General features: G+C 36.4%; 4 protein-coding genes and 1 long non-coding RNA gene across 7 annotated transcripts; 2 read left to right on the top strand and 3 right to left on the bottom strand.

The window, feature by feature from the left end:
• Positions 1-23,234: 23,234 nt before the first annotated feature.
• On the bottom strand, positions 23,235-49,804 carry LOC111510107 (uncharacterized). Of its 3 annotated transcripts, none has more exons than XM_023165971.2 (6): positions 49,460-49,804; positions 49,007-49,230; positions 39,136-39,418; positions 34,258-34,551; positions 32,958-33,190; positions 23,235-26,422 (listed from the first exon to the last, which is right to left on the bottom strand). In XM_023165971.2, the coding sequence occupies exons 1-6, from the start codon at positions 49,669-49,671 to the stop codon at positions 25,134-25,136; spliced, it is 2,535 nt and encodes an 844-aa protein (XP_023021739.2). In that variant the 5' UTR covers positions 49,672-49,804; the 3' UTR covers positions 23,235-25,133. The 3 variants fall into 3 exon arrangements, with proteins under 3 accessions (XP_023021739.2, XP_023021740.2, XP_074031012.1); XM_023165972.2 differs by having other exon boundaries at positions 33,069-33,190; positions 49,460-49,803; XM_074174911.1 differs by lacking the exon at positions 49,460-49,804 and adding an exon at positions 49,292-49,389.
• A 2,264-nt stretch (positions 49,805-52,068) lies between these two features.
• Positions 52,069-64,535, top strand: LOC111510106 (uncharacterized). The gene is given in 4 exon segments (XM_023165968.2): positions 52,069-52,220; positions 52,271-52,407; positions 58,087-58,652; positions 58,655-64,535. Coding segments are annotated over 4 exon segments (2,085 nt in total). The 5' UTR covers positions 52,069-52,151; the 3' UTR covers positions 59,968-64,535.
• Positions 64,536-73,164: 8,629 nt separating this feature from the next.
• On the bottom strand, positions 73,165-74,535 carry LOC141482148 (uncharacterized). Its single transcript, XR_012465370.1, has 2 exons — positions 74,363-74,535; positions 73,165-73,371 (listed from the first exon to the last, which is right to left on the bottom strand). It is a non-coding gene; the product is annotated as an uncharacterized lncRNA (long non-coding RNA).
• A 66-nt stretch (positions 74,536-74,601) lies between these two features.
• LOC111513354 (uncharacterized) lies at positions 74,602-121,068 on the top strand. The gene is made up of 10 exons (XM_023169557.2): positions 74,602-75,939; positions 100,782-100,863; positions 109,384-109,450; positions 109,724-109,837; positions 113,688-113,778; positions 115,853-116,023; positions 116,087-116,216; positions 119,038-119,182; positions 119,756-119,861; positions 120,735-121,068. The coding sequence occupies exons 1-10, from the start codon at positions 74,710-74,712 to the stop codon at positions 120,930-120,932; spliced, it is 2,334 nt and encodes a 777-aa protein (XP_023025325.2). The 5' UTR covers positions 74,602-74,709; the 3' UTR covers positions 120,933-121,068.
• A 2,851-nt stretch (positions 121,069-123,919) lies between these two features.
• Positions 123,920-139,255, bottom strand: LOC111513346 (uncharacterized). Its single transcript, XM_074174910.1, has 3 exons — positions 138,895-139,255; positions 129,279-129,688; positions 123,920-124,231 (listed from the first exon to the last, which is right to left on the bottom strand). The coding sequence occupies exons 1-3, from the start codon at positions 139,170-139,172 to the stop codon at positions 124,104-124,106; spliced, it is 816 nt and encodes a 271-aa protein (XP_074031011.1). The 5' UTR covers positions 139,173-139,255; the 3' UTR covers positions 123,920-124,103.
• Positions 139,256-144,179: the final 4,924 nt, after the last annotated feature.

Here is a 144,179-nt window from a genome sequence, read left to right as displayed (position 1 = left end):
TAATCTGATCGTTTGCATGATGCGGGTGGTTGTACGTAAGGGTTAAGGTAAGGTGGAAAGAAAAAAACTTTATTCGAGCGCCTCAGATTTTCTAAGGGGATGTTGAGTGCAACAAAAATAAGCTCTCATTCAATAATCTGACGATTTCGACCTGACGCAAACTCGCAGCCATTATTATAATGTGCAAAAAAAATGCCTTTTTGAAATACTCAAGCGCATCAGATTAAGATATATATAGTTCATCTTCATGTTCTAGACGTGCTGTCTCATAATCTGACAATTATCTAGAGGGATTCGCCTAATACGACAAAAAAAAAAATATTTTTTTAAAATCATTGAACTTAAATAACTGAAAAGCTCAGGAAACAGCATGCGAATAAATAAGTGTATGTTTTTTAAGTAGAATACTTGTATTTATAAGAGAATAATTTTTAAAGAATGCTCAAAAAATTTAATTTTTTATAGTCAATTGATTAATTAATCATCATCTTCCTCTTCATCACGAAAGAGTCTCTGTGATCAGCTGTGATGGCGTCATGGCAACAGAATTCAGAGTGGGGACGGAGTGAGAGAGTAATAGATATAGAAAAAGTGAAAGAGGAAGAGAAACTTGGAGAGAGAAATATAGGTATCATATAGCTGCTCGCATTAAACTTTATAGACGAATTTTTGTTATTTTGGCTTGCGGAAATCGTCAGATTATATATTTTTCGTTATCCTTGAATTGTTTCCTTGAAAATAAAAAAATTGGCTACGCTCAAGAATGTCAAAATGACGTTATTGTTTTACAACTTTTCTGCCCTCCCCTTCCTTTACGTCACTGTCAAATTGTCAGATCACTGCAATATACACTTTTCAGCTTGTAAATAACTCACCCTACCTTAATCTGACACGCTCGAGAATTTCCGATAATCAATTTTTTGTTACTAATCTGATCCTTTATCCTTCACGGGTGGCCTTATATATGGGGCTCATATTTGGTGGAGGTACTTAAACGGGTACAAGGTATCCCCCTGTATATTAATCTGCCCCGTTTTACTAAATCCCGAAATCCCCGCTTGGGCTTCCCTATTATAAATTGAGGAAATCAGTAAAAGATTTATCATGTGGTAGACCCTATTATAGTTTCTACCGGTCATTCATGCTACGCTCGATTTTCAAAAAACTTATTAATACAGTTTATTGAATGATTATCACTGCAAAGGGTTTTACAAAAACCGCGACGCGTGTTTCGATATACAATAACTTCCTCAAGCTATTGTATAGAGAAAGATGTGTGGCGGTTTTTGTAAAACGCTTTACAGTGAAAATCATGCAATAAACTGTATTAATTAGTTTTTTAATATGGATGTTAATCAAGTATCGGCCAGTTCTATTCAATGCTCGATTTTCACAAGCTATCTTTCAACCCATGTTAGGAATCACACGTTGAAAGGTAAGACCTCGTTAGTCCTTAGATCGCTCAAGTTTCGACTTCTGAGAGTTGTCGTTCATAAGAGTGCGATAGCTGGTTAACTGAAAACGGAAAAAACATATTTTAAATATATTATGGCCTTTGATGATATAACACTTGGACTGAAAGTCCCAAACATATAAAAACGCGTTTTTATATTCAATTCATGTAGTTCTGCAATTGTTTTGATTAACTAGTGGAACCTGTGGAACCTCTCTGGAACCTGTAGAGTGGGGAGGGTGAGTGTAGACTCACAGCACTTAGGCCACATGTGACCCATTGTACATCCTCCCGAGGAGTTGTTCTCCTAGGTCATCGTCCATCCTGTCCTTTCCAGGAAGGTAAACAGGTCACTAGGAGACATCTCCTTTATATCAGCAGGTGTAGGCCAAGACTCGCCGAACACACACTCTCTTTGGCAACCTTGAGATGTCTCACGGTGGCCTCCATAAAGGTTTTGGAAGGTGCAGCGATATTACTGTCGTTGCGCGGCTTGTTCAACCTTCTTGGGTTCCCTCCGTGGAGGTGCACAAGTGAGGGAGCTTTCCTGCGGGGGCAGCCGGTTCCTTGCCTTTGTTCAAGGCGGAGCTCTTGGCCCCGCCGCAAGAAATGCACTTGCTGTTGGAGGTGATCTGCTATGTCCGGAGTGAAGTGATGGATCCATGTTTCATCCATGGTCACATATCGACGCAAAGATTCCGGTTTATTAACTTTGAACATGGTCAAACACCGCTCAGAATCATCAGGACGTTCTTGTTTCTGGTCCACCCTGAGGTCGTGCGGCACCCACTTCGAACAGAACGTTATTATAGTCAAATGCTCATGTAATGTAAAGTCAACACGTTTTTTTGATATCTTAACAATGTCAGCGAACTCACGAAACTTCTTGATCATTCAGAGACTTTTCAGCCCATGTTACTTCATTTTCTCTTGCACCAATGAACAACAATTCCACTCAAAAACTACTTTCATGTTTCTTTATTTTTTGAAGAAAGTTCTCCCAATTTTTCCAAAACGAATTCTGGGGCAAGAACGACGAATCAACTTATATAAAATAGAAACTGTATTAAGAACCACTGCTTTGAGAACTTTGACCGTTACCTCATCGCCTTTTATAACGTCTACTGCAGTAGTAGACGAAACATCAAGCATAAAACCCTGCTTGACCACCGCCAAAAAAACGACCAGTTCCATCACATTTTGATGAGCAAAGAGAGAAACGGAAATAAAACAACCACGCTTGTTTGCTGTTCGATCTCGGCTGCTCTTTATTTTTGAACAATACTAAGCGTACATTGTTGCCAATATAACAGTTCAAAATTGCTAGCGACATAAATCATTACAGTTTGATGTCAGGAACCATCACATTTATTTGCGAAATATCATTGTTTCGATTATACTCCATAGATAACAGCTATGTAATATTCTGTAACTCCATATGGCGAATTCTCAAAGTGTATTTATCCTAAGGGCCACTTGACAATCCGCTAAATATTTTCTTAACGATGCCTGAGCGATTTAGGCTGTCCATGAACGCTTGTTGATATTTCCATGTTTGTTTGAGGTTGAATGGCGTTGTATGTAAACATCAGGAACTCAAAATTCACTCAAGCGAGTCCAAATTATCTGCCTTGATGCACCTGATTTCTCACCCTTCATTTTATACCGCCGCATACGCACTCCCCTACGGCCAAGTTTCCACCAAAATATTTACACACGAAGAAGCGGCACAATAGAAAACAATTCTTTCACGGTAACCTGAAATAACTCAATATACGATGTGGATGAAAGTTTGGCTCATAAAAATCCTTCAGAGCAGCCTATACAGGGTGTTTCTCCAGTACTGTCAAATGTCAAGTGTGTGTGAGATCATGGAAATTTTTTATTCATTTGAACGACCTATTGATGCCATGATGTGTGGAAAATAACATCTTTCAAATGTCCGCTATGGGTTCTATAGGTGGAGACCATCCACAATGTCCAATTTTCCATGACTCTGACGCATAAATCAGACTGAATTTGGCATGGGTTATGTTGGTTTTGACGACCGCTGTGGATTGTGGTTTATTCACATACATCTGCGACTCTAGAAAACTCCACAAAAAAAGTCTAACGGGGTCGAATTGCACGATCTCGGTGGCTAGGTCCATCATCACCACGTGAGATGACATTTTTAATGATGATCTTTCTAGGGAATCATGGTTTCTTGATATACGCCAAAATTTAATTTTTTACTCACACTCTTAGTATTCCAAAAAAAAATTCATTAAGCAAACACGTACGTCATATATACAACACTCGATATAAGAAAGAAGCCTTGAAAGTACCTAAGATGACTAAAACTATTGGACAGAGATGTTATGTTTTTCTTGCTCCTAAACTATTCAATGAAATTCCAACTGGAATTAGGAATCGCCATTCACTGTTCCTATTTAAGCGGGAAGACAAGAAATGGATCAATATGAAACCAAGAAATGAGATACACTGTTTGATAGACCTCAAAAATGCAAATTGTAATGTATATATGTTCTAAAGTCGTATCTACTTGTGTATCATTTGGTATTTGATATATGTACAAATATAAAATTGTGCGTTAATTACACAACACAACAAAGTTTCTGTTTCGGGGTTGAAATTAGATGATTTTAATGTATTTCCACGTGTTAAAACCGAAAGTGACCATAAAAATTATATATTAGCTCTTGTTTTCAAGATATACTTAGTATCATTATATTATATATATGTATATTGAGTTTTCAACAAATGAAATATTTCATCACCAACAGTTGGTACACATGTTTGTTTACATAACACCCCTCTCATCAGCTGTTCTTAAGTAGTAAACATAACCTATGTGAGTTTGTCAATTGTACGCACGTGGTTGCTATTGAAATTATCGTGTGAAGTTGATTTTTAAATTAATTTAAGTGCTGATCTGAAATGCCTCGAAAGTGTGTGAATTCTGTCGATAGCTTTTGCTATATATGTGGTGAAATAACATTTAAGGCTCAGAAACGTAAAATGACACCTATCGTTAAGACAGCCTATGAACATTATTTTGGTGTGAAAGTTGGGGACCAAGATAAATCATGGGCTCCTCATATATGTTGTAATTCTTGTTCCGTCATATTGCGAGAGTGGCTGAAAAATAAAAACCGGACAATAGCTTTTGCAGTACCTATGGTTTGGCGTGACCCTACCACTCATACAGACGACTGTTATTTCTGCTCAACTCCTCCCATTAAGCAAGGTTTATCTATGAAGAAAAGAGGAACGGTTAAATACCCTAATCTCCCATCTGCTCTTCGGCCTGTACCACACTCAGACAATTTGCCAGTCCCTTCTCCAGGTGATGAAGACTGTTTAGAAGGAGCAACCCATCCTTCTACATCCTATGACCCTGATTTTGAGGTAAGCGATAGGTCTAGTGATCCGCACAGAATTAGTCAAGCAGAGTTGAGTGACCGTATAAGAGATCTTCGCTTGTCTAAGGAAAAGGCTGAGCTGTTAGGGTCAAGACTACAACAGTGGAATCTTCTAAAACATGATGTGAAAATATCTCAGTACAGACAGCGTCAAAAAGATTTGCTTTCTTTTTTTGAGAAAAAAGAAAACCTCGTAGTTTGTTCTGATATTAATGGTTTGATGGACTGCTTGAATTTGGATCACACTCCATCTGAATGGAGACTGTTTATAGACTCTTCAAAACTAAGCTTAAAAGCTGTACTTCTGCATAATTGAAATCAGCTACCCTCTATTCCCATAGGTCATGCAGTTCACATGAAGGGAACGTATATAAATATGAAAACACTTCTCCAATCAATCAAATATGAACAACACAAGTGGCACATCTGTGGTGATCTGAAAGTCATTGCTATACTCCTAGGAATGCAATTAGGGTTCACCAAGTACTGTTGTTTTTTGTGTCTGTGGGACAGTCGGGATAGAAAATCTCACTATAAAAAAATGAACTGACCTACACGAGACCTAAACCCTAATGAGAAAAATGTAGTTTACGAGCCTCTTGTAGATCCTAAGGATGTTCTCCTTCCCCCATTACATATTAAGTTGGGACTAATGAAAAACTTTGTGGAGGCCATGGACCAGGAAGGACAAGCTTTTAAGTACTTGAGAGCAAAGTTTCCCAGGTTGAGTGATGCTAAAGTCAAGGAAGGCATCTTTATTGGGCCTCAAATCCATGAAATCGTAAATGATCCTACTTTTGACATGATTTCAACAGGAAATGAAAAAAGAGCCTGGGAAGCATTTAGGGGGTTGTACATGGGTTTTTAGGTAACAAAAGAGATGATAACTTCACAGCATTGGTTAAAGAGCTCTTCAAGTTTACCACCAACTTGGATGCAACATGTCCTTAAAAATTCATTTTCTTAACTCTCATCTTAATTTCTTCCCACAAAACTGTGGAGCTGTGAGTGACGAACATGGAGAAAGATTCCATCAAGACATTGCCTTAATGGAACAGAGATATCAGGGCCGTTGGAATGAAGCAATGCTTGCAGACTACTGCTGGTCTGTGTGTAGGGATGCTCCAGAAGTGTTTTATAAAAGACAAGCTAAACGACAGCGATCGGATGGACTTAATTGAAATTTGGTGGTACAAACTTCTTTTATTTGTCAAAACACTAAGAATAATGTTTTTTTTTATTAATTTTGTACTTAAAATATTCTAAAAGAAACATAACAATATTGTTTTATGTACTTTCACTTTTCACGTATAGTATAACTACTCTTTAAGATTAAGTACTGTGTATCTCAAAAACCAGAGCTAATAAAAATTTTTCATTGTTATTTTCGTTTTTATCACCCCAAAATTAGTAGAAATTGACTAATTTAGTGTAGGAAACATTCAAAAAATATTTTTTTGTTGTGTTGTGTTATTATTAAGTTATTATCGTGACTAAAATTATAAATTCCATCCAGCATATCAATGGGGAATGTTCCTTGAGTATATTTTAATTACATATTTTTATAAATATTTCAATACACAACATCCATCACAGGGGTCATGAAATATTGTTAGGTATTGATATTTTACATCTGCCAGGAGTCCCGTGACGGCTCACAAATTTTTATATTCAATCTAAACGTGGTCACAATTTGTTCCAAAACGTTTCTTTGTTTTCCGGAATAAATTGTCAACAGTACGGTAACCAGTGTTTATGTGGAATAATGTTCATTGCGGATTCTCTTTTACATCCTTCTTGCAACACTATCTTCACATTTAATTTAAACGGCCAGTTTTCAAGCAATAAAAATGCACGCCTTCTGGCCTCGTGAAAAACCGTCTTTTTATTTATTGCCGTTTCCAGTTCTGTTCATTATCGAGGCTTAGCGGCTTTGCAAGCTTTTGCAACAATCGTTTGCTTCCCAGCGGTCGTACTCCCTAAAGATGGTGGTCGAAATTTCACGAAAAGATAAGTTCTTCTTTCTACCGAGAAATTTGTTACAATTCGCGTAGCATTTATCCACATTAACATCGTCGGTTATTTATTTCGTCTAGCCCCTTTTAACTCTCGGATTTGTTTATGGCCACACTCACTCTTTTAGATTAAAAATCCCTTTCGACGGAAAAAGGAGCATTTCTCGGTATTAGAATCTACTTACAATGCCCTTAAGTACTCACATAATAATAATAATAATTTATTAAATCCTTCATGATCACAAGTTAATATAGGATACGTCGACATTATACATACAAAAAAATCTACATATTAAAAAGCTTTACTCCTACGTAGGATGGACTGTTCTCATATAAATTAGTTAAATGTTTTTCCAGCCTAATAAAGTTACCATTTCTTGTTGGATATGTATGAAAATCTGAATTGCTGAGTTGATTGTGTAAATGTTTTCTAAAATTCAGAATATATATATATATATATATATATATATATATATATATATATATATATATATATATATATATATATACACATCGGAAAAGCCTAGGGATATTTTTATAACATACTAAATATCATAAAAATAAATGCATGAGGTCGTTTAATTTCGATTAAATTGGTACACTCGACCACCCTGTAGATTTCTATGGGTTGAACAAAGCCTGCAAAAACAATAACTAATCTTTTATCAAGTTTTTTACAAACTGTAGGTTTTCGGCTAAAATGAATAATCTGAAAGTGTCGAGTTTGTATATTCTATGCAGTTCTTGCTCAGCAATTAATCTGGAAATATTGTGCTTTAACATGGAACGCCATCACTTACCATTGGCTGAGATGAATAGAGCTGTAGGGCTTCTTCAAGGTGGCATGCGACAAAATGATGTAGCTCTTCGTTTGGGGGTCTCCCAAAGTGTTATCAGTCAATTGTGGCGGCGTTTCCGTGAAACTGGCAGTCCAGCCGAACAACAACCAGGGCGAGGACGCGCTACAACTGCAGTTCAAGACCGATTTTTGGTCTTAACCGCAAGAAGACAACCGACAATCACAGCACCTGAGTTGGTTAATGTGTTGCAGCAGACGCACCAGGTAACCATTGGTCGTGATACTGTCAGAAATCGACTGCATGAAGCAGATCTCCACAACAGAAGGCCACTTAGATGTCCACTTTTGTCGAGAGGCAATCGCGGTAGAAGATTAGAGTGGTGTCAAGAACATCAAAACTGGGATGCAAATGATTGGGCCACAGTTTTCTTTACAGACGAATCCAGATTTGGATTTCATCCAGATTCTCGTCGAGTAAGACTGTGAAGACGACCTGGAAATAATGAACGTTTGAGACACGTCCAGGAAGTCCACACATACAGAGGTGGTACAGTAATGCTATGGGGAGGAATCATGATCGGCGGCAGAACCGATCTCGTTTTTCCAAATCGCTCCCTCACAGCTCGACAGTACCTCGACACCATTCTTCTACCTATCGTCCGTCCGTTTGCTGGTGCTGTTGGTGAAAACTTCCACCTAATGCACGATAATGCTCGTCCACATGTCGCGCGTCTAGTGACTGACTGGCTCACCAACGTAGGAGTTGATATATTGCCATGGCCAGCACTATCACCGGACCTGAATCCCATCGAGCATGTGTGGGACATGCTTCAACGAAGAATTACTCCGCATATGGGGAACATTCACACAACGTTTCAATTGAGAGAGCTTTTAATCGCTGAATGGGCAAATGTACCTCAACAAGACATTGACAATCTCATTTTGTCGATGCACGATAGATGTAGGGCCGTAATAAACCAGCTCGGAGGCCATACTTTGTACTGATTCCAATTTTTTTGTATTATGATTTTTTTTTGGGGTGCCAAAGAAGAGCCATATTTTTTTTTTAGTTTTGCTTATATGCGCACTCAGTATTTTTGACCATTTAATAAATTTTGTTGTAAGTTACATTCGTTTAATAATCACCCGTCAACTTTTTTCCCTAATGCGATCTAAAAAAAATAACTTCACATATGCACGGTGTCACCAACAGGAGCTAACCGCACATTTGTGGTTTCAATTAGAAGACCTAGCATTCCCAGGCATCATCTAACATCACCACGTAGGCAGCTATAGCTACCTGCGTGACTTCCGGGTCCAGGATATAAATACAGAGATAAAGATGTTATTGAGTGTGTATGATATAAATCAAAAGGAAAAATTTGTGGGCAGAACATTCCAAAAGTGGGGCAAACCGCGGACACGTGTTTCTGGCTATTGGCCTCATCAGCGCGGTGCAGCCAATTGCAAAGATGGACAACAACTGATTACCAAAAATGAAAAACTTCACATATGCACGGTGTCACCAACAGGAGCTAACCGCACATTTGTGGTTTCAATTAGAAGACCTAGCATCCCTACGTGGTGATGTTAGATGATGCCTGGGAATGCTCTCAAAAATGTACGAATATTATTAATAAAATTATCAAGTGTGAAAATAATTTGCCGAAAATTCTTTTACAGCTTGTATGAATTCATCTAGAATATTTATTGCCATTATTACCCCAATAAACATAAGATGTTTATGACTAAGGATTAAAGAAATTAACTACAGATGCAAATTTAACAAAATATTGAAATATAAAACAAGAAAACTCAAGTCATCATTGTGAGCAGTGACGATTAAAATTTTTAATACGTAATAAAAACTAAAATATAAAAATTATCTATAATTGAACAATCGATATAGCCAAACAGTCAAATGTGAAATTCTTTATAATTAATATAAAAATATTTTGATGTTTCTGGCTATATGAATTCATTTTATACTTTTTCAATTGATTTTTGAATTTGGGAGCAATTTGAGAATGTTTTATTTCTTCAGTGATTGTATTATACAGGGCGTTCCAACGAAAACTTGACCCCCCCTGTAAGTCAGGAACAGACGTGTAATCGAAAATTTCAAAGGACATGTCAATTTTGATTTGTAGAGGGACTGATACTGATATAGAAATCATACCCAAAACTTCACCCCCCTGCGGTCAGCAGGGGGGTGAAGGGGGATTATTTTATCCCTCTATTATTTCTGTGATTTTTTTCCAAATTGGTTTATTCGTTATTGAGAAATTAAATGTTGAACGTTTTATTTAAAAAAAAAACAGAAAATTCACTACCGCTCATTCAAAATGACCTCCAACTAGTTCCATACAATGATACAACTTTCGAAAGCGTTCCTTACATTATTGAAGATGTCCGGAGTCAGAAATCGGCATTCCCGAACACTCTGTCGCAGGTCTTGTAGATTTGTAGAATGTATTTAATTAGTAGTAAACGTTTTGAAATACATGACACTGCACTGGTAGTTTTTGTTGAATCTAGTTGTCCCAGAACAAAAAGTAAATAGTTGACCACTGTCAGTTCTTCACGAATTATTATTCAATAATTCTTGTTTACTATGTTCTAACGTTCATTCTACTAAAGAAAGAATAGAAATTGTTGCAACCTATTATCGAAATGATGAATGTGTTGAAGCTGCTGCAAGAATTTATAATACGAATCATCCAGACCAAAACGTGAGCCGTCAATACGTTAAACAGATAATGGATAAGTTTTGAAATTCAGGTTCTGTTCACGACATAAAACATGAAGTATCCCGTCCTGTCAGAAATGATGGAGTTGAAGTTGCAGTTTTAGAACATTTACAAATGGATGATAGACACTCTATCAGACAAGTTGCTAGAGCGTCTGGTGTATCAGCTACTAGCGTTTTTCAGATTTTGAAAGCCTACAAATTCCTTCCTTTCAAAATGAGGCGAGTTCAGGAATTGAACGAAGATGATCTTGATAGTCGACTTCAGTTTTGTGAGGTGTTCACTGAGAAATTGACCAATTATACCTATTATACAATACATGTTTTTCAGACGAAAGTTCTTTAATGTTGAATGATGAAGTGAACAGACATAATTGTCGTTACTGGATTGATGTGAATCCTCATTTGGTGATGGAAACACATTCACAAACTCCACAAAAATTGAATGTTTGGGCTGATATTCTTTGTAATCATATTGTTGGATCGTGTTTCATTGAAGGTAATCTCAATGGAGACACATACTCAAATCTACCACAAGACTGTGTTGATTCTATTATTACATACATTTTAGGAAATGATGACAATTCAGTTGAAAATGAAATAACATTCCAGCAGGATGGTGCAGCCCGACATTTTGATGTTCGGGTTAGACAGTTTTTGGACGAACGTTTTCCAATGCGTTGGATCGACAGAAGAGGTCCAGTGGAGTTGCCAGCTAGATCACCTGATCTCACACCGATGGAGTCCTCTCTGTGGGGACACCTGAAGTCGAAAGTGTACACTAAACCTACAAATCTAGAAGACCTACGACAGAGAATTGTTCGGGAATGCCGATTGCTTTTATTTTGGCAGGGGAAAAAGAGCCACAAACATACATTCATCCATCCTCACAAACTTTCACATTTATAATAATGGTATAGATTAAACAGAAAAAATTTCACATACATGAAACACTGTCATCCTCAATGGCAGGAATCCGATGTTTTGGAATGAGACACTTGCCTTATCCCCCTTCAGCAACATAACAAAATGAAGCACTAAGTTCATTCATGAAATCATGATTGTTTGTCATGTTAAATCCATTCATGTCATCACTGACAATACATAGTAATGACATTCACTCACTCATTTGATTTAAGAACTAAAACAAAGCATACTAGATCATTATTTAACACAATTAACGAGCAATCGCTGATCGGAAGTTGGGGTGGTGAAATCTACTTCATGATATCTTACCTCGTCTTTTTCTCACTTAATGGATCATTCAACATTCAATTTCAATGAAAAGTATAAGCCAATTTGAAGTAATATTCAACTTTGAACAACTCAATCACAGTTAATACATTCCAAATGTTCCATATTACTTCTTCGTCCAAAAATAATGACAGTAATACTACCATTAACATTTATTTGGCCAGAATTGCCAGATGAAACAGTATTTGCCTGGCGCATTCGCCATAAATCGTTATTTCGATTAGAAAACGAAATTCGTTTATTAATTACTCAGCTCTGTAGAATACAAAGTTACCAACAAGTAACTTAACCTCAGGGAAGTTCTTTTTATAGTCCTTTCATCCCCTAACACAAGGAAAATATGACTTATGAATGATACATCTTGTTTCGTCATCCACAAACTTACCGCAGTGAGTACGTTCTTTGTCGAGTCCTCCACTTTTTTGACGAATAGCGCGCTGTATAGTTGGTAACGACAGAGTTCCTACGTTAACCACTTGACTTAATGAACCTTTGATTTATGTAAGGACAGCGGGTGTTTGTGGCAACAATACTTTATTAATCCTCTTCTTCGAACAACCACATATTTCATGCACTGCTTTTGACAGAGGAAGTGGATTCTTTTTTTTTTATTAACTAACACGCTTTTATTAGTTTCGCCTGTATGTATGTATGTTTGTTTGTTTGTTTGTTTTTAACTATCCTTTTCATTTCCTATTTATTCCTGTTTGCATGCTCATGATCTCTAATTGACAGAATTATCGACATTATTGATTGACGAAGAATAGTAGTATTATTGTGAAAAAAGCGTGGGCGCTTTGTGCCCTATTTTTTTGTATATCAAGGCCCGTCGCTTTTTTTACAATAATACTAGTATTTTTCGATCGTTATTGTTTTAAGCTTATTTCAAAACCAGTATTTTTAACTTTTCACTGAGGATACACTACAAAATTACACTTTTGTCTATTTTCCACGATATTTCTTTATTGTTGACTAGTTTCGGCTATTACACCATTTTCAAAACTAACTGATTACAATTGAATCTGAGTAATGTATACCTAAGTTGCATATCCTAACATAAATAATTTGGTACCTACATTTTGTACACCTAAAATATCCATGAACATAACAAAACAAAGCTTTTGATATAATGTAGGTTTTGGGAACTGGATTATAGGTTCAGGAGGGGACTATTATTTAGATCAAGTTGTTCGTTGAGGACAATTGAATTGGGATTTTTCTTTGGCCTGTTTGTTTCCATAGATTCCAACAGATTCATCATTTTCCCTTTTTCGCATGTGTGAAGGATCTTTAAATTATCTTTATCTATTTTATGTTTCGAATTTTGAAGATGTTCGTACATTAATGATTTTTTATCCGAAATGACATGTTCATGGTACCTTCTATCAACATTTCTACCAGTTTGGCCTGTATATATGGATGTGTAGGATGTTTGTAGATTGAATTTCGAGAGATAATTTTTAATATTCTCGAAGATTCTACCTGCATAATTGATACTAACATATTTGTGTTCTGATCTTGTGGAAATTGTACATAGTTCTTTTCAATATTGGTAAAAAATTTCAGATAGTGATTGAATTGTTATATTGTGTCTATCGAAATCTCAACTACAGCCGCAATATTAGAAAAATCATAGATACCTCTCTTTCGAAAAACATCATTGAGACTTTTTCATTTCTCAGAATTGTAGAATATTGAGTATTGACTCAATATATATTTTTTCCTTCACCGAACAACCAAACATCACTTCAAGTCAAGTGAAGACAGAAGTTATAAGTAGTCCAGTTCCCAGAAGATTTCACCTTACAAAAGGTGGGGTAGAAGATTTTATTTTTTTATTTCGTTTTAATGGGTATACAGAGTAAAATATAAAAAATGTGACTGAATATGGGCTCGGCACAACTTTTGGTAGCCGAAAAACCTCGAAATTTTCGGACATTTTTCGGTTTTTTCGCAATATCTCGAAAAGGAATGGTTCTACCAAAAAAAAGTCCTCATAGAGAGCATTAAATTACCTACAAATTTCATAAATAATTTTTTCTTCTTCAACCAATAGGTTGTACAACCAAATTGATAACTGACGAGGAGTGAGTAGGCATATCGAAACCCTCATAGTCCAATGCAGTGTGAGAAAAAGCACTTCAACCTAGTCGCCGAGCTTTCGCATTGTTTTAAAGCCTCATTAGGGCCTAAAGTCAATACAGTGAAACAAAACTATGGTGAAGGAAATAAAGAGTTTTCTTTCCACAAAATGGTGCTTAGCAGAAAATTCGAAAAAGGCGTTATTGTTATGAAAATCAAGTAGAATGATCTAGAACTTTTCTGTGAGCCCCCCATTACAAAATGAATCACCAACTAAAAGAATGAAGGAGACAATAGAGTGAGAAAACATGTGTATGGAAAAAACTTTTATTAAACAAGTGAAGTATTTAATTACAATTGAATCATTCACTTTCATTCACTTTCACTTCACTTCCTTCTTAAGCGTTTTGACGGTCCTGGTTCCTCACGAACAGGTGCCATGATGAGTGGGTCCTCGTAGACCTCATCCATGGTTGATGACCTCATCCATGGTTGATGAGGTCTTCCTCTTCCTCACTATCTGTGTCCAGGTCGGAGGAGTACAGTGGGACATTGTCGCAGTCGGTGCCTCTGCATTTCTTGCAGATGATGGAGCATTTCAACCCGGCTTTGACACACAAGCAGGCTCGCTGACATCCAGATCTGCAAGTGCACGAGACACTTTCAAGTAGGCTTTTGGGTGGTGGGTCCTTCGTTGCATGCTGTGGAATCAGGCCCTGTAGACTGCTGGTCCACCCATAATGTTTGGGGTTCAAATATGTGGCACCCAGCCAATTTTCAATTTGATAAAACGATTTTAGTAAGTGTAGAGCAGAAGCATCAGCAGTGGGTGGCAACTGAGCAAGATTAACTTTACCTACAGACATAGACTTTTTAAAAAGATCGTATCGCATGTCATCCAAGGTTTCGAGTCCACTGAACGTCCCCTGTTGGTACAATGCTGTGATCACAAGCTCTCCAACTTCAATAATCTCTCCATTTGTGCTCTGCTCATCCAAGAACACATACATCCAACGCATGCTTCATTTATCCTGAAGATTTTTCCAGAACACTGCACAGCTTCACTTTTCTATGGCCAAATATGGCAGATGGAGCGTCACTCCCGGTGAAAGCATGGCTGATGAGGATGTATTGTAGATTGAATTTGTATGGTGCTGTTGAGTAGCATACATCATTTGCACCACGTCTTCCAGGCTTTAGGAAGAATAAATTCTCGTACTGTTGCCCAAGCCCTGTCATGAGATCAAGGAGATCAACATCTTCCCCAACCAGCACCACAGTATCACATTTCTGGGCCTTGGCTATGTCGGTTTCCACTATGAATCTGTCAGCATCCTCATGTGCCTGATTGACTTGAATTCCACAATCCTCGAACTCTGTTTTGAGTAGCTCAATTAATCTGATCTTGTTATTGGCGTTCGACAAAAACTTGTCTTGAGCAACTGCGTTGATTGTGGTTTTGTCAAAGATCACATCAGGAGAAATGTGGATCTGTGTCCGGCATAATCTTTCAGCTCTCTTTGTGCCAGACTCTGCGGGGTACCTGTAAAAAATAACTGCTACCTCAGATCCGTAAAAACTCGTCAGAAATGAAACTTTGTGATATGGTGGGGGTGGGGGGGTGATGGGGGGGGGGTGTCTGGAGAAGCTTATCGGACCAAAATATAATTCGAAAATACAACCAAAGAATGCATGGGACTCAATAACACACAAAAGAAGGCGTTATTGGGTTTTGACCATTTTGAGAAAGATGGTCCATCTTTGACATACTATAGCTTGCTCCCTATTGGTCGTGTTGCAAAAAATGAAATTTGTAGTGAATTTGATGCTCTACAACTTTGTATAGAGACTGTTTCTCGCTAGAACCACTTCTTTTCGAGATATTGCGAAAAAAACGAAAAATGTCCGAAAATTTCGAGGTTTTTCGGCTACCAAAAGTTTTGCCGAGCCCAGATTTAGTCACATTTTTTATATTTTACTCTTAATACCCATTAAAACGAAATAAAAAGATGAAATCTTCTCCCCCACCTTTTGTAAGGTGAACCCTTTTTTTTGGTCTCTGGGAACTGGACTAAAGGAAGTTTAGCAACATTTTCATCCGATTTTTTTCTCCTTTCTACTCCCTTGTTCGAAAAATGATGTGTTTTGGAACTGTAAGACAAACAAGGAAGTATATAAAGTAAAAGGGGATACCTATTCCTTTTTTCAATTCAAAAATTGCGGTCCTAGATTCCCTCACGTCCCGCGAAAGTTTTATGGGATACTATAGTAATCCTACTAATCCAACTCCTACTAATATTATAAATGCGCAAAGTTTATGAGTATGGATAAATGTAATGTATATGTATTTACGTTTTTTACTTTTTCTAGCCCAAACAGCTCAATGGATTCAAATGTAAGTTGGTATATAGATAGATCATGACCTGGAATAACACATAGGGTAAGTTCCCACGGTAACGCGGGTACAAATTAGTGTAAACGACAAAGTTATCTATATTAAATACTGAAAACGATAATTATGTCAATTTTAATAAGAATTTGACAGATATTGTAAAATATGCATTGTAAAAAAAGTATCCAATTTAATTGTATTTATGGCTCGGTATTTTGCATAAAGTGGCTACCACATAAGAGGTAGATATATGCTATTAAGGACTTTTACTCAGAAGTATTTAAGATAGACAATCTTACGGTACATTATCTGCATGTAACTCCAACGGTATAGACAGCGCACGCCAAGGTAGCTCTCGGGGAGCCAGAAGTTTTCCAACTTACTCAATACTCATCGTTATATTATGACCAAAATCACACAAAACCTTTGTTAATTGTACCCTATACAGGGCTTTTCATGATGAGCGTTAATTAGCCGTTTCTGGCCAACTATTCAACGGATCAACCTGAAAATTCCACAGTATGCATAAGTCAATATGACCTACAAGCCTAAAATATTTTAAACGAAGCGACGTTGTCGCTTCTACTATAAAGTTGCGGCTTCTTTAATTTTTCAAATGGAACACCCCGTATATAATATCATATTATGATTCATCATCACTTTGTCAACAAATTCATATACTATTTCCCTATACCTATCTATTATCGTTTAGAAGATATATATTAATTTCGATATTTTTTTTTACCAAACATGAACTTTTATAAATGCCGATAATCTTGAACTCTCTTGCACTAAAACGATCAAATTTCAAATGGAGTGGAGTGATACTATGAGGATCTTCACTCCGAGTCATATTTTCATTTGCCTCATACAGGGTCTTCAAAAAATGCAGATACTTTGATATCATGGAAAAATGCGTGGAACTGAATTTTTTCAAATGGAACACCCTGTATATTTCAAGCTCTACATCCAATTTCAGATCAATTTTGTTCAGATAATACTATTTCTATTTTGAACCGTTTTCGGTTTTAAACGGAAATTGACATGGTTTCCTTGTTTATCACTCATTTTTGTAAAACAGATTTCGTTTGATGTTTCTCAATTAGTCACAGATAATACAATGAGAAGATAATTATTAAAATACTCCTCAACCATCGAATGAAACTTCTCTTCAAACAATAGTTTTATTAACACTGAAACACGAACTGAAAATAATAAACCCATAAATTAATGAGTTAATTTAATCGTCAGTGCATTTCAGAATATGTTCAAACACATCTCCACCTCTACTCAAACAAACATGTAATCTCTTCAAAAGATTGTCATGTGTAGCGCTTCTGATCTAGTCTGGAGTCAAACTATTGAAAGCAGTTGTAACTCTCGATTTCATATCTTCCATTGTTGTTATTGGAGTAGAGTAAACCATATTTTTAATGAAACCCCACACGAAATAATCTAATGGATTGCCATCTGGTGTTCTAGGAGGCCAACAAAAAGGTCCATTATTACCAATCCATCTGTCTTCGAAGATTTCGGTTAAAGCTTCGCTGACTGAATGAGAATTATGGGGTGGAGCACCATCCATTTGGTACCATACACGTTCTCTTCACTGGTCTATTATTTAAAATCATTTAAATTCCATACCTCAGTAAATCTTCATATTTTGATGCATTCAAATTATCATCGTAAAACTCGATATAAAAAATTGACTCATTCTGGCACAAAATACATTAAATTGCCATCTTTCTTGAAAACCCCTTTGGCGAACAACATGGGGATTTTCTGGCGCCCAATAATGACTGTTGTGTCTATTGAAAACTCCATTTTTTGTGAACTTGGCCTCATCTGTCCATATGATATTGTCAAGGAAATGTTCATCCTCTTGAGTCTTGACAAGTAAGCATTAAAAGAATTCCACTCTACGAGGTAAATCAGTCTCTTTCAAATGTTGGACACAGTAGAACTTATAGGGATGCCATTTATGCTCATTAAGAATTCGACAAATTGTCACGTAGGGTATACCTATCTCCCTTGAAGCCTCGTGAAGAGAAGCATTTGGAAATGCATGAAAGTATCGCAAAACTGTTATAACATATATGAATGATTTTTGGACGGAAGGTTCCGTTCAACCTACAGTTTTTTAGTAGTCCATTTATCACATTATTATTCGGTTTCGGAAGTTGTGGATATCTTTCATGAAATACCCGGCATGTTCTACTTGCAATTCTATTGCACTCACCATAAATTTATTAATAAATTCAAGAAATCTTCATTACTGTAGCCTAATCTTGACATTATTTTATTATAATTGGTAGCTATCACAATCAGTCCAAACCACCAACGAAAGTCTGACGTTAAATAATTGGTTTATTTATTTTTCCAGAGCACACTATTGAAAAATATTAATGTGTACTGTTGTACGTTAGAGACCAATACCTCAATGTATACAAATTGTAACTTTTTCTAAGGTAGATACTTACCAATTTCGAATTGACTGATCTGAGACAGTTAAAAAACTGGATCAAAAAGAAATATTACTAAGTATAAAAAAAATGTTGAATATCAAAAATAAGGGATGAATTCAAAAAAACGAGCAAGAAAACCACGTCAGTTTTCGTTTGAAACAGTTTATCTCGAAAACGGTTCAAAATAGAAATAGTATTATCAGAACAAAGTTAATCTAAAATTGGATGTAGAGCTCAAAAATGTTGAAATATACAGGCTGTTCTATTTGAAAAAATTGAGTTCCACTCATTTTTTCATGAGATCAAAGTATCTGCATTTTTTGAAGACCCTGTATGAGGCAAATAAAAATATGACTCGGAGTGAAGATCCTCATAGTATCACTCCACACCATTCCAAATTTGATCGTTTTAGTGCAAGAGAGTTCAAGATTATCAGCATTTATAAAAGTTTATGTTTGGTAAAAAAAATATCGAAATTAATTTATATCTTCTAAACGGTAATAGAAAGGTATAGGAAAATAGTATATGAATTTGTTGACAAAGTGATAATGAATCATAATATGATATTATATACGGGGTGTTCCATTTGAAAAATCAAAGAAGCCGCTACTTTATAGTAGAAGCGACAACGCCGCTTCGTCTGAAATATTTTAGGCGTGTAGGTCATATTGATTTATGCATACTGTGAAATTTTCAGGTTGATCCGTTAAATAGTTTGTCAGAAACGGCTAATTAACGCTCATCATGAAAAGCCCTGTATGTAAGCTATATTTATGTGAAGTTTCATCTAAATCTGTTCAGTCGTTTAGGCGTTAAAAAGCCACAAACATATACATACATATATACATACATTTATCCATCCTCATAAACTTTCACATTGATAGTAGGTATAGATTAGGAGAGGAATTTACGAAAATTATAGAGATAAAGTTTGTATGAGGTGAAGAGTTTTATGATATGTTAGTATTATATTTGATTCGTTGAAAACAACGTTCAGAAGATAATCTTTGGAATTCTCAGATATATTTTGATAACCTTTTATTGTTTTCCATATCTTCTTAAAGCAGAGCATCAGTTGGGATTCATTCTCTTTTCGTGAAACCGAGGGCGATTCTCTTTGAAAACTCGGTTGTTATGTGTGGAAAGCAACACCCAACGTGATTTTTTTTGAACGGAACACCGAGTAATGAGTGGAATTTTCATACAATATCTGGCAGTAGTAAAACTCAAAAAAATGGTACCTCGTAAATCCTTAGCTTTAAAAAATTTCTACTTTTAAAAGTTGTCGTTCACAAATCCTTTTTTCACCATGTATTTATTGTATTTGCCTGAAATGGAACACCAAAAACGTTATTTCACTTCGCCCCTGGTCTTATCTATTTTAGGTGTAATATTATTTGATGTTCTCATTCAAGTTTCAGTATAACTCTTGTCTTTATTACGGATGTTTTTTCGTTACGTGACCGAAACAATAAAGAACAAATAACCCATAAATCTATTCCTCGTATCGTAAAAGACATTCCATGTATATATCTCCAATTACTCACTTCATTCCATTAGATGTAAAAGGCATCGGTGGAAATCTTCCATTTTGAGGGCACATGAAAGTATGCATGAGCTCGCTAAAACAATGAAGTCATGGAGTGTGGGGTTTTTCAATAGGAACACAAGAAATAAGAGAGGATTTCAATCAAACGAGATGAACCTCATGACTTTATGCAAGAGGTGGGCATCAACCGCGCAATTTCACCACTCTTATTGACTTTAGTATCTTGGCTGGTTTTCATTATACAGACACTACGGGTATTCACGGAAACGCTATTTACTCTCTGTTCAACAGACTGATAATCGAGAAAACATGTGGCATCCATGAAGTAATCAAAAATAACTCACCTTCCATAATATTCTCAATATTCACCGGCATGATATTGTTGCAACTTAGTACTCGCTTGGCTTATTAACGAGAGGAATTTATTCGCTGTTTCACCCATTCATCATTCATCCAAATAATGAAAGAACTCATTTAAAAAGTTAATTGAATATGTATTGTAACTAAACAGGGAAAATACTTCAGGAATAAACCTACACTAAAATGGTAATCAAAAATACAATAAATCACCAAAAACTTAAATCTTACTGCCACTCAACAGGATCGAAGATGTGCTGCATTTCTGGAACTTTTTCTGAAGATCAATAGATACTGAATGAATTTCTCAATACTGTCTGTTTATGATCGTGACCTCCCTCAATATTTATGAAGATTTTTATGCTGACAATGAAGCTTTTGATCGGGTCACTGTACTAAGGTAAAATGCTCAGTTTGCAATCTGTGCGAAGTTTGCGTATTTGGAGATTGTTTTATATTTCTATATCCTGTGATCGTATCAATTTTGATGTCTATAAACTTGGAATAATGAAAGATGGAATTCTGAATACAGAGTGTTTTTATTTTAGAATAATGAAGTTGAGGTTGGAACATCTTTCAATTCATGTATTCGCTTAAAATAGTGTTTCTCAAACTGTTCGCCGTGGAACCTTTACTGGGGCGCCGTGGGCCACTGGTGAGTCTCAAGGTACAACTTTCCACAACATAGATAACTGAGAGTAAAGGTAATACGTCGGTACCTATTAATAAAAATCCTCTGATAATATGATAATATCGGTAATTGCAAAATGCAATCCGTTCAGGCAGCCACCTACCTACTTTTATTAATTAAATATCTAGTGTAGTCTTTACGTTCGGGGCGCCACGATAACCTTTGAGAAACACTGGCTTGAATGAATTTGAATTATTTCACGATTATTTTCCATATTTGACAATATGTATTATCATAAGAAAATAATTTCTTTGAAAAAATCTGCCTGAAATTATGTTAGATGAATGGAATAGCATATATAGGTTATTTCAAAAATGGCATACCATTTATATGTTTAGGGTCTTACAACAGAGACTTCCGAACTTTGATGATTAATAACGGCCATCTTGTTAAAGCTACATCTGTCAAATTAGTTGTCATTTATTCGGCCTATTTTCCCATATCACCATGATCGGGCAACGTAACGCACGTTTCGTTCATTTTACGGTCGCCATAATCGTCCTACTGGGAGGATATTCGTAATGTGGTGGATGAACTTTAATTCTCTGGTTCAGTAAACGATCGACCAACACTCGTACGTCGACGAAACGCAAGATCTGCCGTAAACATATCCGCTGTCTGTGAGAGTGAGCATGAGAATCCGTGGCAGTCGATTTCGTGTCGCTCACAAGAACTCGGCCTTTCACGGACCACAACTTGGCGAATTTTGCGTCGTGACTTGGGCCTCACTCGTACAAAATTCAAATCATAGACAACAACGTGTGTTCGCTGAATAGGCTCTGGAGCAGTTGGCAATTGACCCTAATTTTCATCGAAAAATCATCTTCAGCGATAGAAGCCATTTCTGGATGAATCGGTAAATGAACAAACAAAATAATTGTCGAATTTGGGACGATAGCAATCCACATGAGATCCAAGAGCGTGAAATGCATTCCAAAAAAGTCACTGTTTCGTGTGGTTTTTGGGTTAGCAGCGTCATCGGTCCATATTTCTCTGAGAACGTCGTTGGCCAGGCCATCACTGTCAACGGCGAGCACTATAGGTCCATGATTACAACTTCTTTTGACTTGAATTAGATGATCTGGACACCAACAACATGTGGATTCAACAGATCGACGCTACGTGCCACACAGTTCATGCCACATTGGATTTCTGCACCAGCGATTTGAGGGCATGGTCATCTCACGTGTTTTATTCAAATTTAAAGATAGGAGGCACTTAAAGAAAAACTCTAAATATCTAGAATAAACAAAACGAATAACTAATTCCATATTTCTTTGAAAACGTCGTTGGCCAGGCCATCACTTTCAACGGCGGGCACTATAGGTCTATGATTACAACTTCTTTTGACCACACACAGTTCATGCCACATTGGATTTCTGCACCAGCGATTTGAGGGCATGATCATCTCACGTGGAGGTTGCATAAACATTGCGGGTGCAACCTGTTAAATGACCAAATCGATTTAATTTACTCTCCGGTTTTTAATTTGGCACATGCGCATTGTGAACAGTAAATTCAGGTACTCAATCAAATACCTGAATGGTATATATTAACGAATGTAATGAATCATTCTTAGTTTATTGTTTAAGTTTGAAAATGTCCTTATAGGACGAAACTGCAGTAACGTTAGTTACAAATAAAAGTGGTAAAAAACATAGAAATCTTCTTTTCTCTTTTCATCATGATCTCCTACCACATAGTAACGGCTACATCCATCAATTTATTAAGTGTGAGCTTGGTTTGATAGTGAGTCAAGACTACAAAGTATATGAAGGTTGTGTTTATGACAAACCTACAAGGACCAAATCACTGAGACACAGTCCAATTTGGTTTGCAAAGCACACCTCAATTATCCTTTTCAAAAAATTTAATATTTTCCAGGATGGGTATTTTATTTTCAAATTGTAATACGAGTAGTTACTCCCTTTTTCAAAACTTGGCATGACAATGGCAAATGTTCACTTTCAGTCAGTTTGAATCTATGGATGAATCAAACACTATTGATATGCAATTATATATTTTATTCAACAGAAACACGATTAAGTAAACACTTATAGCAACAATTCATAATAATTATTTGCTAAAACGATTATTCATCACAGATTTAAAGTACTACTCTAGGTAACAAACACATACTTTTTAGAATATTAATAATTAAACAGACTTTAGTAACAAGGCACTTAGCGAACACATTTTTTTTAGATAAGGAAGACGTAATTAGTCACTATCAATATATCAGTTCCTACATGAAAACTGAAGAATAATCATTAATCTGATTTTGCACTCATTGAACAAAATGATGCCAATGACATTTTCATTGAATCATTTTGCGACAATGTCTTTTTTATAGAAAAGTTAGACAGCAAATTTCAATTGTTCTTTTTCTCAAGTTACAAAACAATTCAGCAATTCAGTTCATTACAGAAAGGAGTGCCCTATCTTTATTACCACACACAAACTATTATTTATTATTTATTTTTGGCACCTAATAATTGGCATATTCATTGTAAGATTTTCACTAAACAGTCTTACAAAAACGCAACACGTGTTTCGCTTTACAATAAATTCTTCAGACGTGTCTATACTGACTAAAAGTTAGTATACTTTTACTTAGTATACTAAGTTAGTAACTAAGTTAGTTACTAAGTTAGCATTCTAGGTTAGTATACTAACTTTTAGTTAGTAGATGCTGTTGTATAGCGAAACAGACTAACTAAAAGTAAGTATACTAACTTTTAGTCAGTATAGACACGCTTGAAGAAGCGGTTTTATTGCGAAACACGTGTTGCGTTTTTGTACAGGTAAGTTTTTTAGTTGATTTACTTACTTTCAGTTAGTATACTAACTACTTATCGACTAACTTTTAGTTAGTATACTAAGTTGGTAACCAAGTTCGTTAGTTACTGTCTGAAAGTTTGTCTACCAACTTTTAGTTAGTATACCAAGTAACTCACTAAGTTAGTAACTAACTAACTTAGTTACTAAGTTAGTTACTAACTAGTTAGTAACTAACTAAGTTAGTAACTAAGTTCGTATACTAAGTTAGCATGCTAAGTTAGTTTCTAACTTTTAGTTAGTATAGACACGCCTGAAAAAGCTGTTGTATAGCAAAACATACTAACTGAGAGTAAGTATACTAACTTTTAGTCAGTATTGACACACTTGAAGATACGAAGCTGCAAGTTTTTCAGTTAGTATACTTACTTTTAATTAGTATACTGACTTTTAGTTATTGTGTTTCGCTATACAACAGCTTCTTCAGGCGTGTCTATACTGACTAAAAGTTAGAATACTAACTTAGCATGCTAACTTACTACTAACTTTTACTTTTAAGTTAGCTTTTAAGTTAACTTTTAGTTAGTATACTAACTGTTACTAAGTTAGAATGCTAAGTTACTTACTAAGTTAGTATACTAACTTGGACACTTATACTGACAGACAGGCCTGAAGAAGCTGGTGTATAGCGAAACACGTGTTGCGTTTTTGTGAAACTAGTGAAAATCTCAGAATAAAGTGTATCTTCAAAACGTTATGGATTTTTATCAAATATCGACCGATTCCATCGCAATATCATAATATTTGGCATTTATTGAAAAATATTGTACAATAAACAAACATATTCTACAAATATATGGAAACTAAGGAATAAGTGGAAAATAATAATTAATATACAATACAGATTGAGTACACTTGAAAAAATATACAAGGATGTCGCAAAAAAATTGGGACTAGGGACATGCTCATTTAAAAAAATATTTTACATACTTTTTTCAGTTTTTCAATTATTGAAAAGGAACTACAGTCATGACCCAATTAGGGCCACAATTTAAAATATTAACCAGCTCCTCGAAATTTTTTTTTAGAGAAAACGAACAAAGTCTTTGTCATATTCACTAGCATCACTTTGGCACAGTACACAAATCAGCCTTCACACAACCCAATTTCAAGGTACTAAAGCCACTGCAGCCAGTCGCCAAGCTCAGCATCTGCTTCAACTGATCCATCGTTCTCAGGCAAACCACAACGCAACAATTGTCGGCCTTTTCCCTACAACTCGGGTTATTTGCCATTATCATCTTGACGGCGTTAGTGGTACCCAAGCACTCTGAAGATGGTGAGGTGTCCTGACTCAATGACTGAGAGGGCGAGTTTGTCACAGAACACTTTGAATGGCATGTACTACCACCACTGCAACAAGAATTACTCGTTGTGTTCTGACTGCCAGCAGCTGGTTGGATATTAAAGGTATTTCCCTTGTTCTGTTCACACAAAGGTGCATTATTGTTCAAGAGAGTAGCTTGTGGATCATTCAAACTACTGCCTCTCTGATTATTTTCAGTTTCGCAGGATTGGGCACTCCCACAATCCTTACAATTCTGTTCTGTAGCTCCAAGTGTAAGATTACTACTAGTAGTTTCGTTAACATCGCTGCTAACGCCCAGAATCGCATTCAAGTCATCAGTGATATCCAGAGGAATCTGAGCATGTGACGCATCTGGATATGTCTGAAGTCCAATCAGGGAGGAAGGTAAACTACTTCCATTGTTGTTCTCCTGATAATTACCCACAAAATTGATGTCAGGCTGATTTACGTCCGTCCACTGTGAAGACATTTCACTGTCAGATGGTAGAGAGAGTCCAAAACTCTCTGTTAGGTACAGTTCATTATCTAAGGTGGTAACATTCTCTCCAGTTAGTTGGTCATTTCCAGGATTCGCCTGCAATAATATATTTTCGACACTTATAAAGCCCACTTTAGCCGTATCAACTCTGGCGTTATTATTGGATAGATACATTGAATTCTGTGGATCTGTCCCAGCATCGATTTCACTCAAGTTTTGGAACTCCGATATAACAGAATTTTCTTCTAATTCCACCTGAACGTCGTTGATCAATGTCTCATCTTCTTTGCCGTTCTCAACATTTTCTGTACCGATGTTGAATAATAGCTGGAGTGGTATGTTCTCCGTGGTTACTGTAGCGTAGTCTTTCAATCTATTTGCCATCTCGTATTCCTCTTCAACAACAGCAGCGTACTTTTCCGACGCATTTTGACTGACATTGTAACCATTGTTAAGTAAATTGTCAGGTGCTGTTGACGTCAGGTTGTAGTATATATTATCAAAGTTCAGTGTAGAATCTGCAACAGCATCCTTAGCAGGTACTTGATTTTGCTCAGATGATAATTCTACAAATCAATAATTCAATTAGAACATACGAATGTGAATAACGAATAAAACTAGAGTAGTAGAGCATTTTGTTAATATTGCAATCGTTAAATATATGTTTGTATAATAATAGCAAATGATACATTACTTTGAAATCGATTATTAGATATTCATTTCTACTGACATCTAGAAGAATATTTAAAATTTTTCGCTGTATTATTGAATAATTTTTTTTTTTCCAACCGTTCAGAAAGTACCCACTTCCCTTACACTTTATGGCCATCCCATACTCCACATAACAGATTATTTGTAAATCACAAAAAAGAAAATGTTTAATTCAGCCTGTTGCCACATTTTTCGAAATCTTAGCTTGAGAATCGCAGAATTTTTAAGCTACCCAATCCTAAGAATTACACATACGAGTGGTACTATTTATATCTCGGCAATGGCAAATGATAACAAACATTTTTTAGTAAAAATGGCTTTATGGTTTTTCGAAATATTCCCCTTGATGATTAATACACTTTTTCATTCGTTCAAACCAATTGTCAACGCAGTTGTCCCATTTCCCTTGAGACACCTCCAAAACATGGTTTTTGAATGCCTAAACTGCTTCTTCGGCGCTCGTAAATCGTTGACCACGCTGTTTACCTTTGGTATTCGGTACCAAATCGGGGCTGTACGGAGGACGAGTCATTCGATGTTTTGACTGCTCAAAAATTCACCCGTTTGACAAGATGTGTGACGCATTGTCATGATGGAGAATGATTCGTCTTCGGCGATTAGTTTTACGAATTTCTCCTGAGACTTACAGCAAAAAAATGGTTGTGTACCACTCAAAATTGACATTTCTACTTTGCTCAAGCGGAACAGTGGCCACATGACCCATTCGGCCGAAGAAACAAGCGACCATTCGCTTCGATTGCTTCTTCCACGAACAATTTATGTTGGATACCTTCACGGTCGATTGCTGTCTGTTTCTGGACTGAGTCATGGCCGGTGGGAGAAATCGTACATACATACTTATTGTATTGAGGGAGGGGCTTCTCACCACGGTCGAATTTTTTTAACCGTTCTTTACACCACTTGACGCAAGTCTTTTTTGGGCGATTGTTGAATTATGAGGTATCCAACGAGAACAATTTTTTTAAAACTAAGTATTCATGCAAAATCCAATATTGAAGTGGAACTAATGTGCAAGAATGCCTCTATCTCACAATATGACGAACTTGCATTAACAGGTCACGCACTGCATCGATTTTTTGTAGGACAACCGATTTTGGACGCCTTTCACGGAATTCGTCGGCGACCGAACAATGACCAAGATTGAATTCACTATACCAGCGATATACTGTGGTTTTTGATGGTGCTTTAGCCATCATCATCAGTTCATCGACAGATTTTTGATGAGACAATCCACGTCGAAAATTGTGAACAATAATCCAACGAAAACCTTTTCTTCATATTTCCATTTTTGGTCAAATTGATTTTCTTAACTCACTGTAAACAAAACAAATAACACTTGAACGTTTATGCTGAAAAATTTCAAACTGTATTATGGTGTTGCCAGTTCCCTAAATATAAATGGCTCCCCATCGTAGCATTCTCAGAACTTCAGTGACGTTATTTATCGATAATGGTGGAAACATCACAAATTTGAAGAGACACGGTGGCTGGAAGTCTACTGATGTCGCTGAAGGATATATAACTAACTAACTTACAAACAAAATCAAAAGTGCCAAAACGATTCAAATCTTATCAGATGGAAACAATCAATGTAAAACGGAAACGTTTCATTCTTGTTCCGACTTCAACAAAAAGCATTTAACTATACCAAGCGTTTCAAACAAATTGAATTGAAATGTTAATATAAATGAGAATTAGAATGTTTCTGTTAGTACCTATCTTCTGTTCGAATCTCAATGAGTTGTGTCTCAATGATCTGTTATCTATGGTTGCCGAAAAAATAGTATATGCAACATGTTATTGCCTAAGCTTCCAAAAAAAAACAGTATTTTCCGGACTTGTTATGTAAATTCCTATTTTGATACTATATTACGAAATGTTTCCCTAAAACTTCTGATGAGAGTAGCAAGTAGCAACAAGTTCCTTTTCAACAAATTTCCGAAAATTATGATGGAGCAGGTCATTCTATTTGGAATGACATCCAGAATTGTTGAAAAATTTGAAGTTTCGCGCAGATAAATTGCAAAAGTTATAAACAAATAAGTGAAAATTAAAAAACGAGGTTTCGTTTTCTGCAAATTTCTCAAGATGTATGAATTCTGAATTCAATACTCAAAAGTATATATCATTCATGAAGGAGGTGAAGTTTGAAATAGACTTTATATTTGTAAATATGTATAATATTTTGACACTATAAAATACATAATGTACATTCCGAAATAAATGGTCCCTATCTTAAATTTGTCCATTTGCAGTTTCACATAGCCTGTCATCTGTCTATTACTTTACTCTAAGCCACATAGACCTTTACAATACCTCCTTCTTGATGGAAAGATGCAAACAGCCTAAAAGTAAAATATGTACTGTTAGTGTTGAACAATTCCTATTATTACTATTGAAGATAGTTTTGGTTTGAAACCAGTTCAAAATATACACAACCTTCAGAACACCTCGAAAACCAAAAATAAATATTGGAGCCCTTGGCGTAGGAAGTTACATTGGTCAAAATGTTATTATTTATAATTTTGTGAAAAACTATTGGTAATCTTTGACCTTGATTATAATTTTCAACAGAAGCCTTATCCAGCCTGCCTGGCTATGTATGATCTGGCTTTTATGTTGTTTATAACAATCGGGCGGATGGTTCTTTTCTGGATGAAATCCAGCAACTTCAGAATGGAGGCGGAGCTCCATACATGAGAACAATACTCCAAAGAAGGTCTGATCTGAGCTTTATAATGCATTAAAAGTTGCTGAGGTTTGTACAGTTTTCTGTTTCAGAACAGTGTCTGGTACAGAATCAAGGCTTTTGGGCTCTAGTATCATCTATGTAGATTAGTCACCAACACATTGACTGACGGTACATAAATGGATGAATTATGAAAAGCACATGCTCTCATTACTTATAACTTTTTCGTTTCCAAACAGAAAGTCGAAGAAAATTTCACTACTTTCTCTTTATTGAACGACAGTTGTGACTCCTATCCATGTCACATTCAAATTCAACTAGTCCAATAGTTATTGGTTATTAGGTCTCAGCAGAAATAATTTTACGTAATTTTAGTGTCGCCCCATAAGGGGGCTATGAATGAATTGGTAGTGAATCGGAGGTAAATACAAATTAGGAATTTAAATTACTCATATAACGCGTATCACTTGATGTACCATTCAGAATAGTGAGTGCTACATTTATCTAAGTTGCCTTTGACACTATAAACCACAATTTATTGATATCAATTTTACATTACGTTGAACTGTCAACTTCAGCTATCACCTTGCTTGCCAATTATCTTAATGGAAGAAATCAAAGAGTTACGTTTGATGGAACTTTTTCATCTCCCCTATCTCTTCAGCGCGGAGTTCCACAAGGCTCTATATTTGGGCCGATCCTGTTTGCTCTTTACTCCTCCAATCTTATAAAATTTTAATCACTGCAAGGTGCACTTCTATGCGAAAAACACCCAAATTTATTATAGTTTCCCCCCTCTAAAGTCTATCCAAATCCAAGATAGAGTGACTCAAAACAAAACCGAAGCGTGATGTTCATGTGATCGCCCAGTGTCAGATGGAAAGGGCAGCGTTCATTGGTGAATTCGCCTTCTTGGTATGAGTTCGGTACCAGCACAGGGTTGTAATCAGTCGTTTGCGTGTTTGTGTGGCGTGCGTTATAGTATATTGTTTAAAATTGTTTTCCAAGATGTCCAGTACATACACTGCTGAGGACACTGTGTGCTATCCTCTGAGTCCAGCCAGGAAACGATCCAAAAAAAGACATTTGAGTGTTGAGATGAAAGAAGTGATTTTAAATGTGATCAAGAAAGAGATGGAAGAAATTGAGACATCGACTGTCGACGAAGTCGTATCGAATGTTTCCGATAAAATTGGAGTGTGTTGCGCTTCGATTTACAATGTTTTACGGGAATATAAACAAAATCATACATTTTCCAAACCGAATACAAATCAGAATCGTCAAACCATTATAAAATCAATAGATGATGCTGATAAACATGCAATCAGGAGGAAAGTGCATGAGTACTTTTTCAGAAATGATAGACAAAGTACTCACAGAAATAAATGAAGATGTTTTATTGCCAAGTTTTAAGCGGTCAACATTCCATAAAGTATTGAAACATTTGAATTTTGTATGGAAAAAACGAGGGCGCAATAGTTTATTTGTGGATAGAGAGGAAATTGTGTTATGGAGGAGAGAGTATTTGACCAAAATTAAATATTATAGAGAACAACAGGGAACAATTTATTATATGGATGGAACCTGGGTTAATGCTGGTCATACTACCCCAAAAGTATGGGTCAATGAAACTGTGACCTCATCTAGGAGGGCCTTTCTAGATGGACTATCCACCGGATTAACAAATTCATCAGGTAAACTTATATTTATATTAAGACCTGCCTCAATCTCTATATATGAAAAGTAACCCTCGTATTTGTTTTTACTTACATACCTCTTCATAATTTCAAATAAAGGAAAACGGCTTATTATTTGTCATATCGGATATGAGAATGGGTTTTTTGCTGAAGGGCTGCGGTGTTTCGAGTCGAAGAAAACTGTGATTGTAATGGAGAATGCACGCGACGGTTAGAGAAGATTCCGACAACGTCTTCAAAGAAGGTTGAAATCCAAAATTGGCTGCGATCAAAGAATATTAGCTTTGAAGACTCAATGCTAGGAGTACAACTACTAAAAATTGTCAAGGAGCGCAAGCTTGAATACCAAAAATATATAGTCGATGAGATGGCAGCAGGCCAAAACAAAATTGTCCTTCGCCTGCCTCCATACCACTGCGAGCTCAATCCCATCTAGTTAATATTGGCGGATGTGAAAAATTTTGTAGCTCAGCATAACACCACGTTCAAATTTGCAGATTTCAAAGTACTTTTTGATGAGGCTTTGGAAAGAGTCACAGCGGAGAAATGGGAGAAGTGTGTTCGACATGTGATATCGGTCGAGACAAAGATGTGGAAGCTTGATAACATAATAGAGGCACAAATCGAGCCACTGATGACGAGACAAATTCATCCAGTTGAATGATTTTGATTAATATTCCTTTTGATTTTACATAAAATAAAAATTATCAATAAAGAAATAATAACGTCTCTTTTCATATAATGCTTGAGTGCGCTGTGAAAAATCCAATGAAAATATTTTTATATTACACATATTATCTGCATTTTTCCCGTTAAACTGCAAAACTTGTTATTATAAAAAAGTTTTCCTAAGTATGATATAGCATTTGCGATCAACAAGATGTTGGTTCTGAATACGACCCTGGCCAATTCTTGGGATTTTCAATAGCACGTGCGTAGGGCATGTCAATGTTTACATCCACTCTATCTTGGATTTGGATAGACTTAAGATGTAAATGATTCTTGCAATATACTTAATAAAGACTTGGATAATTTTTATATGGCTGCAACAGAACACTGTCAAAAATCAAATGTTCTATTATTTGGACAAAAGTCCAAACCTAAACATATCAATCAATGGCGTGAATATCGAGTTGGTGGAAGAAGCGAAAAATTTTGGAGTCATCCTTGACCACACTCTCTGATTCGAAAAGTACTTGAATAACTTGATATGACGTGCATATTCTTCTTTAAAAATGATAAATGGAGTTCTTCCACTGAAATTGAAATTAGTATTATGTGTAGCACTAGTTTTATCACATTTTACCTATGCTAATACTTTCCATGGACCATATTTGAGTGAGCAGTATAAACATAAAATTCAAAAAGTATAAAACTCGTGCTTGAGACTTATTTATGGAATAAGACGTTTTCAGAGAATCTCTCATAAACTTACTTGTCGTAGTGTGGACAAATTTGTATTTTTTTTTTGCTTTTGAATCATTTAAAGAAAATTCAATAGAGAGGTATTTTTTAGGGTTAAGTGGAAGAACAGTTCAGTTGTTGAATCTATTCAAGAACTGAACTGAACTTCGCCCTTTATTTCCTCAATCTCGTTTTCTTTATTTATTTTTTGAAAATAATAAAGACTATTATTATTATTATTATTATTTACCGACTTTACTACAATATCATTTTGGAGTTTTATTTGCGCTGATCTACTGGGTCTTAAAATCCTCAGAAGAATAATAAGATACACCATAAAAAAAATAGAAAGACCCTAATATGTCTCAATAAATTCAAAGGAGTGAGTATGCTTCAATAATAAAATCTAAAGAATGCAAAGCAAGCGCAAATTCATAATCTGTCGATACTGAAGCGATTGATCGTATATTGCCAAGAGAGCTAGCAAATATCCAATGGTACAAGCATTAAAGTTTAGGTGCCAACAGAAAAAACACACACAATTTAGTTGTTTAGGAAATGTTTTTGAATATTTTTTACCCTGATAAATTTGTTCGTGAAGGTCAGAGTTTTTAAATTGTTTCCAATCTAAAGTGAGTTTTTCATGAAACTTCATATCATGAGTGTCCTCAAAAATGAAAGCTAAATTACCAGTTTGCGGTGTCTCTAACTCCTGAATTTGTATGGTTTCTGTTCCTCGCTCGGCCAACGTGTCGATACGATTTTCTTCGATAGGTTTACTCTCATCTGCTCGCAAATTATCCCCAGAACCACTATACAAAAAAAAAACTAGTATCAATAATATTGAAGGTGAAATATATTAGGAAACAAAAATTTTCAACAGGAAAAATGATATAAAGTGACTTAGACCGTTTGAGAAAAATGAGTCAACTGACAGAAATATTTATTATAGATACATAGTTGATTCTTACTGGTCTTACAGGGTCTGTTGAAAAATTTTTCAAATTTCGCGGGCTACATACATTCGATTGGCGATTTTTTTTATGTTGGTACACCCGTCTCGAACATATGTTCACAGTTTTAGCTGTTTAGCATGTTTAGTTTATTGGTGAGAGGCATATAAGTTGGAAGTATTTTGCGCCAAGAGCTCCGCCTTGAATAAAGGCAAGGAACCGGCTGCCCCTGCAGGAAAGCTCCCTCACTTCTGCACCTCCACGAAGGGAACCCCTAGAAGGTTGAAGAAGCCGCGCAACGACAGTAATATCGCTGCACCTTCCAAAACCTTCGCGGAGGCCACCGTGAGACACCTCAAGGTTGCTAAAGAGAGTGTGTGTTCGGCGAATCTTGGCCTACACCTGCCAATATAAAGGATATGTCTCCTAGTGACCTATTCACCTTGCTGGTAAGGACAGGATGGACGATGACCTAGAAGAACAACTCCTCGGGAGGATGTACAATGGGTCACATGCGACCTAAGTGCTCTGAGTCTACACTCACCCTCCCTACTCTACAGATACCAGATAGCAGAACATCAGAAGTACACTTTCCATTTTTGTACCCTGTAGATTGTAGAAGTTTCGTAAGTCATTAGGTGAAACTGAAGTTTGTACATTTAGAAACATTTAAAAACACACTACCTGAATAGAGTTTCAAAAAAAAACAGAAACATTCAATACTTAAATTGCGACAAACAATGCGAAAAAAAAACGTCCGGTTCTGCGGAAAACAAATCACGGCTATTGCATCACGATATTTTTTGAGAAAAATTGAAATTCACCTAATTTCTTCAACAGACCTCGTATACCACAAAATACAATGGAATGCAGTTTTCCAAGCAACCTAGTATCAGAATGCAAAACTGTAAAATCACTTCATTTACCTATCATTTATTGTGTCTGCATTTTCCGGTACAGTTGAATGAGTTTGCAGCGCTTCAGAATTCGATATCTCAACAGAAGATGCACATTTAACATTCTCTATGTCCACTTCTTGGATTCTCTCTTGTTTCTGATGAGTTTTGATATGCGATTTCAAACTATGAGAGGTAGAGAAAGCTCTGTGACATTCGTTTGTTTCGTTGCAAGCGTAAGGTTTTTCTCCAGTGTGTATTCTTTGGTGGGTCTTGAGATGATGACTGGCGGTGAATGCTTTACCACATCCGGATTCTTTGCATCTGAAGAAATAAAACCGTAAATTTCCATCATATGACAATAATGAACCCGTGTTTATACAAGATGGTCCATTAATCTTCTGAAGGCAAATATTTCATGGTGAACCGAAGAAGGTTAGTTTCGATCGATTTTTCTGTCTAGAACATTCACAACATTGAATCTTGGAAAGTATCAGTGAATTAGAACCCCGCCAGAAGGAGGCTCACAAAAACCAGTGAAGAACTCTTTATGGAAAGGAAACGATGATGTGGCGCAAAGTAAATTACTGTATCTCCTTGTTGTATCAAAATATCTAACATTTTCTTCCTTGGGTCAGGTTAACTGAAGTTTGAGATAATTGTGGAAATTAATCATTTAACTGCTTCAAAAATAACAAAACAATTACATTAACATTCATATTTGCAAACATTTCACAAATAATGTGAGAAGTAACAGGCCTTTTATAAAACGCTTTCCTATCTCTAAATTTAAATAAAACAAAGCGTGTGTGTTTTGACCCACGATTATTTTATCGTGATTATGAATGCTCAATGCACACAAGAATTACAAACACTCTTGTGAAAATATAGGATAAGAAAAATAACTGACAAGATGTACTGTAGACAAGATGTACTGTAGACAAGATGTACTGTAGACAAGACAAGGTTTATTCTAACTACACTCTTACAAGGTTTGAAATGTGATGAATGATTTTAGGAAATGCAATGTTTCACATCGGTAGTTATAGAAGGGGTCAGATTCGTCATTGAAGGGATAGGCAGAGGTTAGGATTTACATAGGTAGTAGAGGTCATAATAGCGGCTAATTCCCAAGATAAGGGATACAAGGAACAATTAAGGAATTAAAAATGTAGCTATTTGTAGCTTACAATATTTACGTGACTTGAATGTACGGGTTGCTTGGGAAAAGATATTCGAGAATATTGAATTTTATGGGGATAAGTGGATTAGAAAAGACCCGTACATTAGAAGACCAACTAGCAAACCCCGGTTGGGAATAATGAAAAATTAAATAACTTTAAGAAGATTGGTTGACAATACATAAAATGAAAATAATGCCACAAAACAATCTGTTTTTTTGTACGAATTTTAGAGCTGGCAACTTTAGGCTAAATACTAAAAAATTAAGGTTCAATTGAAAAACATAATAATTTCGATAGCAAGATTTTGAGACCAAACAGTGTGAGATATCATCGAAATTTGTATTCGTTTGAAAGACCTATTGATCCCATTATGTGGAATATAACATCGTTCAAATGTTCGCCATAGCTTCTCTGGGTGGAGCGCATCCGAAACGTCCTATTTCTCATGACTCTGGCGCGTAAATCAGGCTGAATTTGACCGGTGGCATAGGTTATGTTGGCTCTGAGGACCGCTGTGGTTTGTGGCTTATTCGCATACACCTGCGACTTAATTAAGAAAATCCCACAAGAGAAAGTGTAACGGGGTCAAATCACACGATCTCGGTGGCCAGTTCACAGCACCTCCACGTGAGATGACCATGCCCTCAAATAGCTCGTGCAGAATATCCAATGTGACATGAGCTGTGTGACACATAGCGCCGTCCTATTAAAACCACATGTCATTGATGTCTATATCATCCCATTTAGGCTAAAAAAATTGGTAATAGTCGACCTATATTGCTCGCCTTTGACACTGATGGCCCGGCCAACGTCGTTCTCAAAGATATATAGACCGATGACATCAAACAGTGACTTTTTCGGGATGCACTTGAATCTCATGTGGATTGGTATCATCATGAATTCGACAATTTTCTTTGTTCACGTACCCACTCATCCAAAAATGGGGCTCATCGCTGGAGATGATTTTTCGATGAAAATTAAAGTCGGTTGCCAACTGCTCCAGAGGCCATTCAGCGAACACACATTCAGCGAACACACAGCCTGGGTCAGTTCAATTTTGTACGGGTGCAGGCCCAAGTCACGACGCCAAAGTTGCCAAGTTATGGTCTGCGAAAAACAGCGGCGATGTTTTCGGCAGATCTTGCGTTTCGTCGACGTAGGGGTGTTGGTCGACCGTTGACGATTTCACAGTTTGACGAACTTAACATTATGTTGTACTCGGATTTAGAGATTTTCGACAGATCTGAATTTGTTTAACGCGATAAGATAAGAAGCATTAATGTCTTTCCAATTCGATGATAATTTTGACGTTCAGAACACCGAGTAGACACCTCAGAAACTAATATTCAATAAGTCAAGTACGGAGAGAGATGGTATAATTTCATCCCTCATTAATTATCAAGTTATTCCACTGAAATGGATGAACTAAATACCTCTAGGAACTGGTGAGATCAGCTACTCTAATAAAGACTGAATAAATCGACAACGACAAGACTAGATAAACGGTATTTTGACTGAATGAATACTGATAGAAACTCTTGCAGTATTTTCGACAAATTAATACAGCGAATGAGACACATTCTATCTTCATGGATATACATTCAAGTTTTCAACCAACTCTGAGTGATCAATTCATAAAACTATTCAGATAAAACTAACTGGTCTATACTTTATGAAAATTCTCACAACTCCATTATTAATTATCACATCTGGTCTTAACATTCAAATAACTTTGAGGAGTCCATTACATAATGAATTCATTATTTCATGTTATCTAAAAGGTTGAGTTTCAAACCTTCCTTTGGGAAATGGAGAATTCTGAATTCATGAGGTGATGAGATTGAATCCATTTTTCCATTCTAGAAACTATTTCTATGTTCTAAGATGCGAGCTTCAAATGTTCTTCCAGCCTGGCCTATATAAAAACATCGGACATGATCCACATGACAATTTATGAACTCCTCAACTATCTAACACCAAACTCTTACCTTTCGTAATATGCAAGTTATTTTTGTTTCATTAGCCGTGTTTACATCTTTATTTTGTAGAAACTTCACAACATTTGTTCATTGTGATTTGCTTGAAAACAGAGCTCTTTATTAAAATTCACATTCGTCTCAAATGAGTTGAATCTACTCACGTCATCGATGACACTTATTCTATTGATTGATTTAATCCCAGCCAATAGAAATTTTGTTTGAGTTGAAAGGGGTATATTTTTAAGAGAGAATAATTTTTGGGAAAGAAAGGTTTTGGTTTTCTTCTGGAAATCATCCAATTTGTGTCTGAAAAGTTACTTCTATGCATGATCTACACATCTTTGTAAATTGTTTATTTTTAAATTAATTGTATTCTTCCTTTCTATGGAAGATTCCCACATTTTTTAAGTTATACTTCCTTAGGGGCGTTAGGGGAAAATGATGAGATTGATGACAGTCAATTTTTACAAGGCGCGCGGACACCGTCAAAAAAAAACTGACACCCTAAAGTTAGCTTCTTCTTCTTTAATTCATATGACCGTTGCTTCTCAGTCCAGCGCATTTGGCCAGACTCCTCCTGTGCATAGTGAACAGAAGCTTCGTCCGGGGGCGCAGCTGTCTTGCTCAAGGCAATGTTGCCACCCTAAGTTTTCTCATTCACTTTTTCTTTCATGAAAACACTTCATTTTTTTACCTGTGAGCCAACAGTCCCCTCAATATGACTCTCACAAATCTATTATCTCACTGACGACCTCGTCGAATGCGTCGACATCCAGTCTGGTTACTGGCGAAGGGGGGCCGCCAGTTCTCTCAAAATGTCTTTCACTTCAATGGTTATTCAAACTTGACTTTATTTTCTAAAAACACCTCACTTTTGGACTCCACTCCGACCACTACCTCCACGTGTCATCTTTGAGGACGGTCGTTATCGGTACAACCGTCTTCTGTCGCGATAGGAGAAGAAATCCCTGAAGTTAGCTAGTCAACATTTTAGTTTTCCAAAAAAGAAGTTACCAATAGAGTAAAAGTAAGGACATTTACGTTTGTTTGCGTAAGAACTGGCAACTATATTCAGAAGCAGGAAGCTAAAACCATAAAAGTAATACCTTTAATATACATAATTTTGGAGACAAAAAAGTTGTATTTCTAATTGCTCAATCCAAAGAAATAATAAAAATTGCACAAAAGTCAGTGGCGTACATTTTTAAGTAAAAAATATTCGTTCAAATCTCGCTCGAGACGCCACTGGACTTAATAAATTGAATCACGTTCGGGCTAAATCAGCTCCTTAATGTTATGAATACCATTGCTAAATTACAACAAAATTAGGTAAAGGATATTTAAGATTTTTACGAATAACTTTTTTTTATTTTTATTTTAACACCCTGTATCTTGAGAACGAAGGATTTGCGGACCCATGTTTATATGAACATATCGTCTTACAATTACCTAAAGAATCGTCTGTTAAATTTATGGTACATACTTAATCAACACCCTGTATATTCAACAAACAATGGATTATTTTCAGAGATTCAAACAACTTGCAGGAAAATCTAGGACACAACACAGAAAAATATTCATTTTGAAGCAGTGGTTTTTAGTTAATTCAGCAACTAAACGATGAAGCACAAAGCAAGAATTAAACGGTACAATGACTAATGAACATCGACCTAGCAAAATCCCCTGGCGTATTAGTAAATTCAAGAACGCATTAGATAAGCCGTATGCAATGGAAAAACACTTACTTATAAGGTTTTTCTCTTGTGTGAGTTCTAACGTGTTTTTTAAGGTCGCTTAGAGTAGTGAAAAATTTGAAGCATCCCTCTGATTCACAATTGAAGGTTTTACCATTGTGCAATCGTTCGTGTGCCCTTAACCTATACAGAGTGTTGAATGCTTTGTCGCAACCGTCCTCGCCGCATTCGAATGGTTTGACCTTCGTATGAACTCTGATATGTATTTTCAAACTGTAGGAAGTGAGGAAGGCTTTGCCACAACTCGGCTCTGAACATTTGAACCGGAATTCACCTATAATAAAAAATATATCGAATTAATATAGAGAAAAGGTTATGGTAATCCTTTCGATCATTTCGAATTAGGAGAGGTGTGGAAAGATTGAGGTTTTATTCAGGATATCTCAAAAATCACCAATCAAATAAAGGAAAGAAAAAAAAACCACGTCAGATCCAATAAAATTATATTTGTCCATGATCGCGATTTTAAAGTTTTCGAGTTATTGTTATTTATACAGAGCGTTCCAACGTAAATTCGACCCCGCTGTAAGTCATAAACGGACGTGTAATCGAAAATTTCAAAGAACACGTCAATTTTTATTTCTCGGGGGAGTAATTCTGAATGTTGAACGTTTTATTTAAGAAAAAACAGGAAATTCGCTGTCGTTTATTTTAATGAGGAAATCAACAATAAATAATATCAGTGGAAACAAAATCAACGGATAAATTGTTCAAAATTTCCACCTAGTTAAATACAATAATACAGTCTACTCTCGAAAGCGTTCCGTACATTAATCAAAATGTCAGCAATCGGTATTCCCCAACGATTCTCTGTCGTAGGTCTTCTAGATTTGTAGGCTTAGTAGAGTACGCTTTCGACTTCAGGTGCCTCCACAGAAAGAAGTTCATCGGTGTAAGATAAGGTGATCTAGCTGGCCACTCCACTGGACCCCTTCTGCCGATCCAACGCACTGGAAAACGTTCGTCCAAAAACTGTCTCACCCGAACATCAAAATGTGGGGATTGCACCATCCTGCTGGAATCAGTGCCCGATCAGCTATTTCGCCGCTCCGGGAAAAATAATATTTGCAGCCCTCTACCCGTTATTCCATAGATGGTATAATTTTAACCTATTTTTGCCACCCCTCATTTGCACCGCCCCGGGCAATTGCCCGGTTTGCCCCCCCCCCTAGATTTGGCGCTGGCTGGAATGTTATTTCACTTTCTGCTAAATTGTCATAATTTTCAAAATTTTTTTAATCATAGGATCTACACAGTCTTATAATAGATTTAAATATGTGTCCCAATAGAGATTACCTTCAATGAAGAATGGTCCAACAATATGATTACCAAGAATGGGGGCCAGACATTCAATTTTTGTGGAGTTTGTGAAGTTTGTGATTGTGTTTCCATCACCAAATGAGGATTCACATCTCTCCAGTAAAGATAATTATGTCTATTGACTTCACCATTCAACATGAAAGAACTTTCGTCTGAAAAACATGTATTGTATAATAGGTTTGGGTTATTGGTCAATTTCTTGCTGAACACCTCACAAAACTGAAGTCGACCATCAGGATCATCTTCGTTCAATTCTTGAACTAGCCTTATTTTGAAAGCACGGAATTTGTAGGCTTTCAAAATCCGAAAATCACTAGTAGCTACTTGTCTGATAGATCGTCGATTATTCATTTGTACATGTCCTGAAACTGCAACTTTAACTCCGTTATTTCTGACAGGACGGAATACTTCATGTTTTCTGTTTTTGCAACAGCTTTAGCACATTCATTATTTAGATAATAGGTTTCAACAATTTCTATTCTTTCTTCAGTAGAATAAACCATGTTGGAACACAGTGAACATGGATGACTGAATAATAATTCGTGAAGAAGTGACAGTGACCAACTACTTACTATTTGTTCTGCGACAACTAGATTCAACAAAAACTACCAGTGCAGAAAAAACTAACAGTGTCGTCCATTTCAAAACGTTCACTACTAATTAAATAAATTCTACAAATGTAGAAGACCTGCGACAGAGAAAGGGGAATGTTCCTCCTGACGAAAATCAAGTAGTTTTCATAAAAGAGCTCTGAAACAACACATTTCAATCTTTTTCTTTAAAAAAATATTTAAAAACTTAAAAAAGAGGAATGAAATAATGCATCCAACATTTCAAGGGATTCGTTTCTATTTCACCATTTGGCAACATCGGTTATAGCTAATAAAGGACAATGAATCTGTTACCTGTATGAGACAAACAAAGATGACATATTTCTGTGACATATGACATTTTGTGCACCTAAAATATCTTCCTCTATATAAATAAATAACAAAACAACTGTTGTTTATGTGGCTTGTGGAGGTGGTATTGAACTATAATTTATCTATATATCTATCTATCTAATTAATCTACCTGGTGAGCTCGAATTAAATATTTTTGAAAAAATAAGAGACTCGTTAGCAACTATTTTCGAAAACTGAATTCATGCGGCTGATAACATGATTTTGCAAAAGGATCGTATTCACCTTCAACAAGATGGAGCAATGAAACGACCACCACGGTCACCTGACTTATCGCCTATTGATTTCTTCCTATGAAGGCATCTAAAATCGATTGTTTATGAAACACGGCATCGAGATTCAGAAGATTTGGCCTGCAAACTTTCCCCCTTGAAAATAAGTTGACGTGTTTTTGCATTTTGTTAGATTTTCTATAGAGGCCGAAATTGACACCCTGTATATGTTCAGTACGCTAACTCCATACACCTTCAAAATGAGTCAGCCCCCTAATGTTTATCGACAAAAAAATATAATGAAATTTTATAAGAATATATATCTAAGCCTTTCTTCAGAAACGTATGTACATTCATTTGAATAATTTGGCAACGTCCTAGACCTATTTTTACATTTTTATACCGAGCGCTCGTGCGAATATAATTTTATACAATTCTAACAAGAGTGTTTCCTGGATTGTTACGTTATACAGGAGAGTCAAGAGTTAGCGTTGAATTTGTGCCAACAAACGTACGCGTTAAGAGTCAGTTGTTATAGAAAATGGACTAGTCAGAATATTTTCACGCCTGAATATAGGTGAGTTGAATTTTCAATTGTTTTCTACGTGGCATCTTTCTTAATCCTAACTTCTCATTTGCTGGGTGTGTAGGGTATAGAAGTTCTAAATCTGTTGGATAATCCTAACTTTGGCACTGCGATTATTTTTTTCTTTTCAGCAATATGGTTCTCACAATTAAGAAATTTGTGAAGGCACTGCTGAATAACACAGAAGTTATTAAATAGGCCAAGAAATCATATCGTGAGTATAGTGTAGACTGGGAATAATTACTATGTATTCACTTTTTCTTAGTGTAACTGTGTTTTATGGTGGTTGTGAAAATTGACTGATTGAGAACGTTATACACTTTTGTTTACTAAAAATGGTGAAAAAAAGAACAGCTAATCATTTTGAACGGTTCAAACTTCACGATAATCTTTAATTTTGATACACCTATAAACATATATAATGCTAGGAATCGCACGTTAACATATAGGTTAGGTCCAAAGTTAGTGGGTCTATTCGACCCTCCACCGCAACCCGTAAGGGTTTATTGTGGCTCACACCTATTCACACTCGACCAAATAAGCCCAGCTTCTCGACGAAGCCGATTAGTTTGTATGGTGAGTGGTCTTTCAGGTCAGATGCTAATAAGAGTACGACTCTGCCGAACTCTATAAACCTGATTCGGTCTCCAGCGCAGAGTTGCCAACCGTGGCGGAATTCCGCTACCGTAGCGGAATTTACTCTACGGTAGCAGCGTTGCGGATTTGAACATAAAGTAGCGGAATTTTCTACAAATAATCAATGTTGAAAAAAAATATTGAAGAAGAAGAGGCAGTGGTCAGCACTCAAAGCTAACAACTGACAATTGAATAATCGAATTCAGTCAATACGTTATAGTCTTAGTAGCTGAAGCCATTACATGATGAAAGAGAATATTTTTGATATTTTCATAACTATCATAAACCATATAACCTCCAATATTTTGGAACTGAAAGTCTTGACTGTCTCGAGTATTATGAATTATATGGAACAAATCTGATTGTGGCTCGAGCGAAAGAGCTACCGCAGTTGAAATTGACGGGAACGGGACATGTTAAAAAAATACAAAAAGTCTCGAAAACAAACATTTTCTCAACATTAGTGGTCTAATTCTAATTTGAAAGGATGGATTAGACCTGTCGCGAATGATCGTCCAAGAGCTCAGTGTGATTATACGTATGTGAACAAATTGATATTTATTTTTTCTTTTCAAAGCCAAAAAATATTTGGTCGAGACGACAGCTTTCAAAAATTAACTGCTGTAAATTTAGAAAATTAGTTACTATCTACAGAGTTGGGCGGTTGAAAATTAGCATGATCCTCATCCTGACAGAAGTAACAGTTCAGTTTTGCGGTATTTGAACGGTTCACAAACTACAAACTGTGGTATTTAATTTTGGATAGGGCGCATGCGCGAACTGATTGCGTCAGATACACAAGTGTGGCGGAATATGAAACAGTATAGCGGAATTTTGGTTCATGTGTAGCGACTTTTTGTTCATCCTGTTGGCAACACTGCCCCAGCGGAGCAGGCACAAAATATATGCTCTGCTGTTTCATCGTTAATGAGGTAGTCGAATAGTCAAGGTGCAAGATTCCCACCTTGATACCCGTGACAACCTTCCCATTTGAGGGTTTTTGCACGTCAGCTACACCTGACGATGCCTTATATTCAACCGTGCAGGGCTTTGTCGACTCTGGTTTTGGTAAATCATCACTTGAGCGCAAACGTTTGCTAAACTGCTCATGGGGGGTTTGTTCCCCCACCTGAGACAAATTCTGCGTACGCCCCTCAAGAATTTGGTGCAAGGCGGTTTCATAAGGTATCCCGCTCTTGAGGAAACGACTCAGTCGTTTCCTGGCTGCACCACCGAACCTTTTTTTTTAGGTTCAGTTATTGGATCAGGAGTTGGAGAGTTGAGAAGCTCTCGCTCCTGATCTAAATTTACAGGGAGGTCAGTTGGAGTCGACGGTTCGACATCCATCTTCTCTGTAGACTCAGCGTCAGAAAGAATTTTTAAGTTTACTCTGTCCATAAAAGTCTCACGAGTAGCTAGGGAAAGAAGGTCAATCACGGCAGAGCCCTGCATTACCGTGACAAGGCGATGCTACGACGAGAGGGCGCCCGGTATCTCGAAGGTTCCGTAGAGACAGCTGATAGGCTCAGTGTCATTCATCCTCTAGGCACGGATACACATACACACACCTTAGGATTAAGCCATCGTTGAGATGCCATTCAGTTACGGAATAACAAGTGATTCTATCATTCCCGATTCCAGCGGGACTACGTGGAAGCAGGCACCGATGGCCGGTTTGCTCAACGTTTAAAATCTGTTTAAAAAATCTGTTTTTCTGTTAATCAGAAATTGAGAAACTTGTGCGAGCTAAGGACTAACGAGGTCTTACCTTTTAACGTGTGATTCCTAACACACTAACACCTAAATGTAAGACCTCGTTAATTAGTAGCTCATACAAATTCCGACTTTTGAGGGTTATCGTTCGTAGGGGATGACAGCTACTTAACGGAAAAACGCATTTCAAAAGATTTTGTCAACAGATATCAGCAAAAACGAGTCAACTTGAATGAAACTTTTGATATTGTCAACTAGTTTTCAGGGTGGCATATTTCTACGTGAAAACTAACCCCTTGTCCAAGGGCGACCACATTGGAAAATCGGAAACATAAGAGCCTGAAAAGTTGTCCATTTTGGAGCTTATTTGAATCACGTTTGATAGTTTAGATAATTCCAATTTGATTGGTACGTCACTGCGGTTGTAGCAGATGAAGCTAACTTGCACTAGGTGATTATTTTTGACGATCCATATTAAAAAAATTATGTGTATTTCGCCTCGGAAACTTTTCATTAAAAATCCCCACAGACCATCTTGTTCGGCTTAAGAAATGGCATTGAGAAGGTGTTTTTTTTAATTTTTAATATATTTTCAAAAGAAGTCAGAAAAAATAAAATGAAATTGGAGAATTTCGGTTCTTTCCGAAATTATGTGGAACTGTATATACACTCCCCTGTTCAAAAAAATAAGGTGGATTTTAATTTTTCTCGAGAAATATTCATTTATTCATCAATTTCTGTTTTTTTTTTCCTTCAAAGTAGTCCCCCTTGGCGTTTTTCTAATCCTCAAAACAGTTCTGATATGCTCTTTTTGAAATGTATCTCCTCAATGGTCGCAAAACGCCTTTCTTTCATGGCTCTCTTCAATCTCGGAAACAGAAAAAAGTCGCAGGGGACCAAATCTAGTGAATACGGTGGCTGAGGCATGATTACGGTGTAGTTTTCGGAAGCAATGACGAGAGTGAGCAGATGCTTTATCGTGAAGAAAAAGCCATGAATTGTTTTCTTCGTATCGCCTCTCGCAAGCGGCGCATAACTTCAAAATACTATTCCGTATTTACCGTAGGACCATATGGCAAGACCTTCTGAGAAAACCCTGACATTTGATGGAACTTAGCTTGCTATTTTGGTACTGGCTCGTCTGGGCTTTTCCATTGGAACGATTGGACTTTGGTTTCGATGTCATAACCATATACCCATGACCCGTCACCAGTTATAACTCTTTCAGGCAAATCTAGATTGCCGTTGACATCATTCAACAATTCCTGTGCGATGCTTATGCGACGGTTTTTTGTTCAAAATTTAGCAATTTTGAAACGAACTTCGCTGCCATACGCTTCATGCCCAAAATTTTCGAAAAAAATGTATGACATGAGCCAACCGATATTTCGACATCCTCAGCAACTTCTCATATAGTGATTCGACAATTCTCCATATCAATTTTCTTCATTTTCTCAACATTTTCATCGGATGTTGTGCTGAGGCGACCAGGGCGAGTGCCGTCATTCACATCTTCTCGACCTTCTGTGAAAAGCTCGTACCACTTGTACACATTTTTCTGACTCAGAGAAAGTTCACCTTATGCCACTGTCAACATTTCGAGTGTTTTACATATGAAATTCGATGCAGTCAATGCATAACACTTTTAACTTTTATGAATCTTACCAACAAATAAATATCGACAATTCATGGACAACTCAAATCAAAGAATATAACAGACATCATCAAATCATTTATATTTAAAAAAGCAGAAGAATTAATGAAAACCAAAAAAAAATAATGGGTGGGGTTCACCAGTTAGTTTGAGTCAATTCACAGAAACTAACCTCTATTGATATTGGCACTACTTAAAACATATTTCTGACCTACCTTTCAAATTTCATGAATTAGTAGATACAAAAAGTGATTTCAAGCAGTTTTCAGTAAACAAACGTTTCTGCTTGTTAGTGTAGAATAGCCAAAACAGGTCCTTCCACCATGATTCCATAAAAAACCCAAAACTAGTGCCAATTTATTTATCTGAGTAGTATTTCCAATATCCATCTCTTTCAATAGTTAATGGTACAAAATATGATAATTGTGTTGTGTTCTTCAACCATCTTTATCAATAATAAATACGTTGATTGCTTGCAGAAATGGCAGTGGTTAAAGTTATCCTCTTTGTTAACAAAAACTACATGCAGTTATATTTTCATTATTATTTGTATGAAAAACTATAAAAACTATTTGTAATAGTTTTTTGTAGTATGAAGAAAATGGGCTCTTCAAACTTTTACATTGAATCTGTATATTCCTCAAAATTTAGCGGTTGCTAACTATAAATATTCACTACAGCATGTGTGTACTAGAAAATTCAACACTACATTGAAAGCTAAGATGCAACGGGGAATCAACTGAGTAGTTTAGTAGTGGATAAACCCATTTTCCCACTTTAATTTCCCACCAACAGAAATCATGGAAACATAATTTTTTGGTCAAATGAGGCAAAGTTACACCTGTGGACAAAGTACACACAATAAAAAAGCATTTATTCTTTTACAACTTAATATAAACTTTCTACTGTATTGATAAAAACATTTTTTCAATACTTCCTATAGTCCTGATATATTTTGTTGTGGTAATGCTCAAAAACACATACGACACAGAAAGCGACTTCACAAGGCCAGCAACCATACGTTCTTTCTCTTCTGATCTTCTTTTTAGAACAAACAATACATCTCATTCCTTTGTACCTTTTTCTTTGTACATTATTTTCATCTTTTTCTGAGTGTCGCAGGTAATGCCTTGCAGTAAATCTCAACGGAGAAACTTCTATGGCTGACATCTTACTGAAACCTCTGGCTTCTCAAGATGACATTTCTCAGCAACCTCTCTAACTAACGGAAGCTGTAAATCTGCTATTAATATATTACTGCCATTTTATATACTGTGTGTGCGTTTAATATAGAGTCATGTCAACACAGTGTAAAAAATCTTTTTATACCATTTGATGGTTTTCCAGACACAATCAAACAAACTTTTCAACATGTCACTATAATCCACTGCATCTATTTCATAATTACAGACTTCAATGATTTTTGGTTTGGAAATGAGTTTTGTCGTTCGATAATCTTTTTTTTTCTGTGATGACAATCTCCGATGTGTGGAAGGTCACCTGTCTTTTATATTGCCATTCGACGGCTAGAAGATTCTTCAAATTGTAGGCGTCTGTTTTTCCACAATTTACTTTTTCCATCATCTTTGACATGTTCTCTGTTTTGTTTCACAGTAGAACACTCATTTAGTGGTATAAATTTGTACTTAAGTACCAATTGTCTATATATAACGTGTGTCCAGTATTCAAGTGATTTTCCATGAGAGTTGAAACTTTGTTGCCAGATATAACCCCCGCCCCATCATCCAACTATTTAATATAAGTTTCATATATAACACAGTATATAATAAAATTGAAGATATATACAGTATCACAGTCATATAATACAAACAATTTTACACCAAACGTGTGTCATTTTTGGGGCTCTCATCAATTCATACTTTTTTAAATGAGTAAAACACATCTCTGAATACATTTCAATGATATAGTTGTTATTATTGTTAGCAAAATGTAAATTTATTTGTATTTGCAAATAGCGTTATTTTGAAAAAAATTGGCATTGACACCTAAGAATTTTTTTACCAATAGCCTTCTACTAACTTGAGTTTCTTCACTTGAAACGTCAAAATGAAATAGCGAAAAAACAAAACATTTTGTTGATAGTAATGTTTATCCATTTTTCATTGAGTCATACATGCTGATGTATTTTGATTATGAAATACATTAGTTTGTTCTGTAATTTCAGCCACAATACTTTTGGAAGGTATTATGATATATTTCAAGCAATTGATTTGTAATTTAGTGTTAGTCTAATTTGAAGCAGCTAATAACCTACTTTGTAACAAAACACATATTGAGGTTGAGCAAAATATTCGTGGGAAAATCAAAAAGGATGTAAAATTGTTCGGTAGGTAGCAATGAACGAAAATATTCTACCAAACACTAGAACTGTGAAAACACCTATTACGATGAATGTTATGATCTTGAGTGATTTTTCTATTTTCAATGCTTGTTTAATGCCTCTATCAAAGATACCATGTGAAACGATCTCTTTCTGGGCATATGAAAGAAAACAAAAGCAGTTTTCTGAATGGAAAAGCTAACTCAACATACGAAACAAATTTCTGAAAAGAGGAGCGTTGATTCTACATGTTTCTGAAAAGAAGAGCATGAATTATGTCTGGGGTACAAATGACATGTGAAAGAAAACAGTACAATTAACTGAATTTTCTCGAGAACTTTGAGGAGCATGAATTCGAATCAAAATGATTATTCCTCCTCCTCATGAGTTTTGTTTTGAATATTGCAGTCCTCTATAAGAATTTTTGGAATAACAAACCTTTATGAGTCTTCATATGAGTCCTCAAATTTCCCACAGTACTGTAAGTCCTTGAGCAGCCATCATATTCACAATTGAATCTATTCACAGTCGTTTCTTTTGTATGGGGATTGGTCGAAGTTATTGTCAAGGTAGCGTGTGATGGATTGTCTGGCATTCTGTTTGATGATCCAGGATTGATTTGCATATAAATTTCATCTAAAGAGACTGTGTGCTGAACGAATCTGAAAAAAATCACTGTCTGTCTATGAACTGAATTGATTAATCTCTATGCTAGCTTATTACGTGAATACAAAAAAACTGTATTTCTACAAAGACAGCTGAAAGCATTTATTGGTGTTACACAAATTGAACTTATCAGCAAACAAACTGACAGCAATAGGTAATTGATAACTAATAAACAATAATAGTGGGGGAAAAAGTTTCCATAGATAAATTTAAATAAGTATTCACCCATCTTTCTCCAAATTTTTAATTTTTATAGCTTGTTTGGGATTCGAAGAATCAATTTTATTTGTTATTTTATCATCTGATGAGTAAATATTGTTGAAATTGAAGTCAAAACTTTCTTCTAGGCAGTCTTGTAGATCATGAGTTAGCACTATATTTTCGAAATTATCATTATTTGGGTTTTGATTCTCTAATTTTCCGATCCAAGTAGCCATGGTAGTCTATTTCCAAATATGAAATGATTAATGAAAAAATTATTATCTAAAATAAAATAAAACTGTAAAATCTAAATTTATAATTTATAACATTATGAATTAATTTTGGCACTTTTGACAGGTGACAGAAAAGAAAATCAACATAAGATATGTTCCAATAATAATCACTTCTGAACCGCTACTGACCATCGACATGTTTAGGTTATGTCGAAGCCACTGACCGGAGTTTTTGACAACGGTTATTACCTGAAAAATACATATTACTGTTGATTACGTTCGAAACAAGATTGTTGTGTAAATTGATGAATCAATAACTGAATCATTTGTGAAGTGTATACTGACAATGTGACGATACTTCTCTCAAATAATTAATCTTATATAGTAAGACAATATTGCAAAAAAAAAAGTTGAAAAACATATGAGGAACAGTGTTTTAAAAGGCACATCGTTGACAAGTAACAAGCTCCAACATTTTTATTAATGTTAAATTAAGTTAAATGTTGCCATCGAATTTCCTCTATCACATATATTCAGTGGGCATACTTGAAGACTGGCTATAAATCAAATTATCTAAGAACAATTCGTTCAGGCCAGTCTCAACTCCCTACACACTAGGTTAATGGACTGACACCTATCAGAAAACAACTACTCCCCTGGCTAATACCACGAAGGGCGTTGGATTATATCCGACAGGTGTCAGTGTAGGATTCTTCACAGAAGTTATTCCTGCATATGGAACACACTTGCAGACCGGTTTCGGGCCGTTTGGCCACTCGTCAGTGCAAGGTAGTGTATATCATCAACATAAAGTCGATGATTTACGATAATTGAAAATCGAATTCCGTCAGAGTATCATTTCTCGAACTAAGCTGAAGCATACAACAAACAACAGATTTGTCGTCGCCCCATCTGCACTGACACCTGTCGGATATAATCCAACGCCCTTCGTGGTATTAGCCAGGGAAGTAGTTGTTTTCTGATAGGTGTCAGTCCATTAACCTATACTGTGTAGAGAGTTGAGACTGGCCTGAACGAATTGTTCTTAGATAATTTGAATTTCCTCTAGATGGATTAGATATGAACAATTATACAGCTGATAATGTGACTCCTTGTCGCTATAATCTATATGCACTTTCGAATCACAGTGGGTCTACCTACAACGGACATTATACAGCATTCTGCAGACATCCTTATATTGGCACGTGGCACGAATACAATGATTCACAAGTGTCACCAATTTCACCAAAATCGCTTGTGAGTGGAGATGCATACATCCTCTTTTATGAAAAGGAGGAAACGAGTTCGCACCTTTGAGCGTTTTGTAAAGTTATTTTTGAACTGTTCATTTTATTATTATGTATTATCTAGTTAAATGTTTATAATTTATTAGGAAATAATTGAATGATGAAAAACATTTTTATCGGCACAGATGGTAAAAGGTTCTATAATTTTGAAAGACTGAAAAGTGCACACCTTTGAAAGCTGTATTTTCCATGTTCTATGATTTCATGATTTATCCGATTCGCAATGAAGTTCAAATATTTCAACTCCATTATAAACATAAAAAAATATTAAATAAAATAGTTATCTTTCAACTATCGATTACAACAGATAGGACATGTTGAAGTTACAATTTTAAAGTGTCCTTAAAAACATTATTATTAGGGGTCAATTGACAAAACGAAACGAAATAATAGAACAATACGAAACAATTATAATGATGAACAACATAAACTGTGAAATACTTCTATATTACTTCAAGGCAGAAAATATTCGAATTCCTTAATAGTATAAAGGCATTTTCAAAACATTCAAGGGACTGTTGAAAAAACGGCAGGTTGCATTGATGGGATACTTTTTCACAAGAATTTTTAAAAATTCAGATTGGTATGGCTTTGCCCAGGTTTCGTATATGCGAACGCGCCTTTACTGTAGTTTGTAGGTGTCCTATTAGTAAGTTCTCAGTTTGTACTGTTTGGAATCGTCCAAAATCAGTGAATCAGTTGTAGACTGAAAAGGTTAACGTGACAAAATGTTCAGTATTCAGTTGGGTGACTGTTTTCTGACAGTTCGGGCAGAGAACCAGAACAAGCCTAGTTAGAGGTGTCTATTTTGCGCGCATTTTGCCATAATTTATCTAAAAGCGATAGAGGACGTGTTTTGTGATTCGTGAGACAGTGACTGAATTGTTCACTGTGGATTGTGGTTGTGGATTTAGCTAATGTAATTGACGCTGTTCAAGTTTCATGGTCTCGATTTTTTGATAGTTAGCAGTACATATAAATAAGGTTTGGAATTATTGAAATAAATCTTGGTGAAGTCGTATATTTTCAATGCGAGGTATAAGAGCTTTTGTTCGCGTTACGAAAATTATACAATTCTTAGTCAACAGTGAGGAACTCAATATAAAACAAACGAAAATTTCATGTGTCACAATCATCACAACTTTCAAGAAACTACACTCAATTCAAGATCTAAAAATGCCTACACTAAATTACTACAAACAAACAGATTATCTTCACCTCAACAAATATTTATGCTTTGAAAATGTTTGTGAAACTTTTGTGCTTGAGAGTGATTTATACATTATTTTTTGTAGATGCCAAACTCAAGAAAGAGGCAACACTCTCGCTCCAGGTCGAAATCTAAATCACGCTCTCGTGATCGCTCCGATTGTGATTACAAACGCAAGAAGTATGACGATGTAAAGATTGAATCGCAAAACAGCAATCTGAGGTGAGTCAGTAACAATCTCGGAAAAAGGAGTTGATGTGGTCGACAGACAAGTTTTAGTGTCTAGAGCTGAGAGGTATATAATTAATCTTTGTAAAAAGTTCTGGTCAGAGTTTTATTTGAAAAACATATTGTTCACAGTAACCCTGTAGGTAAATTATTTCAACGTTATGGATTTGATGAGAAAATTTACAATTTTCACTTGAAATTGAATCTTTTCCAGTATATCAGAGGCAAACAAGTTATTTATTGGACTTACCTAATTTTGTTGTCTGAATACTTATCCGAATTCAAGTCCAAGTGTCAAAGTTAATTGGGATCGATCCTAGTGAAGATTATCAAATATCTGGATGATTAAATTTAACAAACAAATACTTATTTTAATGGGAATACACCTGAAAAGATTCAAGGGATTGAAAAGAAATGATTAAAAAAAGAATGATTTGACGCTATATTTGAAATATAATTTTAGAGTTCTACTGTATTTTAAAAAATTCCCTTTTGGTAATAAAATCTGTCACAAATATGATGTAACTGACCAATTAAACAGATTTTTTTAAACAGATAATTGATGAAAATTCATTGCGACATATTTAAAAACACACTTGAAAGTTCACAAAACCGCGACACGTGTTTCGCTATACAATAGCATCCTGACTGACTGACTAAACAAATTCATTGTCATGTTTTCATAATAATAATGATAATAATGTTTATTTAAAAAATGCTTAAATTATTTATATAAAAAATAATCACATGTCATGCCTTCTAGTGTTATATTCGTGTTCTGTGGCATTCAGATTAAAAAGTTCTCTATTTTTTAACAAATGTACATTCAAAAATGTACAGAGCATATACAGTCATGATGTTGTTTTTTAAAACTGTTCGACAAGAGTCCTTATAATGTTTGTAATTGATTATTCTCATTACTCTTTTTTGAATAAGAAATATTCTATTTGTATTCTTATTGGATCCCCAAAAAATTATTCTGTATCTCATGACAGATTTGAAATTTGCAAAATGACATAAAGCTGCTTGCTTTTCTAGATGTTTACTAATTATTCTTAGTCCATAGGACACTTGTTTTTCCTCCTGCTGTTAGGTAGTTTGCAAATAGTATCACTTTAGTTTTAAGCTCGTTCAATACTAACTTTTTTGTTTTCTGTAACAGTTTACCATCATCTCTGGATATGTATCTCCCCCTGTCAGAAGGCTTGTATCATCAGCATATATAGTTATGAATTGATTCTATGCTAATTTAGATTTGCATAAATCATTCATGAATATAACAAACAACAGTGGGCTCGCTACACTTCCTTGCGGTATATCTGTAGATGTGATAATATCAGATTTGAAGTTTTTTGAGTCTTTAGTGATATTGACTCTCTGTTTTTACTAAATATGAGTGAAACCATTTAAGAGCATTTCCTCTTAATCCATATTTCTCTAAACTATTTACCTTATCTAGGAACAACTCATAAGACTGGAGAATAATGAATAACAATTTTTACCAGAGCTATTAATTTACCTACTTTAAATATCTGTCCTAATTGCCAATTTTTCCATTTCAAACTAAATTCAATGAAGGGGGACAATTCAAATCTATTTGACCATTAAGCCATAATCCAGAATTTTTACATCTATCGATTTCTGAACATTCACAAAGGTTGATTGCCAACCCTTCTTTTCCAAATGTTGAATCAGTCTTTTCATTCAAAAAACTACTTCTATGGTCTTTCATTATTTTGGAGGTAGTCCTTCCGGTTTGGCCAATATAAAATTCAAGACCAGAACCACAAGTCAACTTGTTCACTCCTGATCTATCCAACACTAAGGTTTTATTTTTATTGTTTTCAGTGAGTTTACTTGAAAAAAAACAAGCAATATTATTAGTAGGATCACCACAGAATTTTTACCAACAGTATTATGGTGCCCAAAGAAGCTATCGTGTAGCGTAACAAGTATTGCGGTTTGGTATACTCTCAAGTGGTAATTACATCAAAATGCGTGTTTTTTAATTGAGAAAAATGTCACATTGTTTTCCATATAGAAATAAAATTTCCTTGATAATTGTTTGTGAAAGAAAATGATACTTCAACAAGGGACATTTTCTTTGGTTCTCTGGGTACTGGAACAATGTTTATAATGTGTATACTGTTTCAATTGAAAGAAGATTCATTTGAAGTGTTGTGGTTATTTGCTGGAGAATTACCAAACACGTAAAATTTTTGAAATTCGTCAAAAAAATTGTTTTTCTCTTGACTTGGACTTTTCGTGATATTCCAACAAATGATAATAAAAACTCTAGGGAAGTGGCGGTATTGTTTACAATATGATTCCAAATAAGGTTATTTTGGTAAAATAGATTTTTTTTTATTCCGTAAACGTGTCACTTTACTAGTTTTTATTACCAAAAGTGAGTTGATTATTTCAGTTTTCTGCTCTGCTTCACAGTGAATATTAAAAGAAAAACAAGCAATTGAAATGGATAATGTGTTATTCAAATCAACATCTAGTTCCATACAATTACAGTCCACTTACAATTGTTCTGTGTGAATACAACTATATGATTGAATGTTGGGGAATATGAATATGTTAACCAACCTTTGCTCTGGCTAGGAATATAAAATCCTTCACTTTATATTTTTTTTTAATTGATTCTAATTCACCTTGATTATCAGTATGTTCAATTCCATTCCAATTCTCCCCATTGTGGTAGGTGAACATATGAGGCTTTGCCAGATTTTGGTTTCAATTTGCAAAAATTGTTCACAAAGTTTGGAAACACGTGTTTCATTTCCACTAAGCGATATGCGTCAAAGTCTATTCTAGAATCCGCTCAGTTTACTAGCATGTAATCTGACTTATCAAGGAAGGGAAGTTTATTGAAGTGAATAAAGTGTGAATCTGAAGTTGATCCCATTCAAAAAAGTTGGATTGCCGGAAGAACCTAGGAATAGACAGAAATTGGAAATTTCTAGAACGAAGATCCCAACTAAAGGTAAGATCACATGAGCTGAGCTGTTTCACCATCACCTGGATTTCTACCTGGGCAGGAGAAAAATAAATAATGATCTTTCAATACATGGCGGGCAACTTACAAATCGAGGACAACCTGACCAACTTCATCATTATTATGGGTATGAACAAATATCCTCAAACTTGGGTTCAAAAACCAATATATATTTTTTATCAACAAAATCCCTTCTCTATTCTTGATGTGAAAACAAAATTGATCTCGTCATCATATCGTCAGATATTTCAGAACATGAAACGTTTGTTGAACTATAATTCTTTTCAATTAAAGAAGTTGCCGTTAATGAAAGTATCTATGATGATCAACTACATATATCTAATGATTTTTGTCAATCTATGCATTTTGAAGTTGTATCCGTCTCATCTACAATTCTTGGTTATTGATTGATGAATGTTTTAATCTGTTGGGTCGTATATACCCATTGTACCCCTGTTATTATAATTTGATTCATTATTGTTCTTACTTATATTCAAATCAATTTTCCTGAAGCTTCAATCACGTAGCGAGGACTTTAATATATGTTGATTGATATAAGCCTGATTTGTTTATTTTTATAAAATATTTCAAAAGGTCAAGCCCAATGACTTGAAGCCTGTTTGGCCATTTAAAAGACAAGAATAGGTTTTCAAACCAAAATTGTAAGAATTTCATATTTAGTTATTATTGGTGTGAATCAATTTTTTGACCTATTGCGGAAGCTTTGGTTGACCACTTTTACACGAGCAAATAACATCTTTTGTGGTAACAATCGGGGTTCTGACATCTAATCTCTGAAAGATATTAACATGAACCAAACAAAATTAGAAATCTCTTTCAATGAAACCATTCCGTGACTATCATTACACATAACCCACCTAATTAACTATCCATAAATTTCATATACGAGCTCTCAGACTATTCAACCTATTTGGTTTGGATTTTATGTTAAAAAATTATGAAGTTATAATGTTTCCCCAATGTCAAAAAATGTAGTTATCTCAAAAACTCTTTGCTCTTTTGAAAATAATGTTTATAGATAATAAACACATATCCTAATATTCTGAATTCTGCATAATATTTTCTAAATGTCTGCATAATGTCATCAAATTGTCATTGTCTTGATTATTATCCTGTCTAATTCATTTATCATTTGCTTTTTTTCTCATCAAGGCAAGCAGGAACCGGGAAACATCTCTAACCCATCCCATTTCTTTGTTGCCTTTCAAAAACTTGTTGATTCTTCAGGGAATTTGACTCAACATACGAGGTCTGTTGAAAAAAAATAGGTGAATTTTCATTTTGTTCAAAAAATATTTATTCATTCATGAATTTCTATTTTGTCCCCTTCAAAGTAGTCCTCCTCAGATATGATACACTTGTGCCACCGCTTTTTCCAATCCTCGATGCAGTTCTGATATGCCATTTTTGGTATGTTTGGGCTATCTTAGCGATTAGGTTTTTATCTCCTCAATCGTCGCAGAACGCCGTCCTTTCATTGGTGTCTTCAATTTTGGTAACAGGAAAAAGTCGCAGGGGGCAAATCTGGTGAATACGGTGGCTGATGCATGATTACGTTGTTGTTATCGGCCAAAAAACTACAAACAAGCAATGAAGAGTGAGCAGGTGAATTATTGTGATGCAAAAGCAATAAATTGTTTTTCCACAATGCCGTATTGCTTCTAGCAAACGGTGCATAATTCAAAATAATACTACTTATTGAAATTTGATCGAATTTGGCGTGTTTGGTGTTGGCGTCTTGGGCTCTTCCATCAGGCTCTTTTCAAAATGTGCTTGGACATCAATGGGAGCGTCGTCGTTTACGTCTTCTCGACTTTTTGTGAACACTATCAACATTTCATGTGTTTATAGTACTAAATTCCATTTTTTGCCCTGTCTGACTATTATGTCTCTCACCAACAAACTAAACAACTGAAACTGTGAACATAAGTTCTAGAGGAGTGAACCAACATTAAAAAAATGGCCAATGGAAAGTACATAGCCTGCGAAATTTGAACATTCACCTTATTTTTTTGAACAGACCTTGTATGTATCACTTAACAATAACAGTTTCATCACATTGATTTTCTTTCTTATAAGTTGAATCTTATTGAATCGGTTCAATATTATTGGATTGAACTAGGGATTAACATTGGTATCTGTAGAATGAGTTCTTATATATCCTCCTTCAAGATATCGTGTGAACGTGGTCATTCATAGATCATTATTGTTATTTCAGTATATAAAGTATCTTGGCCAATGTTACATTTCAGTAAGAAGTAATTGATAGTGAAAATTATGAATTATATTTGTAATTTGAAAACCTTTGTTGTTTTACATTGATGATAAAATAATTTGTTCTACATTCCTGTCACAAGAAGGGCTTTCTTATAATCAAATTTTTAAGTTTTCTAATGTATCATAATAATTCATAAATTAAATTTGATTTTTTTCAATAATTTTGGTTACCTGCAGGCCACCATAAATCAAAACACCTTGTAGAGTGTTTTTCTTGTCAGACACATTCAGACATTCATTAAATGCATAGAGTTTTATCAAACGTCAGTAACAAGAATTATTTTAATGATCAATGTAGGTATTCTTTCAAAAATTATTTGTATTATTCCATTTAGTCCTGATGAAATTTTAAAGTATTTCTTTTTTTTCAGTGTCACTTCCTCCGGAAATTCTGCTGACACGAAAGAAAAGGGTCATATCGAGGATGTAGGAAACATCTGTAGGGATGCAACTGATACGAAATTAAATGAGAATCAAGTAATTACTGATGATCATGAGAAAAATAACAAAGATGACATAATCACAGAATCAGACTCTGAAAGGTGCAATGGAAATGTGGTTACTGGAGTTGAAGATGTTTGTATGGAAGAACTACCAGAAGAAAAAACTGATGAATGTTTGGAGAGTACCGACAAGGATATAGTTGTGGTGCTGGATGAATCGGGCGACAAATTGAACACATCGAAACAACTTGAAAACACTCCAAAAAAAGGATCTGGTTCGAAAAAGAAACTCGAATCCGAGAAGAAGCGCCTGGAAAGGGAAAAAGAAAAAGAGGAGAGGGAAAGGAAAAGGAATGAAGAGAAAGAACGAATTTTGCAAGAGAAACTGAAGAGAAAGGAAGAAAAGCAACGAGAATACGAACAGAAACAGAGAGAAAAGGAAATTAAGGAAGAAAAGAAGAAGAAGGAAAGAGAAGAAAAAGAGGAACAAAAGAAAAAGAGAGGGAGGAAAGAGAACAGAAGCGGAAAGAAAAAGAAGAAAAAGATGAACAGAAACGGAAGGAACGAGAACAGGAGAAAATTAAAAAACAACAAGAAATTGACGAAAAAAATAAGGAGAAGATCAAAGAGGAAGAGAAAAAACAAAAAGCAGCTGCAGCGTTTGTCAATTTTTTTGTTCCGAAGAAAAGTGACAGTCCTCTGGAAGAAAAAAAGTGTCACTCTGCAGCATTCATGGCATTCGAAATTAAATCTGATATGAAGTTGCCCTCTCCTAGAAGAAATTCCTTGACTGAAGAAGAGAAAAACAGTTTAGATTCTCATTTAGAGAACCAAAACTGTGAAGAAACTTATTTAAAAGAATTGAAACGTGGGAAAACAATAGGAAGGAGTTTCAAAACATGGCCGTATGAAGAACCAGTCGAAGATGATGTGACCATTGTAGAAGTGGGAGAAACTATATGCGAAGATAAATCTACCCTTCTAAAAGTGAGGGCAAAGTTTTTCAAATTCAGAGAAAATCGTAGGCCAGCTTATTATGGCACTTGGAGGAAAAAAAGCAAAGTTATTACTTCTAGAAAACCTTTCACGGAAGACAAGGAGATCCTGAATTATGAAGAAGATTCTGACGATGACTGGGAAGAAGAGGAACAAGGCGAATCTCTCAACGGTTCTGAGGATGAAGCAGAAAAAGACAACGACGAAGAAAAAGATGACTATGAAGTAGATAATGATTTCTTTGTGCCTCACGGGCATTTGAGTGATGATGAGATAGATGACGAAGAAAAAGCTAGACTATCACCCGAGTCTCTGAAGCAAAAGCTCAAGCTGCTCAAAGAGGAATTTGATCAGGACATGAAGTCCAAAACCAATAAGTTGAAACCAAGATCAATAGGTTGCATCTGGTACAATAAAGACGGAAGCAATGTAGATGAAGCACTGGATAAATACTTACAGTCTTTGGCGATAATTTCCAATGGTCCAATTGTGATAAAAAAGAGAAGTGAAATTTCCACTGCTCCTAAATATTCCAAGGTAAAAATGTCTAAGGAACTCAACCCTGAACATATTCCAGTATTTCTCAAAATAGCCCATGGAAACACCAATAAAAAAATTGTGCTGGTTGAACAATTCCTAAGCCACATGGAAAAAACTGGACTCACAGTAGATATTTCTAAAGCAACTCTAATAAAGAAATTGAAGCAGTTTGCAAAGTGGAGGAAAGGTGACGAAAATGGTCCAATGAAAAACAAATTTGGGTGGTTTGTTCACAAAGAATATAAACTGAAATATGATGTGGATCTAGTATAGACCACATCAGTTCTGCTTTGAGGAGTTTGATACTTCTGAGGTCTTTGTCTATACACTGCAGAACACAAACATTTCGGAATCAGTTATAAAAGTATGTCTCCTGCCTTAAAGACTATCAAGGTTTATGAACAGATTTATTTAAGAAAAATAACTATTTTCATTTTGAATCCAATATTATTCATTTGAATACGCTAACTGATTCAAAATAATAGCCCAGTGTTTTAATTTCTCAAATAAGTAGCAGTATACTGAAAGGTAGAAGTATAGCTTATTTTACTGTTTTAAATAAAAATGAAGAGTCCAAGAAACCGGTTGTTTAAATGTCAATCCATTTTACTTTCGAAACATTTGGTTCAGAAATATGACTATATAAAGACGTTAACTGAAAGACTCATAGATTCATAAATACATCTTCCTAGATTAATACAGTACTTATGAATAAATAGAGATACAAGCAAAGGTCGTACCTGGGCGCCATTTTTAACCAATATTCCAAAAGTAACAGAAGGTATTCAAGCAAAAAAAAAATAGAAATAGCAATGTTGAGTTGTTACATGTTTGAAAAAATAAGCTGATGTATTTTAAGATGGGATAGTGATAAGCAAAGTGCTTTTAAATAATAATATGAATGATAATGAGACTATTCTAAACCTGAAATCTGTATTGGTATAAAACAAAACAAGAAATATATAATTTACATGTTCACATGAATATAAATATAATAAACAAAATATACAATTGAAAATAATTATTTGCAAATGGAAAATAAAGGGAGAAGGAAAATTCGTGAAACCTGATGTTTACTTGTATCAAAATAGATGAGAATTATTAGACTATTTTTAAAACATAGTTTGAATCAGATCTGGATTTCCCAACAATAATTCAGCAAATCATTTAAATATAATAATGATAACTATGAAATGGTAGGGTAAACAGTTCAAATACCAACGATGCATACATCATATTGAATTTTGCATCAGATAATAATTATGATGCACTGTTTGGAACCTTTGGTGTAGTACTGAATATTACTGGAGTTTTTTCCCAACACCAAATCGTTATTTTAAACACCTCGACACATGTGTCGATCACCAAGTGATCATCTTCAGGAGGATCACTTGGTGATCGAAACACCTGTCGAGGTGTTAAAAATAACGATTTGGTGTTGGGAAAACACTCCAGTAATATTTAGATGATAATGTGAATAACTTCTAAAAGCTCACTTGAAAATATAATGTTGATTTTCACTTTGAAAGTTTTACAAAATCGCGACACAAGCAAGATTTGCTTAGGAAAGCCATTATGTCACACTTCTATAGTGAAAATCAAAATAAATCTTGTTAGTAAGTTTTGAGACAATCGATTTGTTTGGACAGAAGGGGTTTCTCGAATACCGATTCAATAATTGTTTTCATCATCTCCTGATGATCTAAAACTGACCAGTACAGTTGAATAGTTAGAAAATGATGTTTCGTAACCTTCAAAATTTGTGAAATGTTTTGCAATAGACAATTTTAAAGTTGAGCTTGAATCAACTGTTCGCGGTAGTGGTATAACAAGTTTAATTAAAAAAAGAACACAAATTTTATCGCTGGTTCGAAATTTTGGAGCAGTTATATGAAAATTTTATGTTCCAGGCTCAGAAAACTTATTTCACAATGTGTAATTGTAACAATCAGTTGACAACTCAAGTGAAGTAACAGATATAAACTGGATAATAGAATTTAGGATGAATTTTTCGAAAAAAAAAATCCCTCGCCAGAACAAAAACGTTCTCTCTCGACGCACGTTTCGCTAACCAAATTAGCATAATCAGGACAGTCCTGATGATGCTAACTTGGTTAGTGAAATGGAATCCCATCGATTGTACTACTTTACGAAGAGAATCTTCTCCTCCTGTGTATCTAGTTCCTTTAAATTTTCTTTAAAAAATATTCGTCATTGTAGGCAAAATTTTGTCAGTGATATAAGAATTTATGATAATTCTGCGTTACAAATTTTTATCTACGTTGCCTAAATCGGTGTTAAACTTTTTCCTATTTTTCGTTTCAGTTGGCTATTTAAAAGAAGAACTTGCACCTCGTTTTATATCCCTTTGTTCTGTAACAATTCTTCGAATACTTCTTTCTGAAACACTTGTTGCAGCAATCACTCTTTCGTAGAAATTATCTAATAGAATGTTAAGTACCCCGACGCCTTTTTTTTTCTCTCCGAGTTTGAATATTTAAATTATGTTTATGCATTTTACTGAATACGGCTTACGGCTCGAATAATCTAATAGACTGATAACAGATTTCTACACATCTACTGCATATCTTGAGAGAGGGCCTCTCTCCGGCCATAACTCAGTCCGGCAGATGTACATATCATAGAAGCTCTGAGCCCATATTCAATAATACATTAATATGAAAGTACACATTCAAAAGTACTTTTTTATTGTTGAAATCCCATATTTTATAACACAATATGTAGTATATAAAAAAAATGTATCTGATGCTATTTTGCAAAGTCGCAAACTGCCTTGAACGATTGAGGAAAAACTAAATTGACTATAAAATAAATGTATACTTACCTTATATCAGTTCCGGAAAATTAGTAAAATTTAGAAGATTTGAGAATTACACAGATTACACTTCTGTATAGAACACTGATGGGTTATCAGTACATTAGTTCAGTTTCGCCCGTCTCAGATTGATTACAGATTACACTTCTGTATAGAGCACTGATGAGTTTTCAGTACATTAGTTCAGTTTCGCCCGTCTCAGATTGAACTGGTATTCAGTGAGTATAATGCAATGGGGACACCTTTTCCCAGACTTTTCTATAGACAGTTTTCATTGAAGAAGAAGAAAATTATATCTTGTTGAACCGTGATTTTGGGGTTATGTAAGTTTCATAGCAATATATGAACTAGTGCAAACGATGTTTTCGTTATATGTAAATAGAGTAAACAGTACATTCAACAGATTGATGTAAATGGATATTTTTTCTCGGGCAATTCCAAAGCAATAGATTTTGAGAATTTCTTCACTTTTGGGGAACATGAAAAATCACTTTTCTTACTTCAACTACTTTACTTCACATTCCTTTCGAAGCTGGTAACTTATAAGTGAATCCTGATTCAGAGTAAACCAGAAACCATTTGTCTCAAATATTATAATGAAGCCAGTTCAGAAAGTCTAGTTAAAGTTTCCAATAATTATTATTCTAAAGTAAAGAAAGATCTGAAATCTCAAAACGGTGAACTCAACTATATTATATCTGGAATGAAACTCAAAATGAAATAATGAGACAGTTTGAATGTACCCAAAATAAGGATGGTAAGTTTACAAGCAAGATCTATACTTTGAGTTTCAGATTTATTGCAAATTTGGAAGAAAAAAACAACGATGCTCAAAAAAACTTTTTACTAGTTTTGTACAATTTTGAAAAAAAAATTAACTGAAAGGTAAGGTAAGTAAATTCGTAAGTACTACTTGTATCAGCAATTAAAAGTGAAATTCTGCAGAGAAAAATTTTCCAGAGGACAAAATTGTAATTCTTGCTCAGTGTTCAATATACAAAGTTGAAACTCTTTAAATCGTTAAGCATATCCCACACTATTCTTCAGCTAAAGATTTGTTCCCAGATGATCTCAAAACAGCTAGATCATTAATTATAGACTGATACAAATTAGAGTCACGATGAAAACTTGTGCATTTTTCTTGGTACAACTTCAAAAGTACGTTGAGTATGGTTCTGCCGAACGAAACATATCGCAGAAATCATTGAGCTGAATAGAACATTAAGTGGAAGTTATTTTAAAGATTTATGTACCTTAACGATTTTTTTTACATAGAAGTCAGTTATATTTTTTGTTATCTCTGGCATGAAATGAATCTGTTAAAAACACCAGAAAAAATATTGTTTCTCGGCGCACGTTTCGCTAAGCAAGGTATCACCATCAGAAGTTTTAGTCATCTGAGGATGATCACTTGCTTAAGAAAACGTGCAAGTAGAAACAGTATTTTTTCCGGTGTGGTAAAAGTTTTTTTTAATAAATTCATTTCACTGTTCCAATTACACCTATGTATGTCATCTTACTCATGGAAAATAAGTCTTTGATGTACATAGTTTAAAAAAAAATAAACTTTCAGTTGAGTATGTGGCAAAAAATATAACCATTTTTATGAAACTCAATAAACTATGGTAGTAGTGTTTCATTTGAGAATAAAAAATCCGTAATGAGGCAAGTTGTCTTATTTTATTCAGTTATATCATAGATATACCTACTAAAGAAGTGCATTTTATTGGCAACGTTTTTTTAATATATAGATTTGTGGAACAATAGTGGGTATTATAGTTTGGAAGGTTTTTTCGAAACTGTCCATAAGAAAAAATTGTTTTTCCTAACGACGTTATTTTCTAATAATTCATGAACTTGTTGTGTTTCATTTACATTATTATATGTCATTTTATCTTTTTTCTTGAGTACCTATAAAAATATTACAGCGCATTTTGGTTAATTTTTTTATATATAAAATATTGATGTAATATATCGAAGAATTTAATAAAGATCTGTTTATTTATTTGTCTTTTCATCTCTTTACTTTTGTAAAATTTGATGTTGTTACTCTGTCTAGGATTTTCTAAAGAGTGGTGTGTGATTAGGAATATCACTTCTTTTCTTATCGACATAAACTCGCGTCACATTGTGTACGAGGAGGTGATCAAGGGTGGTCAACATCTGGTAACGTTGGCCTTCAGAGCGATACATCGATGCTAGCCACGATGTTGTTCGTCACCTCCATCTTCAGTAACATTGTTACCTTGAACGAAAACTTTCAGCTCGTTTGTTAGTGGCATCTTTAGGTTAGGTCAAAAATGAGTAGGTATATTCGACCTTCCATCGAAACCCGCAAGGGTTTATTGTGGCTCACACTCGATCAAATAAACCCAGCTTTTCATCGAAGCCGATTAGTTTATATGGTGAGTAATCTTTCAGGTGAGAAGGTAAGAGTGAGGCTTTGCCAAACTCTGAAAACCTTGATTCAGTCCGCAGCGGGTTAGTCACAAAGTATGTGCTCTGCTGTTTCATCATTATCCAAATAGACACACACTGTCTTCCGACAGTTCAAGTCTCTGCATATAAATGATTCAGACGACAGTGACCTGTAAGGAGGCCTGTTAGACATCGTAGTTCATCTCTACTGTAGTCCAACAACTGTTTGGTATCAAGCTTCGAAGGGTGAACAAACGCCTTGGAGTGAGCCAATCCTGGAAGATTCTGCCAGAAGTCCAAATCTTCTGGTCATCCAGGTGTTCAGTATTTGTTTAGCAAAGCCTAGAGCTATGTCATTGACAGGTTCTGGTCTCATGAAGCTGCTTGCAGCACCCTCCTTTGCATGGGAGTCAGCAGCCTCATTGCCTTCCAGGCCAGTATGGCCAGGAATCCAGACCAGAGAATATTTGTTGAGTCTTGAGGAGTCATTTTTGGCAATTTGCTACCACTTTAGACGTTGCTCGATAGGAGCCAAGCGCTTCCAACGCCGCTTGACTATCCGATAATATTTTCATTGACCTGTGTATGAGGTTGGATTCTACCTTATCTCTATACATACAATGGGGAATGTTCCTCCTGACGAAAATCAAGTAGTTTTCATAAAAGAGCTCTAAAATAACGCATTTTAAACTCATCGTTTCAACCCTTTTCTTGAAAAAATTATTTAAATACTTAAAAAAGAGGGATGAAATAATGCATTCAACATTTAAAGGGATTCGTTTCTATTTCACCATTTGGCAACATCGGTTATAGCTAATAAAGGACAATGAATCTGTATGAGACAAACAAAGATGACATATTTCAGAGGCGTGCTGTTCTTTTACTTATGTTCCGAGACATTCTGTGACATATGACATTTTGTGCACCTAACCTATCTGCCTCTATATAAATAAATAACAAAACAATTGTTGTTTATGTGGTATTTTACTATAATTTATATTTTGCCTTAATTGTTGATTTATAAAGATAATTTTTCTTTTTCAAAGTAGAATATCTAGGTACGTATAAATTATTTCAACTTGATATAGGCGCTGTTGCCAATATGTGAATTAGAAACAAATCCCTTTAAAATTAAAACCCAACATTTGAAACATCAATTTGAATACTTTTCGAAGTGATTTTGAAAAACTCATGAATTTAACTCAACTTTATTTTGTTAAAACTTGCATTTGCTGTAATAACCCAAATTGAGGAACATTCCCCATTCAATAGCACAGATTTTCGCTTGAAATACAGTTGCACAGGTCCCTAGATATCGTATTACTATCTTATATTCACACAAACACACTCGCCCATTACCTTATCCTTGATCCACAATAAACCCTCGTAAGTTGAAGTGGACCAACGAATAAATTGAAATACCATTCTTTGGGAATGCTGCATTGCTGGCAACAGGTTTCTTTGAGAAACCTGAGACTCAGGTGCGAGACTAAGGTACTGTTACACGTACCATGTCTAACACATTCATTACTTTTTTGCTGTCTGTGATTTCTAAGTGTCCTGCCATCCATTGAAGGATCAATCTATTCCAGTCCTTCAATTCTTCACGGCATTTCTTTTTTTGTTCTCTCTTTTCACTGATGTATCTGCTGCTGAATAAAGATTATTATTATTATCAGAGTAGTCACGTTTGAGTTCGTCAGTGCTGCCTGTGAAAATTTCGATCCGCTTATTTCATTTGATGCTTCAATTCAAGATTTCTTGTGCATTACTCCCATTTCCACCCGGAAGACTGATATGTATAAATCGAGCTTGTAGCTGCAACCTAAATTCATAACATTATACTCGTACTTCACCGTCTGTCTATATTTGCTTTTCATGTATCTTTATATATGATTTATGTAGGAGGAGGAGGAAGAATTCATTTATTGAACCTCATTCGATGTCCCACATCACCAGAGGTAATGGTGTATACAAATAAACCTGCGTTAGATGTAGAAACTCAGTCATCACCTCCTGATGATGCAAACTTGGTGAGCGAGACGCGCGCTATCAGACAGTGTTTTTGTTCATCTCCATACGAAGTGAGATTAACTCTACCTCCAATAAATGATGTGGGTAAATGATACAGGCTGATTCACGGTGGATGGCACATTAGACGTTTCTGGTGAACCAGACAACGGATCACTTTGAAAATTTAATGGAGGGCATATTCGGACATTCTGTAGCCAACTAAAATATTTTCGACAATGCGGTGTTGCCGCTTCTATTAGAAAGCAGTAGCAACTTTGATTTTTCAAATGGAACACTCTGTATATAATGTCATTTTTGGGATCTCCAACAATTGCCCGACAACTTTTCTTGATATTTCCCTATACCTATCTGTTACCGTTTTCGAAATAAAAATTAATTTCAATTTTTTTCTTCGAAAATCATGACTTCTAAAAATGCCGATATTTTTTAGTTAAGAAGTACTATGATATCGAAATTTGGTTTGGAGTTAGGTGATACTTGGACACTTCCCACACGTCAGCCTAATCTCCGTTACTTCAATACAGGGTGGTAAAAAAATACAGTTTTTTCGTTTGCTTGAAAAAGTTGCTGAAATTTGATTATTTTAAATGGAACACCCTGTATATTATTGAAAATTCGGAAAGCTGCTGAAATTTGCTTTCTTTCTATGCATATCATACCTATACCTAACTAGTCAAGTTTCGGACTTATGAACATTTATTTGTGAAAATGTCCCTTCAGAATGGTATTTCCATTCGGTATTTGGTAAGCAGGCCATGATTACTATTTGACAGTAGCGTTGTGACATTCTCCTAATAACATCGACATTTTCGTCACTTCAGAAGTTGCAAATACCTTCAAAACGATGGAACAAAACTATTCAAACGAAGTTCTTATGAATTTGTTTATTATTTTTGGACAGTGTGACAAAATTATCAGCAGAACATGTAGAAAGTTCAATGAAATGTATCCGAATCTACCGCCAATGAACCTCAAGAAATTTATACGAATTCAGAACAATTTCAATATGTTTGGATAAACTTTAAAAAAGCACCAAGAAACTTGAAATTGGAAATATTGATATGAATAATTATAAAAAAGTAAAACAATCATGTGGAATATTTCAAAATATGTTCGAATCGCTGGCCGTTCACTTCCAAGCACTTTAAAATGCGGGTGTTGACTGCTTTCGTGGTGGCAGATCTGATTTCATTGGGATCCAAATCTTCAAATGTTTGGGCAATCCTTTCTAACAATTCATCTCTCGAACGCACGGGTATTTTGTAAACTTTTTCTTTAAACATTCCCCACAAATAAAAATCTAATGGATTAAGATCGGGTGATCTCGCTGGCCAATTCCATGGTCCCAAGCGCCTCATCCACCGATCGTCAAATAGTCTATCCAGTTCTGCGCTCACTTCTCTTGTGCAATGTGCAGGAGCTCCGTCTAGTTCCATCGTTTTGAAGGTATTTGCAACTTCTGAAGTGACGAAAATGTCGATATTATTAGGAGAATGTCACAACGCTACTGTCAAATAGTAATCATGGCCTGCTTACCAAATACCGAATGGAAATACCATCTGAAGGGACATTTTCACAAATAAATGTTCATAAGTCCGAAACTTGACTAGTTAGGTATAGGTATGATATACATAGAAAGAAAGCAAATTTCAGCAGCTTTCCGAATTTTCAATAATATACAGGGTGTTCCATTTGAAATAATCAAATTTCAGCAACTTTTTCAAGCAAACGAAAAAACTGTATTTTTTTACCACCCTGTATTGAAGTAACGGAGATTAGGCTGACGTGTGGGAAGTGTCCAAGTATCACCTAACTCCAAACCAAATTTCCATATCATAGTACATCTTAACTAAAAGATATCGGCATTTTTAGAAGTCATGATTTTCGAAGAAAAAAATTGAAATTAATTTTTATTTCGAAAACGGTAACAGATAGGTATAGGGAAATATCAAGAAAAGTTGTCGGGCAATTGTTGAAGATTCCAAAAATAATATTATATACAGAGTGTTCCATTTGAAAAATCAAAGTTGCTACTGCTTTCTAATAGAAGCGGCAACACCGCATTGTCGAAAATATTTTAGTTGGCTAGAGAATGTCCGAATATGCCCTCCATTAAATTTTCAAAGTGATCCGTTGTCTGGTTCACCAGAAACGTCTAATGTGCCATCCACCGTGAATCAGCCTGTATTGTTTGTACAGTTGTAAAGCAGGTTGGTTTGGTTTGTACAATCATTCTAAAATGCAGTCAATATTTTCAACCTTTGGAAATGTTTCAAAATGAAATATATCAGCCTTTTCAACTTCTCACCTCTGGGATCCAAGATGTATCGAAGTGTGACTGCATACACGCATGAATTTTCTGGTTGATTTATTGATTCCGAGTTTCATTTTCTGTCCGTTTTGGCATGGTCTCATACATAAGTATCACAATGTCTCTTCGAACACTATCTTTCGAAGTATTATGAAGAGGTAACATTTCTGAAGAAGAATATCGAATGAGAATATGTAACAACCAGTATTTGCATTTGATTAATTGTGGCAGTAATTGTTTTCCTTGAGTTTGGAGTTCAAATTATTAAACCTAGATGTCGCCCAACTCGCGGTCCTTCCGTAAAGTAGGATTTTTCATTTTGAGTTTTCTAAAATATCTTCTTCAAATTCGTTATCAGCTCTTTCAATATATCGACAGAACCTTTCAGCAGAATTACTATACATACTTCTTTTTGATGTTGATTTGCGCTTTTCATCGATATTTATCAAGTGTAGGCTTTCGGATTGAGGTCTTGGCTAAGAGTCCAGCATTGGACCGTTCATTTTGTAAATTACAAACCTTGCTTGCAGTAGTCAGAGGACTAGAAAGATAAGTTCGCACCGAAGGGGTTCTAGCGACGAACGTAGGTATCAACGCAGTCATCGCAGATCACCGGCATCCAGGAAGCGTCATCGACATCATCAGGACAAAACACCATCGACGAAGAAGCATAGAAAGTCTTCTTCGAAAAATAAGGTGAGAATTTTTCGTCAACAATGTCTTGAGTTCGGGCCGAGATAAGGTAAGAACTTTATTTTTCACATGATATCAGTTTGATTTTCACCACAAAAATGAGATACACGGCGTCTTGGAATAAAATTCAGAACGAAAAGTTTTTTATGTACGGACTTGCGATGAAAGTGTGTTAATAGTCCAGACAGATACAAAAAAATGTAATAAACATTTTTGAAAATGAGTTCTGATAATGGATAGAGTTTCTTTAATACGCTTGATTGACTAGCGTAAATAATGAAAGTTAGTATGAGACAGAAAATGTTGTTTGAGAGTTACACTGACAAAAAACTTTCATCGCGTATTCGTGAATAAAAAATAATAATCCTCTGGAGTTTATAAAGTTTAGAATATCGATAAAATGCATAATTTTTGCCTTCGTTCAAAACACTTTGGAATCTTGAATAATTTGGAAAATAGAAATCAATTTGCCGAAATAATTTTGTTCTTCTCGAATTGTCTGGAGGTTCCAAAGAGGTTGCTAATTTTTTATTGTTGCCTTTGTTGGTCTAAGTCTAAGTAATGAATGTAACAGTAGTTGTTCATTAATTAACATGCATTTTTTCGTTATTCAGATAATTTTGCCTTTTGCCTCGAATATTTTCATATGGTCTCTATAATCTTTGTTATAATTTAATACGTGATTGTTGTTCATACGAATAGAACTTGGGTTGTTTCTGTCTCACTGAGTTAGTTGCGGCGCTATTGAAATAACGTTGTTATTAAACAAAGTGTTTATTGATAATTTGGTAATACTAACTGTTAAAATCCGCTTCTTTCGTTTACCAGGTTATTTTTTAGAAAATGCTAATATATGTCCTAAAGATCTCAACTTTTGAAAAACAGGGCGTGAAGTTTTTTAATGATACGTTTTGAGAAACGTAGTGCATATCTTCTATGAATCAAATGCAATTTTCTGTTAAATACCCTTCATAGCAACGCTCGGCAACAGGCGTTTACGGACCGCGAAAGGTCGAACCTCGGACCGCTGAATATTGTTATGTGTATATTATTGAAATAATATTTTTAAGCCACTTAGAATTTTACTTAGTACTTATTTTATTTTAAGTTACCTAGTTAACTTGTTTTACAAGTACCAACAACTAATATGGTTCGATTAGTTTCCTATCAAGCCTATGTGTGCGTGTGTATTTGTGCGAATTAATAATAATTTCAAATCTTTATTACGCACACGAAACATCTATAGGTTGAACTACATACCATTTTTACGAAAATATGCTCTTTCAACTCCAGCAATGATTGGCAAAGAAAAAGGTGTAGTAAAGTGAATCAGGGATAAAAACCCAGGTCTAATATCTTATCAGTGCATAATTCATCAGGTAGCCCTTTGTGGTAAACTTAGTGCTACACTGAAAGAAGTGATGAACAGCATGGTCAAGTTGAATAATTTTATGAGATCTCATTCTGCTCTTCAGCATGGACCTTTCTGCGTATTCTGACTTACTGCAACATAACAATGTTCGTTGGCTGAGTAGAGGTCAAGTTATTGAACGTTTCTGGCTAAATTTGCAATATTTTCTTGCAATATTTAATTACGCAAGGAGCCAGAAATCACTTCGAGATTTAATATTACTGGAGTTTTTTCCCAACACCAAATTGTTATTTTTTTTTACACCTCGACACGTGTTTCGATCACCAAGTGATCTTCTTCAAGAGGAAGATAAAACTAACAACTACTCAAAACTAAAGCTACTTATACTAATCAGGTACATCATACAGGTAGGTAATCAGTAATACCACCCATACAAGTGTACCACCCTAAATTAATTTTACAATTGGCCTTTCTATTATTTTACAATATGTCCTTATGTATGTTTAAATGTTACAGCTATATATAGAACAATTTTCAGCTATATAAAATTAATTTCACAATATTGCCTATCTGAATATATTGACAATGTGTCTTTTTGTAGTAATCAGTAAACCCAACTATACTGGAATAAAATTCCAGTTCAATGTATGATCCTAAATATAATAGTTCATTTCATAATTTCATATATATTATTTACTGTGATGAAGGGGATTCCCAGAATATGTTCTTCTCAGCAAACAATTTTGCGCGTCCTTGAATACTTTGCATATTTTTCCACTAAAATTGATACCGCGTAAAACTGATTCAACTTCTTCGTTAGGTTATTGTCTTGGTTTCTTTTCCTTGATATTTATTTTGCGTGTTAATAACGTTTTCCTAGAAAAAGTATGCTCACTTCACATACACCATTATTCATCGCTGGGACTCAAAAAGACCTTCAAGTAAAGGTTAGTGGCGGGACTCCTCAACTCAAGTCAAAATATGCTTCATTGTCTGAAGATTCATATCTTTTTTTGATTTGAAAGGGTTATATTTTTAGGAGTGATTAATTTTTGGGAAAGAAAGTTTTTGGCTTTCTACTACTCCATCTGATACAAAAAAAAGGGATGAGAGAATCTTCCAAAGAAAGGAAGGAAGTAATCAATTTGAAAATAAGTAAATTTATACATGAATGTGTAGATCATGCAAAGAAGTAACTTTCAGACATATCTTATTGACAAAGCTTGGTTAAAATAATTAAATAAAAAAACAAACAAACAAAATTACACATATCAGCTATCGCTATTCAGTCATATGAAACTATAGACTATACCATAATTTACAATTTCAAGTAGATACTGAATATATGTATATGTAACAAAATAGGACATATAAAGATAATAGAAACAGTTTGTATTCACTTAGCACAATATAACACTTTAGGGAAAGCCAGTAATAATGTATTTTGAAAATGTCCAATATTGATTATATGAACTGTATTGAGAGTCAGACACAAGTCAATCAATCAATCATGCTTTATTGTCCAAGAAATCCTTATTAACAAAGCTAGTGAAACTTTATGAAGTCAACAATGTTTTTTTTAAATATTAAAATTATGATATACAGTGAACAATCATTATATGGTTGAAAAATGTACATATATGAATACACTTAAATAAAACAATATATAAACCATTACAGATAATAAATAAATAAATAAATCATTACAGATATGTAAGCATCTGAAATACTAAGAGATGAAATACATCATCGATATATTTCATAATAGGCTTTTTGCAGAAGTACTCCTTTTACTAATTTTCTGAATTCTTTTAAATTTGCTATTGCCCTATAGCATAGCACATTGATTGGAAGGTGGTTGTATATTTTCTTGCTCTCATATATCAGAGAAAATTTTGTAATCGGTGATTTTGGTATTGGCAAGGGTAAATTCCGACTTCCTCTCGTGTGGTAAAGTCTATCATCATTTACTGCTGAGTTGGAGTATTTTTTTGTGAATTAGGCAAACGGTTTCTAAAAGGAATAAACAAGGTACAGTAAGAATTTTTTTACTGATGAAAATGGTTTGCAGTGGTCTTGTGATTTTGCCCTACATCTGTATCTGACAGCCCTTTTTTGTAGAACGAATACTGAATTCAGTAGTTGCCCCGACTACAAAAGCCCCAACTCTATCAACAAAAATACACAGTTCTGGCTGAGGATTGATTGAATTCGTTAGAAACAACTCGAACTGCATAGCAGCCAGGTGCTATTTTTTTGTATGAGTTTCTTATATGCTCATCAAATTTTAATTTATCATCTATAAATACCCCTAAAAATTTTGTGTGAGTTCTGTTAACTATAGCATGATTTTCTTCAAGTCGTCAAAATTTAGTTTCAACCAAACTATGTTTATTTTATTTGTGTGTGTTGAAAAATAAGGACGTTGAATCGCACCACTGTTCAACCCTTTAGAGATCCAGAGTTATGATGTCTCCGAGATTATCTTTATTTGTCCCACGCCAAAGAATCGTGGGTGTCATCCGCAAAAAGTGTGAACTTTCCTTTGATATCAATGGTTACCAGATCATTCAGATAAAGCAGAAAAATGGTAGGGCCCAGAACCGAACCTTGTGGTACACCCGATGAATTATTCTCAATATGCTATGTATTTCCTTGGAGTTTTACTAACTGCTTCCTGTCTGTTAGCTAACTATAAAGCCAGTTATATGACAATACCCTGAAGCCATAGCACTGAAGTTTAAATGAAAGTGTTTCATGGTTCACGCAGACGAACGCTTTTGAGAAATATATCTATCTATGGTTTCCCCGTTTCGGATATTTGAAGTTCAATATTTTTAATAATCTATAGAATGTAGTGCGTTATTTCTTTAAATAGTGTGTTAAGACTGGGGAGTTCGTTTCTGACCAATGGTAATTCAAGGTTTCATACAAGAAATGAGAATAAGTTGATACTTTCGATCGGAAGCGCCACGGAAAGGCCACGCTTTGTAATATACACTACCTTGTATTGCAATGCCCACTCTTGTATTCTTTATGAGTGATATAATTAGTCCATTTCAGTCTAAGATAATCTTTGATGACCGCCACCTCAATACCTCCCGAATATCAAAACAAAAATGTAGGTGGGCACCTGAAATTCAGCTGGGAACCAAGGATAGAAGCATATATACTTTGCTAACGTATCCAAGTTATATTTAGATTCGCACTTTTCTGTGGAGTGGGATCGCCGAGACTCCTGCCAACGCGCGAACGTCAGTCGTACATCAGAATTTTCGGGTAGAGTTCCTAAATGCGAGTGGCCCGTATTTCCCGTGGTGTTTCGCGCTAGTCGGAGCATGTCATTTCCAGATGTACGGATCGAGTTTGTCCTACAACCGTTACCGTCCTTCCAAGGACCTCGAACGACACGTCGTCCCCGAGGACTCTTCGTGGGGCCGTACGTCATCGTACGCAGTTCGACCTTCTGCGACGACTACGATTTTCCCAGGATCAGGAATGCCAACGAAAACACTGAGCGATAACAGGCATCCGTTCGGCGACTATCCTATGGCCAAGAATCACACGAATGCCCCTGTGAATAGGCCGAGGTACGCGCGTTCCTCGACAACTTCAAGTGTCGCGCAAATTCTGAGTGATTCGTGCTCCAGCCTCTTCCAAAAGTTGACGACCCGGGTGCGAGGTCCCTCGTCGACGGTCGAAAGACAGCTAGCGTCGAATAACTTTTCCACCCCTTCTAGCGCCGGAAGCGGTTTCGTTCCTCTAACCACCAGCAAGAGTTCCACGGTGGTTCCGAATTACGGCCACAGCAAAAGTTCGACGGTGGTACCGAATTTCGGACACACCATAACTAGATTAGAAGATAAATATTCCTCGGTGCTGGACCGGATATATCGAAGGAAGGGCGCGGAAAAGTCGGTGGATCCTCCAGTCCGGGGGCTCGTCAAGAGTTCGACCACTGCGAACGTGCTTCTATCCGAAAAGTCGTATCCTTACATCAACAACAACGCGTTTCATCGGGAAAAGACGCCGTACAGGAGCGAAAGCCGGAAATCGTTGCACAAGAAGCAGTTTCCGGAACCGCAGTACACGTTTCTGGATAAAGATTCGGCCCATCGAGTCCGCCATAAATCGAATCATTCCGATGTTCGTCCTAGGAGATCCACGAAGCCCCAACGAACCGGGAAGAGCGAAATCAGCGACAGGAAAACCACCAACTTGAAACTACAACCAGTAGAGATAAATCTGAACGAGGAACTACCTGGACCCCTAGTGAAATCCGTTTCGGGCACGGTTGTCAAGGCCATTAGCCCAACTACGAAGAAAGATCTTGAAGACGATGAAGTCACCCCTACTCCGTCCAAGCCAGACAACGGGGCGCAGCGAGAGGCGAAGAGGAAAGAAATCCAGAATCTGATCGTCAAGTATTCCGCCCTGGACGAGGCCTACAACAAACTGCATGCCGGCGATGGTATGAGCAAACGAAGTGATAAAAAAAATAGCGGGTGCTTGGATAGCGTTTCCGGGTCTAGTGTTCTAGCGTCAATCACCCAGAAATATTATCCAAACTCAGTCGCGGCTGTAAGTAGAAGGAGTTGTTGTGTGATCTTGATCCTCCGCTCGATCCGTCCACCACTAACAAAAACGCGACGCTTCCGTGAGACACCCTTCTAACCAAAAGTCATGAGGCGCAATTTTTAACATGTTGTGTAAGTACTAATGATTTTATTCAGTCTTTTTTATCTATGAGGAAGATTCGGGATGATGGGCATGAAATCTATCTTTCCGTTTTCTTTAATTAGTTCGAAGAACGGAGTGGAAGCTTTGGGTCTTTCAACAGGTGGTTTGTCAAATCGATACAGGGTGGTCGTCTAGAATGTACTGTGAAGCATACTTGCCACGTCACTGTTGCAAATACCTTCAAGGGAGGTAGGATTCAAATGATACCTCATTGAAGAGGGAATTCATATCCATTACTGCTATATTTTTGAAAATTGTTTCATGCTCTCAGGGATACGTTGAACCGTTTTCCGAAAAATACAGAATTTAAATGGATTTTATCAAAACTTACCGTGCTAATAAAGTAAGTGTTGAAAGTCTGTAAACCTCAATTCAATATTACAGATTATATTATAACATTTGTATATTTTGGGGCATTTTTGCGGTGTCAGTTCACGACATACGGGGTCTGTTAAAAAACAGTGAATGTTCAATTTCCGCGGGCTACGTATATTCAATTAGCGATTTTTTTATGTTGGTACACTCTTCTCTACACTGTAAATAGCTTGCAGCACCTAGCAATGTATTCCTGTATAACTCGAACATCTCTATAGAAAATAAACCATTGGAGTCAAATCGGGGAATCTGGGTGGCCATTCTGTAGAACCTCTCCTTCCAATCACTATCAAAGAGCTGTCGCACTGACACTACGTAATTTTTTAAGGACAAACACAAACACTATAGGAAAATCCTTAAGGCGCTATCAGAGCGGTGCCTGTGCGAAAGTAGCGATTCACATTGGATTTGAATCGCTGGAGATCAAATCCATTTGGAAAAACGTTCTTAGGAAGTTTATTCCACATAAACGCGGTTCTCCAAATGAAAGAGTTCTCTAACAGTGAAGTTCGAGGTGTACTGAGTTGAGCCTTAAAACGATGAACTGTCATAGTCCGTCGCGTATTTCTGATATGTACCGCTCTTGGTGGAATCAAATGTGCCAAGTCACTTGAATACCTCCCGTGAAAGTATCCATAGATGAGAGATAAATCTCCAACCATTCTTCGATGTTCCAGACTATCCAGGTTGCAAGTGAGGTTTGCGTCTCCAATCAAGCGAATGGCTCTTTTCTGGATTGAAGCCAGCAACTTCAGGGTATGTTTGAGGGCGGAGCTCCGTACATGAGAACAATACCTTTATAAAGCATCAAAAGTTGCTGAAGTGTGTACAGTTTTCTGGTTCGGAACAGTGTTCCAAACTTTTGAGAAGCAGTCTTTGCAATTCCAGCGACTTATTGAAAGTTGCGAAATTGTCTGACCTGACATTAAATCCGGTTCGGAGACATATATCTTCTTGGAGAAAACCGATGCCTGGGTTTTTGTGGCATTGAATTGAATCTGGTTATTTTAACTCCAATTCGAAATTACCTCTAGATCCTCAGTGAGATATGGAACCTCCTGCCGGTGAAGATGTGCCTCCGTAGCCGATGTCCTGGAAGACAAATGAAATGACGAGACAAGTGTGCTGTCGTCGGCAAAGCAATATATTGCTATCTTGGTTTTTCCCAATAAGTAGTTGATATGCAATAAAAAGAGGGTTGGAGACAATATGGATCCCTGGGGAACACCAGCGTTGATGGTGAAAGTATTCAAGACATATCCATCGACAGCCACTTGCAGGGAATATTCTTTCAGGAAGCTGAAGAGCCATACACAAAAATGACCCCACAAGCCATAGCATCGAAGTTTGGGCAGCTACACACGGCCAAAGGCCTTAGAAATATCAAGCGCAATAGCGCAACAATAAGGAACGAACCCCACCTTGTTGAAAAACTACTATATTTCATTATTGAGGTTCCAACTGAATGTCAATATAACTTGAATAATTAATGGAAATATTCTCCACGCTTTAGGTTTGCTTCCAAAAAGAATGAATCACCTTTTCCGATGAATGGTGATTCATGATGATGACCAATTTGAATTTTCTACAATTCATTTCGGTGGTAATTGAGTTTTTGTATTGGTTTTTTTCATTTCGCTACAACTAAGGGCACAACAACTACATAAAAAAATATTTTTTCGCCTTGAGGGGACCAGTGTTCTTACGGATGCTTCTTATGATATTGTTACCCAAAATTCCTGTCCAAACTTTCAGTTTGTGGTGATATTGGGCGTGAATTCAGCGTGCTAAATTGGGAGTTGGTATTTTGATAATATACTTATTCATTCAGATAGAAGATACATTCATCTGAGATATATTTGGTGTACAACAAAGCTGGACTACGGTTGACGCGTTTCAAGAAGATCTCGCAAAATTCAAGTTTTCTGTCGAGATCATTTTCGTTCATTTCATGAACTTTTTTTTAATTGCCATTCGGGCATGTAATTGTTAACCCAAAACCCTCGGTCCTTGGAAAGTGGCAATCCTATGTTGCTGAAAAATCTTCCCCTGAAACTCCACTATGTACCTTCTTGGCTCCTACCGATCAAAATCTAAATTGGTAACAAATTGCCAAAAACGACTCTCCTCGATAGGAAGACTTGACATATTGTCTCTGGTCTGGATTCCTGGCCATACTGGCCTGTAAGGCAATGAGGCTGTTGACTCCCTTGCAAAAGAGGGTGCTGCAAGCAGCTTCATCGGACCAAAACCTGTTATTGGCATCGCTTTAGGCTTTGCCAAACAAACACCTGGATGGCAAGAATATTCATGTACTTCCGACAGAATCTTCCAGGATTTGCTCGCTCCAAGGTGTTTATTCACCCTTCGAAGCTTAATACCAAACAGTTGTTGGACTACAGTAGGGATAACTACGTTGTCTAACAGGCCTTCTTACAGGTCACTGCCATTTGAATCATCATATGCAGAGACTCGGACTGTCGGAAAACAGTGTCTGTCGCCTCTGTTTGGAAAATGATGAAACAGCAGAGCATATACTCTGTGTCTGCCCCGCTGGGGACCGAATCAGGTTTTAAGAGTTCGGCAGAGCCGTACTCTTACCATCTGACCTGAAATAATACTCACCATGCAAACTAATCGGCTTCGTTAAGAAGCTGGGTTTATTTGGTCGAGTGTGAATAGGTGTGAGTCACAATAAACCCTTGCGGGTTGCGGGGGAGGGCCGGATAGACCCACTCACTTTGGACCTAACCTAACCTGACCACTATGTACCTACTGAAAGTTTACTGCAATTAAATCTTTTGCGTTTTTCAAAACTTGGATATATCTCTTGAATATTGAGTTTTGTCTCGAAACAAGATTAGTATTAGAACATTTTTTCGAAAGTAACAACTAGGTGGGTATATATTTTAGACCCAAAAAATTAAACCCAAAGCTTTCACTACGAATATTCCCGAATCTACCTCAATATTTGAATGCAAACTTCAAAGGGGGATTGGCCAAACTTTGAGAAACGAGATGGTGATATTTTGTCGTGATTATTTCTTGATATTTTTATATTTTTTTGGGTGCTTCGTTGAAGAAAAAGTCACTTGATATTCACAAAACTACAGTTTATTTCCACTTCCTTCGCTTATGGTTCGCGATGGTTTCGATGTACAGCCTTCAAATTTTAAACAGTAGGTTGATATGACTTGGCATAACTTACCAAAACAAACACCTCACACCTCTATACGGCTCAGTTACAGACGTCATGCTTCTCAATTTTTGTTTGTTCTCACGTGTCTTAGGAGTGATTCAATACATTTATTTCAGATTATCTATTGTCGATAATAATGTTTCGCGGGAAAAATATGTTTATATTTGAATACAGGCAATCATGTTTATAGTATAATAAAAATTGATTTGAACTATGAACAAAAAAACCTTTACATTTCTCAAATGAATTCTACATGACTTACAGAGGACAATTCAGTGAGATTATATCATGGTTGTGAAGACCGAGTGAGGAATCCAAAGCGATTCAATTTGTATTGCAATTCACTCGAGAAATCATTCCGAACGCATCTGATTGTGCAATTTGCTATAGCAATGACAGCGGAGAACCTGAAAAATTGAAGTTTCGAAAAATAACACCCAAAGCTTCTACACATAAAATTTCATATGTCTCATGATGTAAATGCAAACCTGAAAAGGGGATTGGCTAAACTTTGAGAACTGAGACCGTGATATTTTTTTTCTGTAGCGTTGACAAAACATTAACTTTTGAAGCTGTAAATCGGGAGTCTTTCTTTCGTTTATAGGATCAATTGAAATTTTAGCTGATTCTTCCCGTCTACACGCACCGGCTAACCCATAATTGTTTTTTTTTAATTCTGAATTTCGAATTTAATCAATCAACATTATTCAGAATTACAACAACAGCAACTAAAATCTATATTAAAATAAACAATAATGTTATGCATATACATATACATACAGATATATACAGGGCGTTCCAACGAAAACTTAACCGCTCCTGTAAGTTAGAAATGGACGTTCAAAAAACACGTCAATTTTTATTTCTAGGGGGACTAATCCTGATATGGAAATCATACCCGAAACTTCACTCCCCTGCGGTCAGCAACTACCCCCCTATTTTTTTCAAAGGCAGGGGGGGTCGAGTCATGCATCATTTAAAAGGTCTTTTGTTCCTCTATAACTTCTGTAATTCTTTTCGAAATCGGTTCATTCGTTATTGAGAAATTAAATGTTGAACGTTTTATTTAAGAGAAAAGAGAAAATTTGCTGTCGCTCATTTTATTGAGGAAATCAACATAAGTAATATCAATAGCAACACAATCAACGGATAAAGTGTTCAAAATGACCTCCATCTAGTTCCATACAGTAATACAGTCCACTTTCGAAAGCGTTCCTTACATTATTGAAGATGTCCGGAGTCAGAAATCGGCATTCCCGAACACTTCTCTGTCGCAGGTCTTCTAGATTTGTGGAATATACATGGTGTAACTGAATAAGTGTAAAACATTTAAGGAGGTGATTCCTCATCGAAAAAAATATCTTTCTTATAAAGAAACTTCATTGGAGCATCCCTTGCTAAGATACAGCCCCTGAAATTTGTATAACAATTTTTTTCACAAGCACTGAGAAAGTTACAATATTGAAATTAACCTGACGTTTTGTACTACCAAAAAGACACTTAGCCAGTAATTTATTTGGTTTACCCCATGGTTGTAAAGAGTGGAAAACGCAACCCCTACAATTTATTTCCAATGTAACTTTTTGTCTTATTATTTGTTTACCATTTAAAAATTTATTTCCGATAGCCTGTTTCATTCTAAACAAAAAATGTCTCTTGGGTTTGTTGCCCAAAATAAACCAGTTCGCAGCAAAAAATTATTTTACGAACAACTACAGAGATACATCGTCATAAATGCGAACTGGATTTATTGTTATTTTGTAGTTAGTACCTGCATTAAACGATTAAAGGGTAATAAACAGAACTAATTTATTAATAACAAAACACACAACATGTAGAAATTATAGTGAATGTCCAATATGTCTACCTTCAGACATTACGAATGCGTCTAGATGTCGGTGCATTGAGCCACGTATTCGCTCGTGTCGATGATGCGATTTCTTAAGTCCTCTACATCGCGAACAGGAGTACGATAAACCAAATGCTGTAAATGGCCTCAAATAGAGAAATGGAGAGGATTGAGATCTGGTGATCGAGCGGGCCAGTTCTGTGGTCCTCCTCGACCTACCCACTGATTTGCATATATTTCAGTTAAATGCTGACGTGCTACTTGACCAAAATGGGCGGGAGCCCCATCATGCATAAAAAATATATCCCTTCTGATGCCCAAAGGAACTTTCTCCAGCAGTACTGGATGCACTTCTCTTAAAAATTGAATGTATGCCTCACCATTTAATCGAAGAGGTAGAAAATGAGGCCCAATTAAATCATCCTCAATAACTCCGAGCCACACGTTAAGAGAAAACTGTTCTTGATGGTTAGTTTCGACAGTAGCGTGAGGGTTTTCATCAGCCCCTATGTGGTAATTATGAAAATTAATAATCTTGTCCCGAGAAAAACTACATTCGTCTGTGAATTCTATCGGCTTCAGAAAGTCACAATTTCTTCTAATCATTTCCAGCATCCAAGTGCAAAATTCAAGACGGTTCGGAAAGTCTCGTGGTAACAGTGCCTGTACTCGTTGCAGATGGTAAAGGTATGAGAATTGTTCCTTTAAAATTGGAAATACCGTCATATGATCAACATTTAGCTGGAAAGCAATCTTTCTAGTACTGGTAGTAGGTTGTTCTTCAATCAAATTAAGTCCTGCTTCCTCAAGCTGTGGTGTTCGTACTTCTCGATGGCGACCACAATCCTGCGTTCTTTTGTCGAATGAACCGTATTCTCGTAATCGTTGATGAAGTCGAGCAAATATTCTATGTGAAGGATGCTGCCGTTGAGGATACATTTCAGCAGATCTTCTAGAAGCTTCTAACCCAATTCCCTGCGACAGACCGTAAACGTAATGCATATCAGTCATTTCCTTATTTTTGTATGCCATTTTAATAACAAGTGAATTATTGAAGTAACAATATCTTTCGATATTGTAACTTTTTTAGTGCTTGTGAAAAAAATTGTTATACAAATTTTATGTACCCCCTTTAAGGGCTGTATCTTATCAAGGGATGCTCCAATTTAAATTCTTTATATGAAAGATCCTATCTTTTTTTCGATTAGGAATCACCTCCTTAAATGTTTTACACTTATTTAGCTACACCCTGTATTTAATTGGTAGTAAACGTTTTGAAATGGAGGACACCGTTAGTTTTTCCTGCACCGGTAGTTTTTGTTGAATCTAGTTGTCGCAAGACAAAAAGTAGATAGTTGGCCATTGTCACTCCTCCACGAATGATTATTCAGCTATCCTTATTCACTGTGTTCCAACATGGTTCATTCTAAAGAAGAAAGAATAAAAATTGTTGCAACCTATTATCGAAATAATGAATGTGCTGAAGCTGTTGCAAAAATTTATAATACGAATCATCCAGACCACAACGTGAGCCATCAATACGTTAAACAGCTAATGGATAAGTTTCGAACTTCAAGTTCTGTTCACAACAGAAAACATGGAGTATTCCGTCCTGTCAGAAATGACGGAGTTGAAGTTGCAGTTTTAATACATGTACAAATGGATAATCGACAATCTATCAGACTAGTAGCTAGAGCGTCTGGTGTATTAGCTACTAGTGTTTTACGGATTTTGAAAGCCTACAATTTCCATCCTTTCAAAATAAGGCTAGTTCAGAAATTAAACGAAGATGATCCTGATAGTCGACTTCAGTTTTGTGAGGTGTTCAGCGAGAAATTGACCAATAACCCGAACCTATCAAACAACAATACATGTTTTTCAGACGAAAGTTTTTTCATGTTGAATGCTACAGTGAATAGACATAATAATCCTTACTGGAGCGATGCGAATCTTCATTTGGTGATGGAAAAACATTCACAAACTACAGAAAAATTGAACGTCTGGGCCGGCATTCTTGGTAATCCTATTGTTGGATCATTCTTCATTGAAGGTGATCTCAGTGGAGACACATACTTGAATCTTTTACAAGACTGTGTAGATCCTGTGATTACACATATTTTGATGTTTGGGTGAGACAGTTTTTGAACGAACGTTTTCCAATGCTTTGGATCGGCAAAAGGGGTCCAGTAGTGGCCAGCTAGATCACCTGATCTCCCACCGATGGACTTCTTTCTGTGAGTACTTTTCGGGCAGTTGCTGAATAAACATGTTTCTCGTGAAATCATATGAATTCGTTCATTTGAAGATTTTTGATTGTCATCATTTTCAATTTGAAAGTCGAGAGGAGAATGATATTCTAATAGATATACAATTTCTTTAGTAGTAAACTTTGAGGTTTGCCAGGTGAGAATTGTCAATAGTCTAAACACTATTATTATTATCCGTATCCTCGATTTGCACAGCTGCAGCTCTGCCTAAAAGTAGTATGTTTTTTCATATATTTTTGGCAATAGTCCCAATACAGTAGTCAGTTTTATATTTTTATCTTTCAGAAAATTTTCGTCATTGAGATAGCGATTTAAATTAGAGCTTCGTTTTCGTGATAGTAATTTTTTTCACAGAGGTACACAGTATTTCATTAAAAAAGTATGTGCAGTTTGGCACATTATGCTCGACCATTTCATTTCCAATAGTAGTTATTTTAGTACATATATTTACGTATTCATTTTGAATGCCTGCAAAATATTCTTTTTTCCTTTTCTGGAATGCTAGTTGGAATCTTGCTTTGTAACTGCGATAATTGTTCAATCAAAGATGAACAAATACAGATCCAGATAGAAGCAGGATTCATTATAATTATGAATTGATTCGATGTCGTTTTTCCTAAGCATAAATGACGGTATGGGAGCTTCGTCGGCAACTATCTGGTTTTGTCAAAACAGAGGATTAGTCAGATACTCCTTTTGGATTTATCAGGAAAAGTCCTAGGACAATATTTTTATATCCACTCCCATTTAGTAAATAACTACTTTTTTACAACATTGAGCTTTTTATTTCGTACTTACATACTGTTAATCCACTTCAAAAGTATAACAACTAAAACGAATCACAAAAATATACAGGGGCTGTTCAAAAAGTAATATTCAAAAATTCCCCTAAAAAATATGTATTCAGCAAGTATACATGCTGTTTTTTTTTTCTAATAACTTACTAGTATCCCACTGTTCTCATTTTTTGAAATGAGGAACGCTGTACCGTCATTCTAGAGCCTCTTGAAGGGCGCCAATAGTCTTGGTTGTTTCTTGAGCAGATATTCAACTTCAAGATACGGCAGATTCGGTATGTTTGGCGTTCGTTTCAGGACAAGCGGTTCATGCTGAAATCACCGTGCAAAATATAAAATATGTCGCATACTGAGATTGTCCAACATGCGACAAACTCCCTAATGGTACGGAAATTTTCAGTATATTTCGTTGATTTCCTCACAATCGTTTAAATCGTGAGTTAACCACTTTTCCAGTTTTTTGACCTTTACAATACGTTTTAAACCAGCTCAGTTCTTCCGCCGTCCCACGCACCGTTTGTGATGAGTCAATCTCCACCAGATTCATCAAATCATCGTCCTGGTTTACTGTAGGTCGGCCTCTTCGGGGCTTTTCTTCGAGGCAAAAATCTCAGAAACGAAATTTTGCAAACCAACGACGAGCAGTGCGTTCATTAACAGCAGTTTGGTTCAATTTGAATTCGTAGAAAAAAACCGCTCAACAATCACTCAACAACAATATCGGAACCGGATATAATAATGTCAGGTCAGACAATTCCGCTTTCTGCTTTGATAAGTTTGTTGGGGGTTGACCAATATGTCTTGGCACAATCATGTCGCTGGAATTGCAAAGGCTGCTTCTCAAAAGCTTGGAACACTGTTTCGAACCAGAACACTGAACATACCTCAGCAACTTTTGATGCTTTATAAAGCTCAGATCAGACCTTCTTTGGAGTATTGGTCTCATGTATGGAGCTCTGCCTCCAAACATACCTTGAAGTTGCTGGATTCCATCCAGAAAAGAGCCATCCGCCTGATTGGAGACGCGAACATGTCATGCAACCTTGATAGCCTGGAACATCGAAGAAAGGTTGGAGATTTGTCTCTCTTCTATGGATACTTTCACGAATATAGTGTTCAAGTGACTCGGCACATTTGATTCCACCAAGAGCGGTACATATCAGAAATACGCGACGAGCTGTGGCTGCTCGTCGTTTTGAGGTTCAACTAGTACACCTCGAACGTCACTGGAGAACTGCTTTTATGTGGAATAAACTTCGTGAGAACGTTTTTTCAAATGAATTCAATCTCCAGCGATTCAAATCCAATGTGAATCACTACTTTCGCACAGGCACCGCTCTAAGAGCGCCTTAAGGATTTTCCTGTAGTGCTTATGTTTTATTAAGATATGGAGCAACAAAAAATATGACATTAAAACAGACAAAACTTTTGAAACAGCCTACCATTACAAGTCACACGGAAAATCACAGTCGTCCACTAAGTACATTCGTCAACTCTGAACTAGTAGTTGTTATAGATGGATATATTTTCCCACGTAATCACTTTGATCATTACCTTTCATCGGCCCTCTTTATAACTATTTTTGCTTTTTTATTTACTCTACCCGCTTATTTGAAATAGATACTGTTATTTTTGAAATGTCCATATTTTCTGAACTTAAATTTAATTTCATTGAAAAATTCTTGCAACACTTAATTCTTAAGTACCACCACACAGTCAGCGGCCATGGGATCCTTCTAGATCTACCTTCTCTGCATATTTTTCTGGAGAGTGAGGCTAGATGGACCACAGACAGACTTGTGCACATCGTCAATTGCACAAATCAATTCAATGCAGAGTGCAACAGACTGTTGGTTGACATTGGAAGTCACAGCATTCTGGAAATGACCTCTGACTTTATGCCTTCAACTGTCAACTACGAACTGCCTTATAAAGTACTGTTCCGGAGTAAAGAGGACTGGATCCTCCGGGAGAAGGAAATATTAAGAGTAGATAGTTGTTGGTCCAACTTCCGGTTCTGGTGCAGGTGTTATCAGTCGCAGTCCCAGGACAAGGATATCAACCTGCCTAGGAACCTATGCGACTGTATTTCAAGCGGAAATTTACGGTATGGAATTGTGTGCGGAGAGATTGGAAGAATCCAACCTCATATACAAGTCAATAAAAATATTCCCGTACAGTCCAGCGGCGTTGGAAGCTCTTGGCTCTTACCGAGCAACGTGTAAATTTGTAGCAAACTGCCAGAAACTACTCTCCTCGATAGGAAGACAACCTATTGTCTCTGATCTGGATTCCTGGCCATACTGGCCTGGAAGGCAATGAAGCTGCGGACTCTCTTGCAAAGAAGGGTGCTGCAAACGGCTTCATTGGACCAGAACCTGTCATTGTCATCGCTTTGGGCTTTGCCAAACAAACATTGAACACTTGGATGGCAAAAAGATTTATGGACTTCTGGTAAAATCTGCCAGGATTGGCTCACTCCAAAGCGTTTATTCACCCTTCGAAGCTTGATACCAAACAGTTGCTGGACTACAACAGGGATGAACTACGATGTCTAACAGGCCTTTTTACAGGTCACTGTAATTTGAATCATCATATGCAGAGACTCGGACTGTCGGAAGACAGTGTGTGTCGCCTCTGTTTAGAAAATGATGAAACAGCAGAGCACATACTTTGTGCCTGCCCCGCTGGCCACTGAATCAGGTTTTTAAAGTTCGGCAGAGCCGTAATCTTATCATCTCACCTAAAAGACCACTCATCATACAAACTAATCAGCTTCGTTGAGAAGCTGGGTTTATTTGGATGAGTGTGAATAGGTGTGAGCCACAATAAACCCTTGCGGGTTGTGGTGGAGGGTCGAATAAACCTAACCTATTTATTTGGCCTTAACTTGGAGTTATTAACCGAATTCATTGTCAGTTGAAATATCCAAGTTGAAGTGTATGTCTGAAGCCAGTAGCAAAAATATTTTTACATTCACATAGAATTTGCATTCCTGCTTTTGATGTGCTCATTCTTTATCAGTGTCCTTCCCAGAGTTTGTGCCAATCCTTACTCATATCCTTTTTTTTTCATCTAATCATAAGCATATTTGTTCGTAGCATGTATGATTGTTAGAATATTGTTGTTCTGAAAGAAGTGACCTTACTTTGATGGCAATAAACGAATGTTTCCAGATAGAATAAAAAATAAATCTTTAAAATAGTTGATCCTTCCATACTTGCATTTAATGAAGGATATTCAATGATATTCAATATCTGTGAGCAATTAAAAATCTTATAATGATAGTGAATGTCCTGTTAGAAACGAATGGAGTAAAACTCCTTAAAAATCGTTGAATATCAACAACATGCAAAAGGCAAAATGTAATTTCGTAGATCCTTTTTACATTGTCTTTCTGCTATTAATTCTCGACTGAAAACAGAACATTTTGAATGAGGACTCATCAAAAATTGAGCTCTACTTGTAAACAACAAACTCAGATTTTGAATACAGAAGTGAAAAATGTGCCAAGAATACTAATTATAATATATTTATAGGTTTGGATAGGAATCATTTAATACAAAAAGATGTGCTGCTGCATACTGAAAGTTTTTTTTATTTGATTTTCAAATTACATTTTAGATTTTTCAAATATTGTAAACTTCAAAAGTTCCTTCTTCAATTTCAGTTGAGCTCAATCCTTAAATTATTAGTTTTCTGCTTGCCCCTCTATGTCTTTATCTTTTCACACTTTCTTTTTTTTCAAATGTTCCTTTACACTTTGAAATACAGTCGCTTCATTATTAATGTCATCGAGCAATTATAATTCTTGGGAAGTTAAAGAAATAATTGGCATGATTCAGTTAGATATTTATTCTGTTGCTCTCACACGACTCTATATCAGGTTGAATATATCATTACGCTCTTGGAGATTAGATGAAAGGAAGTATACATACATAATATTATTAGTTTCGCGAAACAAGGTCATGATATCAAAATATTTATAACATTTTGTTTAGATTGTAGCGAATATCGATCGATCCTTGAAATTCCAATAATTTGCAATAAATATATTTTATGATGCAGCATTATTTATATATTTTTCTCGATGGCATAAACAAAGAGTTGTTGAATCACTGAAGCGAATAAGCGGGTATACACCATTCAATATCTTTCCCAAAATTCGCAATAGTATTATGTAGGGAATGTTTGTCCTTGGAATCGGTTTTTACAGTTTCTTTGCCCCACCATAAAAAATTCAACGTATCAATTCTGTGAATGTGCATTAATATGGTTGCTGCTAGTTTTTAATTTGAGATTCAGTTTACCTCTATTCGTTTTTCGAGCTTCCCGAAAACATCAAAAAGTCTGGTGTTGACTATCGACTTCAAATTATTGTGAATGGTTTTAAAATCTTTCTCTAAAAGACTTATAAGAGAACTCTCTCTTGCTCTTCACTTAATCCGTGAAGATTTTCGATGTTTCGATAATAACGCCACTACGTCTGCAAGAGAACATTGTCTTTGTATGCTCTTTGAACAACTTTAGAGCCGTGAGCCTAGGTAGTGGGAGAAGGGATGAAAGTTTTTCGTAGACTTCGCTGGGACCGCTTCTAGCAACGATTCTTTGAAGAGCACCCGACTCTAAAATGATTTGTGAAAATATTAAAGATCTTCGACTTTAAGAAATCATCATTAGGACGAATTGTTATTCTAATTCACATGGACTCATGTATTTGTGCTGGCCACAATACATATGAGCAATCAAAGTTGCCGAAGAGTGAAATAACTTCTAAAATATCGTTAATCCTCTTCAGGTCCTCGTTGATAAGCTTTAGTATTTTCAAAATACTACAATCATAAAGTTGTCAGTGTCATTTTCAATCAGAAATCATCATTCAGACGAATTGTTATTTTACTTTACATTGACTCATATATTTGTGCTAGCCACAATACATATAAGCAATAAAAGCTGCTGAAGAGTGAAATAACTTTTGAAATATACATATACAATCGAGAAACGCGAAGAGTTTTTATACTGTTCTACATATATCCAAAGGGCTTTGACCGTGTCTGGTATGATGTTATACTAAAGTAGAAGTACTATTTCAGCGTTTATAATCGAATGATTTACTTTGAAATCCAGCTCATTAGTTTCACTCGAAATTATATAAAGAATACAGTTCCGACACTGTAATTGGAGGGAAGTGGAAAAAACTGTCTTTCTCATTCCAGGGTATATATTTATATAACTTCTAGTTATTACCTCTTGTGAGGTATACCTATAATGATTTAATGACACAAGATATAGCGTAACACATAACAAGTATTACATACATTTCATTATCACTTCCAGTAAGAAATCCATTTGAATAAAATATTCTCTTAGGCAGCCAATCTTCCTTATCGAGTTTGCACGAGCTTATACAAGATGCGAATATATATTTCTTTGGCGTTATTTTTGCTCTGAATTTGTTGTAGGTCAATTTTCGTGGCTGCCAACTATATGGACAGCAGAAGCATCTCTCTAATTTTTTTGCGACTTATCTGTTTCGTTAAAAGCTTCATTCCTCGACGAAACCAATAACACTTCAACTTATATTGTTTTAGTGCCGAAGAAGATAAATACAATACATATTTTCCATGGGAAACAAAGGTTCTGGCTTTCTTCTTCATCTTTATATAAAAAAAGAGGTAATCTTCCAAAGAGTTAACTTTCAGACACAAAATGGAAGAAAAAAACCCTCTCAAAACAACTACTTTTATATAAATATTGAATTATACAAAAAACATTTTTTCCTGTTCATATTGTCCTTCAAACATTTGTTATGGAATTGAGTCAATGTATCATGGCATTTGTTTCCAAGGCTGACAAATACGCAGCTATTTTATTTTTGGGGCAGTATTATGAAAACATAGAAGTTGTATTAATAAATAATGACTTCAGAAATCAAGAAATATATCCTTTATCAGGCTGAAAAAAATTGTCATTGCTGCCAGAAATAAGACAAAACGATATAATAAAATAAAAATACTACCCTTGAATAAATAATATACAGGATGTTTACTAACTACGGTACGAAACTTCGGATGGTGATTCGTAAGGTCATTTCAAGAAAAAAAAAATGGAGTTGCTTCATATCTGAGATACAGGGCGTTGAATTAAAAAAGACGTATTTAGAAAATATCATAAATATTACACCGATTTGGTTGAAATTTGCTACAGTTATTTGAAGTAATGAGGCGCTTATTAAGCCCTAACTAGATTGAGATTTATCAGGTCCACTGTAGTCTCAGTTGGCACCGCAGGCAACAGTATTGGGGAAAAAAAGTACGTTACTGACTTGTTGTAGTTTTCAATTTTTTTTAGGTTAAACAACTAAAATACAGCTTTTTCGTCTCTTCTGTTTACTTCATATCTAGCTTCATTTTCGAGAAAAATAAAATGGAGCCGCTTTGCATATCAGGAACATCTGTGTTGGAGACCAGCTGACAGTTAGTGTTGCCATATCAGTAAAAGTCACAGTAGTCAATTAGCAGTGATTCCATCATGAATAATTTTACTAACGCCGGAAGTGCATGGCTGACATGCACTTTATTTATGGATTAGCAAATGGAAATGCGGAAGAAGCACGGAGAATTTACCAGGACAGATATCTTAACAGAGTGATTCCTTGCACCAAAACATTCAGCATGCTACATGTGAGATTATGTGAAACTGAGAGTGTTATTAAAAATGCAGGTGGTGGAGGACCAGAAACTGTAACAACGCTTGAACTAGAAGAAGCTATACTTGATACGATAGAAGAATATGCTTTAAATAGTACCAGGAAGATGGCACTGCAACTGGATGTCAACCCAAAAACCGTATCACAGCGAGTCCAAGCTCTACTGCTTTAGGATTTTCACCTAAGATTAATGTTTTGCAGGTGATTGATTCATCCGATGGCACACCATAATCATTTTTTGCCAAATATTTTATTCACGGACGAAACAAATTTTTCACGAGATGCTATTATGAACTTTCACAATGATCATTTTTGGACCCACAAAAATCCGCACGTCATTAGAGAAAGTAATTTTCAGCAACAATTTTCGTTGATTGTTTGGGTAGGAATGATTGGTGACTACCTAATTGGCCCAGTTTTTCTACCACCAAGATCAACAGGTGAATCCTACACGGACTTTTTGCGAGATCATTTATCCATTTTGTTAAAAGTACCGGTACTTGTAAGAGGCAACATGTAGTTTATGCACGACAAAGCGCCAATTCGTTTTAGTGTTTTTGCTCGACATAACCTACCCCAATCGCTGGATTGGACGTCCAGGACCTCAAACTTGGCCAGCTCGCAGTCCTGATATGAATCCCCTAGATTTATATTTGTGGGGTCATCTGAAGGCTCTGTTTATAAAACTACTGTACTAGATGTGAATGGCTTGAGGAATCGAATAATTGACAATTGAAATGTCATAAGGAATACTCCAGGTATTTTTCAATGTGTCAGACAATTATTATTATTCACTTTTGGTTTTTATTTTATGTTGTCCATGGATAGTTTTCAGAAGTGTTTTTTTTTACGAAAACAAAAAGTTGTATTTTTAGAGAAACTACAAGCAAGTCAATGGCGTTCTTTTTTTCTCAATATTGTTGGCTATGTTGTCCACTGAGTGGTGGCACTGGTTTGTCGAAGTACTTCATATGCATTTCAAACTCAATCAATATCATCGTTATGACTTTCTGTGGATCTGTTAAGTATAGGTGCCTATCATTCGAGTGAACTCTAGTTGAATTTTCTATTCTAGTTAGTGTCCGTGAAGAAAATAATCCGATCCTTGGCAACACTTACTTGCTTCGAATTAATTCCAGCGAACGTATACTTTGTTGTCCTTTGATACCCTTCTAACGTTCTGTTATTTCTTATGACAGGTTATTAACAGGTGAATCAGTAAGGTCAGTCGGTATTTTTGAAAGTCTATGTTTTACTCACAATTAGAAGTTGGCACTTTTTCTGCCGGTGAAGCGGTTCATTTTTAGATTGTTGGCTCTAATAAACAGTCACTCCTCATTTTTTCAAACTTGGTGATACATTATAACATTTCTGTCAACACAAACACGTTACACTAACAAGTAGAAAGTAGACGAATGATTTGGATAAATGGACCTGAGTTCCACATACCCAAACGAATCTAAAATAGATTTACCACTTGAGTATATATATGACATTGCCTAGAATACTGAAATTTAAGCTAGAAATGCTAGACATGCTAGACATGCTAGAAATAATAATAGTAAGTCTTCAATGGCCTTGTCGTAGTTATGGAACAAAAAATAAGAAACACAGAACTATTGTTTTAGTGAAATATTCATTGCAATTCAAAGCAGATGCTTAAGAATGAGATGTCATAGAAGAAAATTAGATAAGTACGAGTAGGAGGTCTGATTCAGAGTACAATCAACGTATGCCACTCTCAAGTATTTTTGAGCACTAAATCCCGTTTTTTCACACCAAATTTGAAGAATTTTTTTGATCCATTTTTTTCGATAGCAGTGATATATCTAGCATAGAGCCACATCTGTGGAGTTGCACTGACAGTACATCATATCATAGTACAGAGTCCAGTGTTTCAATTAGAAAGGGAAATGTGCAAAAACTGAAGGAAACGCAGGAAACTTTGGACTATTTTAATGCTAGCAAGATTATGGATTACTTAAGTGCTCTGAACTTGCCCAACAAAATATAATGTTGTAATTATTGTAGTTAATGCTTGTAAATATCTTTTCCGCTGCTGAAAACCATAAGGTTGTTGCAAGTAAAAAAAATGGCAGAACACGCAAAACACTTCTAATTTTTAGGCCTCTCATAAACAAACTAAACATGCTAAAGAGCTGAAATTGTGAACATATGTTTGGGATGCGTGTACCAACATAAAAAAGTTGAAAAATCGCTAATCGAATGTACTTAGCCCGCGAAATTTGAACATTAACTTCAATTTTTGAACACACCTCGTATATAAATGATGAAAATTAAAATCATATGAAAGAAGCTGATAAACTATTTTCAATTTCTTGTTCTAAATTTCAAAATTATATCCGAAAATATGCTACGTCTCAAAATGTTTAAGAGTTGGCCTCGGACCAGACTTGAGTGGGTAGTTCATACACTACATTGTGGAACTATAAACAAACAGAAAACGTTCGTGGCGATTAATTAACTTGAAAACCTTTTCGAGGAAAAATATTTTATTTATTTCCAAAATGGTTTTGTGAATTTTTTAGAAAACCTGTACATGTTGCGGGACGGTAACCAGTTGGGTTGACTCAATCAACCGCTGTGTGAAGCGGTGGTTCGAACCGCAAGGCCGGACGATCAATTTTCAGTGCCTGTCGATCAACCTGTGCTAAGAATTGCACGTTAGAAGATGAAACCTTATTAATCTTTAGCTCGCACAAGTTTCTACTTTTGAGGGTTGTCGTTCGTAGGGAGCGACACGTGGTTAACGTAAAACAGATTTCAACAGACAGATGTTGCTATATTGTTAGTTATACCTCATTAGTGTCAACTATTTCCAAACATTTTCTAATGAAACTCAGCCATTATTTTCAATGTTTAAACGGTTGAATATTTATAAGGAAAACTTGATACACAAAGTTCCCAAATCGAACGATAATTTGTAAAATCGAAGTTACCTTTGAGAAAACAATTATAATGGGTAGTGTTACCGACAACCGGAAGATTTGAAACCCATTTAATAAATTTCCAGCGATATCCTGATATTTTTTCGCGAGAGTTTATTAAGTTGAAGGTGAACTGATTTACATGGTTGACGGCTCTGTGAACAGGCATGGTGGCCCCTAGGTTGCTTAAGAATTTATCAACCTAACCTATATCTTCATATAGGTACTCATACAATCTTGTATTTTTGAGAGTACTTTTTAATAAAATCCGATTAGGAAAAGCAATTAATGCCATTTCGTTCAAAAAAACTTAGGTTAGGTTAGCTCAAAAGTACGTGGGCCTATTCGTCCCTCCACCACAACCCGCAAGGGTTTATTGTGGCTCACACCTATTCACACTCGACCAAATAAACCCAGCTTCTTAACGAAGCCGATAAGTTTATATGGTGAGTGATCTTTCAGGCCAGAGGGAAGAAGTGTGGTTCTACCAAACTCTGAAAACCTGATTTGGTCCGCAGCGGGGCAGGCACAAAGTATATGCTCTGCTGTTTCATAATTTTCCAAACAGAGGCGACAAACACTGTCTTCCGACAGTCCGAGTCTCTGCATATGATGATTCAGACGACAGTGACCTATGAGAAGGTCTGTTAGATATCGTAATTCATCCATACTGTAGTCAGCTATCAAGGGTGAATAAACGCCTTGGAGAGAGCGATTCCTGGAAGATTTTGCCAGAAGTCTTCAAAACTTCTTGCCATCCAGGGGTTCCATGTTTGTTTAGCGAAACCTAAAGCAATGCCAATGACAGGTTCTGGTCCGATGAAGCTACTTGCAGCACCCTCCTTTGCAAGAGAGTCAGCAGCTTCATTGCCTTCCAGGCCAGTATGGCCAGGAATCCAGACCAGAGACAATCTGTTAAGTCTTTCTATTGAGGAGAGTCGTTTTTGGCAATTTGCTACCAATTCAGAAGTTGCTCGGTAGGAGCCGCAAAACCCTAACTTTGATGTTGTTACTCGGTACTCTGTATATTAGTGAAAAACAGCCTTTTTGAAACAATTAGGTACTTCCATATAAAGATTGAATTACACGAAAAAAGAGTACCTTTGAAACAACTACTTCCACATGAACATATGCATTATAGAAAAAAACTTTTTCGTATTCAGTTTGTATTCCAAGCATTCGTTATGGAATTGAATCAGATATTATTCACAGGATTGCTACACAATATATTATATACCACTCCTAAAAGATTCCTTTGGCTGGAATTTAATCAAATAAGCGAATGAATGTCATTACGATGTCGTATATGACATGAGTGGATCGAATTCATTGCGTGACATAAAATCGTAATTTATATATAAGGCGAAACATTGATGTCTACAGTGAGGATGACAATGTAAGTGAAATTTTTACCTTTCATTTAGTATATTGTGTGGGAATTCTGTGAATGATATCTGTTTCAATTCCATAATGAATGTTTGGAATACAAACTGATTAGAGAAAAGTGTTTTTTGTATAATTCAATGTTCATATGAAGTATTCGTTTCGAAAAAAAATTCTTTCGTGTAATTCATTGTTTATATGAAAGTAGTTGTTTCAGGAGGGTTTTTTCTTCTAGGTTGTTTCTGAAAGTTACTTCTTTGCATGATCCATATATCTATGTATAAGAGCTACGTCTTTTGAAATTGATTGCTTCTTTCTTTTCTTTGGAAGATTCCCACATTTGTTTGTATCAACATGGAGTAGTAGAAAGCCAAAAACTTTCTATCCACAAAAAAAAAAGAATATATTCCTGTTTTCTCTTCTACGAGCCGATTCTTCAACATACATTTCATCTAACTCTTCCAAGTTATCATTATCATTTTATCAAAAACGTTATAAATAATGATTAATAAAGGTAATAATTTTGGTATGTTCTTACAATGAAGATATTTACATGATCTATAGACATGAAAAATTGTGAATACTCTTCTTTACTTTGATGGAGAATGGAATTGGTAACGTATTTTTTGTTGAACCCATGTGTTCTGGGAATTACATAAATATAACTTGTTTATTTATCTGGTACTGAACAATATGAAAGCGCTTGAAAAGATCTCTTGGAATGAAGCTTTACGTAAACCTAATGTAGTTTAGTTTCAATTTTGAATAAACTCACGAAAACTCAATAATAACACAGAGGACAGAAATAACCTAAAGTTACATTATGTTTGAACAGCAATCACATATTGATCGTAAATTATTTTTGCTAAACAACAAAGCCTTTCCTTAAGTACTTACGGCTTTCGAAAATTAAGATGTTTCCCAAAGTTGGTTCTTCTACAGTATAGCAGATATGTTGATGAGTTATCATGGTACCTAAAGATAGACGTTACAGGTGAACATTTTTTTTACTTTTCAGATTTTCCACTGTAAGCACCTTCAATCCAAATCATAAACTATTTTCCATTATGTGTGCATAATATTGGAGCCATAAACTTGAAGCCATTCACCTAGAATGGCTTCAAGTCAAACAACAGAAAAAGTTTAAAAAAATAAATTCATTGAAAAATAAAGTACTTTTTTTATATATTAGATTGAACTGAACAGTTCGTAGGCTAACACACAGATGGCGCTGCTGGTTTTGAATCCTTATGATTTTTAGTCAACCTAACTTTCAAAAGACATATATACAAATTTCACAGCCGCCGGAGTATTAGTTTGTGGGATAGAACATTTTGAGTAAAGCAACTTCTGCACCCTGTCACAAATCAATGAAATCGATGGCAAAATTGCACGCATTGGACTTCGAATTGCTTTCGCATCCACCGTATTCTCCAGATCTGGTCCGCACTAAAAAAATAACTCCTTCACAAAGATATGTACAACTTGTCAAAATCGCTTTCTATATTTGACAAAATGTAGATGATGCATAGAAACTTTGTAATGACGAGACAAGGATGAAAACTCGCAGCAGACCAATACTAGACCCTGAAAAGCAAGAACTAGATGGACTGATTCTTACCTAAACCCTTGCAAAGTAATACCAATAGGAATTACGATGACTGAAGATAGTCTTTTAGCTGCAAACGATCATTTTCAATGATTTTTCCGATGAAAATATTAAAGTTACATGATACCTGACGTAAAAGTTCAAGAAATATATGGAAGTCGAAACGATTAATAATGAGTGATTTTTTTGCTGGTATCTATTTGACAACACTGTTTTCGACAGATCACGCGTGAATCGTATCTTGTATCATTGTCAAACTTGTTTAGTTTGGTCTATAATTTAACCATGAATCGACTTACGAATAAACAACGCTTGCAAATTATTGAATTTCATTATCAGAATTCATGCTTGGTGAACAAAGTGCATCGTGCACTTCTTCCAATTTATGGGCAGTTTCGTTGGCCTACTGAGGAAGCTATTCGGAAGCTTGTGACTGAATTTTGAACCCAGTTTACATTATTGGACATTAAACCACAAACACGCATACGAAGAATGAGGACCGAAGAAAATATTGCGGCTGTATCCGCCAGTGTTCGTGATGACCGTGAAATGTCGATTTGCCGCCGTTCGCAGCAATTGGGCCTCTGTTACTCCACTACGTGGAGAATTTTGCGAAAGGATTTTGGTGTTAAACCTTATAAGTTACAGCTGGTGCAAGAATTGAAGCCACACAACCTCCAACAACGTCTAACATTTGGTGAATGGGCGCTGGCAAAGTTGGAGGAAGATCCACATTTTTATCGAAAAATTGTGTTCAGCGACGAGGCTCGTTTCTGGTTGAATGGATACGTTAACAAGCAAAATTATCGCATCTGGAGTGAAGATCAGCCACAATCAATGCAAGAGCTACCAATGCATCCCGAAAAAGTCACTGTTTGGTGTGGATTATGGGTCGGTGGCGTCATCGGGCCGTACTTCTTCAAAGACGACAATGGCCGGAACGTTACTGTGAATGGCGAGCGCTACCGTGTGATGATTGACTTTTTGTTGTCGAAAATGGAAGAATTGGACATGCCTAACATGTGGTTTCAACAAGACGGTGCCACATGCCACACAGCACGCGAAACAATGGCGCAATTAAGAGCCGCCTTCGGTGAACAGTTTATCTCACATTTGGGGCCCGTCAATTGACCGCCTAGATCGTGTCATTTAACGCCTTTGTATTATTTCTAATGGCCTCAATGTAAGGCTCATGTCTACAGGGATATATCAGCAACGACTGACGCTCTAGAAGCCAATATTGAAACATTTATACGTGAAATGCCGGTCGATATGTTAGAGAGAGCGTGCCGAAATTGGACCTTGCGCATGGGCCATCTAAAGCGGAGCCGCGGACAACATTTGCATGAAATCATCTTCAAACATTAAATTATATTAATCGTTCTATCAATTTCGATAAAGATTTCATCAATTAAAAATTGTGTTGTTTTGAAAATCAAATCCTATACCTCTTAAAAAATCACCCGTTATAAATTGAACTGAATATGCTCTTGGTATAGTAAATAGTATTCAAATCATTATAGTTATTCCGGAATTTTGAACTGACTTTGAAGTCAGAAAAAAATTACTCGTATGTACGGTTGTAATGGGAGAAGAAACACATATACGACACTACTTTTGGAACGAATTGTAGCAGTTCAAAATGGGGCCATGGCACCGTCATGAGAAATTGTAATATTGGCCTCAAACCATCGCGAAGAACACATCGATTTATTTCAATTTGTTACTTTGTTTTCAATATTCCAAGATCACTTGGCACAAATAGGTGGCCAATTACGTTCCTCTTCCACTTCTGTTGATATCTATATCTGTAAGTCCTCCCTAGAAGAGGTTCCAAGATATACAGTGAAGTTGACATGGTTTTGATGCTGAGAAAAGAGTTCCTCATTTCGTTACAAAAAATTGTCTGACAACTCTGCATTATAATATCTCCGTTATTACTGAATGGTTCACGTTAATCATAATATGGAGAAAAAGTGAGTTGTTGTTAATGATCACTAGTGATTTCATGGAATCTGTATTTCAGTAATCAACAACTGAAAATCATTGATTTTAATCAGTCAAAACATTCAACAAAACGATTGAAACAATTTTTAAAAACATTGTTGTTTTGTAGCTTTCAACTTAGAAGTTCACTACCTCAATTTAATTGTAATTCATACAGTTACCTCGAACTACACGTTTATTTTCGAACTTTCACCTACTGTTTTTCATCGAGCATGGCATGAGTCAACTCGTGTTACCAAATTATCTAATAATAAACGTCCAAAAATAGTCAGTGGCTTTGAAATCCATATGTCGGCCATTCGTAAATGATTCAAATCAGATTTTATTCGATGATATGTTTTTTTTCCAGAATACGTCACAGAGATCTATTGATTTTGAAGATCTATTTGATTTCGAGTTGTTGCCTAACCATATCGAAATTGTCCATAGAGAAGTCATTGAATAATTAATACACAGTGTTGTTAAGATGCCCTGATAAATATTATTCTTACTTTGCATCAGGAAAATCAATCGTTGAGAAGTGATATGCTGAGTTTAAACGGGGTGAAATTACGCAGTGGACGCCCCAAAGAGGTTGTTACCGACGAAAACATCAAAAAAGTAAAAAAAATAATTTTGGATGACCGCAAAGTGACGTTGAACGAAATACCTGAGGCTCCAAAGATATCAAAGGAACGTGTTGAATATTTTGTGCATGAATATTTGGGTATACGAAAGCTCTGTTCAAAGTGGGTGCCGCAGGAAGTGACAATCTACCAAAAGCAAAAAGAAATTGATGATACTGAGCAATGTTTGAAGCTGTTCCACCATGAGAACACAAAAACATGCGAATTGCCACCGCATCCACAGTATGTTCCAGATGTGGTCCCCAGCGACTTTGTCCTGTTCTCAGACCTCGCCGGAAAGAAATTTACCGCCGAGGTAGAAGTAATCGTCGAAACTGAGGCCTATTTTGAGATTGAAGACATATCGTACTATAAAAATTGAATGGTAAACCGTTTATTAATGAACAAGAAATTTCATTCACCCAGAATGTTTTTCAATGTACGATATTTCTTTATATATTATATCAGTTTTCCAGAAGAAAAAGATTCAATTAAATTAAAACACCGATAGATCACTTCAGTGTTGTAATGTTACATTTATATTCGTTAGGAAACACCTCAGATATTTCGCAATCACTTAAATATCAGATATTTCAAATATAGGAAATCATGTATAATTTTTTCTATTCCTGGTTACTTCACCAGTAATAATCAGCATATGCTATTCTGTAGAAGATCCAACTGAAATGGGAAACACTCTGATATCGTAAGTTTTTCAAATGACAGTGTTTGCACCGATCTTACTTTTGCCCTTTCGTCTGTGCTTTTCGGGCCACTTTTTCGGGTACCGTGCTGATTGATATTTCTGGACCACCATATCTGCGTCTGTGCTGTTCGATATTCCCGTGTCCCGCTGCTCGATATGATTATTCCTGATATGATGCTGCTCTTGCGGAATAATCCCTCTGCGTTTTCCTGGGACCCGTAACCTATAGCAGATTCCACGTACGCCATCGGTGGAAGACGACGACGAAGGACATCTGGTGTATAGATCGGGAGACGTTATACAAGAAAAATGTTCGTGAATACAATAATTATACTCATGTGGTTCTTGCTCAATTGCGATTCTGTTCGATAATAGTGATGTAAATGAATGGTCTCATTAATTATGGTGTGTAGGCTTTCGAAGCCGTCATTTAAGAGATTATTTGCTATTTTCAGGTCTATTAGCCGTAACCTGTAGGTTGGTGGTGCTTAACTTTCAACAGCTACAGACTAACTGACTGTGGTCCTGCTAAAGCAAGGCACCCACTGCAGGAACATAACGGAAGGTGGCCTATCCTTTGCCTCCTTCGCACACTACAGCATGGCATGATGCCGCATGTTCCTGTCCTTCCTGCTTGGTTTCTTTCCTTATTTCCCCTCCCGCATTCAAAAGCCCGATACTAGTATTGTTTACGATGACTTTCCTGTCGGGTTCTGACACCTCATCCTTTTTTTATAGCGACAATCCAGATAACTTTAGGCAAGACGCATGAATATCTCGTGGTGTCTTCGTGGAGCATTAAAATCCAAGGTCAAGCATACGCCGTGAGGAAAAATGGAGCATCGGTGGGACAACGACCTGGGACAGATGACATCTGTCAAATCTTTTGTTTATTATTCAGTTGTTTATGTCAAATCATCATGGCAAGTTACACGATTGAACAGCACGTTCAAATGATAAAACTTTATTATCAAAATGAGTGTTCGTTAACGCAAACGTTGCGCGCATTGCGCCCATTTTACGGTAGACGTGGTGGCCCTTCACAGTCGAGTCTTCAACGTTTGGTGGCCAAATTTGAGACGACTGGTTCAGTAAACAATCCAACAGCCATCACCCGTACGTTCAAGGAACGCAAGATCGGCCGAGAACATCGCCGCGGTCCGTGAAAGTGTACAGCAAAACCCGATGCAGTCTATTCCTCGCCGTGCACAAGAACTCGGCCTTTCGCAGACTTCAACTTGGCGAATTTTGTGTCGGGACTTGGGCCTACACCCATACAAGATCCAACTGACCCAGGAGCTCAAAGTTCATGACCATAGACAAAGCCGTTTGTTCGCTGACTGGGCTTCGAATCGTTTGGAAGAGGACCCCAATTTTGGTCGAAAAATCATCTTTAGTGACGAGGCGCACTTTTGGATGAATGGCAGTGTTAACAAAATTGCCGTATATGGACTAACACCAACCCACGTGAGGTTCACCAGGTGATGATGCATCCTCAAAAAGTTACCATTTGGTGTGGATTTTGGGCCGGCGGCGTAATTGGTCCGTACTTTTTTGAAAACGACGTTAGTGAGGCGGTCACCGTCAACAGCGAGCGCTACAGAACGATGATAACTAATTTCTTATGGCCCAAATTGAACCATATGGACCTAGACGACATGTGGTTCCAGCAGGACGGCGCTACGTATCACACAGCAAACGCCACGATTGACATTTTGCATGAACGATTTGAGGGTAAGGTTATCTCTCGCAGGGGTGATGTGAATTGGCCACCAAGGTCATGCGATTTGACCCCGCTAGACTTTTTCCTGTGGGGTTTCGTGAAGTCGCAGGTCTATGCAAATAAACCACAATCGACCGATGCCCTAAAGGTGAAAATAACACAGGCCATCGTTCAAATTCAGCCGGATCTATGCGGAAGAGTCATTGAAAATTGGACTACTCGGATCCGTGCCACCGTAAGAAGCCGAGGCGGGCATTTCAATGATGTCACATTCCGCACTTAATGGCACACATGCGCCTTTCAAATGAAAAAATAATTCTGTTAATACCTCACACACAGCTTGTTTTATTCCATTTCAACATCTACCTGCCCTTATTGAAAAAACCCTTTAGTATTGTTTACGATGGCTTTCCTGTCGGGTTCTGACACCTCATCCTCTTTTTATAGCGAAAATCCAGATAACTTTAGGCATTAAAATCCAAAGTCAAGCATGCGCCGTGAGAAGGAAAGGAGCACGGGTGGGACGACAGCCTGGGACAGGCACAGGAAGTGGAGACGGCACGGCATGTGCCTGGTCCTTTCTGGCATATGCCAGTCCGTTGCCTGCCTCAGTGTGCTTCCCCCCTGCACAAGAAACAACTATGGAAAGAGAAAAGAAGCTTCACGTTCCCGTCCCGTCATGTTCCCGTCATGTTGCAGTGTGCACTTTGCATAAAGTGTTCCCATTTATGCAAGGCGTACATTGCAACAAGACGGCACAGGAAGGGAACATGCAGGGACGGGAACATGATATAGGAGGCGCGCATTAAGGCAGTCAACAGTCGGGCACATGCCAGGATAGGCCAGGCACATACCATGCCCAGGTCCCAGGCCGTCCTCCCACCCCTACTCCATTCCTCCTCACGACGCATGCTTGGCCTTGGATTTCAATGCTCTACGAAGACACCACGAGATATTCACGCGTCTTTCCTTCAGCTATCAAGATTGTCGCTATGAAAAGAGGATGAGGTGTCAGAATCCGACAAGGAAGTCATCGTAAACAATACTATTGAATGCCGGAGAGGAAATAAGGAGAGAAACCGAGCAAGAAGGAAAGCAAGATGCCGTGCCGTCTCCCCTTCCTGTGCCTGTCCCACCCCTGCTCCATTCCTCCTCACGACGCATGATTTACCTTGGATTTTAATGCTCCACGAAGACACCACGAGATATTCACGCGTCTTGCCTTCAGCTGCCTGGATTGTCGCTATAAAAAGAGGATGAGGTGGAGAATTTCGAGGAAAAATTGATACGTGTTATCCGATAATACCCTGTATTGATTGATTTGTCCAATTAATTGTATTAAGATGTAAAATTTGCAATTACAATATCATCCTCACCGGATGAGGTGTCAGAATCCGACAGGGAAGTCATCTTAGAAATACTAGCATCGAGGTATTAAATACGGAAGGGGAAATAAGAAGAAGAACCGAGCAGGATGGAAAAGAAGAAGGTGGGGGAGCAGGACGCGGCATTCCGCCCTACCATAGTGTGTGAAAGTGGCAAAGGACTGGCCACGTCTCGTCATGTTTCCGTCCTGTCATAGTGTGAGCCTTGCTTTATGGGACTGAATTGTACCTGTTCATTCCGATTCTTTTTGAATTCAGAAACGAGCACAGTTCCCAAACTGCAGAACTGCAATACTTCTCTAGACGTACGTTTCACCTACTAAGTTGGCGTCATTAGGAACTAGTTGGTAGACAGTTTACTTCATATCTTGGCGTCAACTTTGTTGGTTAGACGCTCGTCAAAAGTGTTGCAAATCTGGTGTTTGGGAACAATGCTTGTTTTTGGATTTATTCTACGCCAGAAACTTCAGTTCTACCTGCCATTCTTCTTGAATTTTTAGCCGAATCTGTGAGTTCTAAGTGCCAGTACCGATATTTCATTGATATTTATTTCTTACTGTTGAAATAATTTTAATGTTTGTTGATTTCTGCAGCCTTCCTGTAAAGTCCAGTTTTGAACTAGACCTTGCGTTAGGTCGAAAGCAATGTCAAGAATGCTTTCTAATTCCACAAACATTAACATGATTTTAATCTCAAGAAATTCAATATCGATAAAACGTGGATATCGGCACACAACCACACAACACAACCCATATAGTTTGCGTATGGTAGCAAGTTAGACTATTGCCGCATCTTTTTTCATTATGTCAAAAAGCAGCAAACCGTTGCTCTTTCCAGTATTCCATAGTCTTGGTAGGGGTGGTTTTTCCTTCCAATTTTGCAGTAAACTACAACAAAGGGTTATATCAATATGAAAGTGTATTCAAAATTTCAGGCAAGGAGTTATAAAATAAAAAGTATTAACTTGTATACACGCTCATTAAGATTCAAGAAACAAAAATAAAACGATTGAATTTTTGAGTGAAAAGCATTTTTGATGGAAAATCCTGTATGTAGTGGGTACTTTTCTGCTGAAAAATTTATTTCAATTATGAAAGCAGGACACATTTTTTTGTGAAGTTCAAATTACAGAAGTCATGGAAATCGTTAATCAGAGCAATACGTTTATTATGAAACAATAATCAATCATATGTCCACGAGATTCCTAGACAAATCGCAAGTGTAATTACTAGAGGCAAGCATAAAGTCCTATTGGTTTCTATTTGTTCGTTAATGAACACCGACTCTCCTGAGGGAACAAAATTTGGCCGTATCGCACTGCGATGGATCATCAGTCTTGAATTCAAATGCCAAAAGTAAGCCCATTCAAGGACCTTATATCCATATAAACTGCTACGAAACAGTAGCGATGTTTAAAATTTGCATTTACGTTCTACTTCCCCTCTTCTTCAAAGTTGACCCTATACCGGGTTGCCTTTACCTTGAGGGCGGAGGCCACCCCTTTTTGGGTGTGAATGTGTACCTTATCAAAAACAAAAAAAGGCAAGTTCATGGTGTCTGTAAACCCAATACAAAGAGAGGAATAGCTAGAATTGCCCAAAAAACAATGCTTTTCTCTATAACCTTTTTTGAAGTAATGACTAAAGAAAACAAAATTCGGGCTACTTTTTTGAAGTGCTTGAAAAAACCTTCATTTTAATTTCGTGTAAAGGTATCTGGCGTCAAAACTAGTTAGGTATGAATATAATATTGGTCCTGATTTTTTGTGGCACAAAAATGGTGTTTAAGCACTTACTGGGAATTTTTCAAAATATTAATTCGAGTTGCGAAACTCCTTTATTTTTCATTCGAAAAATTTTCTACCTTGAGCGTAAAATGAATAAATAAATGAAAACACTTTTTCCAGAGATCTAAGAGAACAGTCGGTACTTTTTTTGCCGTGAGAGAAGTGTTATCAGGTAGTTTCAAAAATTCATACTGAGTTGAATCTGAACTTGAACTTTAGGATTCAAAGTGAGTGTAATTATTCGACGCTTCACTGCAACCCGCTAGAGTTTATTGTGGCTCTTCACTCTAAGGGAGAAAATATATGTTACCCCATGTCATAATTACTTATTCCCCCTTTGAAGCTTCCCCATAACACACTATAGAGCATATTTTATAATGATAACTGAGAAAATAACATTATTGTTTGTCTATCGTGCTAACTTAACAATTAAGGAGTGAAAACCATAGTGAAGACCTGAAACATTTCATCGCTAATATCGAACGGATTATGGAAATTGAGCAATTGTTTTTCTACTGATAGGGATTGTTTCTCTATGGATAATATTTGTCATTTAAACTTTTTTCTGGACCACTCAAAACAAATTTCATAGAGAAGCAATCCAATAGCAAATTTTGATTGCCCATTTTTAATGTAGTGTTTTATAACATGTTTACATTTATTATAATCTGACAGAAACTCGAATTTTTGTTGAATGTATTTATGATAATGGTGAGACGATTTCGTTACAATTCCAACTCCCGGCCAGGTCGGGAAAAATATGAATTTTGGTTGGCCCATGTTTAACACGATATATTTTCAAAACTTTTCTATACAGGACCCTGGGGATGTAGTAAATGGTAAAAGAAACGTTGGTATGAAACCTTTTTTCTTTCACTTCTCCATCGTTATAAAAAATTGTGGGATTTTTTTGTGTACAAATAAAGATGTTAAAAGCCAAAATGCTTTCCCAAAAAACTTGTCTCTCCGAAGAACATATTCCTTTCAATTTGGGTTAGAGAAATATTCCACCTCGGAAATACATATGAAGTGAAACCATTTCCATATTTGTGATACACTGTTTGGAACCTTTGTTGTAGTAATGAATATTACTGGAGTTTTTCCCAACACCAAACCGTTATTTAACACCTCGACACGTGTTTCGATCACCAAGTGATCATCTTCAAGAGGATGATCAAACTTCCTCTTAATTTTCCAAAGCCATCTGTTGCTACAAATACTATCTGATAGATCGTGTAATCAATAAGATGGATCACGATTAAAGATATTGCTGAGAATAAAAAACACTATTACAGTCTCTACCTTGACCATTAGTTATAAAATATATTTTTTTGAAACAGATTGGTTGTTGAATTGAAAGGATTATATTTTTAAGTGAGATTAATTTTTGGGAAAGGAAGGTTTTGGCTTTCTACTGGCCCATCCTCATACAAAAAATGTGGGACTCTTCGAAAAGAAAAGTTGTTGTTCTCCAGGTAAATAAACAAACCAATTTTGCATGTTAGAAAAGATTCTAATGTCACATTAAATAATTGACTGGATTTAATTATTGAATGAACAAGATCAGGATGCCTGAAGTAACATTAATATATTGAGGAAGGTCACACAAAAATGGAAAATTGCCATCCAAATCTAATATATGCACTTGATGGAGTATATAAAAATGATAGTAACATTAATTTCTTCAGAAAATACAAAAAACGTTATTCTAGAGGTGTGAAATCTCCCATTTTTCCAAAATATTTTCGGAACTTGTGGAAAATGTTCAGGTTTCTTCAAGAAAATCACTCAGAAACATCTTTACCTAGGAAACTTCTGCAGGTGTAAACTATAGTACCCATACAAAAGAATCAGTCTTCAGTAGAAGCAGGTAACAAAATCAAAATTGAACTGAATCAAACAAAACTATCGCAGTTGTATTGCAAAATTTTCAACTATCTTTGAAGACAAAAGTAGGTGGCACAGTCCAAACTATTCACCGGTTTTTCAAACTTCTCAATAATGTTAAAATTTCATATGCTTCAAGGATCCTTTGGCATTTTTTTCCAACTACATTAAATGAAATGGTTAAGGCTTTCTCGGTCGAAGTTTTTCGGTGTCACTACTTTTCGCGTTTGAAAACGGATTTTTGGAAATTCTTCCTGACGTTTCGCTTACGCGAATGGCTAGCCTCCTCAGAGGTTCATACATGCTGAGTAAATATTTCTGATGACTGGATATTACAGCTGCGTAACGCGATTTTATGTTGACTCCTCACGTTTGGTGTGCTACTACCTGCATCTGGCTTAGGTAAATTACGTATAGCGTGTTTATATTGATTCATGTAGTCTGGTGTGATAATACCTGTACCTGGATTTGGTAAATTGTCAATAACGTTCTTTGACCCTTTCCTATCTGCAGTCATGCTGGTTGCTATTCTTGAACTTCTTAGAATGGCTTCTTCTCTTCTGTTGAAATCATCCGTGTGTTTGAGGATTTCTATTGCCTCCCGTACTAGTCGGCTATGGTATCCCTGGTCGAGGGCAGTGAGTTCCGAGAATCCTGTCGTTTCCTTCACCTAGTGCGTGTTCTGCCACAGCTGGCTTGGAAGAACACGCAACGTCAGCTGTTTGGCCTAGTCTGCAGTTTCTTTCATGATCCTTCAGTCTTGTTTCCATGGATCTTTTGGTGGTTCCGACGTGTACCTTCCCACAAGTGCATGGTATGCAATAAACCTCTGCTGCTGATAGTGGATCCCTTTTGTCTTCAGCCGCCCTGAGGCTTCGTTGAATCTTCTTGGTTGGTTTGAAAATCGTTTTGGTGTTGTGTTTTCCTAAAAGTTTTTCAATTCTGTCTGTGATCCTAGGGATATAAGGTAGATACACGCGTGTAACCATCTGAGCAAACTCCTTGGTATGAGCCGTAGAACTCTTCAGTTCCATGGCTTTGTTGACCTCGAGGCTAGCCTACTTGTTTCCAAGTGATATCGTTGGCTCTTCAGAGCATGTCTCACGGGGAGTTACTTTCAATGGAAGGGAAACTTCTATGAGCAAATAGATGGCGTGGCGATGGGAAGTCCACTTTGGCCAGTGATACCCAATTATTTCATGTGGTGCTAGACTAACCCACAAAGTGTACCGAAAACCCACGCACACGGATAGGTACCTGCACGCACTGTTAAGCCACCATCCTAGTCAGAAGAAAGGATAATGTGGACTGGAACATCTTCAAGTGACCTTGAGATCGAATGGATACAATGTACACGAGGTCAACAAAGCTATGAAACTGAAGAGTTCTACGGCTCAAAACGGTGAGAAGACTCGAATACTCGACAGAATTGGAAAACTCTTGGGAAAACACAACATCAAAACGGTTTTCAAACCCACCAAAGAGATTTAACAAAGCTTCAGGTCGGCTAAAGACAAAAGGGGTCCACTATCAGCAGTAGTCACTCTCGCCAGCGAAACGTCAGGAAAAATTCCAGAAATACACGACCTCCAAACCCGCAAAATAGTGTTAGATTACTTTCACATAAACACCATGCCGTGCCAGGAAAATACTACACTAGATTAGTTGCATACTGAGCTGCATACCACAAAATTTTTACAGGTTTTGAAGCAATAGATGGATTCTATATTCATGACACAAACTCTTCACATTTGTTCTAATTGAAGTTACAAAAGTGACAGATTTTTTTTAAAATCCGATTAATTGGGTGTCGAAACATACTTAAAATAGAATTTTATCAAAAATATCTTCAAAAAGTTCAGTTTTTTATTTTAAAAGCATGTTGATACGTTGTTATATAATTACCTTAAAACGTAGAATTTTATTTGATACGATTGTTTTATTCGACTTCTTAATAAGATAAACTTTCATGAGAGGAATGAAATCTATCAGCATCTGTGAATTGAAAACTTTCCTTTTCGTGATTAATGATTTCCTTATTCCGTTCCAGATAAAATACTCTCAACCCTTGGAGAGGGAACCTTCGGGAAAGTTGTCAAGGTGAAAGATTTAGAGATGTGAGTATATATTTATTCTGACCTTTTAGTAAATTCTATTTTATTCAAGTGTTTTATCACGGTTGTACCACTTTTGGTAGGCTCAAATCTGTGGAAATCCAAGATTTTTCATATTTTGTAAAGCAAATGACTTGAGTGTACGAGTATAATCACAAAATTTTATTTCGAAATATTTATGTTCAAATAACACAATTCACCAAAGATATGAAATCAACTTTTTGTTGAAGATAAATTTCCATGATGACTGATTGATTTTACTATTTCTTCTTTCAGGAACCATCACATGGCCTTGAAAATAATAAAAAATGTTGAGAAATATCGAGAAGCAGCAAAACTAGAAATAAATGTTTTGGAAAAATTAGCAGACAAAGATCCCGATTGTATACAGTAAGTCTGAGTTGTTTCATAAAAAATCCCACATATCACATGCACGGTACTAAAACTCCTCCTCCTCCTCAGTAGAGGAGTAGTAGAGGAGTTGGAGTTGACTGGATTAGATGTGGCTAAACCCAAACATACAGTAAGAAACAGTGGTTGACAATGTACAAACAGAAAATAGTGAAAAAAATCAAGCCAACGAACTAATAGATGGGAAAATATAGTGAACATTCAACAGTAAATTGTATTAGTCAGTGTTAATAAGAATTTTCATGCAGGATCAGTCAGTTCTATCCAATCACGACGTTTCTATTGTTAGTGTCCACAATCGTCTTCCTGTTATTGTCTTCTCGTGCTTTTACCACTCTCCATCAAACATTCTTCATTGCACTTGTGGTATCATATTGCAGTGACCAAATTCCCGGAAATTTAGGAAATTGCAGCAGAAAGTTGTGTTCTGTTGGATTTGTTAATATACGCTATTGGATCACAATACAGGGTGTTCCTTAAACACATGCTAATATTTAAGGAGGTAATTTTTAGACCCATTTTAAGAAAAAAGCTCCCTATGGACGTATATCCTAAACGCCTTAACTTTTGAGATACAGGGTGGCAAAGTTTTCAAAAATAATCAGTTTTTTAATAATAACTGAGATAATTTTACAGACATCTTTGGCATATTTGGTACATATGTTCCATGCCTCAAGGCGCATTTTCTGATGTACACAAATTTGTATTTTTTCAAACAGTGGCTTCCCTACGGGTTTCGCATTGAATATTTTTGGGGAAAAAGTACTACGCCAATGCTTTCTTTTCAAAATAAAATCATTTTTAAAATCCTCATTTATTTTTGAGAAAATTTGATCTCCTGGTATTTGTTTGTCCAACGCATGATTTTCACTCAAAAAAATAAAAATCGACAGAAAGCAAATTAAGAAATTAGATCAATTCTAAAATGAATGAGAATCTGAAAATTGCTTCATAATGCATTACCAATTCCCTAATAATATTTGAAAACATAATCTGCAAAAAAATAAATTTTTCACAAAAACGAGTTTTATTTTATTTTGTGACAGTAAGTCTAAACGTAAGCACAAATTTTGTGCTTACAAAAGTAAGCACAAATTTGTTAATTAGTAATAATACCAAAACTGATTATAAAAATTGTTGGAAGTGGCCACCTGCACTTAGTATGCATGCTTCCGCCCTTCTACGCATGGAATTACGCACCCGTTCACATATTCCCGGCGTATTTCGTATAGTTTCACACGAGGCAACTATTCGCTCTCTTAAATCTTCTAAAGTATTAACGGGAGTTTTATACACAAGAGTTTTAAGGTGACCCCATAAAAAAAATCTAAACTGTTGAGATCGGGGGATCCTGCTGGCCATTGCTGAGGTCCTCCGCGACCTATCCAACGATTAGGATAAACTGTCTTTAAATGGTTTCTGACATGACAGGGCAGGGGCGCCATCGTGCATGTACCATATTCGATTCCTTAACGCAAGTGGCACATCTTCCAATAACCCAGGTGAGTATTCTTCGAGAAAGTGTAAATAAAAACGACCATCAAGGCGTCCTGGTAGAAAAAATGGGCCTATTAGATGATCACCTATAATTCCTGCCCATACATTAACCGAAAATTGGTGTTGGAAATGGGTTTCGGTTATTGCATGGGGATTTTCTTCAGCCCACACATGATTGTTATGGAAATTTTGAATGGCATTCCGAGAAAAATTTGCTTCGTCTGTGAACAAAATTTGTGTCTCAAACTGCGGATTTAGTGCAATACTTTGTAGTTCACACGCTGTGGAAAATCTCTGGGGAGTAATGCCTGCACTCTTGAAATATGGTATGGGTATAACAAAAAATCAACCAAAATACGCCAAACAATTTGATGACAAATATCCAGAGTTCTAGCGATCTTCCTCGTACTCGTCTCAGGATGTTCCTCAATTTCTTGCAGCACCGCTTCCTCAATTTCAGGAGTTCTTACTACACGAGGTCTATCTTCCGGAGTCCCTTTCTTGAAACTATCAGTTTCCCCAAGTTGACGATGAATATTTGAAAAGGTTCGGCTATCTAGTAAGGCACGATTAGGATATCTTTCCTGATAAATGCGCCTGGCTTCTGTTGCATTACCATCGGCAAGGCCATATACGTAATGCATTTGCGCCATTTCCGCATTCGTATAATTTACCATATTTACTGATATTCAGAAAAACAGCGGACTACCAAAATAACTTCAAAAACACTTCAAGATCAATCAAAACGCGCTGTGACAGTTTTTAACACCAACACCTTACTTTAAACCAACATCAATATTAGCTACTGACGTTTGTACATACAGAGAATTCGTTTTTTATTGCTATGGTGGGTACGCTGTTTTTTCTGCTTTTAATCTTTAAAAGAAATCACATATCAACAAACTCCATATTTCCAAGAGGTGCAGTAAATAAATTCTGCTACACGTCATTTATTCCAGGATAACTAAATTTATGTTTTCAAAAATTATTAAGCGGTGCTGCGTTATGACGTAATTTTAATTGAGAACAGTGCATCTGACAATAAACAAATACCTTTTAGATCCTCAATTATTTTGCAACAAATCTGATCTCTTAGTTTGCTTTCAGTCGATGCACGATACCGCATCAGATTTTTAAGGAATTTATCCTTAAGTAAAGCGATTTTTAATTTTTTGAGCGAAAACCATGCGTCGGACAAAGAAAACCCAGCAAATGAAATGTGCTCAAAAATTTATGGAGATTTCAAAAATAATTTTTAATTCAAGATAAAGCAGTGGCGTAGTATTTTTTCGCCAAAAATAAACATTTCAAAACTCGTACGTACGCCACTGGCAGAGAAAATTAAGAAAATTGTACATCAGAAAATGCGCCTTGAGGCATGGAACATATGTACCAAATATGCCAAAGATGTCTACAAAATTATCTCAGTTATTATTAAAAAACTGATTATTTTTGAAAACTTTGCCACCCTGTATCTCAAAAGTTAAGGCGTTTAGGACATACGTCCATAGGACGTTTTTTCCTTAAAATGGGTCTAAGAATTACCTCCTTAAATATTAGCATGTGTTTAAGGAACACCCTGTATACATCTAATGGGAAAAGTGCTATTTTTACCGTTATTTCGTTATTACAATCACTGAAATAGTATTTCATAGTTTATTTTTATTACTGCTTCCATATAAAACGGTGATTAACTCAAATTGTAAACACTTAATGAAAGTACTTTATCATTGAGAACAAACGATTTGTGTGATAACATTTTTCCGTGGGTGCTTATTTTCAACTCTTTTTTTTCGAGTACTGAGCATAAACAAATATACACTAAAAAGCAGATGCTAGATACTAATTTTTTCCGCAACATACCTGTATCAATTGAACTTTGAATCCTTTTTTTAGAAAACACTTTTTGTGAAGGGAACTTTCACATGACGATGAAATTAACTTTTGTACAAAAGGAGACAGCGACAAAACTATTTTTTTTTTATTTTTTGTTTTTGTTTGTTATTTTTTTTGCTGTTCATTAACCGCTAATCAATGATTACAATAATTTGTAAAAAAATGTTGATGGTGCTCCGCCCTATAGCACTTTATGATTAGCAGCGATCTCACGCGTTTATATGTATATTTAGTATCAGCATTGCACCCGTGCGGAGCCGGGGCGCCGCTAGTCTACTGTATAATAAGTTCTTTAGTGGAACAACGACGAACTTACGTTATTGAAATGAAATTCACAGAATTTCATTCAATTTTACAATCACTTTTTCTCCTAATAACCCAATGTACCTACTATTGACATCTTGGTGAAAATATTTTTTAAACTACTTACTTTTAGTTTATGCGTGAAAATGTTGGACTGGTTCGACTACCACGGACATATGTGTATAGCTTTCGAGATGCTGGGACTGAGCGTTTTTGATTTCTTGGTAAGTGACAAGGTTTCATATACTCTAATTTGAAAATTGGATAATCTACTCACGTCTTTTTTGAAGTGTTTTTGGCATTATGATCTTTCCTACACTGGTGTACTAGTTTGGAGAGAAAACTTAAAAGTGAAGAAGAAAATAAGTAAAAAACAATTGTATTTTTATAATGCAAATCTCCACCTCATTCTGGATTTATGTGATGATTGTCCGACCAATAATTACTGATGGAGCAGTCGCCTGGTGGCCGAAGGCTTTACAGAAAATGTCTCGGCCAAATCTCTCTGGCTTACAGAGACAGGCGTGTCTTACCATCTGTGGTGCCATCAGTACCACACCGCCAGCGACCATGGAGATCCTTCTAGATCTACCTCCTCTCCACATTTTTCTGGAGAGAGAGGCTAGATGGACTGCATACAGTCCATCTAGCCTCGGCCATTATGCTTTCAACTGTCATCTACGTACTGCCTTATACAGTACTGTTCCCGGGTAGAGAGGACTGGATCTTCCGGTAGAAGGAAATATATGTCTGTGTCTATTAAGAGCAGATAGTTGTTGGTTCACAGATGGATCAAAAACACCTTCAGATTCTGGTGCAGGTGTTTTCAGTCGCTGACCAAGGACAGCCTAGGGACCTATGCGAATGCATTTCAAGCGGAAATCTATGCTATTGAATTGTGTGCGGGAAGATTGGTAGAATCCAACCTCATACACAAGTCAATAAAAATATTCTCGGACAGTCAAGCGGCGTTGGAAGCTCTTGGCTCCTACCGAGCAACGTCTAAATTGGTAGCAAACTGCCAAAAACGACTCTTCTCAGTAAGAAGACAGAATGTCTCTAGTCTGGATTCCTGGCCACACTGCCCTGGAAGGCAATGAGGCTGCTGACTCCCTTGCAAAGGAAGGTGCTGCAAGCAGCCTCATCGGACCAGAACCTGTCATTGGCATTGCTTTAGGTTTCGCCAAACAAACATTGAACACCTTGATGGCAAGAAGATTTATGTACTTCCAGCAGAATCTTCGAGGATTGGCTCACTCCAAGGCGTTTATTCACCCTTCAAAGCTTGATTCCAAACAGTTGTTGGACTACAGTATGGATGAACTACGATGTCTAACAGACCTTCTCACAGGTCACTGTCGTCTGAATCATCATATGCAAAGACTTGGACTGTCGGAAGACAGTGTGCGTCTCCTCTGTTTGGGAAATGGCTTACACTTTGTACCTGCCCTTCTGAGGATCGAATCAGGTTATCAGAGTTTGGCAGAGCCACACTCTTACCATCTGACCTGAAATATCACTGACTCAATAAATTAATCGGCTTCATTAAGAAGCTGGGTTTATTTGGTACAGTTTGAATAAGGGTCAGCCACAATAAACCCTTGCGGCTTGCGGTTGAGGGGCCGACTAGGCCCACTCACATTTGACGTAACCGAGGTGTGTTTATGAAATTTTATCGGTGTTAAAAAAAAGTTCAAATGGTTCACATTTCTGTAGTAATTCAAATGTCTAGGAGTTACAGAAGCGGCAAATCAAACCTCAAAGGAAATAGGCGAGCTTTTTCAGCCACATTAGTGTAAGTTAAAAAATGTGTGTATCGTAAGCATCTGCTGCCTCTTTTGAATGACAAACCTCGGGAGTCAAAACTTGTACGAGCTGAGGATAAACAAGATCTTATCTTCTAAAGTGCGATATATAGCACCAATCAAAGTATTCGTTACAAACGTAATAGCTGAGAAGAAATTTGATTCGGATAAATCCATTAAACATTCTGGAACTTTGAGAAAAAGGTGCAGAAAAAATGTTGACTGATATGCCGACGGTAGTGTTTCAATTCATTCATTACTGCGATAAATTAGACACAAAATTAATTTTGATATTCTCGAGGTCTGAACAACACCTTGAAGGGGGAACATAAATGCATTCTCAATAGGTTAGGGTTTTACCTTTACACAATATAATTTTTTTGAGAAGTTTGATTTGTTTCGCATCATGACTTATTTGCATTCTGTTTCATAAACTATACTAATGAAAAAGTTGGTGATGTTGAAAACCAGGGCAATAATTTTGATTTTGCAGAAAGAAAATAACTATCAGCCGTACCCGCTGGACCAAGTTAGACATATCGGATATCAACTATGCTACTCCGTCAAATTTTTGCATGACCACAGATTGACGCACACTGACCTCAAACCCGAAAACATATTATTCGTCGATTCGGATTACGACTTAGTGTACAACAGTAAAAAGGTATGAAGGGTAGTTGCTCGTACAACAAACGGAAATATTTATATATTATGCGTTTCATTCCAGAGGAAAGATGTACGGAAGGTGAAGAGAACTGATGTGCGACTAATCGATTTCGGAAGTGCTACTTTCGATCACGAACATCACAGCACTATAGTGTCAACCAGGCATTACAGAGCACCGGAGGTCATTCTAGGTGAGTTTGTTTCATTGTTACGATTACCTCGTGGGCTTGACAATAATTTACTACACTGTGCATTTGAACTCACCTTTATTTCACTGCTACACTGACAATACAACACAACCACTTCAACTAATACTTCAGACTTATACTCGAATGTCCATCGCTCCATTAGATCACTTCGTCCCGCACTTTCAACTAGACTCGCCCCATCTCTCCCCTCTCATGCCCCCTCCCGGGTTGAGTGCCCTGATTTGAAATCTTCTCCACACGGTTAATGTGTGCAGAACATCTCATCTCGTCCATCCACAACCGCTTCTCCGGAGCGGTCCTCAACTTACTGATGGGCACTTCAGCAAGGTTGACATCTGACCTTCTTTAGTCCTCTAGGTGCTTTTACTTTCTGATCTATTGTATTGTTTTATCTTGACTTTCCTAACTGAATTTTTGCATGGGATCCCCAAAAACTAACCGGAGACTATCGTTTTAAAACAGATCGCGGTCGAGTGCTCCTCGTTGAACCTGAAAATGAAGTGTTAGTTATCTGTTAGAAAATTATACTTACCGGAGCCGCCTGACAGCGACTCTCGGGGGTGATCTTTGGTTCTGCTTCGTTGGCCTCCTGTGTTTGTCCCTCTCGCGGAATTTGGGGTCATCCCTGTTATGTAGGTCGCTTAGCGCTGGGTTGTCGTGCGCTCGAATTCTGTCAAACGTGTCCTCTGCGTGTTTCCTCATGTATGCTCCACGTAGTGAATGTTCCCGGAATATGTACCTATTCGGTACATATCTTGGAGCGTTTAGGACGACCCTTACGCACGCGTTCAGAAACGACTGGATCTGTTTTCTGTATGTCGCTGCGCACTGGCCCCAGGCATATAGGATTATCGGTAGTAATACCGTTTTCATCATCAGCAGCTTCATTTTCAGTCCCATGTTGCTTCTTCGACCTATCATTGGTAATAGGTTTTGTCGGGCAGATCTCGCCATTCCTATTCTCTGCCGTACGTGAGACCTGAACATTAATCTTTTGTCTGGGTTGACCTCCAAGTATCTAGCTTCGTTGGTCCACGGAATATCTTGTCCGTTGAAGATGACGTTTCCTTCCGGGTGTGACATCCTCCGGGTGAACAGTTTGCCTGTCTCTTGTCAGGGTTTATACTGATCTTCCACAGGTTGGCCCATTCCTCTAATCTATCTGCCTGTTACTGCAAGTATCTGGTTACTTGCGCTTGGCTTGTAGATCTCGCCAGCAGTGCTGTGTCGTCCGCGTAGGGCGCCAACTTGTTAAAGTTGTTCTCCGGCTTGGGCACGTCTGCTGTGCATACCGAGAAGAGGTGTGGCGAAAGGACTGCACCTTGTGGGACCCCTGCATCGTTAAGAGTTCTTGTCCTACTCGCCCCATCTGCCTGTTGGTAGTGTTTATATATCGTGATAGAAGTCTCTGGAAACCGATAGGGAAGTCTCTCGAAGAGAGGCGACATCTACAACGATCACGAAGCGCAAGTCGAGTTGAGCGAGATCTTGGCCAAGTCACAATCGATTGACGAAAACCAGCGGCGTCCGGGCGTCGCGGAACATGATTTTTTCCCATACTTAAAAAACTACTTGAAAGTGTTCAAGAAGTGATCCGTAAACTATCACTTTCACATAAATTATCACGTTTACACGTGGTCAAATCATCCTTGACGAAGAATTGACATTCGAATTTACTGAAACCTACTTTAATACCTCGGTATGAACACCGTTTACGTCTAACGTTGAAAACTGGTTTAATAACGCTTTACCTTTTGGCAAGAGAATAACCGTTTCAAAACCGGATCACTAAAATAGATACTTTAAACATTATCACAACCAAACTGGTGGTATAACACCAATCCATTTGGAAAGTGGATTAACTCATAAAGCCGGATATATTCATTCCTGTAAATACCTACAATAGAACACGTTCATATGAAATCTCAAAAGGAGGATTTCTAAATCGAGTTTACCAAAACGTAATGAATGTGTATACACAAATCACATTCATCATTATAAAATTGTGTAAACACTTACAAAGAAGGTCTGATCTGAGCTTTATAAAGCATCAAAAGTTGCTGAGGTGTGTACAGTTTTCTGGTTCGGAACAGTGTTCCAAGCTTTTGAGAAGCAGCTTTTGCAATTCCAGCGACATGATTGTGCCAAGGTATATTGGTGTCCATTTTAACCCCAAACAACAACTAACGATTGTACTGAAACCTTCGTTAATGCAACACCATTTACATCTAACGTTACCAAACCGGGTTAATAACGGCAAATCTTTTGGCAAGAGGATTAGCGTTATAAAACCTGATTCATTCGGTCGTATAAACATCTACAACAGACCACGATTACATGGCATGTTATGGGAGGATTTTCAACAATAGAAGTTACTGAAATCAATGATAATACCAGTTCAGTATTAAGTTTTTAAGACAAAATTGATTGTGTTACCCAACCAAACTTTTCTCAGATAATGCCTGTGTTTAGTAAAATGATTTAAAAATACTTGACATACCTCCAAAGTTCTATCCTAGTACCGTCCTTATTCCTGATGTATATTAACTCAATTGAAAATGAAAATTCCAGCGTCAGTTCAGTTTGGTCTCAATATTAAAAAAAATATGCCGTAAACAGTAGAATTATATTGACATACAACTCTCAAATAAAGAATTCTTCACCCATTTCCTTTTCCACATTCTTGTACTTTAGCTTTCAGAATTCAGTAGCGAGTTATGTTGCCGTTCATTCAAATTCTGATATGAAATAATAATCATTAGTTTCCTCGTGGAGTTTGTTTTCACCCGAATCTAAATTTCAGAATTGGGATGGTCCCAACCATGCGATGTTTGGTCGATAGGCTGCATACTCTTTGAATTGTACCTGGGAATAACACTTTTCCAAACCCATGATAACCGGGAGCATCTAGCGATGATGCAAAGGATCCTTGGAGAAATTCCAGTGAGGTTTGTATATTTTTCCATGATTTATTTGATTACAATTAGGATGTCTTTACTGAGCAGAATAAATTCAATGTTGTTACGATACATGAACGAAAACATCATTCTACATACGAATAACTGAATAAAAACATTGAGAAATGAGAATTCCATATGAGACTAGGGTAATTTTATTGAGTTTTCTGGGGATTTTTACATTCCACTATCTGAAAAAAAAATCCCACACAACAAATTATTTTTGTTGAATATTCGAGACTGTTTATTTCATACTTTTTCCAATAAGGATTCCAGTGCCTGTCTGTCTTTCATTCAGTGTCATACAGTGGTTGGGATTAGCCAAAAGTTCCATTCATATTCTTCAATTTCCTTCTTGAGGAGCAATAAAAATTTCGACTACTTTTGATGGAGTATTTAAAAACATCCATCTATGCCTAATATGGACCAAAATATATAGAGTTATCTTTTGTAAACAACTAATACTTTGAAAATGTTCTACATGTACCCAAACACTAGCAAACTATATAAAGTAAAGTCTTCAAATGATCTGTTTTCAACGTTGAAAATATTTTTATTCAACAGGATGGCAAGGAGAACAAAAACTAAATATTTCTATCGAGGAAAGCTCGAATGGGACGAGAGAAGTTCAGCTGGGAGATATGTAAGAGATAATTGCAAACCCTTGATCGTAAGTTCATTTTTCATTCTTTCAATTCGTACTGTACAACAATATAACTGGTGTTTTTAGTTGTTTGACGTTTTGACTTCAAGTTTGAAGCCATTCTCAAGTATTAGTACACTGAGGTCTCAATCTGCTCACTCTCTAAGTAGTAACATACTTTAAGGGTTTTGTGACTTGACGCCAGGGTCTCAATCTGCCTAAGCCCCAGGTCTCGTCACTTGTTTCCATAAGGGTCTCAATCTGCCTATTCCCAAGCGTCGACAGTGAGCACACACGTTCTGGTCTGGTATTTATGTCCCTAGGCGAATGGAGAGAAGACCGGTTGTAGGAGCAAGGCCTCAACAAACAAGATGATTCACAAAAATTACATCATTCATGTGGATCACTACTGCTACGCCGTACATCTCGCAAAACTACACACCTCGCTTCTGCTAGTTACACCCCTGTTGCCACTACCAACTCCACATGTACACGCCTTCACTCATCTAAGGACATAAATAACTGAGCAGAGCATGTGACTTTCACAGTTGACGCTTGTGCGTAGCCAGGTTGAGACCTTTGCGGAGACTGGTGATGAGACCTGGAAGTAGGCAGAATGAGACCTTGGGGTCAGGTCACAATACCCTTAAGGCATGTCATTACCTGACTAGACAGTATGAGACGTTGGTGTAGTCATACCTTCTTGAAAATAGCTTCAAAGTCGAACAACTAAAAACACCAGACCGATGTTTTCATTAAACAACAATGTGAATTTATAACGATTTAACAGTGACCAGTTCCTTTCAAAATGGCCCCGTAGGAGCATTTTTTTTTTAATTCAATGTGATGAAACAAATACGTCATATGGAAAATGTTATCGAATACATTTTGATATTTCAGAGATATCGACAAAGTGACGAACCAGACCACAATGCACTTTTCGACTTGATCTTCAAAATGTTGGAGTACGAACCCTCAGAGAGGATAACTTTAAAAGAATCTCTGCAGCATCCGTTCTTCGAGAAAATCGCCCCACATCAGCGCTTGGGTGAGCTGGGCGCTGGAGATACAAGAAGAAATAGAAGCTTATCCAGATGAAAAATGATTTTATATAAATACTTGCGATACTTCTCCCAGAATAATATCCCCCAGCGCATGCTTTCATTTTGATTACCTGTGTATATAAAGATGTATCTGTTGTTAATAGATTCTGACAGCCATTTCATTTTGTGCATTCGGTTTTTTTATTTATCCAAACATTCAAATGATTTTTGATGGTTCTAATTTGAAATTTTTCAGTCATGGTGATTTGTTATTCACACAATAAATGATATTTTTCATTTATGGTAATTTTTTAATATAAATTCAATGTTTCTTGGAAGTTGAGAGCAGAAATAAAGGATAGCTGTTGCATGTTGTGAACACTAAATTGAGGAGTTGAAAAATTAATATCATTCTTCATATTTACAATGCAGTAAAACAACTTTATGATATATGTGGCCGTTCAAGACAATTCAAAATCCGTAGCAGTTCAACTGGAATTGAACCCAAGTCAAAAACTTCAAGGAGAACCCTGTATATTTTCTCAGACCAAGTGATAGGATATAAAATCCTCCTCAATGATATAACACAAGTGACAATTTCTATTCAAAATGGCGGCAGAGATTTCATTTGCTTCAAATTCAATATGGCGGCACTAGGACGTAATCTACTAAAATATTGTCACTTTATAATAGATCTGACCGTTACTTGATGAAAATCAATTGTAACCTATTCAAAAAACACACTTCAGCGTGAGATTTCAACGTATGGGCTCGTATTGCCACCTTTACCCACTTTAATGATTTGTATAAACTCAAGAGTGAAGCAACACAAACAGATACCATATTGAATTACATTTCTCAAAACTTCTAACTACAGGAATTGGGAAAGTTCCCTCTCCATCTATTACTGTGACTATAGTAACTCAGTGTTATGATCTTCGTTCGAGTTTGAAGGCCGTCGTGGTTTGGAACTGTATCCTGAACTTTCGCCAGCACGAGTGGCTGGCTTCTTCAGAGGTCTATTCATCCTGATGGTTCACCGATGACTCGTGATTTCTAGTTCTAATTGGTGCGTTGTTATTGACCGAAGTGCTATTACCTGTTACATTATGTTACACTGCTGGCACCTTAGCATCTTTGGCCGAAGTGTTATTACCTGTTACATTGCGTTGCAATACTGCATATTTTAGTATGGGATTCCAAATCCGGTTAAGCGTCATCGCCTCCTCTTTTCTGTTGAAATTTTCTGTATGTTTATGAATTTCTATGGCTTCCCGTACAAGCCGACTATGGTATCCATGATCGGGTGCAAGTAGTTTCACATCTTCAAACAGTATCGTATGATCTCCTTCACTAAACGCGTGTTCCGCTACTGACCTAATCTTCAGTTCCTACGATGAATATTACTGGAGTTTTTTCCCAACACCAAATCGTTATTTTTACACCTCGACACGTGTTTCGATCACCAAGTGATCATCTTCAAGAGGAAGATAAAACTGCAGTTTTATCTTGAGGATGATCACTTGGTGATCGAAACACGTGTCGAGGTGTAAAAATAACGATTTGGTGTTGGGAAAAAACTCCAGTAATATTCATTACTACACCAAAGGTTCCAAACAGTACATCACAAGTTTCTACGATGTTCATTCAGCCTTGTATCCATGGATATACCATGCACCGATATATAAGCCCTGCTTCCCGTCCAGAGAGGCAGTATGAGTTCAGAAAGCGAATTAAGCGGAAAACAAGGAATTCAAACAGTGAAGATAAATTAAGCGTTAGTTGCTAAGTATTGTAAATAAATTAGTTTGCGATAGTGAAATATTTTCAGAAATAAATTTGTTTAAGACAGTAAATTCTTTAATTCGTTGTAATTGGTAATCAGAAGTGGATTTTTAAAACAAATTTGTGAGCGCGTGGTGAAATTTACTATTAATACTCATTTGTTCGCGCAGATAGACTGGTGATTCATTGAGTTTCGCGAAGTGGACAGTACCGGATTACGGAAACATAAACTGATAGACCTTTCTCGCGAAAAATAAACTTGTGAAAATAAATAAGTGTTTCGGACTCGATTAAAATAAGTGGACATTTTCAGTTTTGTGGAAAATAGATAATAAGAGACAAAATGTGTTCAAGGAAAGTGCGCCTAGTGGACTTGAAAGTTGCCGAATTGAATTGAATTGCCATGCACAGGTGCATGGTATACTATAATAATTTACGTAACTATTTTCTTTGAGTGTTCTACTGAAGACTGAGCCAATACACATGCAGTTTTTGATTATTTAAAACCTATTGGGGAGGTCAAAAAGCTCGAGTAGGTGCCCTACGATTTGAACTATCGACAGAAATTGTCACATTCGAGGTCTGTTCAAGACAGTGGTTGGACACCGATGAGCCACCCAGGCACTTGCCAAAGGCGAAGACCCATAAAAAAATAGCATGGTTACTGTATGGTAGTCAGCGACTGGTGAGATTCAACCAGGCCAAACCATCACAGCAGAGTCATAGTGTGAGGAACTTGACGAAATGTACAGAAAATTGCGTCAGCAGCAGCCGGCCCTGGTCAACAGAAAAAGTCCGATCCTGTTCCACGACAATGCCCCTCCGCACGTTTCACAGATAATCGTCCAGAAATTAAATGAATTTAGCTTCGAAGTTTTGCCTCACTCACCTCCCCACCATACTCCCCAGACCTTTCGCCTAAAAACTACAATATTTTCAAGCACTTCGATAACTTTCTCACCGGTAGAACCTTCGCCAATCAGGACCAGACAAAAACGGCCTTCGTCGAATTATTCAATTTGTCTTGATAATTCGTATTGGAACCTCTGGCGTGGAATAAACCTATTGAAAACACTTTTCCAACACCAGAACAAAAATTACGGTCTCTCGACGCGCGTTTCGTTAACCAAGTTAGCGTCCTCTGGAGATCATTATGACACACTCTTGTACAGGCTTAGTTCGGTCAAATCGGTATTCAATCAGATGTCACTTTGAAGTAGACTCATAAAAACTGACAAACCATTCAAAACAACCTGATGTTTCTGATTATATGTAAGTTTATTGAACCATCTATAAGATCTCCAGCTTTTTCACAGAAATTATTGAAATAAATAAATAAATAAATAAAATACTCGTAACTAATGAATCAGACTAGATTTTCACAAATTATTTATCTCTGGAAAATATGCTTTGGGATACAGCCTCCGGCAGTCAGAAGTCATCATGCTGTTTTTGTCTTGTTTTGATGAAACTCATTATTTATTATCGTTTGATTATATTTTTCTTCAAAGGATTTGCTATCGAGAGCTTGTAGAATAAAATCTGTCATGTTACTGACAGTTTCATCACCTGAAAATGAAACAAAAAATCAAAAATGGTTTTCTGAAATTCACACAGAAAATAATTGCTTGAAGCTTGTTTATTTTTAACTATAGAACTTAGAAAAGATAGTGGGGAAAGTGATAGCAGATGGAAGTGAATCTAAAGAAAAAATGAAAAAAAAAACGTTCAATCAAAAAATAATTTGCACGAGTTTCTTCCATTTCATAACAAATATGCGGCAAAAATCGAAATGATAATTCATTATAAGTAGATTCACATAAAGTGTTTCAAATATCCTCTACAACTTTCACATCTACATCTAACGCTTGACGAGTATTTCAATGGTTACCATTTTTAAGGACAGAATACACTTGATACTGGGTTGAAGTTGAATCTCAAAACGATGAGTAGCCACAGTCCTACGCGTATTTCTGATATGTACCGCTCTTGGTGGAATCAAATGGGCCAAATCACTTGAACAGCTTCAGTGGAAGTATCTATAAAAGAGAGACAAATCTCCAACCTTTCTTCAATGTTTCAAACTATCAAGGTTGGAAGTAATCGTCGTGTTTCCAATCAGTTGGGTGGCTCTTTTCTGGGGGGAATCCAGCAGCTTCAGGGTATGCTTAAGAGCGGAGCTTAGTACATGTGAACAATACTCCGAAGTTTGATCTGAGCTTTATAAAACATCAAAAGTTGCTGGGGTTTGTACAGTTTTCTAGTTCAGAACAGTGATCCATGCTTTTGAGAAGGAGCCTATGCAATTCAACCCCCAGCAAACTTATCGAAGCAGAAATAAGCGGAATTATCTGTCCTGACGTTATTATATCCGGTTTAGAGACTTTTTTTTGTAGAGAAAACCGATACCTGGGTTTTCGTGGCATTGAATTGAACCTGGTTGCTTCCACCCCAATTCGAAATCACTTATAGATCCTAAGATATGCAACCTCCTGCTGCCGGTGAAGATGTGCATTCGCAACCGATGCCCTGGAATCTAAATAGAATAACGAAACAAGTGTGCTGTCGTCAGCAAAAATATGTATTGGATTCTTGGTTTTTTCCAATAAGTCATTGATATCAATTGAAAGAGGGTTGGAGACCATATGGACTCCTGGGGAACACTAGCGTTGATGGTGAAAGTATTTGAGAGATATGTATCGCCGGCGACTAGCAGGGAACGTTCTTTCGGGAAGCTGAAGACCCATACATAATAATGATCCGACAAGCCATAGCATTGAAGATTGGCTAGCAAACCCTCATGCCACACACGGTCAAAGGCCTTAGAAATATCAACCGCAACAGCTCTTGACTCGATAAATTCCATATCTTTATTCATTTGTAACTGGCAATTCTTTCCCTTTACATAACTGATGGAAAGCATATCTGGCAACTTCAAACTCAACTGTGCTTTCCAGTCCTTTATACTTGTGGAATCGTTAGAACTTTGAGCACTGATCATGAACAGTTGGATAGGCAAGTTCCTCCTTTTTTTTAATATCAGTCCCCGAGGGAATCTTAATTTCTTTTGCGTCTGTTGGTCTACTGAATATCATACCTGTTTAACAAGGTTGAAACAACCGTTCCGTGATTTTTGCGCCTCTCAACCGAAATATTTCACACGAATTTTCAAGTATAAGGGTCGTCATCCCTTTCTTTGGGTCAGCTAGATATAGGCCCTTGTATACCGTTTTCAGTTAAAATTTTCTTGGTCTGCAGAATTCCTTTTCAAGAATTTGAACTGCCTTTCAAAATGCTTTCTTTGTTTTATCTCAACTGTCAAAGTATTTTCAGCAACGAATTTGAAATATTTTCATCTCTCTACCTTACTTTGTTGTGTAGATGTAGTTTTTGTATTCATTTAGCTTCTCTTGCTAAAATTCTGTGTTTTTTTGTTGTGTTCTTCTTTCCTTTGATATCATTTGCTTCTCCACTTCTGCCTCCCACTATTCTTTTTATTTCCCATGAGGCTCAAGTTAACAGCCTTCTTATCCACGAGACTTCTTTCTGTGTATGTGTGTGAATCAATCAATCTGAACAAATTATTGTGAGCTGAAATGGAAATTGAATAATACATGGACTATTGAAATTTCATAGTATTCTTCAGTTAGGGAAGCCATAGATTATGCTGTAGACGACCCCTCCCGATATAGAAGGCCCCGACACTCTGTCGAATGAGGCCCTCATGTCCCCCGTTAACGGATGAATAGCTTTCTCATGCATCCCACCCCAGCCAAGTAGGGGTATCCCGTGAAGGGCGGCAATGATGTCTGAGGACTTCAGGCCGCCATACCGTCAGTCATGTACCCATCGGTCCCTCTCGAGACCAATAATCAGCCGAAAGGGTAGGGGAGCTGGACTCCATCCCGACTGACACGAAGATGACTTTCCACTTCATAGTATTCTACCCATAAGTTTGCGAGTTATTGTGCTAAGAGTGACACTACTTTTGTTATTTTCAGAACGATGGATCAAAAATAATTTCGTGTTTTTATTTTACACTGCTTTGTGATGGGAAGAAATACCGTTCAAGCAAAGCAATGACTTGAAAAAGTGTTATAAAGACTCCGCTCCATCAGAAACAACAAATAAACGTTGATTTGCTGATTTCAAACATGGTCGCAGAGACACCGATGATGCAGAACGCAGGGGAAATCCAAATGAGTCTGTAACACTAGAAAATATAAAAAATCCACAAAATCATTTTGGATGATCGAAAAATGAAGTTGCGTGAGTTAGCTGACACTGTAAAGATATCAAAAGAATGTGTTGGCTTTATATTTTATGAGCATTTGACTATGAGATGATTCTGAGCAGTGTTTGTCTTGTTTAAACATAACAAACTTGTCATAAGTCAATCAAAACATTGTCATTGGCGCATCCACCGTATTTGCCAGATTTGGCTCCCAGCGACTACTGGCTGTTCGCAGACCTCAAAAAATGTTCAACGGTAAGAAATTTCGCTCGAATGAAGAGGTTATTGCTGAAACTGAGGCCTGAAATGATTGTGTGGCTCTTGATGGAGATTACGTTGATAAATAAAGCCAATTTTGAAAAAAAACGCTTTTATTTTCTTAGGCCTGGGAATTTTCAGCCCATGTGATAGGAGAATACTGTATCAATATTATCAATTGAACTATCTACAGTGTGTCAATTTTTAAACTAACAATGGGATATATCTTACGAACGAAAGCTGATATCGAAAAATGCTTGAAACCGTTTATAGGATAGCAAGGGGAAACTAAAGTGACATGATAGAGAACTTACCCCCATCAACCCCCTAGGCCCCACACACCAAAACTCAAAAAGTTCAAATTGCAAATTGGTATAAATAATAATTGTACAGGGTGAAGCAATAATTGTGAAACTTTGGCTTAAATGGAATATTTAATGAGGTTTTTGTTGAGCTACAAACTTAAATTGCCGTTTTTGCAAAACAAAATTGGAAAGATCTGTTTTTTGGGTTCTGTCAGAGTCAATACTTTCTGGTTTGTTTGAGACTTTTAAATGTCATCAGTTTTCATCATTCGTACGATCTGTACTGTCATTCAGCTGTGTATGTCACGATGGTTTACAGTATACCTGAGCGCGTGGAGATAATTTTCATATTTGCCTCCCAGAACCAGTGTTATTTAAAAATAGCTCAAATATTTCATGAAAGGCACGAATGTAAGTCCCGTGTACGTCCGCGATTTAGTTGAAAAGTTTAGAGAAACGGGATCAGTGCAAAATAAAAAAAGGAATGCCAAAATATTTCTGAATGAAGCAACCCAAATTGACGTCCTTGGAAATTTTACAATGGAGCCTACTGCATCAACACGTCAAGTATCTGCAGTGACAGGACTTTCACGTGAGTCGGTTAGAAAGGTGTTGAAATTACATAAGTTTCACCCGTACAAAACCCGAATTCTTCATGAACTAGGCGATGATGATCCAGACCAACGAATTGAGTTTTGTGAACTCATGACTGAAAGAATTCGCGTTGAACCAAGGTTGTTAAAAAATATTTGTTTCAGTGGTGCATCGATTCAGAGAAGGTCACACTCAATATCCTGAAAAACTGAATGTTAAGCAGGGATATTAGGCGATGCTATAATTGGTCCTTTGTTCATACCAAGCAATTTAAGTGGCGATATTTATCTCGATATGCTAGAAAACACCATTGAACCTTTAATTGTGCATGAATTAGAGAACCAAAATGACTACCAAGGCAACCTAGCTGTAGACTAAGATTTTCTACGCAACAAGATGCAGCACCTCCTCACTATGCAGCTCCAGTTAGGCACTGGTTGGATACTAATTATCCGAACAAATGGATTGGAAGGAGAGGACCTATTGAGTGGCCACCGCGATCACCAGACTTGGCGCCACCTACCTTTTTTTATCTGTGGGGTCACCTCAATTCAGTTGTTTATAAAACTCAACCTGCGTCACTTGGGGAATTGCGAGGAAGAATTACGCAAGCATGTCGCGCCATTACTAGAACAACATTTGCCAAAGTTCGTGCAGAATTTGAAAATAGGCTGTATCATTGTTAACAAAACAACGGAACGCACTTTGAACATTTACTCAATTGAAATTTTTAATAAATTTGTAGCTCAACAAAAATCTCATTAAATATTCCATTGAAGCCAAAGTTTCACAATTATTGCTTCACCCTGTACAATTATTATTTATATCATTGGATTGCATTTTTTATAGTTTTTTCAATGATGTATCACAAGTAGGAGTTTGCAATTTGAACTTTTTGTGTTTTGGTGGGTGGGGCCTAGGAAGTTGATGGGGGTGAGTTCTCTTTCATGTCACTTTAGTTCCCCCTTACTATCCTAGAAACTGTTTCAAGCATTTTTCGATATCAGCTTTCGTTCGTGAGATATAGCCCATTGTGAGTTTTAAAATTGACACACTGTATAAAGCGAAAACAAAAATCATCAACACTTCATTAAAATCTCATTATAATAAAAATATGAAAAATATCTCGTGCTAAGTTACTCGCGAATTTTTTATTGTTAGTATCCAGTATTATTTTCGTGTAATCGGTTGATACAGTTTTCAAATTATATTTTAAGATACTTACTGAACTTTCCAAATGCTCTAGACTCTTCGTTCTGACTTCCATCGGAAGATTCCACCTTCTGTTTCAAAGATGGTATAAATAGAAGCAAACATAACACCGCTATCCAACTAACAATCTTTTTGAAAATTATCAGCTTGAGCAGTATTTTGCCTAACGTGAATAAGCTCAATTTGAATTTGAGTTTGTCCCAAATAGAACCGAGAGCGTGAGGAACTCCATAAAATACTTGCACGGAGGATGGGGAACCATAAACTGGTGGCCCATATGCTGGTGGAGGAGCTGGAGGACCGTAGACTGGTGGTGGAGCGGGGGGTCCGTACACAGGTGGAGCTGGCGGTCCATAGGCAGGTGGAGGAGCTGGTGGTCCATATGCTGGTAGAGGAGGATACGGGTGACTGTGTACATCGTACCTGAAATCAGAAAAGTTGTGTTTGAGAATAGGATGGTCTATGTTACAATACAGTTGAATGACTAAATGTTTTGTGCTTCAAATTGCCTTCACTACCGATCACTCAGAGCTACACCAGAAGAAGTATAATGGAATGGGGATCCACCAATGGATCCCAAAATGGTAAGCCTGCTCCCAATATGCCTAGTGTGCTTCTCCACCAGGGTTATTATCATCAACGGATAGTTATAATAATACCCTGGACAAACATGTTGGGAATATCACCACATATTGGTAGTATGTGAGAACAAATTATAGTATATTATGCAACGATCATGTAATGATGGTTATTAAGACACGAGCATTAACCGGGATACGAAATGAGCCGAAGGCGAGTTTTGTATGGTATATGCGAGTGTATTAATAACCATTACATGAGAGTTGCATACGCTATTTTTTCTAAACCCGATAAATAATGAAAAACTATAAATATTATATTTGTATTGAACACATTTACAGTAATTAACTCATATTTTTAAAAAAAAAACACAAACTTAATGGTATTATCATGGATATATGAAAACTATAAAGATTCTAATTATATTTATATTGAATATAACAACTGTAATTAATCTGATCTTTTAAAAATATTGGAGTCGATGGTATTCCTTCTATATCGCTGTTTTCAGACATTTTGATAATATAGGTATGTAATATGAAAACTGATTTTGACAAATAAAGCAATTAGTTACTTAGGTTAGAATCTAGGACAAACAAAGGAACAGGATTCTTGATTGAAAAATTATGGGTTTCTATTGGTTGATAATCTGTATCGTTATGAAAAATCTGTATCATAATGGATATCATTATGAAACGGATTATGGTCATATAACTGTATTGTTAGAGTACGGGTGTAGAAAAAACTAGCTTTGACACAGTAATTGAAATCGTAACAAGTAATCATGAAATCTCGCTATATTTCTACTTTTCTCGATCATGAGTTTCGTGTTCCTGTTTCCACCAAAGCCATTATTGTTATTAATATTAATATTTCAAATCGCCCCCTCAAAGTTCTCTTCAAGTCTTTTTTTTTATTCAGCTTCAACTAAATGACAAATAAATCTGTTTTTATTCCTTTTCGGAAATCATTAAGGTTATTCATCGAAGAAAAACTACTCCAACCGGTATAAAACACCCACTAAATAGTGAATGAAGACTCAAGTGGACAAATTAGGATGTCTTAATAAAAATAACTGTATGCATCTTTAAAAAATAATTACCTTTATTCAGTTATAATTGGGATCAGTATCAAATCAACGAAGAGAACTCTCAACAATTACGAGAATTTAAAAGGTCTGAGTATGTATCCATTACTAAATATCCGTTCTATAATTTCTATCGTCAATTTGATTTAAATAAAAAATACATTTATCACATTCCATTCATGTGTTACGAGTATTAATGACGGACGTTCTCAGAAGAAGCCTGCGCTAATCCTACAGGAAGTATCTTCCGGTGTTTTTTATTTATTACAAAAAGTTACCATTGACACGAATTTACTGAAGAAATTATTTCCCATCATTTCTCGAGAAGTCTACATATTTAATCAAAATACATTTTAATTTTGTTTTTATAAAAAAAGTAGTTCTTTATGTATTTTTCAATTGGAGTTATACTGAATGTCACTAGTTCGGACTTCCATCGTCTAATATATAAAATGATTTGAAATCGCTGAAACAACTAAAAGAAGAGCTAAAAATAAATAGCTGTAAATAATAATTATATTAAGCAAAAAAACTGAAATTAAATAAGAGTGAAATAAAATACAAGTAAAAATAAAACAATTACAAAAAATAAAAATGAAGAAATACAAAATGAAAATAAAAATAAAAAAGTTAAGAGATTTCAAACCAAGTTAGTTCACGACGTTTCGATTGTTAGTATCCACAATCGTCTTCGGGTGATGACTGGCCTGATTCCTCCGAGAGATGACTATTTATGGGTAGTTCGAGTACTTTCACTTATCCCCGCTTTCCATTTTTTCCGCTTCAGTGGTTCAGTGGGAGATGACCGTTTGGCGGGAGTTGGCCATTTTTCGCTTGATGATGGGTTTCCATATGTTGCGTATTTCTACGCTGGCGTGGCTGAATACGTTGTTGAACAAGTATGTGGCTTCCTTGAATTTTCTCCTAAACCAATGTTCCTCTCTGTGTAAGATCTCAGCTTGGGACCACTCGATGTTGTATTGATGGGTCCAAATATGATCTGTTATTCCTGATTTGCTGGTTTCCCCTCGCTTGTGTCTTGTGCTCGGCAATGCGAGCATTCAATGGCCTCTTAGTTGCACCAATATAGGATTTTCCGCACTTACAGGGTATCCGATAAATGCAATTCATAGAATCGCAGTGCGCGTTTGGTGGCCTGGTTTACGTGAGGCTGCTATGGATAGTGTTACCGATTCTGAAGCAGGTTCTGATGTTGTACTTGGAACCAATTTTGCTTATCCTCTCCGATAACCCTCTGATGTATGGAAGTGCAAACATTGGTTGTAACGGCTTCTTTTCCTTGCTAGGCTCCTGCTGTCTTTTAGCCAAAATCTTTTCTACCATCGCTTTGGAGTAGCTATTCCGTAGAATATCATTTTTGATGATGTCTAGTTCCTTCTCGAGACCTTCCTTCGTGTTACAGAGCCCGAAAGCACGGTCTAATAGAGTCTTGATGATTCCTCTTTTAGTTGATTGATGGTGATTCGATTCGTGGTTTAGATACTGTCCCGTGTGAGTGGATTTTCGCTATACAGATGTTTCCCACTTAGTGTCGGTCCTCTTCACCAAAACGTCTAAGAATGGCAATTCGTTGTGGATTTCCTTCTCCATTGTGAAAGTGATGGAAGGTCTCACGCTGTTGATGTGTTTCAGGAAGGTGTCTAGTTCAGTATTCCCATGGTTCCATATTATGAAGGTGTCGTCAACATATCTCAACCAGACTCGAGGTTTCTTGTGGGCATCTTCAATGGCCAGAGTTTCAAACCACTCCATATACATGTTGGCTATGACTGGTGAAAGTGGCGATACCATTGGCAGTTTCTCATCTTGTGTAAAGAATTCGTCCTTCAGCCATCAAGATGCGGTTCTCAATTCTCTTGTTCTTGATATAATTTCAATGAATTTCTTATTTTTCTCTTGCACTGCCAGTCTCATGACGGACTTTCAAATGAAAATTGTCTGCCTAGCAACAACCTCCGATAAGTATTCATCTGCGGCAATAATTTTAATAAATATTCATACAATCACTGCAAGTTCTTTAGGTATTTGAAAAAAAAAGCATGCCACACTGCGGGTCTCAACGCAACTCACGGAAACAAGAGATAAGTCACGGACAAGAGCCGAATATGTGTGAATGGACATTAACTCGTCACATCCGCTATGTGATTAACACATATAACCAGAGATCCGTGTAAGTGTTTAAATAAACGAGGATTGTTGAACACATTTGTAACTGCTTTTACATCAGTCGGACGTAACCGTTAAATTTTATTACCTGCCGAGTAATGGGTAATTTACGATTATTTGAAAATAATATTGTGCGAAAATCTGAGTCCTGAGTATGTCCTGCGAAATGATTATGTGTGATTACCTGAATCGATCTAATAGAATGGAGTTCTAATATTTATATTTTATTGCAAATATGCTGCCTGTTCAAAAAATAGGGTGAACTTCAATTTTTCTCCAAAAATATTTATTTATTCATCAATTTCTAGGGACAAACCTGGTGAATACGGTGGCTTAGGCATGGTCACGTTGTTGATGCACTACGCCACGATAATGAAAGAAAGCAGTGAGCAAAACTGTTTTATTCGTTCTACGGATTAACTCTTTATAGAAGTATTGACTACTTTATATAGATTATATTATATTATGAAAACATTATATGTTGTTACAATTTATCAGTCATAATTTTCTTCCTTTTTCATGACTCTGGTAAAGGTAGGTAATACAACATCCCCCTCCAAGATGATACATCTTCAGCTTCATCACAACTACTGACTAATCTTCACGATTGAATATAACACGCTCTCCCAGAGCGTGTTATATTCTTACCCTGCTCGATATTGAATGGTCCCTCAATTTTCATTGGCGTTGGAAGTCGTACAGGCGTTTTGGGTTGAGTTGGGTGACTTTCTACTTCCTGACTACATTTCTCAATGTTTGTTGGTTTTTGGGGTGTTAGTTGTAGTTTCTGGAGTCGAATTTGTTCGTTGAATCCCTGGCAGTTGTTTCACTACTCCGTCGGGGATATTGCTTAGATATGGAGCAGGGATCAGATGAAAACGGTTTCTCCTTATGGTGCTTATGGCAGTCTTAACTATGTATGATCTTGGTTTAATTTCGTTAATGATTTCCCCATGTCGTTTCAGGTCTGTGATCCATACAAAATCACAGTTCGAAGTCGTCTCAAATTCTTCGGTCCATGTTTTCCATCATATAATTTTTTATATTTCAAACGGTACTTCTTCTCCGCACTTACTAGCTTCTTTGATGATTTAAATTCAGCTAATGCGATTGATGGTAGATTATCTCTCAATTTTCTTCCAAACATCATTCCATTCTCTAGTGGTGTGTTTCGATATGACAGAAGTGCCATCTCGACGTTGTTCTTGTTCTTTTTTATTAAAGTTTTTGCGACTTTTACAGCAGCTTCTGCTGCACCATTCGCTTGGTGGAATTGTGGGCTACTTCTTGATGTAGAGAACCCCCATTCTCCTGCAGACTGTTGGAACCCTGATGTTTCAACAGCATGAAATTGTGTTCGCAAATGTTGTTTTACAGATGTTTATTATCTCATGTTCTGAACAGGGAGTATTTCGAAAAATCTGGAATAGTTATCAGTTCTGAGGATATACCATTTTCCTTCAGTTTTGAAAAGGTCCATTGATGTCACTTGCCATGAATAATGCGGAAAGTAAGCTGGCAATAAAGGCTCATGATGGTTTGTCGAGTTTTGAATACAGATAGGACAAGATTTTACTTCAGCTTCTACCTCTTGAGAAATTCCTGGCCACCACATCGTTCCCAGAGCACGAAGACGAGTTTTAGTTATTCCAAAGTGACCAGCATGCAATTTTTCCAACATCATTGTCCTGAGCTCGCATGGAATGATCATACGCCTCCCTCTAAGAAGGATACCATCCACAACAGATAGTTCGTGACGTACTGGGTAGTATGGTTTAACATCACACGATAATACAGACTTGTGAGGCCAGTCTCCCATCATGTAGTTCTTCAGTTGGTTACAGGTTGGAGCTTTGTTTTGCGAGTTAGCAACTCGTGTTACGTTCTCATCAGATGTGGGAATACCTGCGAGAGTGTCCCCATGAATGAAGGCATCGATTTCTTCTTCTAATTCTTTGTCATCTTCTGAAGGTATAGGTTTACGAGATAAAGTATCAGCAATATATAAATTTTTCCCTGGGGTATATACAATATTGTAATCATAACGCATCATGCGCATTCTAAACCTTTGAAGTCTTGGAGACAGATCAGCGAGGTGCTTAGTTTTAAATATTTGTACAAGTGGCTTGTGATCGGTCTCTATGGTTTATTGTTTTCCTATCAGAAAGCTCTTTAGTCGATCACTTGCCCAGGTCAGAGCTAGTGCTTCCCTTTCTATGTTTGCATAATTTTGTTCAGCTGGGGTCAATGTCCTCGAGATGTATGCTACAGGTTTCTTATGACCACCTTCTATTTGAAGTAATACAGCCCCCAGTTCTTTGGTAGAAGCGTCACAGGATAGGATTGTAGATTTATTTGCATCATACATTGTTAAACAAGGTGCTGATATAAGCAAATCTTTTATTTTCTGGAATGCCTCTTGTTGTGCTGGGCCCCATAGAAATGCATTGCTTGGACTGACTGAACTTGTAATTAGTTGCATAATTTAACTCCTATTAGGGATAAATTTCGCTAGGAATGTTACAGTGCCCATAAAGCGTTGAACTTCCTTGACATCTTTTGGTGCTTCCATTTCTACAATCGTTTAAGCCTTGCCTGGATCTGGTGATACCCCATCCTTCGACAACACAAGTCCCAAGAAATCGATTTTCTACTTACATAATTCAGTTTTAGTTAACCCTAACCCTCGAAAGGCATATGTGCAAGATTCACAGCTGTCGGACTATTAGTTTGTGAGATAAACCTCAATTTACGCGTATATATGTGATAATGGATAAAACATAGCTCCATCATTTGTCTCCCGAATCAGAACCATGAACCATCGTCACCTGAGTGGACTGCACTTGGTGAACCGACTCCAAAGCGTGCAAAGACGCAATAGTCGGCTGGTAAGTTATAATAATAATAATAATAATAATAATAATAATAATAATAATTTGTCGAATCTTAAAAGCATACCGGCTTGCCGTACGGACGCAGAAATCTTAGCTGTCATTCTCGGTTCACTGCGCTTGCCTAGGGCACATGATCACTTACCCCACGGTGTGGGGAGTGGTCGGGGGATAGGTCCTGACCAGCGCATACTTCGGTGGAAAAATATAGCATTTATTGCCCAACAGTAACCATTTATGAAGCAATAGATTACATCTATGGTTGATTCCCAAATTGCTTATAGATGTGCTCGAGATCTATTTGTTAATTCACTCTTACTGCAGTTAAAAATATCAAACATATTTGACTATTTGTTAGAATTTACTGTAATATATAAAAAAAGAAAGTAATAAAAATTATGAAATTATAAAACAACAACAAAAATTAAATGGCGCTCCGGGGCGACTTGATTTATTCCATTAGTGCATTTGCTTTTTCAGCTGCTGGAAAACCCGAGAAAATCTGCAGCACCAAATCATCTGAAGATATTGATCTGACAATGTCCCTTCTTTCACAAAATAAAATGTAGGAGGTCTCCAGAGGCTCCAATAAATTCAAAATATTGCTAGAATATTAAGTAATACGACTATCGTCAAACTCAAATCAGTCCGTTTCGTCTTTGACCAAGGCGTAATAATGACCAGATTTAACGCCATAACCACAGTGAACAATGACTGCATGAAGATTTCAGTAGTGGTCTGCTGGATTGAAGTGTTCATGGTTGAGCCATATTTGAAGATCATCAGTGTTATTATTAGATTGACTGGTGCCTTAGCCATACTTGTCTTATAATAGTCAGTTAGTTTGGCGCATGTTTGGCAATACAGTTGATCATCGCCCATTAAAATGTCAATTTTAGTTGTCCTAACGAGCATCTAGTGGGTCTTCAAAGACTCGAGGAAATTGGTTGGTGGGAAAGATGATATTATATTCTTACGAAACAGCAGCTGCATGAACAGGTGTTTGAGTTTGGTGAAATTTGTTAGCATATGAACACATCACATTAATTGGTGATGTAGACATAATATTTGTTTGAGAACTTAGAAGTGATATTTGATCTACACTCCAATCTTGGCACATGAAAATATATTTGTGATAATAGTACAGGGGAATCAACTTCAACATTTCTGCAAGAATTCTAGAGGTTCTATTTTTGTTATGTATGAGAAACTGCCAGAATGACTTAGGTTCATTTTTCAACTGGACCTGAATTTCTTGAAAATAATTTGCTTAGGCCTCTTTGATTTTCTCTTTTACAGTTCCTCTAATTCTTCCAATCCCTTGGTAATAAGCAGTATTTCCCGTATTTTAATATTTTTATGCTGTTTCGCTTTTTGTTTAATTAGTCTGATAATTTCATACAATTTATTATAGAAACATTCGATAGCCATAATCTATCTGATATATTCCAGTTTGTGTGTAAGATTTCATTGCATAATGTATGAAAGTTTGATTTTTCCCAAAATTATTATGGAACCAATTCACTTCGAAAAATACCGAATGGTCTCAAAAACATTGATTTCAAAATTAGGGTTATTATATTTATAGATGAAAATAAATGTCAGGAAATTTATTCATTCCCGAAACTTGAAAAGTTATACCGTGGGGTATTACAACTAGGTAATTAGAAATTTGACAAAATACGGATAACTGCAAAAGAAAATTCCATTAGGTTAGGTGCACAACATACTAAAACTAGGTAATTATTGTAGACAGTTTTCAGGTGGTACCTAGAATTGTTAAAACTAGACAAGGTAATCATCAGAGAGAAAAACCATTCTAGATCTAGTCAAGTTCACCTATCTAGTTGTTCAACATATTAATTTTTTTTATCGAATTGTTTTTTTTTTCGTAAAATGAAACATTTTTTGCAGTGCATTATTGTCAATACAATAATAGATCGCAAATAAACAATTTATTCACGAGGCTGATTTACTAAACTGAATATAAAACGAACAAAAACATCATTTTACTTGGGATGCAAAATACAAAAGACAAAGTCGAGAATTTGGAAAAGTCTGGAATTTACGAAATTAAATGTAAGCACTGCGATGCAAAATATTATGGACAGACAAAAAGATGTATTAAAATAAGATATAAGGAACACTTAGCACACCTAGAATATGGAAGACCAGAAAAATCAGCAGTCGCCCATCATATTTTGCAACAAAACCATTCCATAGACTTCACTTTATTAAGATTAGTTAGACAAGTTAACAACAAGAGGCATCTAGATGCCTTTGAGAGTGTAGAAATCAGTAAACATAATATTATGAATAACGATTGTGAACCAATACCTGATAGTATACTATATAGCTTGTTAAAATAATATTTTAATTATTAGATTTACCTGACTATCACATAAGGACACATTGTAAAATTAATTTAAAATTAGTAGGTAAAGCAATATTGTGAAATAAATTAAAGACACTAAAGACTCAGGTACCTAGAAGAGGTATCTATGATACAGATAAGAATAACATTGTAAGTATGTTTAGTTTGGAATTTGGTCTTCCCCTTGAAGATGATCACTTGGTGATCTAAACACGTGTGGAGGTGTTAAAATAACGGTGTTGGGAAATATTCATTTAAAAACATAATTCTTTCATAAAATATTATATTTGAATACTATGTATCTGAATCAAGATCAAAAATAGTTTTAATGCTGAATTGGTGAAATTTAGAAATGCTAGTAAAATGACATTGAATCAAGTCTTTATATTCAACCAAAATCGTAAAAAAAACATTAATTTAAGTTTCCTCGAAATAGCTAGTTGTAGTATTCACCCCACGATATACATCCTTACTAAATATTGTGTTAAATAGTGAAGTTAAGAAGACTTACTGGGACCCCGACGGACCGTAATTCACCGGAGATCCGTACTGAGGCTGTGGAGTAGGATACGGATACCCATCGTTGGGATTAACTTGAAATTCCCTGTCGGATCTTTTCACACTCGAATCTAATACCTTCACACTTTCACTGTGAGACTTCTTGTAAGCTTTCAAATACGAATCCTCTCCTTGCGAGTCAAAATCCGGTACCTCTGAGCAAAAAACTTCCCGAGAAGAAATGATGAAAAGTAAGAAGATCGCTTTCTTCGATATGTCAAGGGTGCTCATTGTTCTGAACTTAACGGAAGACTGTAAGTAATGAAAATGAATTTAGTGACGAGCTGTGACAGTGCCCTAGATAGATCAATTTTTGGCCATCGCGTAGATATTCAGGGCGATAAAAACGTGATAGTCTTGCTTATGTACTGAAGAAACACGCACCCATGTCATTGATATGCTGAAATGATTCGTAACAAAATGCCATTGAATGTGAGCGCAATGTTGATTATCAGAAAAAAAGTAGACGCCCTAGTCTGTGATAATATTCGTCAGTAATACTAATACTCTTTGGGCATTACTGGAATGGACAACGTCTATGAGGTGTGGCTGGGCTTTTTATAAATATTGGCAGGTTCCTAGGAAAAAGTAGAGAAGGCCGTTTTAGTATTCCATTTGTGATGTAAGTTGGACTGTAATTTTAATTGGTCATTCTCAAAAATATCTCTTACGTTATAGCACTCGAAGCAAAGCTGCAGAAGTGTTATGGCCTCAAATGCTTGAAAGCAGCAGAGGCGATGCAAATAACTCCATCTTCGGAATAAGTTTCGGGAGTTTTGGAGCGAGCAAAAGAGTCTAACTGGTGAACCCTTTAGATGAGGAAAGTAATATTTCATTTTGATCAAGTTTGTGATAAAAACACCTCAATTCTTCAGAATTGTGGTATGAATTATAATAAATAAACTATAGGGACTTCAGAACTTTGACAATTGATAACGGCCATCTTGTTGGAGCTACCTCTATAAAATCAGTTTTTATTTATTCAAGAAATGAAAATTAAAAATTAAAAGATTCCAAACCAAGTTACTTCACTGAACGTCTTTTATAGCAGGGGAGCCCACGATGCAAAATGGGGATTCACTCGAGCGTCATTGAGACATATTAGGTTGCAAAGCTTAGATGATAAGAAGAAAAAAATGTTATATAATATATACCTTTTCATCGGTGGGGGAAACGGCTATAGATTTTTAAATATGTAAAAAATACTGTTGCATGGACATACTTGAGCGCGTCAGATATTGATAGCATCAATGTCGTACGTATTTTTATGATGTTGGTATGTTAATCTGATCGTTTAAAAGTGAAAAGAAAAAAATTCAATCGAGCGCGTCAGATTTTCCAAGGGGGTGTTAAGTGCAACAAAAAAAGCTCTCATTCAATAATCTGACGATTTCGATCTAACGCAAACTCGCGGTCACTATTATAATGTGCAAAAAAAAATTGGCCATTTTGAAATACTCAAGCGCGTCAGATTAAGATATATGTGATTCATCTTTATGTTTTAGACGTGATGTCTCATAATCTGACGATTATCTATAGGGATTCGCTTAATCTGACAAAAACAATATTTTTTTTATTTATTGAACTTAAATAATTGAAAAGCTCAGGAAATAGCATGCAAATAAATAAGTGTATGTTTTTTAAGTAGAATACTTGTATTTATAAGAAAATATCAAAAAAAATTAATTTTTTATAATCAATTGAATAATTAATGAAGAAAAGAGGAATGAAACTTTTTATGTTTTTACCACTTTTTCAAACTTATATATTGAAAATGTCCTTATAGGACGAAACTGCAGTAACGTCAGTCACAAATTAAAGTGGTAAAAAACATAGAAAGTTCAATTTCTCTTTTCTTCATTATGATTTCCTGCCACGTAGTAACGGCTACATCGATCAATTAATTGATTAATTAATCATCATCTTCATCTTCATCAGGAACGATTCTCTGTGATCAGCTGTGATGGCGTCATGGCAACAGAATTCAGAGTGGGGATGGAGTGAGAAAGTAATAGATAGAGAAAAAGTGAATTGAGAATAGAGGAATAAAAACTCGGAGAGGGAAATATAGGTATCACACAGCTACACGCAATAAACTTCATCGACGAATTTTTGTTATTTCGGCTTGCGGAAATCGTCAGATTATATATTTTTCGTTATCCTTGAATTATTTCCTTCAAAATGAAAAAAAAATTGCTAAGCTCGAGAATGTTGAAATGACGTTATTTTTTACAACTTTGCTGCTCTCCCCTTTCTTTACGTTACTCTCAAACTGTCAGATTACTGGAATATACACTTTTTAGCAGGTAATTATCTCACCCTACCTTAATCTGACGCGCTCGAGAATTTCTGATTATCAATTTTTTTTACTAATCTGATCCTTCTTCCCTCATATATGGGACTCATATTTGGTGGAGGTACTTAACCGGGTACAAGGTATCCCCCTGTATATTAATCTGCCGCGCTTTAGTTAATCCCGGAATCCCCGCTTGGGCTCCCCTATTCAGTAGGTCTTTCAAACGAATACAAGAGAATCGATGATATCCCACACAAACACTTTTTGAATTTAAAGATGCTACAGATAGAAAGACACAAAAACACGTAGTGAATATTCGAAACAAAATATGATTATCAGGGTTAAGGTTAGAGTACCATCAATTATCCCTCAAAGACTTTTAGGGATCAATGGGTTTAGTATCAATGAGGATCAAGTTCAATCTCAAAGGGACACAGGTAACATAAAAAAGATGTAGATCGAACTCCTACATCATTTTGATATGTTCTTCGTCATATAATAATAATAAAAGTCTTCATTATTATACCCATTACATGCTTGGAAAACAGTAAGACATTGGAGTAGAGCCTTATAAGGATACTAAAGGGGAAAGTTCAACTCTGAAGCAAAAAAAGCTACTCTGTTGAGATGAAAGTATCTAATTTTAGAAAGAAATCGAGCTTCTTTTTTCAATGGAATTGGACATTTTTTTGAGTCGATAGTTTCACGAAACAGACATGATGGAAACGATTTTCTGGGATGGTTCTGGATTGAATCTATGAATACCTTTCTCTACAGGACCAGTGACCAAAAGAAAGCAATGTGTGAAGCTCCATTTTAAAAGTACTCATCCGAACAGGCGATAAATGTTACTTGATTTTTGATGCTAAATGAGGTAACAAAAACTCTGTTTGACACACCAAAGTCCATTTTATTTTTGGACACTCTCAACATTTATCAGTGAGCTCCTATAAACGGAGCATATTTGGCAGGGTTAATATTTTCTAAAACACTGCTATGATCTTCATCAGTAATTACTTTCAGATATAAACTACAGAGTCTTTTTTCTTGGTTAGATTGTTACATTTGACAAATTTTTAATAATATAATCACCTTCCATAAGGATATAACAGCTCCATAGTGAAAGATGACAGTTCCTTATCCTAGTAAATAGGGCAAAATGCGTGATTTTTTAATTTGTTCAGATACCCCAATCAAAATTATTGTTATTTTCCATCAACAAAAAACATAATTTGGTTTACAATGGTTTGATGAACTATCGTCTCAAATTAACAAGTCTGTTAATTTGAAAATAAAATACTTGCTTGGAAACAAAATATAGGGCATTCCATTGAACGCTTCCTATTTATGAATTCAAATAAAATAAAGTGTGCGTGGGATATCATCGAAATTTTTTATTCGTTTGGAAGACCTATCGATGCCATTATGTGTGGAAGCCAATCAGGCTGAGTTTGACCGATGGCATGGGTTCTGTTGCCTTTGAGGACCGCTGTGATTTGTGGCTTATTCAAATACAACTGCGACATAAGAAAACCCCACAAGAATAAGTCTAACGGGGTCAAATCGCACGACTCGGTGACTAGTTCACATCACCAGCACATGAGATGACCATGCCCTTGAATCGCTCGTGCAGGAATATCCAATGTGGCATGAGCTGTGTGGCATGTAGCGCCGTCCTGTTGAAACCACATGTCAATGGTGTCCAGATCATCCAATCCAGGTCAGAGAAGTTGGCAATCATCGACCTATAGTGCTCGCCAACGTCGTTCTCAAAGAAATATGGATGGATGACGTCGCCAGCCCCAAATCCGCAACAAACAGTGACTTTTTATGATGTATTGTACGCTTTGGATCGGTATTGTTCCATATTCGACAAGTTTGTTTGTTCACATACCAATTCATCCAGAAATGGGCCTCATCGCTGAAGATGATTTTTCGATTGAAATTAGGGTTACTTGTCAACTTCTCCAGAGTCCGTTCAGCGAACACACGTCAGAAAAGCTCCCTCACTTGTGCACCTCCATGGAGGGAACCCCAAGAAGGTTGAAGTAGCCGCGCAAAGACAGTAAGGCCACCGTGAGACCCGTGAGACACCTCAAGGTTGCCAAAGAGAGTGTGTGTTCGGCGAGTCTTGGCCTACACTAAATGAATATTTTTTTACAGCGTTGGGAAAATAATTGGATACGCAGACAATACTGCGATATTCTATGAGGCAGACACTTGGCTTGATTTGAAAAAGAACGTGGAAACAGATTTCCACTTGCTCAAAAAATGGTTTGACCAAAGGCTCCTGACAGTGAATCTGGAAAAACTAATTTTCTTCCTTTTAGTTGCAATCTATCCAATGATTGTCCATTTGAAACTCTTGATGTCGGTGAACAAGGAAAAACAATAAAAATAGATTCCCTGAGAGAAATCAAATACTTGGGCGTCTACATAGATAGAAACTTAAGGTGGGACTCTCATATAAAATATACAATAAAAAAACTGCAAATAATGCTTCACAACTTTCGTTCCTAGAAAAATTACTTATCTCACAAAGAACTTAATCAATTACATAGTTCCCTAGTAGAGAGTCATTTGAGATATGGTATAACAGCATGGGGATCAGCTCTGCGTGTACACCCCAATCCGTTAGAGATTCAAGGATGTTGATCATGTTTAGAAATTCACGTTTCTCGTTAGATCTCCTGTATAAAGAGTGTGAAGTTATGGATATGAGACAATTATACAAACGTGAAGTATCATTTCAGCAAAAATAAAGCATCATCACGAAACCACGACTATATAACACACGACATCGCGACCAACTAACCTATCCCTGTTAAAAAGTCAATTTCACAAAGAGCATATTCTTTCATGGCAACTAAATTATATAACACCGTACCTCACAAAATAAAGAATTCTTATTCCAAACCAATATTCAAAAAACAAATAAGAAA

This window comes from Leptinotarsa decemlineata, unplaced genomic scaffold, assembly GCF_025532065.1.
Source record: "Leptinotarsa decemlineata unplaced genomic scaffold, Ldec_3_MD MMD2_tig00000882_RagTag_RagTag, whole genome shotgun sequence".
Classification (NCBI taxonomy): domain Eukaryota; kingdom Metazoa; phylum Arthropoda; class Insecta; order Coleoptera; family Chrysomelidae; genus Leptinotarsa; species Leptinotarsa decemlineata.
The sequence above is the reverse complement of the archived record's forward strand: the minus strand, read 5'-3'. Positions and strand labels throughout refer to the sequence as shown.

Bases quoted from the DNA above. Each gene is read 5' to 3' on its own strand.
- LOC111510107 (XM_023165971.2), bottom strand. From the start codon at position 49,671: ATGGCTACTTGGATCGGAAAATTAGAGAATCAAAACCCAAATAATGAT. The intron at 49,231-49,459 runs GTGAATACTTAT...GATTTTTTTCAG, and splicing joins AAAAATTTGGAGAAAGATGG to ATTCGTTCAGCACACAGTCT. The intron at 26,423-32,957 runs GTAAAAAATATT...ATTGATTTGTAG, and splicing joins TCACGAACAAATTTATCAGG to AATTATCATCTGAGCAAAAT.
- LOC111513354 (XM_023169557.2), top strand. From the start codon at position 74,710: ATGTACGGATCGAGTTTGTCCTACAACCGTTACCGTCCTTCCAAGGAC. The intron at 100,864-109,383 runs GTTCGTGAATAC...ATTCCGTTCCAG, and splicing joins AGACGTTATACAAGAAAAAT to ATAAAATACTCTCAACCCTT. The intron at 116,024-116,086 runs GTATGAAGGGTA...GTTTCATTCCAG, and splicing joins TAGTGTACAACAGTAAAAAG to AGGAAAGATGTACGGAAGGT.
- LOC111513346 (XM_074174910.1), bottom strand. From the start codon at position 139,172: ATGAGCACCCTTGACATATCGAAGAAAGCGATCTTCTTACTTTTCATC. The intron at 129,689-138,894 runs GTAAGTCTTCTT...TTCTGATTTCAG, and splicing joins TACGGTCCGTCGGGGTCCCA to GTACGATGTACACAGTCACC. The intron at 124,232-129,278 runs GTAAGTATCTTA...TTTCATTTTCAG, and splicing joins TAGAGCATTTGGAAAGTTCA to GTGATGAAACTGTCAGTAAC.